Source organism: Sphaeramia orbicularis, chromosome 15 (genome assembly GCF_902148855.1).
Source record: "Sphaeramia orbicularis chromosome 15, fSphaOr1.1, whole genome shotgun sequence".
Lineage (NCBI taxonomy): Eukaryota > Metazoa > Chordata > Actinopteri > Kurtiformes > Apogonidae > Sphaeramia > Sphaeramia orbicularis.
Window position 1 is genome coordinate 18,006,984 of NC_043971.1, and position 144,179 is coordinate 18,151,162.

The window sequence follows — 144,179 nt, forward strand, 5'->3', positions numbered from 1 at the left end:
GACTAAGGAAGGACATCCCAATCTCGGGACCATTGATCATCTGTGGGAAGTGTTGGACAAATAATAAATCAGACCCATGGAGGTCCACCGCTCTTTTTCCAGGGCTTCAGGGATCTGCTGCTAATGTCTGGATCCAGTTTACGCACACCTTCAGAGGTCTGGTGGAGTCTAGGCCTCAGGTCAGAGCTGTTTTTGTGGAAAAAGTTGCACTTATGCAATATTAAATGGGTCAGGTGGTAATAATGTTCTGCTCCTAGATGCTGGATTTGGTCCAGCTATTAGATCTGGTTGTTGCCTGGTTGTACTAATCACTTTATACTGGGAATGAACAATAAGATCTGGAGATACTCTGATCCGATGATTTGGCATCACAATTTCTCCCTTGTCGGTGTTGCTTCCCTACTCTAGGCCCTTTTAAGACCAACTTCAAGGGTTAAACGTTCACTTGCTGTTTAATATATCCAACACACTGACAGGTCCAATTGTACTGATATAATCAACATTAATTTCACTTTGCCTATCAGTGGTCATAATGTTATGGCTGATCCATGCATATTTTACTTTGAAGAAAACTATTGGTAGTAGGCATTTCATCAGGTCAAAAGATACAAAATGTAAACGTGTACAAAGGAATCAGGTGCTCATCAAGGACAGGAGGTTGTTTTCAATGTGACATCATGAAATTGCGCAAATATACACGTGTGTTATCTGTACACATTATAAGCTTTCCGCATGTACAGTCACGGAAAAAAATATTAGACCATCAAAAGTCATCAAAAACAATGGTTATGCAATCAAGTACTAACTCCTGTGTGTATCATGTGACTAAAACAGACAGAAAACAAAACATGGAATGCCTAAAAGCACTGTTTTTGTCAGTACAATGCCATAGCTATTGATGTAAGAACTGAAGTGATTTTGTTTATTTTCAAGAAAACCATGGAAAATGGCTAAATATCAGCTCTGAAATTAAACTCTTATGAGCTATTTTTGTTGTTATCATTATATTTGTCCAAACAAATGTACCTTTATTTGTGCCAGGCATTGAAATGAACAAGAAATTGAAGAAAACAAGGGTGGTCTGATAATTGTTTCCGCGACTGTATGTTCATGCCACGTCAAATACCACACATCGAGGGTTAGGGTAAGGGGTTACAGTTACGTGAACTGGAGATCTTGGCGTAAATTCACATGCGACCAAATGGCATTGAATAACACATGAAAGGACAAAAATGCGTATGTATAGCACGCCAAATGCCTTAAGAACTGGCATGATATACAATGTGATTTCATGAGATCAGTCTTGTTGTTTTATATACAGTCATGGAAAAAATTATAAGCCCAACCTTGTTTTCTTCAATTTTTTGTTCATTTTAATGCCTGGTACAACTAAAGGTACATTTGTTTGGACAAATACAATGATAACAACAAAAATAGCTCAAAAGAGTTTAATTTCAGAGGTGATATCTAGTCATTTTCCATGGTTTTCTTGATTATAACCAAAATTACTTCAGTTTTTACATCAATAGCTATGGCATCATACTGCCAAAAACAGTGCTTTTAGGCATTCCATGTTTTCTTTTCTATCTGTTTTAGTCACATGATACACAGAGGAGTTAGTACTTGATTGAATAACCACTGTTTTTGATGAGTTTTGGTGGTCTAAAAATTTTTTTCCATTACTGCATTTTAGATTACTGGAAGTAATTATGTGGTTTGAGTAACAGAGAAGTAAAGATAGCCCAGTGAGAACTTGATTCTGAATGACAGAATTGAAGTTATTTTTATGTAAACCATATATTTTTAAGTGCATTTTTTCCCCCTTTCAAATATCAAGATAATGTGCATCCTGGCCTTAACTATGCAGTATTGATTGGAATCTGTGTAGTTGAAATTCCTGTCCAATCTGTGGCAGTTTAAAGTCAAATTTGGAAGAATTAAGTTGACCACTAAATTAGCTCTTTATACATGGTTATTAAAAAAAAATGCAAATACCCATTCATGTGACATGTGAGAGTTTTTTTTTTTTTTTTTTATAGCTTACATCATGTTTATGTCCGGGTGTTGAAATACAGAGTCTACCTGGGGTTTGTGTAACAGTGCAAAGACAAAAAAAAAAAAGAATGAAAAAAAAAAAAAGTTATAAATTCATTACAGGTAAATAGAAAATAAATAACATGATGAATAATGTAAATGTGAACATGTCAGTACAACAGCAATTCAGAGGTTGAATTTGTTTATGTTGACAGATATCAGATAAAGACTAAAAAAACAAAAAAAAAAACAAAAGCAAAATTTGCCCAAAACATAAATAAATCAATAAAAAGTTTTCTTCTTTGTGGTGTTCATCATTAGGTGTGTTTACAGATGTGCTCTTGGTCTACAGCTCACAGTGAGTCTGCCACTACAGCTGACAGCTTCACATACACAAACACCCACTCGCAAGAATCATATCAGAGAACTCTTACCCATAGATACAGCTCTGTCATATATTATGTAACATCTGTTAAAATATGTGACTCATGGCACAGTTGTTGTCTGCTCACACTGTCATATCGACACACACACACACACACACACACACACACAGCGCTGGAAAGAAAGATGTCGGTGTAAATAATCGTCAAAACAGTCATAATGCACATTAAAAATGGTAAATGAATTTTTGTCTTTTTTTTTCATTTTGACAGCATTACAACAACAGAGGGTCAGTAATTTCGACATCATCTTAAAATCCAACAGTTTGTAGTCCTGCGTCATGGAAAAACAGTTATATCAGATTTTCCTCTGAAGCGACAGTCTTTGTTGTGATTGTAGTTTTTTTTTTTTCCTGAACAAAACAGTTGAGAATGATCGTTCACTGTCGTCTGCGCGCTTCGGGTTAGAGCTGGATTTTGGTCCGTTGTCACCAACTCCTCAGCTCCGGATGAGTTTTGTCCCAAACGTTTACCCTTTTCAAAACCTGACAGACTGAAGAACTGTTTATCTTTTTAATAATCGCCTAAAAGTAGACCTTTCTCTTATCACCCTGTAGCTCACTGCAGATAAAGACTATAAATACAAAACTCCTGCACTTTTTAAAACACAAACTTCACCTGCAGCTAATGCTTATTTACACAAAATATTTTTTTTTCTTTATTCCATTCGGCTATTTCACTTCAAAACGACATTGTGATGGTTGTTAATATTACACTATGATTGCATAAAAATTATTACTCCTTTGCATTTCTTCACAGGAAAAAAACAATTCCATTCAGGTTATTTGTAGTTCACTCTACTCGTGAAACAAACAAAGGACAGAATGAGGTTTTTTAATGTTTACCTCTCAACAGAAAAAAAGAATTTGCCCCCCCAAAAACCCGAGGATAGCTCTAGTGCTGTACTTTTGAACCCTTTTCCCAGCATTTATGCCTCATAGAGAAAAACTCTGCTTAGACTTGAGATGCAACAACGGTAAAGTGTGTGTGACGAATCAACAATCAAACTCACTTCACTGACACCCTTAGGACAGTACAAGGGGTGTTATAGTGTTGTGTCACCTTTTTTGGGCTATTACACCATTTTTCTTTTTTCTATAAATAAAATAGGTGGTGAAAAGGAACCTGTTTACTATGAAAGTGTGACTCAGATCAGGTGCAAGCATATGCAGTAATGCATTACGAAGCTATCACTAAGAAGCAGCGCTATTGCCAAAACGCGCAAGCAATAGGTTTCAAAAGGCAAGTGAATGCAACGTTTTACATTTTGCATGCATTGAATTACATCCCAGTTGTATTGTACATTGGCTGCTACATGGGTTGGGAATGAGGTTTTTCTCTGGCCATAGCAACAGAAAAATAGAAAAAAATCTTATCTACATGTTGCTGTCTTAACAGAGAGGAGAAAAGTTGTCACCTCCTGGCTGCATCTGACATCAGTATTCAGTGCTGTGGGAATGTTTTCAACAAGTAGATGATTCACAAAGTTGCACAGACCCTTACTTTAGAGCAGTACTGCAATCATGCCACATCTCAAGGTGTTTGCATGGAATATTTGAAAAGCTGGGTTTCAAAAATGACATATCCAGCATTTGAGAAAACTGACATTAATACACTACATTTGTAGACAAAACAAGATCCAAACCAAAAAAAAGTCTGTTTTTAAGTCATGTAAATGTGTGCAGTTGATGGTGGTTGAGGTTATCGGGTGATTATTTGTCCTTGGATTTGGAAGCGTGGGCCTGAGTATAGGTCTGGAGGAGTCTGAAAGTGAACATTAGGGCGTCTCAAAAATCACTTTTCTCTTCAGATCACGGTGTTGTTTGAACCAGTTAATCTTCAAGATGATAATAGCCCCCCAAAAAAATTTCAGCAAAGTCCGTCAACGTTTGACCCCCCCCCCTGCAAAGTATGAAGGGCCCGTCAAAAAACATCAAAAAATGCTGTTTTTAAATGCATTACCATACTTAATAGATACTAAATGGATACTAAAGTGCCTAAAGTAAAGACATCCATACTGCATCACATGTGGTACCTGACTGAGTCTCTTGTGGTACTAAATCTCTTTGATAAAGAAGTACCAATAGAAAACAAAGCAGCCATGGCAAGACAGTTGGCTGGAAGCACCCCCAGAGCAGTGGGAGGAGGAGCCACAGCACAGAGAAATGAGGGCTATTGTCTCGGGCGACATGGTGGTGCAGTGGTTCGCACTCATGCCTCACATCAAGAAGGTCCTGGGTTCGATTCAAAGACATGCACTGATAGGTTCATTGGTTAATCTACATTGCCTGTAGGTGTGAATATGAGAGTGCAGCCATGGATGGAGCCCCTAGAGCACAGATGTCAAACATGCGGCCCGGGGGCCAAATCCGGCCTGCTAGAGGGTCCAGTCCGGCCCTTGGAATGAATTTGTGAAATGCAAAAATTACACTAAGATATTAACAAGCCTTTTAGTTCAGGTTCCACATTCAGACCAGTTCAATCTCAAGTGGGCAGGACCAGTAAAATACTATCATAAAAACATAAAAACAATGTCAACTCCAAATCTTTCTCTTTGTAAATGTAAATATTTTTATGTATTTACACTAAAACAAAGTATAATTTTGCAAAAAAGTTAAATAACCTGAACAAATATGAAAAACCTGAAATGTTTTAAAGGAAGTAAGTACAGTTTTAACAAGATTCTGCCTGTTACTAAATGTTTTGGGTATTTTTTATATTAAAATGTAAATGTGTAAATGATAAACTGAGGCATAATATTGTTAAAATTACACTTATTTTTTCAGTTTATTCATGTTATTCACATTGTTTGAAAGGACAGTTTGCAGATGTAAACCTTTTCATAATGTAAATTAACTTTTTTTTGCTCTTAAACATAGAGAAAAGTTTGGAGTTGACATTATTTCTATATTATTATGTTATTATTTTACTGGTTTGGCCCACTTCAGATCAAATTTAGCTGAATGTGGCCCCTGAACTATAATGAGTTTGACACCCCTGCCATAGAGGGAACATCCTCTTAGTGTCTGGTTCCCACAGAATCAAGCTACTAAGAATGAAATGGAAGAGAAACTACAGAGCGAGTAATATGTGAATAAATTGTGAAATGCACATGTATAAAAGTATGTCCAGATTATCAGAACCATGTCATTATTAAAGTCTTTGATTTATGCAACCTTAAATCTTGTATTTAACCTTATTAGTTAAGTGTTCAGCTATATTTGTCTTTAACTAAAACCTGTATTTTGCTGAAAAGGGGGTGAAGAAAATAGACACTGTGTTCAACTAGATTTACTGTTCTGAACTTCTTTCTATTTCAAGTTTTTAGCCTATAATTGAATTATTTTATCTTAAAATCACCTTATTTTCACTTATATATCACCTGACACAATAACCTATGAAGTTGATATTACAGGGACACTGTAAAATACCAGAAAAAGCAATTTGTGGACACTTAAAACCTCATTATATGTGATTTTCTGGGTTAAAATTAGCGTTTTTTGATGGGCCCTGCATACTTTGCGGTAGGGGGGGTCGAACGTTGATGGATTTTGCTGAAATTTTTTGAGGGGGGGCTATTATCATGTTGGAGGTTAAGTGTTTTAAATAACACCGTGATCTGAAGAGAAAAGTGATTTTTGAGACGCCCTAGTGAACGTGTATCATCAAATTTACTTTACCGTACATAGGACGTTGACGTAGGGGCAGCCGTGGCTTAGAGGGTTGGAGAAGTGGCTGATGACCTAGTAGGAGTCAGTCACAGGCCGCTGAACCAGCAGAGAAATTGTTGGCTGATGTGCCCTTGAGCAAGGCACTTAACCCCCCCGAGTTTGCTCCTCTGGCGCCCACTGCTACTAGTCTGCAGTATGCTGTGTGTTCCTGCATGTTCAGCTAGTGATGGGTGGGCTAATTCGGATGTGCGTGTTGCATGTCCACATGTACAATATATACTGACAAATAATAAATAACTTCTAAACTAAACGGTGTGAACATTTCACAACAGTCACTATCAGAGCACTCGCGATGCTGCTAGGTAGAGAGTTCTAGTTACTGTTGCTCTGTAATGATCACCATAATGATTATTACCACTGTAGGCAACAACTGACATCAGTTCAATTTAGGATTGTGGTTCACATAGGAATTATATGGCAACATGCAGCCGCAGGTTGGCTGGTGGTGTCGAGAATTTTTTTATCAAACACTTAGGTGCTCAATAAATCTCAGAGATATATTTTTTTTACATCAAAGATAGAAATAAAAACTCACAATGATCCCCGAATGCATACGTGGATGCCGGCGACACCCATACAGATACTCACACACAAACACATACACGCAAAAAGTTACTTTCTAATACTTTCTTATACTCTTTTTAAGTCTGTGATCCGAGTCCTCCTTTCTGAACTTGTTTATTCCAGTAATCACTGTCTTCATGTCTTCTCTTCATCATGTTTTCCGAGTGGACTGTCTCGGTGGCTTACTGCTGGTGTTGCTTCAGGCTGAAAACAAAACACAGGAAAGAGTTTGTTAGACTCGTTTTGTCTCAGACACAGGCAGATTCGACAAGACAGGGCTCTTTAACTACAGGGAACATCCAACCCACTGGGAGGAAGATATTCTGTTTCTGCCATGCTCAGTCCATGGGAAGTAATCTCATTTACCTGTGAATCCATGTCTCATGCCATTCTTAATACAGTGTAGATAACAAAATAAATAAGTCCTCAATGTATCAAGACAAATGTGCAGAGATAGTACCCTGTAACCATGCTTTTATTCTTCTACCGCCATGAAAAGAATGTCCTTATACGGGAAATGAAAGCTTTATGTGCGGCATTAACCAATAATCCCGTTTCACAATCTCCCCATAATTCCGGCTGTCTATTATGCCTTCTATCTGGCTGTTCCCCAAATTAAAACAAAGGAGAAAGATAGGAGCATAAACCCCCCATGTTTAAGGTGCAGTAATTACTGTGGATTTGGCCTTTATCTTGAGCTGCCGATTGTTTTTCATGATGACAGGCAATGTGACTGCATTCTGTAGCTTTATCGCCATGAAACAACATACCGCATTTAATTAAAAGAGAGATAAGTTGGATTGAAGCTCATGCCACACAACCTCCATCTAATTGAGGAAGCATTTTTATATAATCAAATTTAGAGGGGATCTTAAAGCGTATGAAATTGGAATAATCTTGCTGCTGATCTTTGTAAAACACGATCAAATTAGTATTAGGATTATTCTCATTTATTTAGTTTCTGTCACATATAAACAAAAAAAAACAAAAAAAACAAACAAAACGCAGACAAAATATATAACTGTCTCATCTCTGCAGAATTTTTGTGTTATTGCTGCCAGAATGACTGGGCAATATATCAAATGAATTTAATAAATCCAGTTTGTGTTTTAGAATCAATGCGAAAAATTGCAAAAGTTGGGATTAGTGCTTCTCTTGAGACTTGTAGTGTTTTCTTGTCTATTTGTTGGAAGACATTCATTGGGAATGTTTCTTTAGTCCTTGTGTAATAGCAGTGCTTTGTGTTATTTAAAGTTAATTGCATTTTTAACGTATAATGGATATTGATTGAAGTGCAGCTTTTTCATTATTGTTATGTGTTGATGCTGCCAGTGTATGTTTTTAAACCCTTAAACACCCAGAACTACTTAAACGCTGACTTCCAATTGAATTTTTCTCTACATCTGTCCTTTCCTCAATGATTTACCACCATTTATTATTTTTTTCTTTGCATTTATCCATCAAAAGCAATGATTTTCCCATATTTAATTGTTCATGTAGATGTTCACAAACACGCAAAGTAAATTTAAAGGTTAAAACATGTGTCTTCAACCACTTTCATTTATTAAACCACATTGGTTGTATTGGTGAGTCAATGTTGCAGAAAATGACATGTTTCCATGTTCGCAATGGAATCACTGAACGTCCAAATGGGTCATATCTGATGCTACTGAAAAGCTGAGAACTGCATTTTACTTCAGTTATTTAAGTGTATTGACAGGATTACAGGTTTGAAAGTTATTAAATGTTTTAGATTAGCAGGAGTTTTGGTCAAGGGTGACTGTTTAGATCTTTAACCCTTGAACGGGGAAGTGACTATATTTGGTAATTTCCGGTAACATTAAATATGAAGCTAATCCAACTCGAGAACAGAGTCATCCCTGCCTATCTTCAAGAAGCTCCTGAAGACCCAGCTCTTCCGAGAGCACCTCCTGTCCTAGCACTTTCAAACATTCCATTTTAAATATTCTAATAAGGTTTTTCCCAGGACAACCACAGATTCTTTCACGATTATCTCTGGACCTGCTGCGGTGGTCCGGCCTCTTCCCTGCCCTCATCATCACCACTCACTTATCCTCAACCACCTCCATGTGTCTCCCCCTACTCCCCCCTTCTCCCCCTCTCCCCCAGTCCCTATCTCTATCGCTCTCTCTTTTTCCCCTTCTCTACTCTCTCTCTTTAACCCCAACTGGTCAAGGCAGACGGCCATCCTCCAGGAGTCTGGGTCTGCTCGAGGTTTCTGCCTGTTAAAGGGAAGTTTTTCCTCGCCACTGTCACCAGTCACAAGTGTTTGCTCCAGGAGGATTCTGTTGGGTTTCTGTAGAATTGACTTAGAGTCTAGTTTTGACCAACTGTATATATAAAATGTCAAGAGATAACTTTTTTGTGATCTGGCGCTATATAAATAAAATTTGATTGATTGAGTGATTTAATTGGTTTTCCCCTGTAAGTCGCTTTGGAAAAAAGCGTCTGCCAAATGCGTAAACATAAACACATAAACATAATCCCATGGGTCAGTGAGGTCAAGAAGCATGTTTTTTTTTTTTTTTTTTTTTAAATCTGTTTATTGACATTTTTTTAAACACATACAAATCACAAATTCTGTAAATGTATGTAGTAGATCCCCTCATTCCCCCCTTGCCCCCCACCCCATGATCCCAGATCCTCCAAAGGAAAAGAGAACAAAAAATACAAAAAATAGTATATAAATAAATAAAAATAAAATAAATAGATAAATACATTTTAAAAAAGGGGAAATTAAATAAATAAACACAGCACTGGCTAATATTGCTTTTTTTTTTAACACTATACAGTGATTCAAAGATGTTTTATAGAAGTTTTGAAGCTGTAAATAGCAAATATGAGAAATTTTTGTCAGTTTATGACTTTATAACAGTTGTTTTATTGCATGTGTTTACTTTTTAGCAAGTGCTGCATAGACATTTTATGGCAAGAGGAGGTAGATGACGATGTCCAATAACACTATGGTTGAAATTTTGAATTTCAGAGTATGTCAATGCCCTATAAAGGGTTAAGGCAGTGGTTCCCAACCTTTTTTGGCTAGTGACCCCATTTTAACATCACAAATATCTGGTGACCCCAGAAAGGAGATATTTCATTGCTAAAATTAATTAGTTTTTGATCATGTAATAGTTTGCTATACTATGATGCAAATAAACGTTAATTTTAGACGACATTTAGTCTATATAATGTATATTATTATGGATGGGGGCAGAAAAGCCAGGTGTAGATTACTGCACAAAATGAGAATTTTATTTTCCTTGGTCAGGATATGTACAGTCAATCCAGCTTGGATTTGCAAGGCTGACAATTAATACTGAACAAGCAATAAATAACTGAATTTTGAAAGAGCTGCAGCATCTGAAACCAACCACAATGAACATTTGACAGATAAACAGAACCACAGTGCTTCAGTTTCAGCTTCACAGTTTGTCATGTCTTATGTATTGTGACAGGCTCTCTCAACTCACCATATATTTTTTATTAGTAAGTTCTTCTTAATTTTTTAATCAATTACTAAAAATTTCAGGTGACCCCATTTGAATTCCAAGTGACCCCACAGTTGAAAAACACTGGTTTAAGGGAATCATGTATCATCCGCAACACTGAAAACAGTGAAAAGCAAAATTTTACCTTTGCGTCCCCTCAGATTTTAATGCATAGTTTTCCCTCAGTGTGATCTTTGTCAGACTAGGCTCAAGTGCAAAATAAATTGCAGACGAAAGTAAAGTCAAAATAAAATGTTTGTCAGTGCCAGTCTGGTATGACAACACAGCCCAAACTCCTCCATTTTTCATCTAAGTCCTTGTTAAAATGCCACTCCTCCACTCACGTCCTAATTGGCGCGTTGCCCCACACACACTCGGAAGCTGAAGCGGAGGGAGGAGGGCTGAACAGGCACCAGGGCTGTCAGCACCTATCCCGGTAATGGCTGTTAAAACATTGGCCTCTACACCCTGTCTGCTCTGTCAGGACTCATATAGCACTTTGGACTCTCAGAGGAGTGGGAGGGCACGACTCCGATAGCCTGTGTTATTCTCAGAGAAGGGACAGGTAACAACAAGGAGGCACGGACCATACAAGCACAACCTATACCAGGGGTGTCAAACTCATTTTCTTCTGTGGGCCACATTCAGCCTAATTTAATCTGCAGTGGTAAAATAATAGTATGATAGCCAATAAATAATGACAATTCCAAATTGTTTTAGTGCAAAAATATAACATTCAATAATGCCAATATTTACATTTACAAACTATCCAAACAAAAAGGATGTGAATAACCTGAAAAAAAAAGAAATTTGTTAAGAAAGATAAGTGCAATTTTATTATCAATATTCTGCCTCGACTTATCATTTATACATGTGCATTACAGATCAGATCTACAAAGTTACAAAACATTTAATAACAGGCAGAAAATTGTTAAAATTGCGCTTAATTTTCTTTATACATTTCAGGTTGTTCATATTTCTTCAGGTTATTCACATTTTATTGTTAAAAGGATAGTTTGTAAATGTAAACATTTTCATAATTTAATGGTTTTTTGCACTAAATCAAAGAGAAAAAATTGGTGTTGTCATTATTTATAGTTTATTATGATGTTTTTGAGTTTGAGCCCTAACTTGCACTTTTGTAAATTCATCCTGCGGGCCGGATTGGAAGCTTTGGCGGGCCGGTTTTAGCCCCCGGGCCGCATGTTTGACACCTTTGACCTGTACCATACGCATTTTTTCAAGACGAATGACCAAAGGGTTTGCGTTCGTGAGTAAACGTAACTTTTCTGAACAGAATTATTCAAAAACATTTGGAAAAAGCTAAAAAAAACCCACACATACACAGATTTTCTTTGTCTTATTTCACTCGTAACCAAATGGAAAGAGTCTCTGCACTTAAGACGCAAGAACTACATCTTTGACTTGTTCTGTCTTGATGTTTACCTCAATATACTCGAAACAACAAAACAAACAAGACAGAGTCGCAGCAGATGCATTATCCCTCCTAACACGTTGTTGTGTGCCATTTTATTTAGAAAATGTCCCCAGGGCTGTTTCTATGGGAACAACAACACTCAGTGAATCATAAGATAGTTGAATGAATCATGGGATTTTATATTTGGGGGATTTCACACATACAGTACATTTTGTACTAGTCTTCGTTTTACAGTAAAGTTGTTGACGCCACATATCGTATTTACTCTCTGTTACAACTAGGAACAATCAGGATGCACCAAATGTTTGGGCAAGGACGGTAAAAGAAGAGAAGGAGAAGCTGCAGAACTGGAGTGAAGAAGGAAAGTAAAAGGTCACAGTGTGTTTGTCCTTTAGGGCCAGTGGAGGGCTGCTAATAAACTAATCCAATAATCTTTCCCAAGACCACACATGTAGCTGTTTGGGAGATACGGGAGGATGAAAACGTGCACAGAAGTGTTGGTGTGGATATAGAGGTGACCTTGACGCTCTGCTTGAACAGTGGTGTGTGCCAGGTAAACGCAGTCCAGCAGTGGCAGCTGCTAAGGGAGCAGATCTGTGAGTCATGTTCCAGGCCCTGACCTCCTCATCCCCCTCATCTGATTAAACCGACAGAGCAGCTCAGGGCAGAATCTGTGTGTGCGTCTACTGTACGCGAGGACTGCCTGTGTGAATTTTGGGTGGAAGGTGTGAGGAAAAGTCGGGGACAATATCCTTTAGGGGAGATGAGAAGAGCTGGGGGTGAGTGCATGTTCATGTCTGAGTGTGAAGCATGTGAGCGTAGTCCCGACCAGCGACAGTCCTGAATTAACCTTTCACCATGCCTCGAGCAGTGAGGATGCACACACACACATTCTGATTGCTGACACATACATGTAGCGGGCCTGTCTATTAACAGGTCGATAGCGCAACCATTTGCATTCAGACTTACTTTGCACTAACCACTGTAATCTTCGACACCCCCTCTCTGACTCTGCCCATCCCTCTTCCATGTGCATTAGTGTGTGTTGTTGCTTGTGTGTATGTGTCCTCTTGTGATACTGATGCTGAATAATTACAAGGGTGAGTAGGCTAAATGGACTGCCCCGACCTAACCATCATACCCTTGGGGCCTGCCTTAACATCGACATCAACATCACACACACTAATACACAAGCGCTCTCTACACACTTAAATACAGGCCATGGGGTCAGAACTGCATAAACAGAAGACCACCAAGAAAGAAAAGGCTGTATTATGAACACGAGTAGTATTATACGGGTAGTTAAAGCCAGGAAGCATCACTGGTCACAGATACACCCCCGGCTGACAACTTTCATCAAGTAAGTAAACTGCACTTTACTGGTTGCTGTGTTTTGTTTACAGACTACAAAGACCTAATTAGTGCCCCTGTCGGTTTTTCTTTATTTTCTTATGTTTATGCATGTATACTTGAGCAAAACCTTTTCAGGCAGTTATAAATTCTCCAGTAATTGTTGCATTAAAGCTGTCATACCTTTGAGGAGCAGCTATAACAGCTGGCGTAGACGGCTGTGTATAATTAGTTGGTACAGAGTCAGACCAGACGCGGGGGTCTATATGTCAAATAATGACAGATATAGTAAAGCGCAGATAAAGTAGAAAAATACATAAATGGATTTAGGTTATATTTACTGGATTAGTAACTGCATTATATTAAAGGGGTTAGGCCACATGTAGTATTTTTATATTCAAAGCTTTCAACAGCACAGAGAAGTCATATACCAGAACTCATTATATCCACAGACTGTATCACGCACTGAATAAAATATAAAGCTCATTATTTACACACATCTGTATTATGTATCATCAAGTTTTCTCCTTCAAACTAAAAGTCATAGCCACTTGTTTTTACATTTGATCAAAATAACACTGTCTTATAATCTTCAGATGCTGTGTCAGCTGATAGTTTACATTATAGCTTTGTTAGCTTAGCTCTGTTTGTGTTGTTAATAGCTGCACTAAAGATCTGTTTGGAATCGTCCAACTAAAGTTTAGTCTGAACCATGGATCAACAACTTAGGTAAGATAATGACATCACATAATAATTTTATATCTATATTTAATAAGTAGGGCTGGATAAAAAAAATTATTTGATCGATTTTAGACAGATTTTATTTTAATTTTGCGTAATCGATTAATAGTGGATGAGATAGATTTGTCAGAGCAGGACCACAAGTACCTGGACATGTAGGTATGACCGGCTCCATCTTTCGCATCTCAATCTCACAATCACGGACCGCTTTTGACCACTGCCCGCTCAGACAATCACGGACCACTACCCCCCCTCTACACCTCCATCTCCGACCGACAGATTGTTTTCAGTGACTTTCTTGTATCAAGGGCCCAACATTTCATGTTTCAGGGGGCCAAAATGGGTAGTGGTTCCTCAGGATGACAGTAATGTGCCTTAACACTAAAACAGAATAAAGATCACAAAGACGTCCGTTCGGAGCTACTCTAGAAACACGTCCTGTTCATTATTTTAGAGCACATTCTGTTATTTACTGCTGAAATTTCATATTTATTTCCTTTCTAATGTCCATATTGATACCAGTACTGATGTGTTGCATGGCTGCGGTAGTCAAATAATCAGGTTACAGCTAAAAATTGTACTTTGGTATCACTGAATGAATCTGAATCAATTAATACTGAATCAAATTGATATCGAATCGAATCGTGATTAATCAATTCAGAACCTTCATTCATTCATTCATTCATTTTCTGAACCCGCTTTATCCTCACTAGGGTCATGGGGGTCGCTTGGAGCCTATCCCAGCTACATAGGGGCGAAGGCGGGGTACACCCTGGACAAGTCGCCAGTTCATCGCAGGGCTGAACATATAGAGACAAACAATCACTCTCACATTCACACCTATGGGCAATTTAGATTAACCAATTAACCTATCAGTGCATGTCTTTGGATGGTGGGAGGAAGCCGGAGTACCCGGAGAGAACCCACGCAGACACGGGGAGAACATGCAAACTCCACACAGAAAGGTCCCAGGCATGAGTGCTAACCACTGCACCACCGTGTCGCCTGATTCAGAACCGTATGAATCAAAATTAAATCAATGAAGGAAATTGGCCATGATACCCAGCTCTATTCCTAAGCTTCATAATCGAATTCATCCATGTAGAAGAAACACTGCCACTTCATCATCAAACTCCATTCTTTTCATTCAGAGCTGTGTCCAGTGATGATGTTTCTAGCTTTAATCACTTTGTCACTTTCTTTGTTTCTTAGTGGTTCTCATCCCATCTGGTCATTTTATGATACTTTGGTGATTTTAGTTTTCCTCACCATGGGAGAGTGACTCACTACTCCCTCTAGTGGTCACACAAATCCCCCGGCCCATTAGTGTAAATATCACCATATAGTCCATTTCTCTCTAATCCAATACATTGGCATAACTCTATTCTAAACTCTTTAATGATATTTTAGGTCATTTTGGTAATATTTGAATATAGAAATACTACATATGGCCCCTTTAAAACATTTTAAAACCTGCCAGGCTCAGTTCATGTTAGTGCCAGTCTTAATTTTGAAGATTCTACACTTCAAATTGGAAGAGCACTGGGAGAATGCAGGCCAAGACAACTGTCCACTCTTCTGCTCATTTCACAGTATTATCAAACTGCCAACAAAACTCAAATTATGGCCTATATTCATCCTTTTTGTCAGTTAGTGCTACTAGTTGGTGGAACTGACTCTTACTGTGGTAATATATGCTTTTTTTTTTTTTTTTTTTTTTAACCTTTATTTAACCAGGAAGTCCCATCTCTTTTGCAAGGGAGGGTCTTCTAATTCATCAGTTGACACAATGATTTGCTTACTAAAGTTGCAAGTTCTCAGTCTCTGGCTGTCACAACCAAGGGGTCTTTGAGGGGTTCTCTGAATAAACAACTCTTCTATGAACACATTAACATAACAATTAGATGATACCTGTGATTATCTTTAGCAAATTACGAGATCTAACATTCACCAAATTACTGTTTTGGAAGACAACTGACATTTTGAAGTGTTGGGATCCATTTACAACATCTCTAAAGTCTGTCATGAAGCCGAACCATGGATCAAACATCCACTTTATATCGTTTTTGCTTTATATTCCTAAAACCAAATGTGAAAATAACCAAACTCACCTAACACGTTATTACTCTGTCATATCACCGCTAAGAAATCCACTCAATTGAACCACAAGACAGCTGCTGTAAACATTAGGTGAATGTTCAGTGATGCATCTGATCAAAGCTAAGGGTAATTAGCTTAAGTTTACGTCTACGCTACGTCGTCATCAACAGCGAAACAAGCCAGACTGGAATATTTTACCAGTCGGTGGCCTAATTAGATGGAGTGCTTCGTCTTTGGCTTATCCTACCTTTTAGTTTTGCATTGGTATTGTGTGTGTGCGTGTGTGTATGTGTGTGTGCTTTGTATGACCTACCGACATAACCAGTGTTTTAGTGAGGGACCATAGTGCTTTTCTCTTTTCTTGGCATTTTTGCCTTCATTTCTTACAGGCTGAGGCAGAGTGCAGAAATGACAGTAAATGGTCTGGCTGGTTGTGAATCTAACTGGGCCACTCAGGGTGCTCAGGGCATTTCTGTCCAGGTGACATGAACCCTAACCACTCAGCTAGTGGGTGGCCTAGGGACCAAACTGTGTTTCTGAAAAAAAAAAAAAATCTCCTTCGCTCTCCATGTGCTCCCATAGCTCATTTGTTTTTCTTCTTTTTTTTTTTTTTTTAACTCCTCTTTTACTTAATGGCAAACAAAAGCTTTCTATAACTTCCTGAATTTTGTCCAAAAAATGATGATAATATTACCCACACACACACACACATTCAAACTAAACCCTGGCACCAAACTGTCACTCTCCACTACAGTGAAAAAATAGGTCCCCAGATTCAGTATTTATTCAATTATTCAGTTATGAGCAGTTTAGTGAAGGGGAAAATAAGCCTGGTTCACACTAGTATGCAGTAGTAATTCACCTTATCATGTACACATGGTGGTGTAACATGGAAGGGCACATTCTAACACAACAGTTTTTATTTTTGTGTGTGATTTTATACTGATGAAAACATTTGACTTCTTAATAATAATAATAATAATAATAATAATAATAATAATAATAATAATAATAATAATAATACATTTTATTTGTATAGCGCTTTTCATGGAACTCAAAGACACTTTAGATACAGCAGATAAAAAGAGAAATCAAACACATTAAAAACAGATAAAAGCAGGTGCAGAAAGCAGGTATATAAATATAAAACAGTTAAACATTAAAAGCAATCTTGAATAAGTGAGTTTTTAAAAGGGATTTGAAGGTGTTAATGAATTTTGGCCTATTTTTAACCTGATTCCCCACCTTTATCATAAAATTATCTGCAGTATTTTGCTTTTTTCAGTAAAAATAAGGTATTTTCCTATATTTAATTTTTTTCAATAACATAGATGCTGGTAAAATCTCAGAGTAAATTCATACATTAGCATATTAAAACAGGGAAACTTCAGAAAAAGTGAGTTCTTTCTGCAAAAAATATATCATTGACGGAACATAACAAGTCACATTTTTCAAACTACATAGGTTTTAAGGGTGAATCGATGTTGCAGGAGATGACAGTGTTTCCACGGAAACTCTGAACATCCAAATAAGAGAGGTCTGATACTGCTGAAGAGCTGAGAAGCTGCATTTTACCTCATTTAATTAAATAAATTGATAGGATTAATGGGTCAAAAGTTATTTGTTGTTCTGTTGTTTAGGTCTTTGAGGATCCTTTTAACCATGTCTAAATCTTACACACTGAACCTGAAATGCAATTTTTGGATGAATTTACCTGAGAACTTCCTGCTTAATTTCTAGACACTGGTTACTCAGTACTTGTGTCAGTATTCTGGATGAGGATTAAATGTTTGTAATTTGTTGTGTTTCTCTGTTTTTCGGCTCAGTTTGCTGCCCACCTGTGTCACTATCTGCTGGCCATCTAAGTGCATTGGCTTAATTACAACACACTGTAAACTGTGAAAATGTTCTGCCAAGTTTATCTGGTTATATCTCCCCTGCTATCATACTACACAGGTCCAATTACAGCAGCCAGTCTGGAGAGAGGGTTTAGACTCCGCAGCATTTCAAATGACCTGCAGCTAACTGTGTATGAAGCAGATGTACGCAGAAGATAAGGAGTACTGGCAGATAGACGCATCCAGCTGTTTAAAGAAGAGAGAAAACTGTTGTTGTTTTATGATGACACATTCCTAATGCCAAACATCAGCCGTGCACACAAATACACATACACACACACGCACACGCTTTTCATGGATGTTTCTTCGGTGTGAGCTAATCCCCTGCCGCTGTCAGCCGTGCTTTGGTCTCTTCTGTAAAGCTTCTTACACAAGCCCCAGCTCATCCTGAGTGTGAAAATACACACTTCCAAAAAAACCACATGCACATACTCAATATTTGGGTGGAGGATCTCTTGTCAGTGTCTTGATTTGCATAATGGATGATGATAGAAAATGTCAGTTTCTTCCTTTTATGCTGTTGTTTATCTCATTGTGTCAGTGTCGAAGGAATTCTTCTGCAGGCAGGAACCACAGACAAACATGGAGGTGAAGGAATGAGGTAATAGTGGAAAGAGGAGCTACTTCTTTCACACTAAAGTGGTTTTGGTATCAAACATCTAGCATGGACCTGAACATTATATTCTGCAAAATATACAAACAAATATCATGACAAGTGCAATGACCTGAGTTTCCATATCAGAGCCACTGACGTCCAGTAGGATGATCAAAACAAACACAGGCTCTTGAACTTCAGTGTTTTCCATATTTGCATTTTAATAAACCTGTGTTCATGTTATACCTCTATTTGTCACTGCTTGTTCAAACACATCTAAAGAATATTAAATGTTGCGTTGTGTATTTTGCCCATACTGACATTTCAGGCTTGTGTTTATTGCACTTACTCAATGAGAATTATTTTCTGTGTACCTATTAATAATATAATTTTTATTCATACTTTACCAGAAAGCTCCACACATTTTCTAAATGAAATGAAGAAAAATAATAAGTGGCTTTTATTTGTTAATAACATAATTTAAAATTTCAAGAAACAGGTTAGGTTGTTGAATTTGTATTATCATTAGGATACAGAGTGAAATTATATATAATTTGATATGATATTTAAGATACATTGTAGAGAACAGATAACAGATGTATAAAGCATGAACACAGGCAAAAAGGGAATACTGGAAAAAAAAAACAAAAAAAACCCCCATCATTATTAAGGTAAAAAAGTAAATAGTGCAAAAATGTAAGATGCACTAATACACACACATAACACATATTTCTGCAATGTCATACAATTCATCTCTAAAGGAAGGAGTAGAAAGACGTTAATTCACACCAGTTTTTGTCAAATCGACATAAGCACAGAAACCTCTCCTAAACCACAGCTCTCATTCATCAACTCTTATGTCCCTCCTGTTTGAACGGTGCCTTAGAGGGTGTCCTGTTTTATTTTTGTGCTGCAACCAGAGTGTATATATGTGTGTGTGTGTGCATAAGTGTGTTTACACTCCAGCGTCAGCAGAAAAGTGACACTTTGTGCAATGTGCTTTATAATGCAGTGTGACAGGGGCTTTATTTGCTATCATATCATGCCCCCATACCGCAGTGTATTTCAAAGGCTGGAATGTCATGGATGATGATTTAGGACTGGGCAGTCTGTGTGCATGAGAGTGTGCATGAGAGTAGCCTAAAGTGGTTTCTAGCACACACTCACACACACATATTGTGTTTCACCCGAGTGACTGAGTGAAGACAGAGGAACTGAGGTCGATGAGGTGGAACCTTCGGTCTTGTTCTATGTTTCCCTGCGGATCAATAGAGCAGCGTAACAGAGCTGCCAGGACATGTTTGGAGTACAGATGTTCACCCTCTCAGATTTAACAGAATTCAATGTGTGCTCACAGAAAGTGTGCGAGGGCTTGGGGCTGTCACACTGTAAAATCACTACTGTTCTGAGGGCTCATGGACTTTTTTACACTTTCATGCACACTGCAACTTTAAAATCCTGCAAATGCTGTTAAAGGGATAAACCAACAATTTATGTGATTTTAGCATCAAAACAGGGGATGACATAAATATACTTTTATTCAAAAATATTATGGTTATATTTAGGGATGGGAATCGAGAACTGGTTCTTTTTGAGAACCGGATCCCAGTTGCTCGATTCCTTGGAATCGTTTGCCTGCCTGCTTAACGATTCTGCTTATCGATTCCGCCTTCATTGCACATGCGCGATGACGTCATGCGTACACTACATTGTTTTGGTCAGGACGTAGCCGACATGGCGTTGAGGCTGAAATGGTCCAAAAAGATGACACCAGGGCCATTTGTAACACTTGCAAAGCTTCCATTTCTTCAAAAGGGTGGAATTCCTCCAATATGCTCGAACATTTGACCACAGCATGTGATTCATTTGATAAGCAACTTAGCGGTGCTTGTGAATGTAGCGGCAGGACGTCATCCAGGCCCAGTTGTGGTTCCGGTGTGGGCAACAAATGTCGTACCCCCTCAAATACAAGTTTCCAAAGGTAGGGTAAATGAAATGAGGTGCAAAACAATGGGAGACGAGCCGAGCCGAGTCGAGCTGGTTCCACATAGTAGAAATGTGGCAATAGAGGAATTAGTAAAGTGTCTTTAGTTTCACTTTCACTGTACGCCCCCCCCTCAACTGGGCCTGGCTTCATCTGTTCTTATTATTTGTACATACTGTATATGTTATATTTTCTGTGTAGAGATGGAAATATAAAAGACCGTTAATGCAAACACACCCGTTTGTACTCTTTTATTCCCTTACCCAATGAGAATCGATAAGGAATCGGATTGTAAAGCAAAATCAATAATGGAATCAGAATCGTTACATTCTTATCGATTCCCATCCCTAGTTATATTACATTCTAAATGAAAATTTGTTTAATTAATCTAAATATAAAATTCTTCATTTTACTGGCAACAGTCGTAGCCTTGAATATCACAGAGGATCCTAAAATAGTTAAATGACCAAAAAAGTGATGCCAAATATCAAATACAGTATTTCCACTATGGTTGACTTCATTGTTATTTGACTAAAAACTAGACATCAGAAGTTTGCATTGATATTGTTACCTCCGCCAAGGAGGTTATGTTTTTGCCAGGGTTTGTTTGTCTGTTTGTTTGTTTGTTTGTTTGTCTGTCCGTTAGTGTGCAACATAACTCAAAAAGTTATGGACAGATTTGGATGAAATTTTCAGGGTTTGTTGGAAATGGGATAAGGAAGAAATGATTAAATTTTGGTGGTGATCGGGGGTGGGGGGGCCCACGGGGGGGGCCACTGATCAGCCTTGGCGGAGGTCTGCGCTCTCCGAGTGCTTCTAGTTAGAATTTTTATAGCCTGCCCACACTAACATATTTTTCTAAACAGATATTTTCTTCCTCAAGAAAATACCTGTATCATGACGTTAAATTTACAAAATATTTGTCCACATGAAGACACAAAGTGCTGTGCTTGGACAAAATGTTGTTTCTGTTGGACTTAAATTTGTAGAAAAGTTAGATTTGATGTTTCAGGTGTAACTTCATTACAGAAAGCAATAATAGACGTAAAATCGGTTGTGACGTCATCAGTTTCCAATCTCTCTGTTCTGCACGTCCACATGGACAAACACAAACTGGAGTTTATAAAAACTGTCACCACGGAAAGTGTTAAACGTCTCTGTTTTTGCAAACTAAAATGGTGTTTACGTGTGGACAAGAGGCACAAACACAGAGAAACATATCTTAAGTGTGGACGGGGCATTGGACAGTTTGAAGAAATATGGAACAAATCTCATTTCTGCAGCGAAGATGTTACCATGGAGACAGAATTAGTTTCAGTCATTGTGATTTTACTTCCCGTGGCAGTAAAGCCTGTTACACAATCCCTGCAGGTTAAAGTGCACTAACCAAGCACTCCTACTGTAAAAACCAGCCTTTAACATTTGCTGGTCTAGAAATGTTACTACAAATGACCCATGATGCAATGCTGTCAACAACATATTGAATTTCCTGACTAACAAAATCACTGCTTTCAAATCCTTATTTCTGGAAATAAAATACTAGTGGTGGTTACATGGACATTCCTTCTTTAATCCAACTGAAAGATAAAGACATTGCAGCTTAACTGTTCTGAAAAGGTACTGGAATTATTATGAAAGAAGAGTTTTGTTTTTCACCTTTTCATTAGTAAGATGACCAAGACAGACCCACAACCTGTTTGGTCATTCAGCAGCCCTCAACAATAAACAAAACACATCAGCCACTGAGTGTTCTTGTTTGTTACTCCCACATGGAGGCAGAAAGACAGAAATGAACAGAACTAGTGTTTACATGGCTAATATTTCCTTAATGATCACGTTATGAAAGGTTCGCACCACTCCTCCCGTTCCACTTGAAAATTACAGTCTTTTTGAGTTACTTGTTTTTGTTCTAATTTTCACGACACAAGAACCCTTGACATGTGGGGGCGTCAGTCCAAATAAAAATCTGGTTAAGATGAAATGCTGTTGTGAAAAGAACAATAAACAGGAAGTAAATGAGCCTTTATGATAGGTTTGAGCTTTTGAAGTCACATTTATGTCTTTTCTTTGTGTTTTGATGTCCTGGAGAACTAGTCTGACAATATTCTACTGCAGTAATGTCAAATTCACTTTAATTCAGGGGCCACATAGAGACCATTGTGATCTCAAGTGGGCCAAACCAGTGAAATAATAACATAATTACCTATAAAAAAAATGACACCTTCAAGTTTTTCTCTTTATTTGAGTGTAAAAAATTAAAATTACAGTATGAAAATATTTAGAACTTCAAACTCTCCTTTTAAAAAAATGTGAATAACATGAACAACCTGAAATTTCTTAAGAAGAATAAGTGTAATTTTAACAATATTATGCTCAGTTTATTATTGACACATGTGCATTGCAACTTACAGATCATAATGGATCTACAAAAAATGTACTTACTTCGCTTAAGACATTTCATGTTGTTCATATTTGTTCAGGTTATTCACATTTTTTGTGGAAGGATGGTTTATAAATGTAAACAATTTCATGTAATTTAACTTTTTTACAACAAAAAAACAAAGACAAAAATTTGGAGTTGGCATTATTTATAGGTTATTATGATGGTATTTTACTACTTTGACCCTCTTGAGCTTGAATTGGTCTGTATGTGGCTCCTGAACTAAAATGATTTTGACACCTTTGATTGTTAACCCGTGATTGAACAAGTGACTATATTTGGTCATTTCTGCTAACATTAAATATGAAGCTAATCCCATGCCACAGTGAGATCAAGAAGCATGTTTTTTTTTTTTTTTTTAACCACTATACAGTGATTCAGATACGTTTTACAGAAGTTCTGAAGCTGAAAATAATGAATATGAGTGATTGTTGTCAGTTTATGACCTTATAACAGTTGTTTTATTGCATGTGTTTACTTTTTAGCAAGTGCTGCTCAGATGTTTTATGGCAAGAGGAGGGAGACTGTTGTCACGGTAACCAACGAGGAGGTAGATGACGATGTCCATTAGCACACTGAGGTTGAAATTTTGAATTTCATAGTATTTCAATGAGTGCCCTATAAAGGCTTAATAACTTCATGGTAAAGTCAGCAAATTCATCCCACAGGCCGGACTGGACCCTGTGGAGGGCCAGTTGTAGCCTGTGGACTGTATGTTTGACACGAGAGCTGCACGATATATCGTTTGAACATCGTCATTGCAATGTACGCGAACGCAACAGTCACATCATAGGTCCTGCAATGTAGGAGGCAAATGAACTCAGTGTGTACCTGGGTACCTGACACACACTGTGGACAGCGATCCACCAATCACAATCAATTCTTAATCAGTTTGCCAAAACAGACCACACCCCTGCACATGGAGTGAGTCGCTGATAAGACCATTGAAAAATGAGCAACGGACAAGAGAAAATCACAGAAAATGAAGACTTGGTGCCAAAAAAAAAGCAATGTCAGTTATTTGGAATTATTTTGGCTGCAAGAAGGATGATACTGAGACACGTGTTCTGTGTCGACAGTGCCTTGCACCTGCTGCCACAATGAGAGGAAACACAACTAATTTGTTTGACCATTTACTTAAAAAAACAAACAAACCCCCCCACCCCCCCAAAAAAACTAGAAAAGCACTCGGACAGCCCCCCTCCCATCACCACCAAAATGTAATCATTTGTTCCACTGTGCCAGTATCAACATTTCCTGAAAATTTCATCAAAATCCGTCTATAACTTTTTTAGTTATGTTGCTAACAGACAAACAAACAAACAAACAGACAGACAGACAGACAGACAGACAAACCCCGATGAAAACATAACCTCCGCAGTTACACTTGGCGGAGGTAAAAAAAAAAAAAAAAAAAAAGCTATATTTTTTCATATTGCAATACCGTACTTTCCGGGCTATAAGGCGCACCGGGATATAAATTGCACCTGACTATAAGCCGCAGGTGTCCACGTTGTGACATGAGATATTTACACAGAAAGATGGTAAACAGAAAGATTATTTAAATATTTATTTCCATACCTTAACTGCTTTGTTCCAAACAGTGCCTGGAACACGGCAGTAAAACAGCAGGAACACGGCTGGTTCAAAAACCCAGAAAAGTCATTGATCTCTATCTTCATATTCCTTCTGCCCACTGCAGTCGTCTTCTTCAGTGTTGGAGTTGAACAGCCTCAAAGGCTCCGTCACACACCTTCTACGTCTCTCGTCCATTGTTGCCCAATGGCACTTCCGTGTATTTCCTTCTTTACAGGCACATCGATTGCTTTTAACTTAAAAGCTGCAAAATATGCATTTCTTCGTGTGTTTTCTTTGATGAGGGTTTGTGCATGACACGCAAAATGATTGTTAAAAGTTAAGATTAAAACTTCTCCTCTTCGCATCACCTCTTCCACCTGTCGGTCTCACTTTTGCGCTTCCTGCTAGAGCGCCCCCTGGTGGCCGTAAGCCTGTATAAATCTATACTCGAGCTGCATCGCTGTATAAGCCGCAGGGTTCAAAATGAGAAAAAAGTAGTGGCTTATGGTCCGGAAAGTACGGTATATATCGCAGGGTTAAAAAAAATCGCAATGTCAGTTTTTTCCCAATATCGTGCAGCTCTATTTGACACCTCTGTTCTACTGTACTGGACAGACGCTCCTCCAAACTCTGTGGACTTCAGACCACTTCCTGTAAGCCTGTCTGATAAGGTGGATGAGGGACTTCCTCCCTTCTATCCAGTGACCTATCAGGAAAACTCCTGTAAATCTCCTGCTGCCTCTCTCTCAGTCTGCCTCTCACTGCCCTCTATCCGCCGTTGTCCTGTTATTCCATCCTCTCCATCCTAAGCAGTAAAAACCCTGCAGCTGTCAGCAGTGCTGGATTCACCCCAAAGTCCACTCTAAATCTGCTGCTTATCTCTGTGACTCCACCTTTCAGCTCAATTTAAGAAGATTTTCTCTCTGCTGCAATTTTGTTTCACCTGCTCCTTTCCACGTCTCATAACCTGTTTTTCCGTCTCTATTACTACATTTCTCCTTTTTCACCTGTCTCTTTTTATCATTTTTTAGGTCTTTTGCTAACTCTGCTATTGTCTTCTGCCTCTGACGCTGTCTTTTTTTTTTTTTCTCTGCACCTATATTTCTGTCTTTGGAGGTGCTGAACATTGTTTCTCTCACATCTTTCAGCCTTCCTTACTCTTTTCTGCTTTCTCATAAACACGAGTCTTTCAACTGTGTCTGCCCTTTTTCCCACTTTACAGCAGTAAACCTGACAAAAGGAGAGATTTATGGGCCACCATTCATTCTGTGGCCTACAGCCTCGATGCAGACATATAATACAACTCAACAATCACACATTTTAAGAGTTTAGTCGATGCTTTTATCCGGTCTGGCTAAGAATGAGTGAAAAGCTCCATTAAGTAATCAGTATCCTGCTTAGTGGTAGGAACTCAGTGGATACTGCGTTCTGCAGAGCTGCGTTGGACAGTAGATGGACTTTTTAAGGTCTATTAATATATTTTCAAACAAGATACAGAATGAGATCACATTGTTTCTATATATTTCGATGCTGTGCAACCCATTTGTTTCTTAATGCTAGATAGACAGATAGACAGACAGACAGACAGACAGACAGATAGATAGATAGTAGGGATGTAAACAATTATTCGACTATCAATTAATTGTCAATAAGAATTTTCTCTGTTAAATTATTAATTGTTGGTTAATTGCCCTTTTCCACGGTGGGATCCATTTATTTTATTGAATTTCTCTGCAGAATTGATTTAGTTCTACTACATAAATGTCATTTCCTGTACTGTATCCCTAATTGTATAATAAATCAATCATTAAGGAATATGACATGCTTTTTTCATGATGTATATAAACAATATTTAGTTTTCTATTCTTATAGACCCTATCGAAAGAGAAATTCAGGATCTCAGGAAAATGGCCACTTAACAATTAATCGTTAATTGATCGATAAGGTCAACCAACTGATGATTAGTGGATTAATCGATAATTTGCATCCCTAATAGATAGATACTTTATTAATCCAGAGGGAAATTGAAATATTCAGCATTTCTGCATACAGCACAAGAAAACAAAAAACAGAACAAAACAAGTGGGTTAGTAACCACATTGACATTAAGTTGTCTATCAGTGTATACTCTAAAAAATTTGCTATAGAACTTACTCTAAAAAGTATTGCTAAAAAAACTTACTCTAAAAATTCCTATGCCAGTATTTGCATCTTTCCTCTCCAAATGTGGCCTTCTTAAGCTTCACTTCATATTTTTACACTTCTGATTAAAAAATGAGGATTACATCAAATATCTCTAATGCTGACGTTTGCTTCGACAGAGCAAAACATGTCACCCACACTGTCTGAAGTTTACAGCTACTAACAGCTGAGTTACTGTGGTGTGATGATCTGAACTTTTGCTAAATCTAACTTTGTTTGCTTTACTTCCTCAGTGACAAAATATGTTACACAAACTCCTGCCATTTTAAGGTGGACTAACCGAATGCTTTCAGTGCAGACAAAGGCACAGCTGTATTCACATCCTCTAAAAGCATCTGATTCGTACCATCTGTCAAATGTACGGAGGCAGAGGCAGTTCTTGTTTTTAAAGTTTTTTTTCAGTGTCTAGAATTTGCCTAGTTTATATTTGGAAATGAGTGTGTGTGTGTTTGTATGTGTGTGTGTGTGTGTGTGTGTGTGTGGATAGACAGATGAAAAAGCTCAAAATTCAATGGCTAAAATGTATGCAGTTTAGAGATGACTTTACACTTTATTAAAATCTATAGTAAAACAACTTGAAAATGATCATAGCCGCTAATATGGGGCAACAAAAGCAGAGAATCTTTAAAATCTACTGATGTACAAATGAATGGAATATTCTTTTGTTTTTTATCATCTTATTATTAAAGAAGAGAAAAGAAAAATTTCCAGTTTGAACAACCATCATCACCCTTTTGGTATAGATTGCTGATTTCTGAATATCAGTAGATAAATAGTGAGTGTATCCTCAATAGCGGCTTTTCCATTGGACATCTGTACAAAACTTCATCGATATTTACTAAATGTTGAAAAAACAGAAGTGCGTAATGACAGTTTTTCCATTAAATCCCAAATGCGATGATTTGTTTATTCATTATCGCGAGATGACACGAGTGGTCATTCCATAAACATGGTGACAAACATAAATATCACGTTGATATACAAATACCCCTCTATCCTGTACTAAATTAAAAGGGGATTCAGTTTCCTGGTGTGTCTACACAAACTGCGCCATGTTTCTTTTAAAACTCCATCCGTCAACATCCTTTTTCTTTTTATTCACATGACTCTAGTTGTGGGAAAAGTTCTTTCCATTGCAGTTTTGCGTGATATACAAATTTCGCGACACCCAAAAAACCACCTCTTGCCAGCGCAAAAACTTTTCATCGAAAAATGAGAGGTATGGCGAAATTGTCATTTTTCCATTAGGCAAAGTTTTATGCTCAAGTTATCTTCGCACAATTTGAAGGTCAATGGAAAAGCGACTATTGATGTCACCCATTGATTTGAGAACTGTAATACTGAAGACTTGAAGTGCGTGACCTGATGTCAAATTGTTGGTTATATGGAAATAAATGGGTGGAGTTAAAGAAGAGCAAGGATGACACTGGAACACACTGAAAACACTGATTACATCCACTAACAGTGTAATAATAAACACCATCCAGTAATTTCAGCTCTTTACTACATGTTAACTTACACAGATTTACTTGAGATCACTTTCGTCCACATCATGAAATATATTAACCAACTAGATATGGCTACTCAGCAGGCTAGCTAGTTTATCACATACTAACACAAACATCAGCTAACACATCTAAGTTACATCAGTTATTTTAATTAAACACAGATAAACTTAATGTTTGGGTTATGTTACTGCAAATCTTTAAACACAACTATAGCAGAGCTTCCTGTCAGAAACCAAAAAAAAAAAAAAAAAGTTTTACACAATAAACTACTTCTCCAAATGTCCAACTTGATAGCTCCTGTCAATCAAAACCCACACAGATTCAGTTTCACCTGTCAATCACAGCGGCTACTCCCTTAATTATGCAGAACTTTATGTAAATGGATGAGTTATATATAAATTCACCCCATACAGATGTCATAGGGGAGGATATTAACTATAGAGACTATAAGCATTTTGGCACCAGGCTGAAAACATGTTTATTTCAGCTGTAAAGTAGGCCATTTCAACATTAGGATAGATGAATGGGTGAATTCATTCAGTCCTGGAAGTTTCCTGGAAGTTGGTTTCAAAGAAAGCAACGAGCAGAAGCTGCATGTTGGTAAATACCAGATAGAGTTCTTAGATTAGTCTCTCTACAAATGGAAAATGACCAAGGCACATTTTAAAGTCATTTATAGGTTAATATGTGGTTGTTTATTTCAGTGATAATAACATATGCTCACAAAATCCCATGATACACATCGGTTTGCCTCACAGTAAACCATTTAAAGATCACTGGTTTAAAGAATCTCTATAAACAGACTTTAAAAACCCTTGTTATATTACCAACATTAGCGCTTTTAAGTATCTATAAAGCATCATAATTACACTCAAGGGAATATTAGTAGAATGGGAAAGTTTGGATAGTGCTGTTACTAGTTTATTTAATAGGGATCTTATTTTGGAAAAAAAATGTATTAAGACAAAACATTTCTTTAATCATTGAATGAATTAAACCATCATTTACACATATCATGTTTGTCCTTTGAAAAGATGATTTAACACGTTAAGAAGTTGCAAATTGATGAAAAACTGCTGGAGCATCAGACTGTGAAAGTATGTAAACAGATAGACTTAACTGTCTCCACAGTCTGTCTGGAGTTGCTAAATATGTTTCTACAGCTTTAACATGAACAGACTTGTAGTGATTTTTATTATTTTTCTTCAACTCTTAATCTTTTTCTACCTTGTTTTCAAAGATCAAGATACAGTGTGCTATTTTGGTGATAGTGATATCACATGCAATGAGAGATGCAGTCGACTCAGCTGTTTAACACAATGCAAGATTTTTCTCTCCTATGAATATATATGATGCTACTGACTTTCTTGGCTTGTAAAATTATCCGTTACATTTATAGACATCATTTGATGTAAATGATGACACAATTAAGATGAGTAACTTAACCCTTAAAGACCCAGAGCTACTTTTACGTCAGTTCCCAAAAGGATTTTTCTCTATATCTAACCTTTCTTCAATAATTTTTCACCATTTATTCTAATATTGTCTTCTGTATTTTGCATTTTTTTCCAGTGAAAATAGTGTATTTTCCTATATTTAATTTATTGATCATGTAGATGTTCCTAAAATCTCAGATTATAGTTGAGGGTTATTGTGTAAAAAAACTAAGAAAACTGAAAAAAAGTGACTTTCTAAGAAAAGATGTCAGTAACTAAACACAAAAATAAGCATCTCCATCCACTGTCATTGATCAAACTCCATGGGTTTTACTGATGAATCAATGTTGTAGAAGATGACAGTGTTTCCACATTCGCTACGGAGCGTCTGAACGTCCAAATGGGTCAAATCTGATGGCCATGAAAAGATGACATACTGCATTTTACACCAATTATTTACATATATTGATAGGATTAATGGATCAACAGGTATTAAACAGTTTAGATCAGTAGATGGTTTTGGTCGTCTGCGGCTGTTTGGGTCTTTATGGGTTAAGAACAAATAATTTGACACATTAAAGTCACCAAAACTTCACATCTGTCTCATTTACAAGAGCATATTTACCATTGTCAAAGTAAATACAGAGCTTTTGGATCATGTCTCCATTCTGCCTTAAACTACCAAGATATAATTGTTGGTCCATATTGCCCAGCCTTACCTATCTGACTTTCTATGCACTGTATAAGACAAGGACCTTTGAAATAAACCAAATAAAACACAACTCAACATCTCTTTGTAATTATAAGAAGCTCATGGTAATCCGACTATTGCTTACAGCTTCATTACATGACATATTTTTAGTGTTGCTTGGTAAAAATCCCATTATTACCTTTCAGCATATTGTGATTCCAGGAGCCTGGGAAGAAATAGGAGTTCTGAACCTTCTTTTTAGGTTGCTCTACGTTGCATGTATAACTGACAGCCTTGATTATAGATTACACTGGGTTACAAAAAAATGTTTTTTGCAAGTTGTCTAGGTTTTTTCAACTGAATTAGGACCATTTTGTACCGCTAAATCCAAAAGTGACATCTGTTTTTCTCAATCAGGTCAGGTTTTTTTGCTAATTTGATTTTGAAAAATTTGATCTTCTCACAAAATTGATTACATTTTGTGACTTTATCAGTTGGTTTTTTATATAGTTCTCACCCAAAATAGGTTTTAAGAGAAAAAAAATCATTTTCTAACAGGATTCCTGTTAGGTACAATGGTGTATTCACCGCAGATGTAGCAGAATACGTCAGGCTTATTTTTGCAAGATCTTCTAGTCGAAGCCATTTCATTCACCTGTAATTGTAAAAAAAGCATTAATCATAAATTGGCAAAAGTAAAATCTTCAGAACTCGTTTATTGCAAGAAATATGAAAGAATTTTGTATCATATGATGTGAAAATGCCCATAAATGTAAGCAAAAATGTTAAAAAGCCAATATGTAGCATAGTTCAGAAAGTTGACCTGATTGAGCAAAATTAATGTGACTTTTGGATTCAGCACACCAAAATTATCCTAAATCAGCTCAAAAAACTTAAACAATAAATTTGTTGTTGACCAGTGTTATTGTTGAGATACCATTGGCTGAAGGACAGACAGCTCCCATAACAGTGATATGTCTGCTTTGCTTTTCAATGGCACAGTGAACTACCATGGCATCCCATCATCTATCTTTATATTAAGACCTTTGGGCAGAAAGGAGAGCATTGCAGACAGAGAGATGTGCATATCCACATTCTATTGTTTTTTTCTCCTGTTTTTGGCTCCTGCAGCTTTAAGTTCACTGTGGTTCACAACTTTTGAATGTGTCTCCAAACAGAATCAACTGGAAAAAAAAAAAAAAAAAATAGTCACAACCACCACTGCAGGTAAGAAACCATTTGAGTTTGTTTTGGGAATTTTCAGCAATCCACACAGAAACTCTCTGACTGGAGAGAAATAAAAACAGCTTTTCTTTAAAGCACATCAACAATTTTACCACTGAGCACCAGCAATCGCTTTAGCCGCGGTCCTTTCCCATGTTGTTTTCCTGCAATCATCCATGGTTCACTTTGGGGAATTGTACAGCTCTGTATTTCACTGTTTCTCTTCTCTCTCATAAGAAAAACAAAAATACCAGAAAAAAATGCCAAATGATCTAAAAAAAAAAAACAAACTCCAAGAAACAAATTAACCCATAAAGACCCAAACACCCACCACTGACCAAAACCATCTACTGATCTAAAATGTTTAATAACTTCTGATCCACTAAACCTATCGCTATGTTGAAATAATCAGTGTAAAATGCAGTCCTTTTCATGGTCATCAGATATGACCCATTTGGACGTTCAGAGGCTCCATAGTTACCATGGAAACACTTTCATCTTCTATAACTTTGATTCACCAGTAAAACCCATGAAGTTTAATAAATGACAGTGGATGGAGACTTCTGATTTTATGTTCAGTTAATGATATATTTGCTGAAAAAGTCACTTTTTCCTCTTTTTTTTTTTCTGATTTGATGTAATAACCTTTAAATTGACCCAGAGCTTTTATGAACAGCTACATGATCAGTGAATCAAATGTAGAAAAAAACATAATTTACACTGAGAAAACTTAAAATAAAGAGGATAATTTTAAAATAAATGTAATAAATCACTATAGTAAAGGTTTAATACAGAGAAAAATTCATTTGGGAACTGTAGTACTAGTAGGTACTAGAAGTAGAAGTAGTAGTACTAGTAGTAGTAGTAGTTTATTCGGCTGTTAATTACTTTAAACAACAAACAAAAACAACATAGCCATTGTTCCATATACAGTGTGACCAAAAGGGTTTAGGCTGAAGTTAAGACTTACTTTGTCTAACCCTATTTACAATTAACACAATGTTTCCACAAGAAAACAAACAACCAAACAAAATTTTCAGTGTAATCATTGCTAAATATACAACAGAAGAGAATACATATTTAACCCTTTCATGCATAGTGGTCACTACAGTGGACAGCTATTCTACAGCTGTTCTCTTGTATATTCATGGATTTTGCTGCTCTTTTTGTTGTTGTTGTTGTTTTTTTACACATATCTTTATTAAAGTTTTAAGACACTACATGTCTTTTCTGACATGAATTGGTGACATTACGTAGATCTCTCCTGAGGATGAACCCCCAGAATCACAAGCCTTCCCCACAGTTTTCACACAATTTATCAGTAAATACATGTTTCTGTGTGTCAAAAATTAAACATGTGGTGTCCAGCTGAGTGGATATTTTTGCAGCTTCATGAAAAATAGGTTCATAAGAATTTTTTTTGTCATTATTACTTTTTTTTAATGTATTTTTAAATTTTTTTTTTTTTCCAATTTATTTTTCAGAAGAAAATTTTCTATCACGTTTTTTTTTCATGCCTAAAGAGGAATAAAAACACTCAGGAAAAAAATGTGATTAAGGTTCTCATAATTTGTGCATGAAAGGGTTAATTTTAATGCAGGTAAATCATGTCCTCATCTCAGTGACCAATATTGATCCTAGTCTTTTCACCTCCTAAGATCCAGCTGTGGGTTTTCTGTCCGCATTTGTGGACAAGAGTTTCACAACTTTATACAAAAAAAAAAAAAAAAAAAGAAAAAGAAAACTGTCCACCACAAACGACATTCCATGAAAATTTTAAAAACTGCATCTGAAAAAACTGTTGCATCATGATGTTTCCAATATAGGCACTTATTTAATAAAAAACACAAAAAGCTTGTATTTTGCTGACATTTCCTGGGCCTCAGGAGGTTAAACAAGTAATTTCTTTAGTCAATCCTGAGCTCTATATTTTTAAATAATAGTTAATCTCACTGTCACAAACTGTCACAAAAGTGCCACTGGGTCTTTATGGGTTAAATAAGAACACTGCTATTCATATCCACCAATAACTGATGACGTGAGAAGAAACTAATGCATAATATTCTGTATTTCATTAAACTGACAGTCATTTTGAGGAATTAAAAATGTTATGAGTGTGTATGACATAATGGAAGCTTGTGGGGAAAGATGAACTAATGTGTTTTAAGTGAACAGATTATACATGATGACTCAAAACCTTTCACTTTTTGTCTGCCTTATTATGTGAAATCTGCCCTTAGCTAAACGCAAAAGCATCCTGTTTGTTTTCTTCTCTTTACTCTGCTTTGCTTTACTTTCCTCATCGCTGTTGTTCATCTCACCAACCCCTCTCTCTCTTTCTCTCTCTCTGTGTAAGAGTTCACTTCTTTGCAGAAGTTTTTAGAGTGTGCAGCCTAGACAAGTTACGCTCTGGGGTGGATAAACACAGATATTTCAGCAGAAGTGCTTGGGTGGTTTAAAAAAAAGAAGAAGAAAAAAAAAAGTAACAGCCACAACAACAAAATTACATCCTGGAGCGTGCTTTTATCTGACAAATACTCCATTCATAACTGACTTCATTTCCATTACATTGGTTTAAATACAAAGAGAGACATAAGCACACATACTAACACGCTAACACACACACACACACCAACAGCGCCTATAACTACGCTTACAGCCATCTCATGGTAAATGCATGAAATGTAACAGTTCCATATCACAGACTTGTTTTGCTAGCAGATACATTTTGCCCTCACAGTGGCAGAGATCTGAGTGTAAATACAAATAAGAAAGTCCTCAAAGTCACATAGTGTAGGAAATAACACTGTGTTCCATACATATGCTACTTCAGTCTGCTGGATGTTTTCTTATATGGTTATAAAAGTTAATTAGAATTGAATTTAGAATAGAATAGAATAGAATAGAATAGAATAGAATAGAATAGAATAGAATAGAATAGAATAGAATAGATCCATTATTGCTTATAAAGTTGAACTTATTTTGTTTTCAGACACATTCCTCTTCACATTCCTCATCAGTAATCGCCTTTGACAGTTTACAATGATTACATACTGAGTCCCAGTTACATTTTATCTAACAAGAATAAATGATAAATTTGTCACAATAATTTAATGAGAAAATGTAAAAAATATTTAATTCCAATTTTATGGGCAACTGTGCATTTTGGTGGTGACTTCCAAATTAATTTTTCCTCTACATGTAACCTTCCCTTCATGATTTATCCACATGTATTATAATATTATCTTCCGCATTTAGTATTTTTCAGTGAAAATCAGTTATTCTCCTATATTTCATGTTCTGATATGTACTGGACATAAAAGCAAGCATCTACAGTTGCGGAAGAAAATATTAGACCACCCCTTGTTTTCTTCAATTTCTTGTTCATTTTAATGCCTGATACAACTAAAGGTACATTTAGTTGGACAAATATAATGATAACAACAAAAGTAGCTCATAAGAGTTTAACTTCAGAGCTGATATCTATCCATTTTCCATGTTTTCTTGATAATAACAAAAATCACTTCAGTTCTTATATCAATGTCTATGGCATTGTACTGCCAAAAACAGTGCTTTTAGCCATTCCATGTTTTCTTTTCTGTCTGTTTTAGTCACATGATACACACAGAAGTTAGTACTTGATTGCATAACCACTGATGACTTTTGACGGTCTAATAATTTTTTCCGTGACTGTACAACCCCAGTCATTTGTCAAACTATATGGGTTTTATTGGTGAATTCATGTCGCAGAAAATGTGGGTGTTTCCATGTTCACTGTGGAGCTCCTGAACGTCTGAATAAGACACAGATGATGCTGCTGAAAAGTTGAGAAACTGCATTTTACCTGATTTATCTAAATGTATTGATAAGCTTAGTGGGTCAAGAGTTATTGTACATTTTAAATCAGTAGATGCTTTTGGCCGGCAGCTGTTTAGGTCTTTGAATTCACAGCAAAAACACTACTGTCACGTTATCAAGGAAACTAGGGAACCACACAGATATTCACAGCACCTGACTACCAAACACAAAAGGTATATTAACAGTAGCCAAAGTCTATCACGACCCATTTTTGGCTTTTTACATCGATTTTAAGTGATGAATATCAACACTCTCACTCTCACATATCGACCTTAAACCACTCTGTGAATAACCTCTTCCTCTCCTTTCACAATGAATAAAAACAGGATCATGTGAAGGAGACAGGACAAGGATTGGCTTTTCGCAGTAGAGACAATGGCTGCTGTACTCAGCCAGAATCGATACAGATTCGTTAACCATTCACAAATGGTTAGTATCATGAATGGCTCTGCACAACTTTATCCAAAGTGGAAGCATTCAAGTATAATCTGAGAGATTAGTGTATCTGAGCTCCCAACACAATACAATCCATCAGTCAGTCCTGGAAAGCAAACTCTTCAAATGAGTTATTGAGCAGCCGTCGAAAAGAGACAAGCCACTTAACATTAGCATGGATCTGGGGAGTCAAGTGTCACGATGTACAACAGTCACAGTGGGTGAAGGTGAATGGGCTTTTATTGGATATTCTTCTCTCCTCGTATCCCCGCAGTGCTGCATTCTCTTCCCTTTTCCCTCTTTTATGTTTTATATACCAGTGATTACCGAAGCCATAATGACAGGCGCTTCATTACAAAATTCATGAACAATTGTATTATTGTGTCCCTCCTTAGTAGTGACGACTCTGAACATGGTCCAATAGAGAGTGACTTCCCTAACTGGTGCAATGTGTACTTATTTTTGGAAAATTCAGCTGGCCTTTTCCCCCGTTATGATAAGACTGTTGAACTGGTGGATCAGGATATTGGGGCACTGTGATTGCTTCGAACTCCAAGTTGATGCTGTGTGTAAGATAAGATAAGATATGCCTTTATAAGTCCCACAAGGGGGAATTCCAAGAAGAAGAAACTACACTGACGCATGCATTTTTACCACAAACATTGCAGTTTAACTTGACTATTTTTGGTAATTTCCACACACATTACAAGACAGTGACAGCACCGGTTCCAGTGAGGACAGTGGGGGAACAATCTCAGGTCCTATGTGGTCTACAGGGTCTGTAAGGTCCACCTCTGCATGAACAATGAGTGTAACTGCTTTGTTAGGTACCATGAAGTAATGGTACTAATGTAAGGAATGATGTTCAAAGGGATAATGTGGATGTGGACAGGGGTCTGGTTCAGCACTTATGTTGGTCTAATGTTCTAAAAGTCATGTTCTTTTCACCTTACATGTGTTTTTATTGTATTTTTTTGTAATATATACTTCTTGGATTTGGATTTTTGGCCACTAAGGAACCAAATATGGTAACTTCATTAACCTTGATTTTCTACATAGCAGCAAAAAAAGTAACAGAAAACTCTCACAAAACTAATAGTCTTGTTATGTCCTGCAATAACACACTAAGGTTGACATTTTGAATTTCAGAGTATTTTTATGACTGCCCTATAAAGGGTTAATGTTGATACTGTTTATGCAAATGTTTTATTCTTGTTTCATTGAATCTGTTGTTGTGTACTTTTTATTTAACAAAAAAATCACTTGCAGGTCATTGTGAAGGTAACATTGCTGATACATCTGTAGACAGTCTACATGACCTGTACAGAACCAGGTCTTTGAAGAATACCCGATTAATCCTGGTTGATCTCCGCCACCCCCTAACGTATGAATTTTACTTGTTGCTGAAACAGTTTACCATGATGTACAATGAGCAGGTTCAGAGTCATTTACTTCTATTACTACTAGCTTGTATTGGTATTTGTTGTTGCACCATTGTTGTTTGGTTGCTGTTTTTGGTTGTATTATCCACACCCCACAACGATAATAAAGATACCTTGAACCTTGAGTTGTACACTACCAGTCAAAAGTTTGGACTCACCTGTTTTTTCTTTATTTTCATGACTATTTACATTGTAGATTCTCACTGAAGGCATCAAAACTATGAATGAACACATATGGAATTATGCAGTTAAAAAAAGTGTGACATAACTCAAAGCATGTTTTATATTTTAGATTCTTCAAAATAGCCACATTTTGCTTTTATTACTGCTTTGCACATTCTTGGCATTCTCTCAATGAGCTTCATGAGGTAGTCACCTGAAATGTGTTCCAAAAATCTTGAAGGAGTTCCCAGGGATGCTGAGCAATTGTTGGCAATCTGCAGTCCATCTCATCTCATTTAAATGAGAAAGTGTGTCCAAACTTTAGACTGGTATATCATGCCCAGGTAAATTTCTCTAATGTAGTCTCAATTCTACAGCAAAGTTATGAATTACAGTAATTTAGAAGAATTCACATTCATTTAATGCAGGTGTGTCAAATATAAACAAAACCCATCCACCAAAGGGTCCAATCCAGCCCATGGGATGAATTTGTGAAATGGAAAAATTACACTGAAAGAAATTAACAGTCATGGGAGTCAAACTCATTTTAGTTAAGGGGCCACATGCAGCTTAATTTGATCTCAAGTGGGTTTGACCTGTAAAATGGGTTATCACAATAGCCTATTAAAAAAATGATAACTCTAAATGTTTCTCTTTGTTTTAGTGTAAAAAAAGTCAAATCACGTGAAAATTTTCAACAAAAAAGGGAATAAATTAAATTGAACAACCATGAACAACCTGAAATGTTTCAGAGAAGTGCAAATTTAACAATATTACACCTGTTATTAAATGTTTTATGCATTTGTAGATGCACTGTGATCTGTAAGTTGTGAAGAACATGTATAAATAAAAGGCTAACGTATAATATTAGAAAGAAATTCCAGGTTATTCATATTCACTTTTTTTTTTTTTAAAGGATCGTTTTACCGAATGTAATTATACTTCTTCACATTAAGGAGTTGACATTATTTATAGGTTATTATGTTATTATTTTATGGGTCTGATCCACTTGAGATCATATTGGGCTATATGTGGAGTTTGACACCAATGATTTAACTGGAGTCAAATTCTCCTGACTGTAAATTGATGGTTTTTATGTGTTGAAATGTGTGTGTGTGTGTGTTTTATAACTGCTCTAGACAGGAATTTTCTTGGCTGCCAGTACTATAACCCAGGATACTTCATTACATTCACCACTACCACACAGCTGTCTGGCTCGGTGATTTGCAACATTGCCCGCAACGTGTAATACAAGCAGAGATAGTTAACCACTCCTGTGGGATAGACTAGGTTGACCTTCATAAAGTCTGATATTGTATGCATTAGGAAAAGCTTTGTCAAGTTTTAATGGATTGCAAAGCTGTCCATGCGACGTCCTTGACCAACCACAACATGCTTTCATTGATTGAGTACTTAGTCTTCGATCCGCCCAAAGTGCTGGGTTGTTGTACTCACTTGTTCTGGTGCTTGGAGCCCTGGAGGTGTGCATGGTACTGTTCGATGGAGTTGAGGACCACGCTACAAACGCTGCAGGAGTAACTACTGCGGAGCCCTGGAGACATACAAACACAACAGAACATCAGTTACTATAACGACACAGATCATAAAACACCCCCCAAAAAAAGCCATCATCGTCATGTGCATCATCAGCAGCGATAGCAGCGAGGCCAAGAAGAACCACCATAAAGACTTGAAGTGACACCCAATAACTGACTGTATTTTTACACTCCACAGTGCTGGGTAATTTCCCTAATTGGAGTGCATCTGGAAAAAGATTTGATTAGACCGATCATTAGCAGAAAGCTGGTTGCCTTTTTAGATCTCTAGCCCACTCCCTTTTTCTTTCTCATGTGCTGGTATAAATGTATGTGTGCGTTTCGATGCTTAGGCTTGAACAGAATGAGAAGAATTTAGGACATAAAGGATAAGAAAAGAACAGTGCAGTTGTGTGTGTAATTGTATAACTGTGTGTATTGCTGTGTGTGCTGCACAGTTGTATTGTATTGGTGAATGCAGGCTTTAGATGGTACGGCACAGACACAGATGTGAACTAATTAGAGGGTTTGCAGGTGGTCGAGATGAACACCCAAAAATAGATAGATGAGGATGGAGATACTGACAGAGTGGGGTGAAGAGAGACGGGAAAGGGGGGGGATGGGTTGGTGAGGGAGGGTAGGTAGACGGAGCAAGCAGAAAAGGGGAAATATCTGAAGAAAACAAGATGAGAGTAAAAAGATGGAGACGTCGGAAAGATAATGATTTGTCACACAGCGGCAGAGATGGAAAAAAAAAACAACACACTTTTATGTGACCACGAGAGAGATGTTTGTATCACCACCCCCAAAAGAACGTGAAAAAATGGCATGGCTGAACTGGATTTTACAATACTTTCTCTTTTATGTCGGCGGAAAGTGCACTTTATGTGGATGGGATAGGGCAATCAGAGCTATGACATAATTGAAAGCGCGTTCTCCCTCATAGATGCAATCATGTGCTATTTTTGTTTTCTCACATTTTGCACACTGCAGAGCTGTCACTGCAGAATTTTACTCAGATTGGAGATGAGCAACCTTGACACTTCAGGGATGTGCAACCAAACAGTCAAATATTAATTGCTCGGAGCCTTTTTTTTTTTCCCCCTGGCCTGTCCTTGTTCTTCCATCCTTGTGTGTGTGTGTGTTTTTTACATTTTTTTTTGGCAGTGAATGTATAGTACAGTGTGCATGTGTGTCGGATTCACTAAAACAAGGGGTGCTCGCATGTGTGTGGGTGCCCTTTTCTCAGTTGTCATTACTGTCCTTGAGATTTATGAGTTGTCTGTGTCTTTCATCACCTTTTGACCTTCTTCGACGGTAATTGGTGAAGTATGTTGGGAGATGAAGTTGTAATACAGTTAGGAGTGGTGGGAGGTCATTTAGTCTGGGCTAGAACTGCATAATGTGACATATCCACTCCCTGTTGTCTCGGAGGCGCTCTGCCTGTTTCAGGGGTGATTAAGGACAAGCAGTCATTTACAAGAAAGCCATGACTGAATTAGTAGCCTGAAGTAAGCACCGTCTTGGCTCAAATGTTGATATTTTGCATCTATTAGAAGCTAATAACTGAATCTGTGCATGTTAACGAGAAAAAAGATAGTGTAAGTGTTTCCTCTTCTGCCAAAATGTCATTACTTCTGCTTCTTCCTAATGAAAAGCCCATTAATTGGAGGAGAGATAATTTGTAAAAGAGCGATAAGTCTTTGTCTTCCACGTAATTCTATACTGCAGCAAGGATTACACAAAGAAGTCTATTCTTGTGTACAGGATAAGAGCATTTTTTGCGCATGTGTGTATGTGCGCACACACAAAAGGCAGCTTCCCTGCTTTTAGGCTGATTGATGTCACCTCCCCACCGCCTGGCCGAGTAGCGCTGATGCACAATATGCTGCATTTTGTGGCCGTTCCAGAATATGTGTTTGTGTGTCGTAGGAACACGCACTAAAATGCACACATGGACCCAAGCACAGCCTCCGTGTTTTGGTTAATAAACCAGTTCTGGCATACGACCATGCTGTGCCCTAATCCATGTTAATTACATGCAGAAAAAGTGTGCGCCTGACACGAGTGACAGCGTGCAGCGTAGGGTTGTGAATGTGGGTTTTTGTGAGCACGAGCAGTATTTGTGAGGGTGTTCTAAGCCTTGTTAATTACACAAGGAGATATGCCAGGGAGCGAGAAAAGAGCTGGTGACTTGAGCTAAACCAGTGGGTGTGGAGCTGTCATTTAAATGTACACAGCCTACTGGGATCACTGGGATATGTGGTACGGAGACACCTAAACGCCTGTCAGAAAAGTAAGAAGCTACATTCTGTGCATACAGAAATTCAGAGCGATTAGCTTCCTTGCATAGAAATCCAACATTTTCAGGCTGTAAAATATAAAACCCTAGCCTGAGTCGCATTAATGACCCATTTGGAGTGTGATGTGTGATATTCATGGCTTGTCCCATTAGGATGCTCTGCCAAGCTCTGTCCGCCTCTTTTATTTGTGAGTCTCCGAGGTATTTCGTGTAGCGGTCAGCACAGGTAATTGTGAAATCTGTGTGGGTAAATAGTTTGGTAGCATTGAGACACAACAGGGAAAAAAAAAATGAAGGATTAAGTTCTATATGGATACATTAAAGACAGCAGGGTTTCACTGATTTGCACGTCCTTCCTTTGGGATCAATCTAAGTATAAGCTATTCATTGTAATTTTATCCATCACTGAAGCAAGATAATACATTTCTAGAGATTTTACCACCCAAGAGTATTTGTGCTGCGGTACACCATTAGTTTACCATGTGTTTTCCTATATTAAAAATTAATTCGATCCAGAAAAAAGTGGTCCATTGAGATGCAATCAAAACCAACAGTCGGCAGCGAATATTTGACAGTAAGTCTCTGTGGAGTATATCACAAATACCATAGCAGAGAAGGGTTGAGCATCGGGTGAGAGTTAGACTGAATCCAAGTGGAATTTTACCAACAACAAACTGTGAAGAACTTATAGAGGGACTAATTAGCTTTGCAGTGAATATGGCAGTAATTGGACAGACCATCTGTTTTTGGCCGAAAAAACATACACTAGAAGCGAACTTTTGAAGAATCTATGAACTATATGAGCACTTTATGTTTTTACTCTTTTTCCTCACTTGAACCTTTTAATACATCTATGAGGAGTGTATAAAAATGGTTTATCTTGTGTTGGTGTTGTTGTTGTTAACAGTGCACATACATCAACAATACTGTGAATGTGCCAGTGTTAGCAAAATGGCACATTTTCAGCTTTTGCCCCTTGGACACATGCTAAGTTAGCCGGTCAAACAACAAAACAACATCAGAGAAAGCAAACAGAACCTGTTAAATCCTATCAGCAGCATGCAAAGCAAGGCAATGCAGAGGATGAATGCAAAATAGCATTACACAGACATGTTTTTAATGGGAATCAGGCATGGACCAGGCAAAAGTTTAAACAATAAAGCAAATTTATACAGCACAGCTCAATATAGTGCAGTAAATTTTAGGGATGCACCGATACCACTTTTTTCCAGACCAAGTACGAGTATTTGTATTTGTATTCATTCATTTAGCACAATAAAAACATCGCAGGGAGGGAACGAAGCCCAAAGGGCTTGTACGGAGTTCCACTCCCATCAACTACTATAAATAAGAAATAGAATGTACAAACATAAGAAAACAATAATAAAACAACAATTAACAATATAGAAAACACTGAAAAAGTCAGGACAGGAGATGTTTTTTCAGTGAGTTTTTGAAAGATGTAAATGACAATATAGACTTTAGAGACATGTCTAGATTGTTCCACAATTTAGGACCTCTAAATAAAATATTAAATTGATGACCAGATGTTCGACAGAAGGGTAAATGAAGATTGTCACTATGTCTAGTTGAGTATAAATGTAAATTGGATGAAAAACTAAAAAAGTTATGAAAAGTGTCCGGAAGATCTTGCTTATTATTGATAAACTTGTGCACAAATAAACATGAGTGATAAACACTAAGCTCATGAACAAGTATGAGTATGAGTACTTACATATGAGTACTTGCTGAAATAGAGTACGAGTACTTAATAATCCCATTCCAGTTCTTAGTTCCTTTTGTAAATGTGCTTTATTGTTGTTGTCATTAGTTTGACTGTAACAATGTGCTGCTACTGACATTTAATGTGTTAGAATGAGCGTTTCTCAATTAATCCACCAGGGGGCGCCGCTCTGAATTAATTTTACTGGACAAATACCACGAAGAAGAGTAAAGTTTTTTGAGAAGAAGAAAGTCAGTAATAACAAACATGGAGACGACAGAGGTAACACTAATGTGATGCTAATATCACAGCGTTTTCGCTGGTAAGGTTTAAAAGCTTAGCTTCAGCAGGTAGAAAAAAGAGAAATGAGTGATAAGTTTTGTTTTCACTTCTGCTGGCGGTGGTCTGCACCGTTCCATACCCCCGGCTCAGCCCTGGGTAGTTGTCATAAATCTGTCAGTAGTTTTTCTTTAACTCACACAGTCGCTCTTTGAACAGATCCTCTACCTCCACGGTTCTCAGTGGTATTCTCTGTCTGGGTACGCATCCGCGAGCACCTGGAAAATGGATGGAATGTACACAGAGGACGGACAGAACGCTGCGTCCGTATCTGTCTGTGTCTGTAACGTTACTTGCAGTCAGCATTACTTTTATCACCGTCATTTATTTTGAAAGAACTCCACACTCTTCACACTCCCCACACATTATTCCACCGCCGCGTACCTGCTGCACTGTACTGTGAATGTCACGCGGCTGGAAGTGGTATCGGTGCATTTGTATTGGATTACTTTTACGAGTACGAATACGAGTACACACACTGAGTATCGGAGCCGATGCCCGATACTGGTAAGACAAGCACCATGCAAGGACAATGGTAACGGGTATTATATACTAATATTATAATACTAATACTAATACTACTAAGGATTGATACAGACAGGCTATGCAAAGTACAATCTAATCATGTACCATACATGCGAAGACTACACAAACACATAAGACCAGACGATGACGAGGTATGATGACAGATCTACAGGGTGTCCCATAAGTCTCCATACATAGGAGACATAATACATTCCATACATATATGGTTCTAACATGTATGTCTTTATATTTCTTCTTTATAGTTCTTCAGCAGTGGAGGACACGCATTGAAATGTGTTCCTGACAAAATGGCAGTCATATAGAGCATATTATATAAATAAAAATGGTTTATGTCAAGAAACGTTTATTCTTCCTATGTATGGAGACTTATGGGACACCCTGTAGTTGTGTTTTAACTGATAAGAGCCATTGTATCGTATATTTATTGTATAAGTGTATGACAGAACTCAAAGGCTATGATTGTAAATGTTGTCTGGTCAAAGGATGTTTTCTTCTTTGTAAGAACAATGTCTCCTCTTGTTTTATGTCATGTTAATCTATCCCCAGTATCTTTCTGAAATATAAAACTGGTAAATGGTAGAGGTGCTAAACCATTACATTTATATATTAGACATACATTATGAAATTTAATAAGATTTTCTAAACTATAGAGTCCATAGGCAGAAGATTTATTCTTATTAATAAACTACAAATGCAATAGCTGTTACCAAAGCTATATATATTGTTTTTTTTTCCCCCAATAAATATACAGTACTTTGTATAAGTTTAAAGCTACAAGTTTTTTTGTTGTTTCTGCAAGAGTGCAATGATATACTATAATGTACAAATAAATTATCAGTGACTGTAAGAAGACACAACTGAAATATACATCACCATTAAAAAAAAACAGACTTAAGTATTTAGTGTGATTTTACTTTGTACTGAACAGGTTTTGAACTCTTCGGTGAGACATTATGGGATTTACTGAACTAATCTAGTGTTTTGGACACATACCCCATGTTTCTTATTGAGGGGATCACACTAAATACTAACTGTTTCTTGTAGAAGTTATGTAGTTTACATTTTTGTGAGTTTTTAATGGTATGCACAATATTCCCCTCTATTTTTTGTTGTGTCTTAGTAAAAAGTCTCAGAAATGTATATTATGCTCATTACAACTAGGGGTGTAAGAAAATATCAGTTCTGCAATATATCGCAGTATTTCATTTCACAATACTGTATCAATATTAAAAGTACTGCATCGATATTTTTAGTTATTTATTCAAATGCAGATATTGTGGAGGTTAATTTTAGTTCTTTTGTTTTTCTTTATTGTTTATCTTTTATTTATTATTATTTAACACTGTTTTATTAAATAATGTTAGTTCCTTTTTTGGGATTGCACAAAAATAATGTCATGATGTTAGTTATGCACTAATAGAATATGAACATGTGAGCAGGATCTTAAACTGTAATGTCTGTAAAACATAATATAAGTTTTACCACAGGAACATTTTGTGATATAGCGTTAGATCCTGTTCTGATCAAATAAAAATGTGTTTAGTATTTGTGCATATTTCTGGTGTAATTCAATTCTTCAAGGAAATAATCATTTAAAAAAAAGAAACAAACAAAAAATTGCCTTTTTAACAGTATCGTGATATATCGTATCATGATCCTAGTATTGTGATTTGTATCGTACCGCCAGATTCTTGCCAATACACACCCCTAATTACAACTGTGTAAAAAACATAGCTAAGGATGATCTCAGACTCTTACTGGATCCCCTGATTAATACTTGACCAAAAATGGACAAATCTATTATTTCTGCTTCTCTGTGCTTCATATTTCTGTGCCGATAATTGCAGAATTTAGACTGGACTTACATGAGGAAATATCTGACAAAGCCTGTAAATCTAACAAACCATCTGGCCACACTTTCCCAACGTCACACTTCTGATGACACATTTTGTTTGCTACACATTTTGTTCTGCGGTCTAAAGTCTTGGGTTTTGTGAAGCGGTCGTACGTCTTGTTTATGTGTGTGGCAGGATGTAAAGTTGTGTGTCTGCCCCTGGTGCGACAGTGTCACACCGAGAGGCGTCTCACGGGAGAAGAGGTCAGTCCTGTCTCTCGACTCGGGCACAATAATCAATTACACACAATTTTCTCTGCTTCGTTACTTCACCCTCTCTTGAGTCCTCGCACACACACATACACACATGCACTCCAATCTCGACACTTATCTCACTGCTTCTAATCCTCCACCGAGTCTCCGGAGGGGAGACACAATGCGCCGCCTCTGTCTTAAGGGGTTTCTGGCCCTGTTGTGATTTATGTAAAGACACAGGCCAGTCAGCCGGGCTCCATCCCTCGTCAGGAGCCACCCCCACTGCTTCTCCCTCATGCACCTCTGTAATCCATCTCCAAGGGTTTTGTCTGGCACCTCACTGTGGAAAATAACGACACTCTCCCCTGTGCCCGTCTGTGCAATTACACGAGAAAAATCCAAGAGTGGGAAACGGTGTCGATATAAATGTCATGGGGCTTTTTGATTTGTTTCAGTTGTGAGTGTGTGTGTAAAAGCACGAAAAGGAAAAAAAACAGACAAAAAGAGTAAAGGTCATTATCAACAGGAAACAGACGTATGATACAGTAAGGAGGAGGCTGTAACCATGGAGAGGGAATATTGGTGTGTAAATAATTCACCTGTGCCTCGTGGGGAGCTAATGAGGATGACAGATGAGACATGACGAGAGATCGGAGCCCCTAGTGGTCTGCACGAACACACTTACACACAAAACAATGCAAACGACAACAAACAAAGGCATAAGATAGAGTACAACAGCAGGAAGGGGGGTGGAGGCATAGATAAAAAGTATGTAAAGAGGAAACCGTCCTGCAAAGAGAAAAGGAGGACAAAAGGACAGAGATGAATCTGTGCTCGGAGGAGACCGAATTCCCACCTCCCCTCCTCCATCCTCCCTCTCTTGGCTCAGCTGCCGTCTCCCGCTCGACCCTCCCTTCGAGATTACACCCGGCACACCTGTGACTTCACACCTGAAGTGGTGATAAAAGCCAATCAGATGTGAGAATCGTGCACCAGCGGAAACGTGTCTTGCGGAGGAACAAACAACAACGAAGCCGCGCTGTGATGAACAAAGCGTTACAGACTAAAGGCACTGGAACAAACACTTGATTGATGGCACATATAATAGATCACGTCAGCAGCGAGTTCTCTTTGAAATCACAGACCAGTTCATTGCCCGAGACGCCGATCTCGCAGGCTCTTCATAGAGTTCCAATCTCTTTTAAGAATGATTATTAAATATTTACAGTTTCAAATGTTTTCTGTAGTGTAGTGTCACGCTGAGACTTTGTGCTAAATTATCCAAAAACAGCTGAGGTTGTGGGATCTGGGTCACAGTGTGTGGATGGAGGACGATATCCAACATGACACCACTTAAAGCCTCTGAGCCAATGTAGGCGGTAACATGACTCATGCTTTTAATATGATTGGCTTCTTGAGATGATGGTTTGTGTCATGGCACCTGGAGCACACAGTGAACTGCACAGCTTTGGTTTATAAAGGATTTGTATGTGGTTTTGTCTGCATGTATGAATGTGTGCAGTAGAGGAGCCTCATGTATTCTGCTCTGTGATGATGTTAGATGATACCACTCTTTGGAACCAGAGGAGGAAAATCACTTCCAGTGCCAAATACTATTAATAATTTCATTCAATGTCCCTCTGGCAGAAATGTGTGTAAGAGCATGTAAATCTGTGTCCTCTTTCTGCTATATTTATGCGTGGAAGTGTTTGTGTGGGAAGAGGGAGAAGAATAAAAGGGGCAGAGGAAGACACTGAATACTAATTAAACCCAGTGTTTGCCGTGGAAATCTCACTTTCCCCCATGAACTGTATTCAATGGGAAATTCTGTTGGTGGTCGGTACTTAAATTACTTAAATTTCGGATTGATTCCTGTGATTTATGCACATTTTGTTTTAGGTTCTATGCCAAGAGAGGTCTTTAACTTTGACAGGTTTACACGTCGCAATCCTAGCACTAACAAGTGTGAGAGCTATGCTGTAATATGAGGACGCTCTGTCCCCAGATAGCCAACGTGGAAAGGTTAGACTGTGGCAAACAGATGATGAATAAGATGTGTCAGAATTTCAGTTGGACTGAGATACACAGTTAATTAGGAAGAGACAAATATTTGCATGGGATGATGGATGAGCCTGTGCTTTCATTTTACTAGCACATAGAGAAACATACCCTTTAGACTAGTTGCTTAGTAAACTGCTCTCAGAACTGTACTGTAGTGGTTTTTATAGGAATCCTTAAAGTTGGGGGAATCAGATGCAGTCAAGGAAAGGCTGAGATCTTCTAACTCATTATGGATGAAGCTCAAAATACAAACCTAACACTGGGAACTACATAACCCATAATGCAATGTGGTAGCATATTTTCAGCAGATAGTGCTTATGCCATAAATGTATTTTAAAGGGGTCATATTTTGCTAAACCCACTTTTATGAGTCTTTGGCACATTTGTTTGTGTATTTGGTCCCTAATAGTTCAAAAAGTTTGAATTTGAACCCTCCAGGTGCTGCAAAGCTATCTTTATATTCATTTTGGCAAAACTCGAGTGGATTTCTACAACCTGTTTTAATTCCTGCTTAATTTGTTATGTTTTATAATTAGTTACGTCACAACATTTGCACACATAAGGTCAAGACTTCTGATGAACATCTTTCCGAATACATGATAATTGTTTGTCAGCAGCAGTGGTTGTAGTCCGTACTGAAAATATGTGCAAACTTAGAGCCAGTTACCTAAAATGTTCAGTTGTTGGCTGAACGGGAAAGAGCAGCGCAACCAACAACCTGGAGAGGGTGGGGGGAGAAGTGACTCAGTTGCATTTAAAGGGCCAGCGCTCAAAATGACCTTTCTGGTGTCATTACTCAGAAATAGGGTTGAAGATGGACCAGTGGAGTTTAATTAATGAAGAATTCAGATCCAAGCAGAGCATTTACAGTTTATGTAGACCACAGGGAAATGTTTTAAAATGCATAATTCTATTAAAAAAAAAAAAAAAGCAAAATATCACTGCTTTAAACAACAATACTATTACTTTGTAAAACTGCCTGTCTAATTTATGTATGTATGTATGTATGTGTGTGTATAAATATATATATATATATATATATATATATATATATATATATATATATATATATATATATATATATATGTATACACAGCCTAGTCACAAAAACAAAAAAAAACAACAACAAACAAAACAAAAACACCTTCCCACACCGCCTTCAGCCTTGATTACATCATGCATTTGTTGTGGCATTGTTTCAGTAAGCTTATGCAATGTCACAACATTTATTTCTGTCATTTTAAGGGAATGTAACATTGCTGAACATAGACCTGATCAACTGTCAACCCCAGATCGCAATGCTACCCCCACAGGCTTTTATTGTAGGCACTAGGCATGATGGGTAGTCACCTCTTCCGCCTCATCACTCATCAGACCATGTGACCTTTTCCCACTGAAACACAGTCCTGTCTTTTTGCTCTCTAGCAATGAGAAGCTACTCACAGCATCAACAAAGGTTAAAGAACTTTTTGCACCTAAGACATATTAATCACTGCAGTAATTATCCAGTGTCACATGCATATTTGTACGGTTAAATCCTATACCTGCTTCTGATTTGATTGCTTTGCTTTGATTCTATATTTGGCCTACATGGCAAACATACTGCATCTGTGTTGCTAACCTGTCTATACCTGGCATAAAGAAAATTAAAGGAAAGCACCAGACTCCCAGTTTGGATTGACTCTGACTATGCCTGCATGTTATTCAAGAAAAAGTATATTGTACTGTTAGGTTATTTCTCAAGTGGAAAAATGGCACAAATATAAAAATAAAACAAACAGAAAAAACAAAACAAACAAACAAAAAAAACCCAGCTAACCTCAGTTGTCTTGAAAAGGTAAAGGACAACGATCAAACACAGTGACTAATGCACATATTATGTGTCTAAATGGTTCTTCATCTGTATTCAGTGAAAAAGGTAAGATGCTTTGTATTTTTGACCTTGTTGAATCATGTACCTGACAAAAATCCCATATTACAAAAAATGATGAAACCAACAGCATTTTCAACAACAGCCTAGATATAGAATATAGATTTTATCTTTATCATATCTGTCCTTTTTTATTCTATAAACATAGAATAAAAAATATACTTTAAAAGCAAACAGCAATTGAAAAATAAATAAATGAATACAAAATAATATATATATATATATATATATATATGCAGATAAAATTCTAAACCATTCTTATCTTGCTACTAAGAGTTCGAAGAGTTTGACCAAAGGTTATTCGTAGCATGTTCAGACATCAATGTGTAGGTGTGGAAAACCACTATTACACAGAAATAATAAAAGATACTAAACTGAACACTTTGTACTTAACAGAAAGTAACTGTGCTAATTTTAACTATGAATAACTCTCCCCTCAGTAGAATATCTGTGAAAGTGACACCACAGTGAAAGGCTTATGTACATCCCCTCGCAGCCACAGATCTTGAATGTGATCTCGCCCTTATCATCTTTCCTTGTACAAAGTCCTAACACCCCTCCTGTCTTTCACTTATGTGGGTCTGGGGATAAATGGCTGACCTGTGCTCTCTGTGGCATCCAGGCTGCCTGCTAGTTGCTCCAGCAGACGTGCCCTGGCCGCGTTCCTGCGATGTTTCTTGCCTTCGTAGTGTTGCTGGGCCATCAGCGGGTTGTTGAACCAGGCTCCACACAGGCAGCAGTATTTCCCGGCCTCTCTTCCACCATTTCCGCCAACCACTCCCATGGGCCACGGCAACGTGGGGGGAGGAGGGGGACATGCAGTGGGGTCTGTGGGCAGTGGGGTGGAGGGTGAGGAATCTGTAGAAGAGACCGGAGAAGAGTTAGAAGAGATGTACGCAGTGAAGGGTGAAAGGAAGAGGAGACAGAAGGAAGCATATTAACAGGAATTCAAATGCAAATCAAGTCCTATACGGAAAAAAAAGACATTTACGTAATAATTTAAAGCCTTTATAGTCACACAAATGCCCACTCACTCACTCACTACCTTACACACTGCATATATATTCTGAGATGTTTATGCAAAAGCTTCAGGTTGTGATTGCCCCAATATCTATAGGCTGCATCTGTGAACGCAGATGATTGGTATGATGTGTGTGTGTGTGTGTCTGTATGATCGTGTTACAATGACTTTTGCATCTGTCAATATCACTCACTTGCACACTGATCAATGTCACCCACTGCACTCTTGATACTTTATTTATTTTTATTAAATTTTTTTTGTCATTTTTAGTCACTTCAACAATTTTTTTATATTTTGTATCTTTTTATTTTTCTATTGTATTTAATATATATTATGTTGTGCTTCTTTACATTTGAATTTCCCCGTTGAAAGATCAATAAAGTATATCTTGTCTTATGTCAGTTAGCACTAGGTCTGCACAATATACTGTTTCAGTTGATATTATGGTACCATGCAATGTCAAGTAAAGCAAACTGACTTAACCAAAACCTGAAATGAGTGAGGAATAAGAGGACAAGTCCAAAAAGGAAGATGTTGCTGCAGAACACAAATCAACATCAAGTGCACTGAAGTATTTCAGCTACATAAAGGATGATATGGATGGTGGGAACTTTGTGGACGGAGCCTTCCTGATGAGTCAAGAGTGTTTTAAAGTACCTAGATTCCCTCTAAAATCACATCAGTAGAGTCATCACTGTGCTCAGTGGCTTTTGTGTTTGGTCTATTGAATGTAGCTGTACAGCGTCAAAGTTCAAGAATTGATGGTTCGGTCATAAAAAGTCTTCAGAGTAAAAAGTGTTTTTTCATGTTTTATTCATCATAATTTTACCCTCGAGATCCATGAACAGGCTTTTCTTTCAGCTTCTACTGTACTTCAGAACTTTCCTCTTATCTATTTTACCTACATTATCCTCCTCCTTCTGTGTCCTCCCTTTTCCAGTCCTGTGTGAGGGAATGAAAAAAGAAATGGCAGACTTCCAGGTGACCTGCTACTCGTGACATGACACTGGTTACCATGGTGATCGCCCATTAATAGCCAACAGGCACTGACATGTCCACAGGACACGGTTGTGGCTCACACAGCGAGTGCTGCGTACGTGCCGTGCGTGTGGTTGCACGTGTCTGCGAGTGTGTGCGTGTGGGTGTTTGGGTGGCAGATTGAATGTACACTCCACGCCTCGGAGAATGTGTGAAGACTTAATGTGTGTGTGGTCATGAATGAATCCAGAATAGGCAGCCTGTCTGTGTAAGGTACCATACGTGCACCAAAGAAATCCTTTCTGCTCAAACTGTTTATTTGAACACAGGGAGGGGGTGTTAGGTCCACAGCCAAATTGTGTGAGAAAGCTTATATTGCCAGATGGCATGTCCAAATGAGCCAATTCGCTTTGTACGAAGTGTCAATGACTCTAGATTTCTAATGGCGATGGCTACACGGCCATAATGGGGCATGTGTAGATGTTTTATTATCACGAACAAAAACCCAAATGAATCTTCTTACATTTACTTCTTCTTTACTCGCTACTAAGATTGAAGAGTTACAGATCACTGACCAGGGGTTTCAGGAGGCGTAGTTGATGTGTGATTTCTTGTGTGTCTGCCTGTGTTGACTCTAGACCTGCGAGCTGATTGGTTGCTCACACCTTGATGTGTCTTCAGGCTCTGTTCACATAGTTACTGTATCTATGGCCGAATCTCTCTTCGTCTCACTAACCGCAACCACTCGCATTCTCCTCACTTGTTTTTGCCTTCAACACACTATTAGCTCTCTTACAAAAGTCCGCCCTGTAACTCTGACAGTGTTGCTTTTTAACGACATATTATTTATTAATCTCCAGGACAAGGCAGTCGTAAAATCCCAGGTGTAGCCGTCATGTTTGCGTGTGGGCATGGGTGAAGCTCCTGAGCCCTGACAGCTCTGTGAAACAATGCGTGCAGCCACAGCAAGAGATCCTCCAACATTTTTTTTTTTTTCCCTCCTCTACATCTCTTGTCTTCCCACCGTTTCTTTTCTCCTGACTGTGATCCCTGCACACTGGAGCAGAAGTAAGTGCTTTTCACGGAGTAGGGCACAGGGAGAGTGTGCGATAGTGTGTGTGAGTATGCTCAGGACGAAGAGGAGGAGGAGGATGAGGAGGAAGAGGTGGTGGTTTAGTGTGGGGACGTTATGTGTGAAAGAGGAGGGAACACAGGTACATTTTCTGCTCTCCACCTCTCAAGGGCTTTTTTAATACATATGGCTGTCCCTGTCTTCTCATTTAGGGGCTTTTGTGCATGTGTACTGGGGTTGCAGTGATACACTGGTTTCACAGTGAACTGGGAGGGGGGGGGGGCTGCAGAAGGGCACAGGTGGTACATCTGTGCTTAATTCATTATTTAATAATACTATACTTCATGTACTCTACTGCAAATAATTTAACTGACAAGTAAAACGCCACAAATGAAAAACTGAGCCGTATATTTTTACAGCCCTGTTGCTTTGTGTTTTGTCACTGGGCAACGAAACTTTATTCTATTGTATATAAAACAAGTGTTCAGAGAACGCAAACCTTCGCCAAGCACCCCGAACGGTGTGCATGTGTGGATCAACTATTTCTTTTTAAATTAAACAGTTTCAAGGTTGTTCCAAACAGCAGAAAAAGTTGAAGCTTGGTACCAGTCATGTGTATGTCAAATTATATTAAATTCCAATCAATATTTGTTGAGTTATAAGGAAAAATGTGTCGTAAATGGGATTTTCAATGTCCACAGAGTCCACATTCCACAGTGGATGTGGAGAATTTTGTGCCAGATACAAGATATTGTTCTAAGCTACGGGTGTATCAAATTGGAGGCTAATTGGAGTTGTTTTGAATTTTTAATGAATTTTTGAAAATTGCTCAATGATGAGAGATAGGAAAATTTCAGATTTTGTGACCTTGCTGTGACCTTGAACTTTGGCCTACTTGGCCCAAAATTTAATGGGTTTGTCCCAGGGCCTAGGCCTATCTGTGGGTAAAATTTGGTAAAGATGGTTGTAATAGTTTTCCCGTAAAGTCGCTAATAAACAAACAAACATGCAAACAAACAAACACAAAGCAAAGTGATCACAATACCTCTTGCGGGAGGTAATAACAGATCTGTGAAAACTTTTCCTACTCAACCAATATCCAAATCCATAAAATTCAGTATTTATTAGGCTGTAATAGGAAACCTACTGGCCTATACTACCCCCAAAATCCATTTAAATATGTGAATGACTGACGCCTGTCACTGACTTACATTGGTATCACTTCTGTGGGCCCATCACAGAATTTTCAGTGATTCCATGATACCATCACAGATTTGAGGTAGGGAGCAGTGCTGTTCACAAAAACAGCATGCAAACTTCTGTTGTCTTTTGTAGTTTTACCCAAAAGTCAAAACTGAAAATTGAGTTTTTAGAAGAAAAAATCAGGATTTTATTTTTGGTTAAAATCATGTAGTCCTAATCTGAATAATAAACTGTGGTCTCATATTGACAAGTAGTGACAAAAAAGGGAGTTTCTTAACTTACAATAACAAATTGTCTCAAGTTTCATTTATAATGCACCAACTGTGGTTTTCTGACATGGTTATTGTACTGTGAAAATCTCCTAGTGAGTACATGTGTTTCTATGAGTCTTTATGTCTGGCATGAATGTGCATGCATCTGCCATTCTGTTTAAGGTGGTTTCTCATGATTGTATGCGCATGTATGTGCTTCTGTGCCTGTGTTGTGCCCAAGCCTGTCAGCTTGGCTGTGCGTCTCCGGTGCTGTGCTCATCTCAGAGTGATCATGAAGGCTACTTTTGACTTTAATCTCTCTTGAAATCCTCTTCTTCTCTCCCAGGTCACTCTTCCTCTCTTCCTCCTCTTGTTCTCTTGTTTCTTTTCCTCCAGGTCCCACTGTCACAAAACCATGGAAACTCCACAGCAATGACTGTATAGAAGTGACACTTGTCCAAACTAGGCCAAAGTTTAGCAAAAGTCACTCGGAGGCTTGATTATAACACTCCATTTTGTAGCGATTGTGCGTTTATAGCTCTGTGGATTTTCACTTTGAATTCAATTTGAATCACATTATGTAAATCTTCCCCAGAGAAAACTCACCCGTGCTGACTCATACATGTAAACACAATGTTAAACAAACATTGAGTATGAACAAAAATCAATATATGGACATCTTGATTTGGTTAAGTGAGCTTAAGACCTTTATAGATTAAAGGATGTCTGAGTGCATTACCTTCAAAGTTTCAGTCCTTGGGCCTCTGGCTATTTAACATCACTACATCACTTTTATTTTTCATCCAGGCTAGACATTTTGACTGAAGTCTGATTAAAGCTTTCGGAATCCATTTTAAAAAATGCTTTCAGTGTAAAATATGGGTTTGGGTATGCGTCGTGAATGCGATTGGCTTGATACATGGATGCCGGCAAGCAAAGGAACATGTGGTAATTAATTACATTGGTCTTTTAGTGCAGACAGGCTCTGTGTGTAAGCATCATAATTGGAATCCAATAGAGGTATTGATTAGTTGGACCTGAAAGGGCTGATCACCAAAGTACCAGTTTATCGTCAAGACAATGATAGATTTCAGCTCTCAAGCTTTCATTTTCCATCTGACATACAGCCAGACTAATGAAACGAACGGAACAAAGATGAATGTGTGGCAGTAATAGCGTAGCACAGTCAAATCAACATATTAAGGCTTAGTCCAGATATTTTTCTGAACTCAAACATTGCTTTGCTGAAAATGTCCATGTGACTCTTATTTTACAAAATATATCTGTTCACATTGTTTCTGGTGGACTGTAAGTTAAAGAAGCTGTGTGCAGCAGTGTAGAGGTCTATTGCCTGTTGCTGACATTGAGCAGCAGTCCCTAGTTAAAGTTACAATCATCAATCTTGACGCTTTTACAACTATAGTTCCCTGTAACCCAGTTGGAATTGAGCTTATAACCCACTGACAACATTATATTAAAGTTCTTCCATCTACCACTTTATGAACTGGGTGTCTATAGCAGAATTTCCATTAAATATTCCATCTGCAAATGGTTGTGATGTGTGTTTGATCACCAATAGTAACCGTTTGTAGGAATACCACATTTTTACGGCGCTTCCCACATATAAACTTTATTTGGACAGGTCACCCCGGTACATTGACTGAATGCATCTGAATATATTTACATCCTCCGAGGAGGCTGTTCAGCTTTATGCCTTGTCCATACGAAGACAGTTTCAGTCGTATCCTCAAAAGTTTTGCATCAGACAGGCCTTTCGTCCACATGAAACCGGCATTTTCAATCATTGAAACTGCAACTGTTTGAAACCAGATCCCAGAGTGGATAAATTTGAAAATGCCAGTTTCGTGTCTGTACAACCAAACTGCAACTTTTCTAAAATGATGATGTCATAGCCCCACCTCTCGAACCTTTCACCTCAGAAGCAAGACGCCACTTTACAACAACAACAACAATGGCGGACAACAGAGTGGTGCTCGTGCTACAAGAGCTTTTGAGCTTATTTCAAATGTTAGATCAAAATCTTCAGCTACTCTTTCATTACAATCAGCAACAAACAACCATAGCTAACAGTAATCATTACATGCTCTTGGATCTACTGTGGAGAGGGGCAACCAGAAGGAAATATTAGATCAGACCCAGTAGAACCAAGCAAGCTTTATGCACATGCTCCAAGTCTTCTCCGTTTTTTGCAAGAGCATTACAACGCCACGTACAGGCCTGGCATTTGTACAACATTGTTTTCAGTTGTTTCATGTGGACGTAGATATTTCCTGAAACAATTCCATGTTTACAGAGCACTTTTTTGAAAATGACAAAGAAAAAGATCGTATAGTAAAAGATGCGACTTCGTGTGCAGACAGCCTAAATCTAATATGACCTGACTTGCATAATTTTTTTTTTTTTTTTTTTGTCATGAAAGATCGTATACCGATCGGAGATGGTTAACCCAATTTACAAAAAAATGCTTCATTAATTATAAAGATCCGCAGTGCTCTGGTATTGTTATATTTAGTAGGGACTGTGATATAGAGTTCAGCTCACAGATGGTTCCCACCTCCAGTGAGCTCACCTTAGGACACCTGTGTTTTGACAGGTGTAGCTCCAGCAGAGCCAAGCACTGACAACAGAAAAGAGAGCACACTCAGGATTTGTCTCCTCACATCACCTGGTGAGTGAAAAAGTCCGTCATTCAGTATGGAGTCACATGGATTTAATTTCATATTTTTGACTCACTCCCCTTTTAGATGACGTTTGTGTTGTCGCATCTCAAATAAACCTAAGGAAACACCAGAAGTGAGAGACTTTATTCAGAACATAAGGCTCATAACATCATTGTTGGATAGTTATAGACTGTCCTGTTGTCTTTCAATGACTTTTCACCGTCTTGATGGTTGGAAAAAACTCAGCTTGTTCATTATTTCTGTCTGAGTCTGAGTATACCATGTGTCACAGAGTGCTACATTCAGGTCCTCAGTGTAAGATAAAAAATATGAGTACTTAACTTAAAGTGGATGATTTAAACACTTGAAATGCCTGCAGACGATATAAACTTTTTATATTTTATATGTATGCCAGGCGACTGAACACACCAGATAATAAGATTCTTTAGTTCCCACTTATCACAGAGCTCTTTGAGACTGTTTCTTTAACCTGCAAACTTGTAACTGCTATGACCAAGCACACAAACAGAAATGGATACTTGGTGCATTTAGTAACACAAACTATCAGTGTGTATGTGGAAATATGGGTGTAATGTCAACATTTCTCAAAACGTACACTAGTGATGGGAATCAATAAGAATTTAACGATTTCGATTCCATTATCGATTTTGCTTATTGATCTGATTCCTTATCGATTCTGACTGGGTGAGAGAATAAAAGAGTACAAACGGGTGTGTTTGCATTAACTGTCTTTTATATTTCCATCTCTGCACAGAAAATATACCATATACAGTGTGTGCAAATAATAATAACAGATGACGTCGGGCCTGGTTAAGTGAAAGTGAAACTTAAGACGCTTTACTAATTCCTCAATTGCCGCATTTCTACTGCGTGGAACCAGTTCAACTCGACTCGTCTCCCATTGTTGTGCACCTCATTTCCTTTACCCTACTTTCGTAAACTTGTATTTGAGGGGGTACAACGTTTGTTGCCCACACTGGAACTGGGCCCAGTGTTCACTCTGCTGCTACATTCACAAGCATCGCTAAGTAGCGTATCAAATTCGTGACATTCCTGTAAATGAATCACATGCTGTGGACAAATGTTCGAGGATATTGGAGGGATTCCACCGTTTTGAAGACATGGAAGCTTTGCAAGTGTTACAGGTGGCCCTGGTGTCATCTTTTTGGAGCGTTTCTGCCTCAACACCATGTTGGCTACGTTCTGACCAAAACAATGCAGCGTATGCGTGACGTCATCGCGCATGTGCTGCAAAGGTGGAATCGATAAGCAGAATCGTCAAGGAGGTAGGCAAACGATTCCAAGGAATCTAGCTACTGGGATCCAGTTCTCAAAAAGAACCGGTTCTTGATTCCCATCCCTAACGCACACTTTATATGTACAAAAAACTATCTATTTTAAAGCTCCTCACTTTGGAAAGCACTTTAAAATCAATTTGCAGATGGGTTATATATAGTATTTCTGCTTTCAAATATCAAAAATAATAACCTAAAGCAAACATGATAGTGTTAAGAATGAAGAGTTCTTAAGTTATTCCAGAGATGCCAATATATAGGATTGTAAAGACATGAACTGACTTTATTTACACTGACTTGCTGGGGGGGGGGCTATATGTGACCACTAGAGGGAGTAGTGAGTCACTCCACTATGGGGCCATGGACCAAAGCATTAGAAAGCAACACAATGGGATGAGAATTGCAGCATTTCTTCTACATGGCTGAGTTTGATTATGAGGCTTGTGAAGAAATGAAGTTATTATGTGATGCTATTGTCTTTGCTAAGTTGCCGTTTGTTGATCTATACTAAACTGTGACAGTTCTGACCTTGTTTGGACAATTCCAATCAGATCTTCAGTGCAGTTACTGACAACACAACCCACACAGAAAATAGGTGATTTCTGGTTTTACTGTGGCTGTTTGCTGTCTAAAAAACAGCGATAATGTAAACTATCAGCTGATGCAGCATGTGAAGGTTATAAGACATAATGTTTTTGATGGACTGTTAAAATAAGCAGCTATGAGTTTTATTTTGAAGAGGAAGACTTGATCATACCATAAGAACGAAGTGTGTGAACAATTAGCTTTATACTTTTTTCAGTGAATGATACATGTCTGTGGGTACATAACATTGGTTTTGGTAGTTTTGGTAGATTTCCCCCTGCTATTGAGAGTTTGGAATACCAATACTACATATAAACTTTAAAATGCTTAAAATGGAAGCTAAAAAAAGATGAAAACAAGGGAATGATGGCTGAAATACTGGACAGAGCTTTGAAGACTAATAGATACTTGTATTTGTTGAGAGTTTGCTGTTGAGAGTTTGGAATATCAATACTACATATAAACTAATACTACATATAAACTTTAAGATGCTTAAAATGGAAGATAAAAAAAGACAAAAACAAGGGAATGATGGCTGAAATATTGGACAGAGCCTTGAAGACTAACAGATACCTGTATTTGTCGGGCTGCTCACTGCTGTAGGTAAGGTGGGCGGCTCCCCCAGTACCAGTCGGACTCTCTTAGCGTGGGTTTTTCCCTGGTAGTGGGACTGGGCCACAATGGCGGACGTGAAGAACATATTACACAGAGTACAGCACTTGTTTCTGTCCACCTCTGTCTCTGCACAGTCCTACAGGAAGAGAGGAAGGAGAAAAAGTAAAATAGAGCAGTCGAGGGAGAGGTGTTGAAGGAGAAAAATGGATCGCCGGGGACAAGGGGGAAAGGGAGGTGAAAGGGAAAAGAAATGGATGGAGGTGAAGAAAGTAAAGATGTGAAAATAGATGCAGCGTGACGTGAAGGTGAGAAAAGAAGAGAGGAGAGGAAAAGGAGAAGAGGAATAGAAAGATGTACACAGTGCTGACCTCAGTGGGCTTTATCTCACTCACACAAGCATATATGCGTGCACACACACCAAGCAAAGAGAGAGCTGATCAAATATTCATCTGTCTCTCTGGGCTCAGACTGTGGCTTGGCCCTTTCACCGCTGTTGGTTCATAACTAATGATGAGGGGGAGTCGTTCCCCATGGGAGTGTGGGAACACAAACAAAAAGACCAACCGCCTGATTGACACAAATGTACAAACACACACACACAAATGCAAATACACAAGATCACACAGTAAAGTCAAAGAATATTCCCCTTTGTCTAGCTATGTCTTCTGCAACTGGGACTGAAGCCTTCACCCATAAAGACCCAAACATCCACTGGTGACCAAAACCATCTACTGATCTAAAATGTTAAATACTTGTTCATCCATTAATCCTATCAATACATGTAAACAACTGGTGTAAAATACAGTGTGTCATCTTTTCATGGTCATCAGATATGACCCATTGGGACGATCAGAGGTTCCGCAGTGAACATGGAAACACCGTCATCTTCTACAACACAGGTGTCAAATATGCGGCCCGGGGGCCAAAACCGGCCCACCAAAGTTTCCAATCCGCCCCGCAGGATGAATTGCCTAAGTGCAAATTACAGCATCGAGCTCAAAAATAATATCATAATAACCTATAAATAATGACAACACCAATTTTTTCTCTTTGATTTAGAGCAAAAACATTAAATTATGAAAATATTTACATTACGAAAGTATTCTTTAACAATAAAATGTGAATAACCTGAACAAATATGAACAACCTGAAATGTCTAAAGAAAATTAAGTGCAATTTTAACAAAATTTCGCCTGTTACTACATGTTTTGTGCCTTCGTAGATCTGATCTGCAATGCACATGTAGCCTATAAATGATTAGTTGAGGCATAATATTGATTGATACTTACATTTCTTAACAAATTTCCTTTTTCAGATTATTCACATCCTTTTTGTTTGGATAGTTTGGAAATGTAAATATTGGCATAAGTGAATGTTAGTTTTTGCACTAAAACAATTTGGAGCTGTCATTATTTATTGGCCGTCATGCTAATATTTTACTGGTCCAGCCCACTTCAGATTAAATTGGGCTGAATGTGGCCCCTGGAAGAAAATGAGTTTGACACCCCTGTTCTACAATATTCATTCACCAGTAAAACCCCTGGAGTTTGACCAATGACAGTGGATGGACACACTTGTTTTTACATTCAAATATTGATAACTTTGCTGAAAACGTCACTTTTTCTTCAGTTTTTTTCCTGTTTCTGATCTAATAAACTTCAAATTTACTCTGCACTAACATGATCAGTAAATTAAATATAGCAAAATACATGATTTATACTGAAAAATGCTAAATACAGAGGATAATATTATAATAAAGAGTGATAAATTGCTTAAGAAAGATTAAATAGAGGGAAACTGTTTGGGAACTGTCACAAATGTAGCACAAGGTCTTTATGGCTTAAAGTGGCATCTATTAAAAATGGTGGGAAATGACTCCATTTAACAAGTTGAAGTAATGTAGGATTAAATCACAGCACCCGTCTGTTATCTCTGCCCTTAAGACACAAAGTGTTTGAAAGACAGTGGATGGACACTTGTTTGTACATTCAATTATTGATATATTTGCAGAAAGTCACTTTTTCTTCTGTTTTTTTTTTTCTTTTCTGATCTAATAAGCTTTGAATTTACTCTGCGCTTTAATGAACATCTATGATCAGTAAATTAAATACAGGAAAATACATGATTTATACTGAAAAATGCAAAATACAGAGGATAATATTACCACAATGTGTGATTAATTGCTTAAGAAAGATTACATAGTGGGAAAAATGTATTTGGAAACTGTCACAAAAGTAGCATGGGGTCTTTATGGGTCAAAGTGGCATCTATTAAAAATGGTGGGAAATGACTCCAATTAACAAGTTGCAGTAATGTAGGACTGAATCACAGCACCCGTCTGTTACCTCTGCCCTTAACAGACATACAGTGTTTGAAAAAATATGAGGAAAAAGCCAACACATCCTGACAGATGCTCCGTAATACAATGTGCACTATGACTCCTTTTGCATAAAGAGCACAGAGCCCTGACCTCATCTGCATCCAACACCTTTGGTGAACTGGAACACTGACTGCGAGCTAGGTCTTCACACAGTGCCTGACTAACTCTGTTGTGACGGAAGGAAAAACAGCCCTGGAGCCAGCAGGGTCTGAAGTGTTATGAAGGCAGTTATTGCTGCATATAAATGTTCGTGTGTCTGCATATTTTAACCAATTACAACATGCTGTGCTTCCATGAACATATTTTAAGTATTAGATCAATGACAGAAACTGCAAAACGGAACGTTGCAGTGTGAAAGTGATCTGTACCCGAGACTGGAAGTGACCTAATCACCATACCAGCCTCGGATCTGTGCGGCACAGGCTCACCTTATCAACCGAACTGCTTGGTGATATATCAGGGACAATGAAGGCCACTCTACTTCTCTTTGCCTCAAACAGGCTAACAGATAGAAAAGTATTGCCTGTCTTGCCGCCATTATAGACAAATGAACAGAACAGTCGCTGATTGATGATGTAAGGGTTTGTCACTTCTGCATTTGTTGGATAGCTACAGAATTCCTTCCACACCACCACCTACTGTTTCGGCCCTTTAACACCCACTTGTTCTTCGGCACAGGCCATGGTCTGCGCGAAAGGTGAAATCATATCCAGGTACAGCACGGATTCGGATACCCAGTCTGAAAATGCCCTTATGCCGCGTTTCCACTACGTGGAACCGGCTCAACTCAGCTCGGCTTGACTCGACCCAGGTACCAGGTCCTATTCCTGGAGACCATTTCCATTACAGGATACTACCAACTTTACAGTACCTGGACGTCATAGCGATGCGGCGCATTACTCCCGTGTCATCTGCTCAGAGAGTTGCTGATAAACTCGCTCACTGCGTGTTGTCTCGTCAAGCTCGTGCTGAATTTTACGCCTTGACAAACCATGGTGTAGTTTGTCATCATGTGGATTAACCTACCGCTATATTTACTGTAAACTTCCGCATTTGTTTTTTGTAAAATGGCAGGTCACAGAGACAACTCTCTGACCAATCAGTGTTCTGCAGTGTTTACATGTCACGTTTTAGTATCTGGTCCCCAATCCTGGAACCTCGATGGAGGTGATACCAAAAAACTAGTACTGGGTACCAGGTCCAGGTCCTTTTTCGTAATGGAAACGCAAAAAGGCCGAGCTGAGTCGAGTCGAGTCGAGCCGATACCACGTAGTCAAAACGCGGCATTAGTGTAGCTATTGACAACACAAGCCTTATAAAACACAGAGGTGATTTGTAGTTTTACTGTAGTCGCTTTTCCATTGGACATATGTGCAAAACTGTACCGATACTTACTAAATGTTGAAAAAACAGAAGTGCGTAATGTTTTTTCCATTAAATCACAAATGCGATGATTTGTTTATTTATTATCACGAGATGACATGAGAAGTCATTCCATAAACATGGCGGTGAACCTAAATATTGTGTAGATTTACAGATATATTCATTGTTATTATACATTATCCTTCTATCCTGTACTAAATCACAAAAAAATATTTGGTTTCCTAGTGTGTCCACACATACCATGTTTCTTTGAAAACTCTTCTTCGCTTGTTGTAATGTCTGTCAACATCTGTTTTTTTTTTTTAAATCATGTGACTCTAGTTGTGGAAAAAGGTCTTTCCATTGCAGTTTTGCATGATATACCAACTGCGCTATACCCAAAAAAACACCTCTTGCCAGTGCAAAAACTTTTAATCGAAAAATGAGAGTTTGGGTGAAATTGCCATTTTTCCATTAGGTAAATTTTTATGCGCAAGCTATATTCACACAATTTGAGGGTCAATGGAAAAGTGACTTGTGACTGTTTTCTGTCTGAAAACAGTGCTAGCTAACACAGCTATAATGTAATCAGCTGATGCTTTTTGTGAAGATTATGAGACACAGTGTTGTCCGTGTAAGTTCTCATTTACTCAGGTCATTGTTCATCCTTAGAAGACACGGTGTTATTTTTGTTATTTTGGTCTGACTCTCAACTGCGAGCTAAACCTTCACACAGTCCCTGACTAACTCTGCTGTGGAGGTCAAACAAACAGCCCTGGAGCCAGCAGGGTCTGAAGTGTTATGAAGGCAATTATTGCTGCAAATAAATGTTCATGTGTCTGCATATTTGAGCCAATTAAAACATGCTGTGCTTCTGTGAACATATTATTATATTAGAAACAATGAATGAAACAGCACATTCTAAAATAAAATGTCTTGAATATCACAAAAAAGAAGGTGAAAACAGTTAATGCACTTAATGGAAGACGGAAATATCACTTCGGAAGTTCTCCGTGTATGACTCATCTGATGTTTATAGCGTAGAGGAAAAAGAAAAGGCTGTTTCCTGTGTCTTCCAGGATATTTCAGTATATAGAGCAAAAACACCTAAAAGCTCCAAGTAAGTTGATGGAAAGATACATAATAGTCATTTTCAAGTTTGCTGCAATTTCGCTTCACAATTGCATGGAAAATGACAGGAAAAGAAAAAAAAAACATCAAATGTGTGATTCAGAGTTTTATTGAGGAAACTACAGTGTTTAATATGCAAAGTTGTTATATGCTGTAATGTCAAAATGACATGCAGTAAATATGCAAACTAACCTTGCAACTATATTTACACCAATTAATCTGAGAGTAGTGGTCAGCTAAGAGGCTTCCTGTGATTGGTTAAAAGTTGTGAACGCATGTACCCAGGGCTGCATCTGATTGGTCAAAAGTTGAGTAGTAAATAAAGTTATTTTTCAGGAAGTCTTTGCAAAGTGTTGACTGTTGCAGTGACAACAGTAATGCAGTAAATAGTAAAAGAAACATGTAACCTGTTTTAGTTCTTTAGCAACTTTCCCCTGTTTCTTCCTCTCTGTCCTCCTCATACTGAAGCTCCACCTTCTCCTTCTCATCCAGGTTCTGTGTCTCCTTCTCTACCTCTGCTTCTTCTTCTTTTTTTTTTAATTCAAATTTTAATTCTGAACAGTCTCATAAGATATTATACAGGACATCGATGATACAAAGTACACTTCCCTTTTTTTTTTGAGAAGAAAAAAGGGTATCAATAATGTTCACTGAAAGGAAGAAAAAGAAAGAAAAACAGGTAACACTAGAAAGCACTCAGAGAGCGCAGACCTCCGCCAAGGCAGATCAGTGCTCCCCCCCGCCATCACCACCAAAATTTTATCATTTGTTCCTTGTTCCAGTATCAACATTTCCTGAAAATGTCAACAAAGTCCATCCATAACTTTTTTAGTTATCTTGCTAACAGTCAAACAAACAAACCAAAAAACAGACAGACAAACCCAGATGAAACAAGAAAAGCACTCGGAGAGCGCAGACCTCCACCAAGACAGATCTGCCCCCCCCCCCTCCCCCCGATCACCACCAAAATTTCATCAGTTGTTCCTTGTGCCAGTATCAACATTTCCTGAAAATTTTATGCAAATCCATCCATAATTTTTTGAGTTATCTTGCTAACAAACAAACATGCAAACACACAAAACAAAGTGATCACAATACCTCCTGGTGGAGGTAAACATAACCTTCGCTGTTCCTTGGCGGAGGTAATAAGTAAATTAAATAAGTATTTAAAAAATGGATCATTATAATGATATTAACAAGTTTGTACACATAGCCGACCACACTTCTAGGAAATAAGAAAGAAAACAAGAAAAGCACTCGGAGAGCGCAGACCTCCGCCAGGGCAGATCAGTGTGCCCCCCCCCCCCCCCCGATCACCACCAAAATTTTATCATTTCTTTCTTGTGCCAGTATCAACATTTCCTGAAAATTTCATGAAAATCTGTCCATAACTTTTAGAATTATCTTGCTAAGAAACAAACAAACAAACACGCATGCATGCACGCACGCACGTAAACACACAAAGCAAAGCGATCGCAATACCTCCTGGTGGAGGTAATTATGCAGAAATACATATATATGTATACACACAAAGTAGTATTTATAATCATAATACAAAGAAAGAAAGTAAAAAAGAGCCTAACAGTGCATATGTACATTTGGTATTTGGATATTCAAGTATAAAATGTAAATATGAACATAAGAGTAGCACAGAAAGAAAGAAAAAAAAAGCCTTGAGGAAAGAGAGTTAGTATCATCTTCTGTGTTCAGTCAAAGTCAGATTTACTAAAGTTATATATGTAATCCAAGGCGCCCAACAGTGTTTAAATTTCTCTTGTTCAAGTCATAAAGAAAATGTGAGTTTCTCCATGACAAAAATTTCGTGGATCACAGCTAACCAGTTTTGGAGTGTAGGAGCTTCCGTAGACATCTACCTCCTGGTGAATACTTTCTTACTTGCTTCTGCTGCTTCTTTTAACTCCTCAACCTCTCTCTCTCTCTCTCTCTTTCCCTCTCCGGTGTGTTTTCGCACCAGCGCTCTCTCTAGTCCAGGTGTCAAGACGAGTCGGGGGAGAAGAGAAACCTCGGTCGTGGTGAGAGGGAGGGCCATAATAGAAAACAGTCTGCGACACCATATCCCAGTGTGCGGGTGTGCGTCTCTTTGTAGGTGCACGTGTGTGAATGTGTTGTTTTGTGTCAGCCCTGGTTAGCATCATGGACAGAGGATGTGAGAGTTAAGGACACCTTTACCTTCCAGGCTTAGCTTTATCTCTCACTTGTCCTAGCTCTCCCTCTCTCGCTCTCTCTGCCTTCTTCTTTCTTTCCCCCTCTCATACTCTTCTTCCCTTTCGTTTCTCTATTTGCCTTTTCCTTTGGCTTAGCTGCCTCTTCTCCCCCCCTTCCTCCCATCCTTCCTCCTCCTCTGAGCTCCAGTCTCTGTGTCTCGGTCTGTTGTAGGATGAAATACATGCATTTATCTTTATTGGCAGGCCCTCTCCTCCTCTCTCCTGCATGTAATGGCTTACTCTGGAGCTGTGATGATTATTTAATAAAGATTAAATTGTATATTTTTGGCATTTTTGGGACTAATTTTTAGCATCTTGAATTTTTAATATATTTTGGTTTCTGTCCTCTGTGAAAATAACCTGAATATCTTTAGGGTGCAGACCAAACAAGACATTTAAAGATGATATTTTGCACTTTGGGGAACAGTTGTTGACATTTTTCATCATTTTCTGACATTTTATAGACCACACAACTAAAAGATTAGTTGAGAAAATGATCAACATATATATAAAAAAAAGCCCTATAGCTCTGGACACTTCTATTGAACTAATTTTCAGTTGGTTCAAATGACTTCTGTTCTGTTATATTTGCATGATGAAGTGTTTTCTCATGTTGCCACAGGAAAAAGAAAGTGCATCTATATTTTTGTGCCTCTCTTTATCAGTGTGTGTTTGTATGTTAAGTAACAACAGCTAATCTATAATTATCCCATAATCTTTATTCATGATTGTGTCATGGGAGCCACAATGCCGATGACAAGCCTCCTCTCCTTGTTTCTCATCTCCTCTCTCCTCATTGTGTCACTTCTTTTCTTTTTTTCTCTCCTCATTTCTCCTCTCCTGTTCTTTTTTGTCTCTTCTCACCTCACTTTTCCTCTCGTTTCCCATCTCCTCGTTTCTCCTCATTTATCCTCATTTCTCCTCTCATCACCTGTCCTCGTCTCTCCTCTTCTCGTTTCCCCTCATTTCTCCTCTCCTCGTTTTTCCTCTCCTCATTTCTCCTCTCCTCGTTTTTCCTCTCCTCATTTCTCCTCCTTTCTTCTCTCCTCTCCTCTCCTCATTTCACCTTTTCTCTCCTCATTTCTCCTCTCCTTTCCTCATTTCTCCTCTCCTTGTTTCTCCTCTTCTCGTTTCTCCTCTCCTCATTTCTCCTCTCCTTGTTTTTCCTCTCCTCATTTCTCCTCTCCTCTCCTCTCCTCTCCTCTCCTCTCCTCTCCTCTCCTCTCCTCTCCTCTCCTCTCCTCTCCTCATTTCACCTTTTCTGTCCTCATTTCTCCTCTCCTCTCCTTGTTTCTCCTCTCCTCGTTTCTCCTCTCCTCATTCCTCCTCTCCTTGTTTCTCCTCACCTCATTTCTCCTCTCCTCATCTCTCCTCTCCTTGTTTCTCCTCTCCTCGTTTCTCATCTCCTCATTTCTCCTCTCCTCATCTCTCCTCTCCTCATTTCTCCTCTCCTCTCCTCTCCTCATCTCTTCTCTCCTCATTTATCCTCTCCTCATCTTTCCTCTCATTTCTCCTCTCCCCTCCTTGTTTCTCCTCTCCTCGTTTTTCCTCTCCTTTCCTCATTTTTCCTCTCATCTTATCTCCTCTTCTCTTCCTGTTTCTCCTCCCCTCCCCTCCCCTCCCCTCCCCTCCCCTCCCCTCCCCTCCCCTCCCCTCTCTCTAAGATCTTGTTTTACCAAAATCCGTAGTACCAGAACGTGGTAAAACAACCGCAGTGAGTCAATTCCACACAACCGCACGGTTTTATGACTGAGGACAAACAGGCTGAAATGATCCTCACCTGTCTCACCTGTCAAAACACACTAAAAAGTAAAAGAAGACAAAGACGACGATGGGACTGAAACACAAAGAAACATCTACTTGAAAGAACAAGGCAATTCTGTCGCTCATTGACAGATGCTACACTAGGGATTTAGAGACAGTGCGGGAAAAGTTTTAAACAATCTCAAGTGTGTGGGGGTGACTGACATATGAATAATTGTCAGCTCATTACAGCTGCCACTCTACTCAACCACTTTCAACAATAAACAGCATCCCTGACTCAGTGTTTTGCTCCTGCGCCTGTCTCCCCTCCAAGTCATCAAGCTTTTTGTTTCTTCATTTTTGATTTCTAGATGCACTTTTTTTTTTTCTCTCTTTTGTGCCTCCACTATCTCTACCTGCTGCACTTTGCGCATCTGTTGACATGATTTGCATGCGACCTAAATGTTATGTGTGTTCCTGTTTGTGTGCGGACATGTATGCCCGACAGTGATGTCTGTATCGTTGAATATATTTTTTTGTTTGCTTAGATTCATCCTGTTCATGCACCTAACAATAGATTCCTAATTAGTTGTGTTTATCTTCCTCTCCTTCTGTTTTGCTCTCTCTCTGCTCCTCCTTACTTCTTCCAACATTCTGTGTTGAGGTGCTGTGGGAAACATTGCTAAATATACACATGGAGCAGCACGGGGAAACAGACGCTCTCATTTGGAGTTAGAAGAAGTGTGCCGAGTGTAAATTGAAAGGACGGCAGTGCAAATATAGCATTAGAAGAGAATGAAAAGCGATAGAATTAAAGCATTTTGTTATATCTTGCCATTGGCAGAGAGATAAAAAAGAAAGAGTAGGGTGAAAAATTGCGAAGAACAACAGATCAAACACCTCCCCCCGTTCATGGGAACACCTTTATGACCTACTTTCTCTATGTTTGTTCTGTGACAAACACTTTCACCTACACACAGAGACACAATCCTCAAGGCATGGCATTTTACACTGGGTAGATGCTGGCATTTCATTCACTCTGCGCAAACCTCGTTCAGCTGCTCCCATTGGACTGCACCATGTCAATCATGCAAACACAGAGGGAGAAAACACTCAGGTGAAGTGGAGAGAAAAGATGTGCATGAGAGAAAAAGACATAGATGAAAGCTGTAAAAGAAGAAAAGTTTGTCCCAAACTGAACGGCGAAGAATTTCATCTCTGGAGAGTCAGCTCATCTTTCATCCATTTTCCAGCACTGTCAGATAATCAATGTCACATCTCTGTGTGAAAGGTTATGAACAAAGTGCTCACAGTGTGTTACAGTATGGTTGACGAGGTGTGTGTGTGTAGCTTTGTGCATGTTTGCTGTTCATGTGTATTCAGTGTCCCATATGAAGTGAAAGCCAAGAGCGGCTGAGTCATGTCTTACTCACTTAGGGAGACAGATGGAGACGCAGGTGTGTATATTTCTACATTATGTGTGTGTTTATACACCAATATTCATGTGCCCTTGACAAGTCTATTTTATGTGAGTTATGTAGCTCAGTGCACATTTATTATATCTTATTGTGTGGCTTGTCCTTACAGCCACTCTTCATCAAGCAGAGTGGTGAAGAATGTTGGTCATTAATATTAGCAAGTAATTAGCAGTGTAGAGGACTGCAATTTGATATTCAGTAATTACACTGCAGCTATTAAACCAAATGACTCTGTGTTACAAGCAGTTCCATGGGTGTTGGAGCATCTGTCTTGAGTGGAGACAAACAGTTTTGTCTATGTTTAGTGCAGGGGGTTGTAGAGTCGAGCTGAAACTCCAGTGTTGTCCTGCAATGATGTATGTTTAGGAGTCACCGGGTTTTGTTCAGAGTTTTTATATGTACTTTATATTAGGGATGCACCGATAACACTTTTTTCCAGAAGAGTACGAGTATGAGTACTTACATTTGAGTACTTGCCGATAACGAGTACTTAATAATCCTATTCCGGTTCTTAGTTCCTTTTGTAAATGTGCTTTATTGTCGTCATTAGTCTGACTGTAACAAGGTGCTGCTACTGACATTTAATGTGTCGGAATGAATGTTTCCCAATTAATCCACCAGGGGGCGCTGCTCTTGATTAACCATACTGGACAAATAAGACAAAGAAGAGTAAAGTTTTTTAAGAAGAAGAAAGTCTGTAATAATAAATATGGAGACGACAGAGGCAACACTAATGTGATACTAATATTGCAGCGTTTTCACGAGTAAGGGTTACAGGGGGGGGAAGCAAAATTTACAATGAACATTTAGTTGTTTTTTCTCAGCAGGCACTACGTCAATTGTTTTGAAACCAAACATATATTGATGTCATAATCATACCTAACACTATTATCCATACCTTTTCAGAAACTTTTGCCCATATGAGTAATCAGGAAAGCAAACGTCAAAGAATGTGTGATTTGCTGAATGCACTCGTCACACCAAAGGAGATTTCAAAAATAGTTGGAGTGTCCATAAAGACTGTTTATAATGTAAAGAAGAGAATGACTATGAGCAAAACTATTACGAGAAAGTCTGGAAGATACTATTAAAGAAGAATGGGAGAAGTTGTCACCCGAATATTTGAGGAACACTTTCACAAGTTTCAGGAAGCGTGTGAAGGCAGTTATTGAGAAAGAAGGAGGACACATAGAATAAAAACATTTTCTATTATGTAAATTTTCTTGTGGCAAATAAATTCTCATAACTTTCAATAAATTAATTGGTCATACACTGTCTTTCAATCCCTGCCTCAAAATATTGTAAATTTTGCTTCCCCACCCTGTAAAAGTGAAGCTTCGGCAGGTAGGGAAAAGATGAATGAGCGATAAGTTTCATTTTCACTTTCGTTGGTGGCGGTCTGCACCGCTCCGTACCCCCAGCCCAGCCCTGGGTAGTTGTCATAAATCTGTCAGTAGTTTTCTTTAACTCACACAGTCGCTCTATGAACAGATCCTCTACCTCCACAGTTCCTGCTGGTATTCTCTGTCTGGGTACGCATCCGCGAGCACCTGGAAAATGGATGGAATGTACGCAGAGGACGGACAGAACGCTCCATCCGTATCTGTCTGTGTCTTTAATGTTACTTGCAGTCAGTGTTACTTTTATCACCATCATTTATTTTGAAAAATCTCCACACTCTTCACACTCCCCACACATTATTCCACTGCTGCATACCTGCTGCACTGAACTGTGAATGTCACATGGCTGTAGGTGGTATCAGTGCATTTGTATCAGATTACTTTTACGAGTACGAATACGAGTAAACCCACTGAGTATCGGAGCCGATGCCCAATACTGGCATTGGATCGGTGCATCCCTACTTTATACTCTATAGCTGACATTTGGTATTATAAGACCAACTCTCAAATGAGATCTCGGCTCATTTTGGAGGTGTCTGTGGTGCTATCAATAGGAGCGCTTCTGGATATAATTGGATAGACCTACAGAGGAACTGAATGGATGATGTATTCCAGCAGGAGAATCAAACCCATATTTCTTATCAAGGGATGCTTGAAGTGTTTGTTAAAAATGCACTGTCCAGTTAGTTTCATACTGATGCAAGAGCAGATTCACACATATCAGTTGCAGCCGTCTTGGGTAGAAAATTGTGCCTCAACTGCACAAGTGCTGTCAGTCATCATAAAAACCTGCCCTGTATCAGATTGTGACGGCTCTGCTACAGGTTTACCTAGGTGGAGATCCGTTTTAATGGTAGGGGAAACATAAACTCTCACAATCATCTGACTCCAGGGATGCATTAGGGTTTTCTTAAAAAGACCTATTGTTTGATCTGCCTCTGCTATGCTGGATTTTTACCTCTGCCAAGTGTAACGGCGGAGGTTATGTTTCATCAGGGTTTGTCTGTCTGTCTGTCTGTCTGCTAGCAAGATAACTCAAAAAGTTATGGATGGATTTTCATGAAATTTTAAGGAAATGCTGATACTAGCACAAGGAACAAATGATTAAATTTTGGTGGTGATCAGGGGTGGGGGGGATGGGATTTTTTTTTTTTTTTTTAGTTTGTCTGTCTGTTTGCATGATAACTCAAAAAATTATGAACAGATTTGGATGAAATTTTCAGGAAATGTTGATACTGGCACAAGGAACAAATGATTAAATTTTGGTGGTGGTGGTGCTCTCCAAGTGCTTTTCTAGTTCAGATTTCCTTTTCTTATTTGTCAGACAGATGGAAAAAGTTAATTCTTTTACCTTGACATGTTTCAGCTTTTCTAGTCATCGATGGAAAATGAAATAATTTTAATCTGCTTTCTTTATTTGTTGTACCAAACATAAATTTGTCAGAGCTTGGAATGTTGTATTGGTCATTCGTCAGTTTGAGTAATAATATCTGTTTTAGGGAGTAGTTCTTTAGGTCTATTTTGGAATTTTTTTTAAAGAAAGGTCATTGCCTAGAGAGAGACAATAAGCCCAAGGTCTTGGCTGTGGCACCATATAGGATTTGGAGAAGCTCCACCTCCCCCTTCCTCCAAAGCCATTCCCTCTTTTTGTTCATGTATTCTGTGAGGATGTGTGTGTTTTGTGCTATATGAGACTTACAGGCTTGCTGAATAAATGGGGCACACAATATTCTATGGTAAATCTTCCTCCTGACAATAGTTCATTATATGCACACTCCCTTCCCCATTTTGGTCGTCTTTCCTGTCATTTCATTGGTACTACTCTCCCCACACATATAAAGACACAAACAAACACACAAAAATACACAATACACACATTAAATCAACAGAAAAATTGCACTTGTGCCTCATATCTGAAGCCAAACAATGCACTGTGCAAGAAAATGCAATCTCAGCATTTGCCGCAAATACAGAGCGGACCCATACAAATACAGAGACACAATACCCACCTACTGTACACACACAGACACACAAACATTGGTAATGCGCTGACCTCCCTAGCCATGGCCTGCAGTGGTCAGATATAGAGCTGTTTGGCCAAGTCTGTCTCTACTAAACCTTAGCAGAAGCACCACAGCTAAGGCACAACCTCTCCTGGGAGAATTATAGCACAAAAACACATACAAATGCACAAAACAGAACAAACACATATTCCCATGAGCACTTGGCCAGAAGTGGACAAGCCTGGTAGGATTCAAGACTGAGCTGGTCAAGTCAGGTTTTTGTTGGATGTATTACCAAGAACATGAAAACATGCAGCAAGTGCATGTCAAGGTTATTGTCGTTAAGAAAAACGAACGAAATGACGAAAACTAAAATTGAAAAAATCTTTTTGTTAACTGAAATAAATAAAAACTATAATTCAAAGAAAAATCGATAACTAACTGCAACTGTATTGTGTGCTTACAAAACTAACTAAAACTTATAAAAATTCTGGATAAAATTCCCTTCGTTTTCGTCTTTGTAAATGTCGGATTGATATGAAATTGATTTATTTCACTCAAGCAATTTTAGCTAGCGGCACCATACGGCGCCTCACGGTCCAGCACTTCTCGTCACTCGTGGTTTAGAGTCGTCTTTTCGTCCCCACTCTACCTGGAAACATAGAGACTAAAGTTGGGAGAAAGCAGCAGAGACCTGTATGGGATTTATGTGAATATGACGGCGGCAAGGAAGAGAAAAGATATGAAAAAACTAAAACTAAACTGAAACACTAAGCATTCAGAAAAAAAACTGAAAACTAATAAAAAAAAAAATAGGACCAATGGCCCTGTAGCTTACCAGCACTGCCTATGTCTTATAATAGGGAAATTTTTTGAAGTCGCACTAAATCCCGAATCAGAGCCGGATCCAAATAATTTCCCTAACTTTTGTTGACATCATCATAAAGAAGCTGTGTACCACGTTTGAAGACAATCGGAATTGTAGTTTCTGAGAAGAAGACGATTGAAATTTTTGCGATGGATGACAGATGTCGCCACCGGAGGCTGGACGACAACAATAGCTTACAGCCTATCGGTCGGTAAGCTAACTAGCAAACCTGCTCTAAAAACTAATCAAAACTAACTGAATTAGAGAAAAAAAGTCAAAACTAAATAAAACTAAACTATAAGGAAAAAAAACTATTCTAACCTTGGTGCATGTCTTCCAAAATGCAACGGCGAGTGAATCTTTGAAAATTTGTCGTTTTCTGCATGAATGGGTCATAAATTGATCTGCATGTAGGTCACAAGTAGATGAATGCAACGTTCTTAAGCTAGTACGAAACAAACAATTATAACAATTCATGTATTTATTGAACACAGCTATTTGCAACACTTGAGAGATGAGTGTTGTTAATAAGATAAAGTAGCTCCGTGCCTCCGGTTTAAATCTCATTTCATTGTTTGGACGTCTGGTTTGCTATCTCCTGACTCCAATTAGCTCTTTCTGAAGTCATTAGCCTAAAGGTTTGCTTCATTTTATCAGTAGCACTATGACTGTTTAATAGCTATGTTCACTAAAGACACATATTATTACAGTTTTTTATGTGGTATTATGCTTAGAACATTGTTTTTTTCTGTTCTTGTGAAACAGATGAAGATCAGACCACAATTTATGACCAATTCTTGTAGAAAACAAGGAGATTTCTAAATTTCCAGCAACATTTTCTTGCCAATGTAAATCCAAGCTTGTTTTGCTATCTGAAAATATCAACGTGGTAATATATTGTATCATATTAGCTCCAAACATCAATATTTTAATTAAAACATGCCGGTTCTTTCAATAGATAGACAACCTCTTGGAACGATAGGAATCATGGATATGTTACAATCTGTCAATCTGGGTGTTAATGAGACACTAAGACTCACTTCTTTTAATTTTGTTACATCTCAGTTGTTAAATTCTTTGAAACTGATACCACAATGCCGTGAGTAGAAGCATAATTCCGGCTGGTTGCCATGCTAGGGGTGTTCTCTCTTCAGTCACACAGTCATCATGATGGATGATCACCGTAATCATCTTGCAATCATCGTTATCATGGGAAAAGTATCGTGACATGACTCTTAACCCTACTTGTCCACAGCAAAATATAGTCCCTGAGCTTATCAATGAGTCTTAATGACTAGATTCTATGGAGATGGAAATAGTCTTCACACACACACACAAACACACACATAGACATGCATTCAGTGAGATCATACTGGGTTATCTGGCCTCAGTCTCTTGGAAGGTGGTCCTCCATCTTCAGGGTGCAGCATGTAGAACAGACGCACCTTGTTGGCATGTTTCTTACTCTAAGAAAAACACAGAGACACACACACAGAGAAAGAGATCGAGATAGAGAGAGAGTGTTAGTCAGTGTGCTGAGACTTATTCTATCAAGAAAACCAAGTGGAACAAAAATCAATGACTGTCACTCCACCTTGGCAAATCTCTCAAAGCTTTTATCTCTGTTTCAGCTGATGATGGTGGTAGACATTTAGCTCCCGGCTACATGACTAATGGCCTGAGCCAGCCTTGGCTTTCTGGGAGTCCCCAGTAAGATGTTTGGTACGGAGGAAATAGGGGGGTTTAGACTCTTTACTCCATGCACACATACACGATTTGACAAGCGCAAAAAGTGAACAAATACTTGGAATGGCTGGAGTAATGATCATCCTGCTCTATGAACAGAGAGAATTTGGATCTGCATACAGTGAATAACATTTTCTGTAACTGCAGTAGAATCAAATACTGTTAGAATGATTAGTTAGTTTTAGTTAAAAACATACAATATTAATATCTACTAGCGCAATGATAAAAACATAAAATATTATTCTAAAGTTTATGTTGTGTCTTTGTATTGCGCATAAAGTTGAAATGATGTTGTTTTCAGACGCTTTCCTCTTTTTATTCCTATTCATACACTTCTGTAATCACATTTGACCGGGTTCAATGATTATATACTGAGACCCAGCTATACTGTGTCTATCAAGAATAAATCACATTGTGGCAATCATTTCATGAGGAGAAGAAAAAATATTTTTTTCCAACTTTATGAGCAAAGTGTATTTATATTGGAGGGTTATTTGCTGTTAAATCCCCCCCCCCCCCCCCCCCCCCCCCCCCCCGAAGGGAAGGTAAGGGGTATTGTTTTTGGTTCAGTTTGTTTGTTTGTTTGTTTGATTGTTAATACTCTAGCAGCAGAACTACAGGTTGAATCTGGTTTATAGATTGCCAGTGACCCAGAATAGATCTCATTACATTTTGGGAGAAGTAGGTCAAAGTTTAATTTTTCTACAAATTTTTAAAATCTTTCTTTCCACCATTTACTTAAAATGGGTGAAATTTCAAATGTCTCTAGCAGCAAAACCATTGGTTGAATTCATACTAAATTTGGTTTATAGATTGCCAGTGACCCAGAATAGATGTCACTACATTTTGGGAAAGGTGGGTCAAAGTTTAAATTTTTTCTGAATGTTTAAAATCTTTTTTTTTCTCCCCCATTTACTTATAATGGGCAAAATTCGCATGTCTGTAGCAGCAAAACTACTGGTTGAATTCATACCAAATTGACTTTATAGATTGCCAGTGACCCAGAATGGTTCTTATTAAATTGTGGGAACAGTAGGTCAAAGTTTAAATTTTTAATGAATTTTAAAAATCTTCCTATTTACTCATAATGGGCGAAATACACATGAGGGGCGGGGTTTGTTGTGCCTGGCACCAATTGTTGCAACTTGAAAGGGTTCAATGGTAAAATTCAGTATTTTGATTTAGAGGTCTATATCAGATGAAATATTCATCAAAAACATACTTGTGAGTGTATGAGTATTACTGCACCAAAAACTTGTTTTAAGATTTTGTTGTGAATCTTTTTTTTTTTTTTTTTTTTTTTTTTTTTTTTTTACATTTACTGTGAGCCAAGTGTGGGTGAGTGGTGGAGAAAAACTAGACAGGACAGAGGAGGAAGATAAAAAAGACAGGAAACACAATGAAATTAATGAGAGAGAAACTGAAGAGCTGGAAAAGTCAAGATAGAAGGCTGGGGTTGTTAAACAGACAGTGTGGTCTGTTCACTGTTTTCAGACCTGGTGAGAAAGAACTGAACAACTCTGATGCAGGTCTAGAAGCAGAGGAGTCATGTCACTGACAGGCTGTACATACGAATATACCTGCACTGTTACTGTCACCTGAAGTAGAATGACACAAGATGCTGGAGTGGAACCCATGCTTTTGACATCATGAAATTAAAAAACAAAACAAAAAAAACCTTTCCATCGTCAATAATTCATTCTTTCATTCATAACCTTTATTTAAACTCGGAGATATATTGAGGACACGACCTCATTTACAATACAGCACATAGACAAAACAAAACATTTGAAACATACAATGTAGAGCTGCATGATATTGGAAAAAACTGGCATTGTGATTTTTTTTAACCCTGCGATATGTATTGTGATATGAAAAAATATTCAGGAGGATGTAATAGGTGTGTGGTGCTGACGTAAATGGTCAAAATAATTAGTTGTATTACCTCTTGTTGCAGCAACAGGTGTAAGACACTATCAACACAGAATATGCGTTTCAGTATCATCCGTCTTGTAGCCAAAATAATTTCAGATAACCGATGCTGCTTTTCTTTTTGGCGCCAAGTCTTTGTTTTACGGAGATTTTCTCTTGTTTGTTGCTCATTACTTCTGCCAAGGAGGTTATGTTTTCATCAGGGTTTGTCTGTTTGTTTGTTTGTCTGTTAGCAAGATAACTCAAAAAGTTACGGAGGGATTTTGATGAAACTTTCAGGAAATGTTGATACTAGCACAAGGAACAAATTATTACATTTTGGTGATGATCGGGGGGGACTGATCTGCCTTGGCGGAGGTTTTTCTAGTCTAATATGCTTCTCAAATTTTGAGGTAAAAGAAATAGGAGGCAATTCATCCAGAATTTTTATTTAATTATTTATGTATGTATGTATGTATGTATGTATGTATGTATGTATGTATGTATGTATGTTTCAAAGTTATTTTATTATTATTATTTTTTTTTATAATTCAACTTTTTTTTCAATGTTGTTACCAGCGACTCACTCCAAACTGATTAAGAACAATTGTGATTGGTGGATCGCTCTGTGTAGTGTGTCAGGTACCCTTGAAATTAGATGACAACACGATACATACGAACATATGATGCACATATCAGAAGTAAAAAAAGTAAAAGTGACAAAGATTATCTTAAAACAAGGACATCTACTTAAAACTCGAGCAACTGGAGGTAAAATAAGAAGTAATTAAGGATTTAAATTGTCCTAATAATAAAAATGTGGTAAGTTTCAGATGGTTTTGGAGGGTGTTCCAGGGTTCAGCTGCACGGTAAGAAAAACTGGACTGAAAGAACCTGCAAGTGTGAGCCAGTCCTCTGAGTGAGTGTGATATTGACTCGCATTAAAAGACACTAAAAAATTCATATAAGACGGTAAAAACAAAAAACATAATGATCAACAGTGCGGGCAAAACAGGAGGATCAGGAGGATCAGGATGTAAACCAAAAGGTCCAGTTCCCTATATCAGGATTAGACCCTCATAGAATTTAAGAGCTTGTGGTCAGGTTATTGAAGTCATCCTGTCTGTGTGTGTTTTTCTTTGTGAGAGTCCCTGTAAACTGTAAACTAAAAATAGGCAGAAACATACTGTGGGGTTTATTTGGAGTGACAGTGAGATGTCCTTGAAGCTGCTAAAAGCTGCTAAAATGTTAAAAATCAGGCTGCATCACACACAGATAAGAAGAATCTTCACGGATAATCCTGTTTCTAATCTCAAACATGTACAAACTACAAGATTTGGAAATACTGGGACATCACTTTGAGACACTGGCGAGACTATAATGCCCTCAGGTGATCTCATGGCGATGGAGATGTAAATAAATAGAAGAGGATGTGGTGCAACAACTTGCTTTACAGTGAGGGAAAAAAAAAACAGGATGCTAAACAAGTCTGGATGAGAAAATGGCTAAAGAGACTCGGTCCACACGCCAGAACTGGAGGTGAGATTTTTAGTGTCAGTTTTCATATCTGTCAAAAGTAGCGGGGTAATGCTGTCACATCGCTCTCACTGACTGTTGTGGTTCTGTAGTGAAAGTGCTAAAGTAAGGATCCTGATTTTAACCCATAAACACGCAAATATCCAACAATAAACAAAAGCATCTACTGATCTAAAATGTTTAATACCTATTGATCCACTAATTCTATCAATACATGTCAATAATTGGTGTAAAATGCAGTTTGTCATCTTTTCATGTTCATCAGATATGACCCATTTGGACATTCAGAGGCTCCGTAGTTACCGTGAAAACATCATCTTCAACAACATTGATTCACCAGTAAAACCCATTGAGTTGGATCAATGACAGTGGATGGAACTGCTTGGTTTATGTTCAGTTAATGATAGATTTTACTGAAAAACTAATTTTTTCTGCAGTTTTCTCTGTTTTTGATACAATAACCCTCAACTTTAATCTGAGCTTTAATGAACATCTACATCAGTCTTTTTCAACATTGGGGTTGCCTGGAATTCAAATGGGGTCGCCTGAAATTTCTAGTAATTGATTAAAAAAAAAAACTTGCTACTAAAAAATATATGGTGAGTTGAGAGAGACAATCCTAATACATAAAAGACATGACAAACTGTGAAGCTGAAACTGAAGCACTGTGGTACTGTTTATCTTTCAAATGTTCATTGTGGTTGGTTTAAGATGCTGCAGTTCTTTTATAATTCATAGTTTGAGTTATTGTTTTTTTCAGTATTAATTTGCAACCTTTAAATCCAAGCTGGACTGACTGTACATATCCTGACCAAGGAAAATCAAATTCTCACTTTGTGCAGTAATCTACACCTGGCTTTTCTGCCTCCGTCCATAATAATATACATTATATAGACTAAATGTCATCTAAAATGAACTTTTATTTGCAACATAGTATAGCAAACTATTACAAGATCAAAAACAAATTAATTTTAGCAAAAGAAAAAAAAAAAAAATCTTAATTTTGAATGTCTGGGGTCATCAGAAATTTGTGATGTTAAAATGGGGTTACGAGCCAAAAAAGGTTGGGAACCTATCAATCCTATCAATACATGTCAATAATTGGTGTAAAATACAGTTTTTCATCTTTTCATGGTCATCAGATATGACCCATTTGGATGTTCAGAGGCTCCATAGTTACCGTGGAAACACCATCATCTTCTATAACATTGATTCACCAGTAAAACCCATGGAGTTGGATTAATTACAGTGGATGGAACTGCTTGGTTTATGTTCAGTTAATGATATCTTTTACTGAAAAACTCACTTTTTCTGCAGTTTTCTGTTTTTGATATAACAACCCTCAACTTTAATCTGAATTTTTATGAACGTCAACATGATCAGTCAATTAAATACATGAAAATACCTGATTTATACTGACAAAATGCAAAATATAAATAACACTATTACAAATAATGGTGATGAATCACTTAAGAAAGGTTAGATATAGAGAAAATTTGATTTGGCAACTTATGAGGGGGGGCTGAAAAGTTCATAGCCTGACTAAGAAGGAGTTATTCCACAGCAATGAAACTTGGCATACATTAAATTCAACCATTCCTGATACTAACTGCATGGTTTCCTTCCAGATAAACCCACATTGGATAAATAATTTAGGACTTTGTAAAGTTGTATGACAGACATTTCATGAAAATGCTTGCTTTTCACCCCTCCCTCGTTCTCCCTACCCCTCTTGAATTCAGCTTCCCAGTTTTGCACAGTTGGTAAAGCTGGAGCATCATCCCCTATAACACAGGTGTCAAACATGCGGCCCGGGGGCCAAATCCGGCCCGCCAAAGGGTCCAATCCAGCCCCTAGGATGAATTTGTGAAATGTAAAAATTACACTGAAGATATTATCAGTCAAGGATGTTCAATCTAAAGTGGGTCAGACCAGTAAAATACTATCATAATAACCTATAAATAATGAAAAAAAGCTATTTTTTCTTTTTGTTTTAGTGTCAAAAAAGTAAAATTACACAAAAATGTTTACATTTACAGACTAGCCTTTCACAAAAAATATGAACAACCTGAAATGTCTTAAGAGAAGTATATAGTATTTTAACAATATTCTGTCTGTTTTGTGCATTTGTAGATCCACTGTGATCTGTAAGTTATAATGCACATGTATAAATGATAAACTGAGGTGTGATATTGTTAAAATTACACTTGTTTTTCTTAAAAATTTTCAGGTTGTTCATATTTGTTCATGTTATGTTCAAGTACGGTTTGTAGATGTAAGCATTTTCATTACGGAATTTTACTTGTTTCACTCTAAAACATAGAGAAAACTTTGGAGTTGATATTATTTGTAAGTTTTTATCCTATTATTTACATTATTTTACTGGTCCGGCCCACTTTAGGTCATATTAGGCTGAACGTGGCTCCTGAACTAAAATGAGTTTGACACCCCTGCCTAGTAGCAACCATGTCAGCATGAATGTCCTTGGGGGCTAACCTCTTTTTCTGCAGACATTTGATAAGACCACGGTGCCACGGATGGTTCACGAAATGTCTCTGGTACTACTTTTCAAAGTCCTAAATTATTTATCCAATGTGGGTTTATCTGGAAGGAAACCATGCGATTAGTATCAGGAGAGGTTGAATTTAAAGTATGCCAAGTTTCATTGCTGTGGAATAACTCCTTCTTAGTCAGGCTATGAACTTTTCAGCCCCCCCCCCCTTGTACATAAAAGTTGCACTGGGTCTTTATGGGTTAATTCCTAAATATCAAACATATTGGATATTCACATGGGTAGTCCTGATGAGTTTGTGAACAGTGCAGGGGGTACAAGATTTGATCTGTAAACCCCATAATCTGGGTTGAATGTTGTTACTGACTCTGGCCAGACAGCAGATTTCCTCTCTCCGGGGAGGACTGAAAATGGTCTAAATCAGCGCAAAATTCTGGCATAATACACTTTAATGCAGAACAATGGAAGTCACCAGACATACTCTCAGCTGTGTCAGAATAAGGACTCAGGGGAGCGGATTAGGATATTTGACAGCTCTGTGTGTTAATGCAACTATCTTACACTATACATATCACATGTAACTTTATTGGCAGGGCCTTATGTGTTGCATTTATTATCATATTGCACTGCTGGCACAAGATTAAACGGAGATGGTCTTTACGGTCGCATCCACAGTCAAACATGTATTACTGTCTGACATTTATGTGCCGGGATAGAACTCAGGACTGTGATTTGCCGAGTGTAACTTTAGACTGGTGGAAGATGTACATGATTTAATTAGAGTGACAGACAGTTAATCAAATTTATTAAGATGGCTATATCCAGAAGTGCACTCTCCTCTGAGGGGAATCACTTTACTCTTTAACACTTATGATTCTGGTATTTTGTTTTGTAGATGAAGATGTACTAAGTGTATATCATGTCTGAATAGCACAAACAGAAAGCAAATGGGAGACTCTGACAAGACACTGTACTTGCTGCTCCAGTGGTTACATTTGGACCCTCTACCCCCCGGGACATCAACCCCCCCTCTCCCCTCTCCCCATCTCACATGCCTCCTCACTTGTCAGACTACTTTAATGCATTTTGTCAGTGCCTGTGTGTGTGTTTGTGCGTCTGGGTGTATGCTTGTGTTTATAGGTGTATAAATGGTCATGTAGTTGATGGCCCTGGGATATGGGCTAAAAGCGGGACCTTGTGTCACCATGGTTACCCTGCACTGACCCTCAGTATTCATCCAACTCTAATGGACTATGCATGTCTCTTGTCTCTCTCTGTTTTTTCTGTGTCCTCGCAAGTTGGAAGAGACAAAAAGGGCAGAAGATAGTTATGCAAAATCCAGTGCTGAATTCTGTGTTTTTAACCTATATTTCATACATGTTCAAGTTTACAGCAAACACCATCTAACTTTACTATTGGTGACAGACAGTGATTTAATATTTAAAGGAATGTAGCTTCCCTAAATCCGAAATTCATCATTTCAACACTATCTGTAAAAGTATTTTCATCTGATATGTAGAAAATAAATTAACTTAAAAATGTGCGACTTCATTCTGTCTGTGTAATCACCCCTCTGCGATCTTGTGCATAGATAGAGACCTATTATTTGGGATTTTCAGAAGATCGGACAACTATTTTCACAGCATCAGCCGCCAATTATTTCGTGAGTCTTGTAAACAAATCATGAACACAGACGCATCTGCAGTGCAGACAGCCCTGTCAGTGCTGCAGCTTTGAACAATGTTAGCACTCCACAATTTTTATTTGAAATAAGTGCGATGCAGACAGAATGCAGAACAGATCTAAAGACACGATAATGGCATCTGCGTTACTTCAAGTTCGGCAATTTTGTGTCTCATTTATCCCAATTATCATTCTATAGTTGTTGTATTTTATTGACACCATATTGGCAATATATTTTGACTGTTGGCTGCCCGGCTCACCACAAGTGACTGAAAAACCCATACCAGTTGACCTTTAGTCCTGAGCAATTCCCACCCACAGAACTCCATTATTAATTGTGCATAATAAGCTCTACCAACACTGAAATAAGAAAAGAACACTTATCACTTAAAGGGTCATGTTTTAATAAACCCACTTTTACTAGTTTTTAGTACATTTATTTGTGTATTTAGACCCTAATAGTTCATAAAGTTTGAATTTGAACCCTCCAGGTGCTGCAAAGCTATCTTTATATTCATTTTGGCAAAAATCAAGTGGATTTCTACAACTCCTTTTAATTCCTGCCTAATTTGTTGCGTCTATAACTAGTTATGTCATGACATTTGCACATATAAGGTCAAGACTTCAGACGAACATTTCTCCGAGTACGACAAAACGACAAAACTGTTTGTCAGCAGCAGCGGTTGTAGTCTATACTGAAAACATGTCCAAACTTCGAGCCAATTACCTAAAATGCTCAGTTGTTGGTTGAACAGGACAGAGCAGCACAGTCAACGACCTGGAGGGGGTAGAGCGTTAAGTGGCTCATGCATTTAAAGGGCCAGCGCTCAAAACGATCTTTCTGGTGTCAATACTCAGAAATAGGATTGAAGATGGACCTGTGGAGTTGCATTAATGAAGAATTCAGACCTAAGTATAGCATTTACAGATTATGTAGACCACAGGGAAATGTTTTAAACTGCATAATTCCATTTTTTAAAAAAAAGCAAAATATCACTCCTTTAAGTACTTATTTACTGACAGTTCTTATGAGTTCAAGATGAAAAGTGACAGTAAGTACTGTTGAATACAACTGAAATCTGCTTTGCTTGGTGTGATAGGCAGCTTAAAGGAATTTTTTGTTGGAAATTTACTGCAAATACTTGTGATCTATGCAGGGTGTATTTGTCATCACCTAGTGGGAAAGACTCCAGGCTCCCACAGCCCTGCCAAAGATAAGGAGGTACAAAAAAAACAAAAACAAAACATGAATGGATCAAGTATCAATTCAAATATTGGTGACTTTATGATTAATAATACTGGCCAACAGCAAATTTATTGTTTAAGTTTTTTGAGCTGATTTAGGATAATTTTGGTGTGCTGAATCCAAAAATCACATTAATTTTGCTCAATCAGGTCAACTTTCTGAACTATGCTACTTATTGGCTTTTTAACATTTTTGCTTACATTTATGGGTATTTTCACATCATATGATACAAAATTCTTTCATACTTCTTGCAATAAACGAGTTCTGAAGATTTTACTTTTGCCAGTTTATGATTAATGGTTTTTTCTAATATTACAGGTGAATGAAATGGCTTTGACGAGAAGATCTTGCAAAAATAAGCCTGACGTATTCTGCTACATCTGCGGTGAATACACCATTGTACCTAACAGGAATCCTGTTAGAAAATTATTTTTTTTCTCTTAAAACCTATTTTGGGTGAGAACTATAGAAAAAATCAACTGATAAAGTCACAAAAATGTAATCAATTTTGTGAGAAGATCAAATTTTTCAAAATCAAATTAGCAAAAAAACCTGACCTGATTGAGAGAAACAGATGTCATTTTTGGATTTAGTGGTGCAAAATGGTCCTAATTCAGTTGAAAAAACCTAGACAACTTGCAAAAAACATTTTTTTGTAACCCAGTGTAATTAGTATCTGTTCCTTATGTCTCACATTAACACTATGCTATAAACCACAGGTGACAAACATGCGGCCCGGGGGCCAAATCCAGCCCGCCAAAGGCTTCAGTCTGGCCCGTGGGATGAATTTGTGAAATGTAAAAATTACACTGAAGATATTAACAATCAAAGATGTTAGAATCATTTTAGGTCAATTCAATCTAGAGTGGGTCAGAACCAGTAAAATACTATCATAATAACCTATAAAAAAGGAAAACTGCAAATTTTTCTCTTTGTTTTACATTTCACAAAAATATTTACATTTGCAGACTAGCCTTTTGCAAAGAATGTGAATAACCTGAAATGTCTTAATAGACGTATGTGGAATCTTAAAAATATTCTCCCTGTTATTAAATGTTGTGTGTATTTGTAGATAAACTGTGATCTGTGCGTAGTGATGTACATGTATAAATGATAAACTGAGGCGTAATATTGTTAACATTGCACTGATTTTACTGAAGAATTTTCAGGTTGTTCATATTTGTTCATGTTATGTTCAAGTACAATTCGTAGATGTAAACATTTTCATTACAGAATTTTACTTTTTTCTCTCAAAAGTTCTTATCCTATTATTTATATTATTTTACTGGTCTGGCCCACTTTATATCATATTAGGCTGTATGTGGCCTCTGAACTAAATGAGTTTGACACCCCTGTTATAAACAAAGAGGTGGTGTGCATCATGATCTTCAACATAACAAGATTTTGTATTCCTCAGTTATTCCTATATTTAGTCTATCCTCATAGTTGTTGTTCTATCTTACAGAATACTCAGTGTGACTAAAAATGCCATAAGAATAGCACTGCCTTGACTTGGCCTCTCACTAACCTCTTCCTTCCAATTATTTTTTGCCTTTTCACCTTGATCTGTTCACCTCTGCAGAGACTTTTTGTGGAGTGACAAGGGGAAACACAGTGACTCAGCTTGCCAATTTGTTTGTGCGACTCAAGGCAGTGTGTCTTTGTCGGGCTTGCAACAGAAATAGATTAGAATCAAGTGAATATGGTTGGTGCACATGCTTGCAAACATACACATTGTCGCTGTCCTTGCTTAATTCTCTCCAGATAAAACCCTTGTCCTCATTAGTGTGCTTGTTAATCCCAATTGCGCCTTGTAATCAAGGACAACCTCAATGCAGCACTAACACGCGAGTGCACATTCACATACACATACACAGACATACATTGTAGTTAAATAATGCACAGGGTGAGTATTTAATGGCAATTCATTAATTTACGCTTAAGGAGTCTGTTGAGAGGTATGCTACATAAAAAAAAAAAGAGTGTGCGTGTTTATTTGTGGGCGAGTGATGAGCATTACCATACTGCATTAAGTATATGTATAATGGATGAGCACTGTTTTGAAAAGTACAAGCACAAATTGGTATAAATAAGTCTAATGCAAAGTGTGGATCGGCCTGTCAATGCAGAGATTGTAACAAATTTGTGCTTTTTGTGGGTTCGCTCCTCTGCGTGCTTTTGTTTTACATGTTTACTAATGCAAATAGTTTAGTCTGGACAAAAAAAAAAAAAAAAAATGGAGACAGCACTCACCTCATAGTGAGCAGTGCGTTGGGACTCGGAGATGAGCTGGGCATTGCAGATGTTACAGTAGCTTTCTGTGAACAATCCTCCATCCACGACGCCCGCAGACTTCATCTTCATCTGAGACTACAAACACAGACACACACCCAAACATACGCAAATGTGAATATGATTAAAATGCAGAAGAAAATGTCAGTGAACCTTACAGTGTGCAGTAGAGGTACATGGGCATGAATACAGAGATAGTTTCCCTGTAGAATGACAGATGCATCCTGACAGTTCAGCCCAAAATATGTTGATCCCCTCTGTCAGAACATCCTCTCATGGCTGATTTTGGCTCCAGTCTTGGAAACAATGGCCTGAGGCTTTGGCTTCAGTTTGTGCATTTCATTTTGTGATAATGTTTTTTTTTTTTCTGTATTTTTTGAAAAATTAATTTAAAATAATGAGCTCGCAGTACATTGGAAAAGAAAAAGATTCCACTGAATACATTATTGGCAACTCAGTATTGACAAATATAACCTAATTTGTGAACTGATCTTCAGTTTCTGGTAAGAAGTATTTGAACTTAGTGAACTGTGTTAAAATTGGAAAATGTAATATGTTTCATATGTATGGACACCTACTAGGGCTGCACAACATTGGAAAAAACTGACATTGCAATTTTTTTTAACCCTGCGATATATATTGCGATATGAAAAAATACTCAGGAGTATATAATAGCTGTGTGGTACCGACATAAATGGGCAAACTAATTAGTTGTGTTTCCTCTTCTTGTGGCAATAAGTGCAAGACATTGTCGACATTAGGGATGTAACGATTACCGGTATAACAATAAACCGCTGTAAAATTCCCGACAGTTAGTATTACCGTTTAAATTCGAATTATCATGATAACCATGTTTGATTACCACATTTTGAAAGAGAGAGAGAGACTGTCTATCTATCTATCTATCTATCTATCTATCTATCTATCTATCTATCTATCTATCTATCTATGAAAAAGAAACTAAAACAACTCAAACTTGATATGGAAAATGGTCAAACAGTGTCCATAAGGTGCCATATTTATTGCACATGTGTATGTTTGATATTTACATGTTAATACTTGAATGTTTCTGCCAACAGAAAGTACGCTGTGCCTATTATTTTATTTGTTTTTTGGGGTTTTTTACAACTTGGTTAAATTATTTCAGTGTGTGTATAAATACTTTTTGACCATTTTAAGCACATTTCAACAATACCGCGATAATAATGGTAACTGTGATAATTTTGGTCACAATAACCGTGATATGAAATTTTCATATCGTTACATCCCTAGTCGACACAGAACACGTGTTTCAATATCATCTTTCTTGTAGCAGAAATAATTTCAGAAAACCAACGTTGCTTTTCTTTTTGGCACCAAGTCTTTGTTTTACGTGATTTTCTCTTGTTTGTTGCTCATTTTTCAGTGTTGTTACCAGCAATTCACTCCAAATTGATTAAGAATGATTGTGATTGGTGGATCGCTGTGTGCAGTGTGTGTCAGGTACCCTTGAAATTAGATGAAAACATGATGAGTTCATTTGCCTCCTACATCGCATGACCTGCAATGTGACTACTGCGTACACGTACACCGCGATGTCAATGGTCAAACGATATATTGTGCAGCTCTAACACCTACCTTTTGAAATGAGTAAGATTAAATGCTAGAAAGTGTCTAAATGTGTTCATACCATCCCAATATATCTCTTTCTTCAGATATTATTTGATCTGATGCATTGACATATTAACATTTACATTTAAAATCTCCTCTCCAGTTCATCTCAAATTCATCTATAATCTGACAATATCAGACCAAGAATTGGGGAAAAACTATGAAAATAATCCCTAATGCTACTATCACTTTCAGTTCATTGGCCTTCATGTTGCTATTATGACAGGACTGAATACAGGATGAAATAATGGTAGTCAACCGTATACAGCCTCTTTAAATTTGTGTCTTTTAACCATCACTCCCTAACAATGTTTGTGCGTTGGTCACTAATGAGAAAAAATCACAAATCATATCACGGTAACATGAATTTTCATATATTTTTCAGTTAGTTTTGCATGGTAACTTTAATAAATGCCCCATCAACACAAACAAACACCTTCAAATCAACTACTGTTTCAACAAATTGTGCATCGTGTTCGTTCAAGTAGGCCACAAAGCCAAGCTCAACCCACAGTCCCAGTACAATACAACTGGGAGTCTCAACGACAGCCCCTTTTACACATTCAATGGGCAAATCTCATTCAGGCTGCCATATTTAAACTGCTTAGCTCGGCTATGGCTTCTGCTTTAGCCTGTTTATCAAGGAGCACAACCTGCATTTCCACACATCGCTATCCCAGCTCCTCATTTACACATGTCTGACTTAACCAATGTCATGTTGTTGTTATTGATAGCTGCTCTATTCTGTGCCTTACGGACGGTCTTAGTGCTGGTCTCTGTTCCTTAGGCTTTCCACATATATCTGTCACAATAAAATTTGCTCCAGAACAGAGACACACCATCAAATATGGCTATACTTACCATCTGAAAGTCTTTACATTATAAACCAGAGATATATTAGCTTTGTACAAGTCTGGTATACCCATGGTTGAGTTATTCTACTCTCTCTGCAAACACACAGATGGACACACATGCACAGACTGAATACTATTTTTTAAGATGGACAAGATTTTCTGAAATGGCAAGAATAGGGATTATCCTCCTGAGACACAATAATGCATTTTTGTCTTCTGTAGGGGACAAAAGTTTGACTGTTTTACTAAAAAAAATGCTGTCCATTGCAAAGGATATTCCATTAAAAATCTATAAATAGATAAAAATTACTTCAAAAATGTATCTGAAAATGTTTTTTTTTTTGCAGTGTACAAAATTATCCCAATATTGGAATAATATCAGCGAAGAAGTTCAAAAATTCATGTGAAGAAATACTTCTAGGACCAAAAAGAGTTTGTTCGAGGTGCTCTTTGGAAAAAGGGATTCATAAAGTAGATACAAAACTGGAAGAAAAACTCCAAGGCATTCTCTTTAAACATTAAAATGCCAAATGTCAAAACTGTTGACTTCCTGATGAAGGCTTGAAGCTGAAACGCGTAGAAGTGTTTTTTAGGTCTAGATATAACCATGCCATGGTAATAAAGGCATTTTAATGTTTAAAGTGAGTGCCTTGGAATTTTTCTTCCAGTTTTGTATCTAATATCAGCGAAGAATTTGGAAAAATATTGGGATACGACTTACCAAAGACGTGCTCTGTACTATATTTGGGTCATTTACGGGAAAAGACATACCAAGTAAGGATAAATATTTGATTAAAATCCTCTTGGTAGCGTCTAAAAAAGCCATCACATGAAAATGGTGTTAAGAGGACCCACCCACCCCCCACCCTAAATAATTGGAGACAAATTGTGGAAGAAATTCATAACATGGCGAGACTTAATTATTTCATAACACTACAGCAAGCAACATGCGAAGATCGATGTAGAGAGATCAATATACAGGACGACAACTAACACTGTTCTAAATGTTTGTGTTATAAAATTTCAAAAATGAAACAATAAAATATAAGCAAAAATAAAAGTATCTGAAAAAACTGTTGCATTATGCAGTTTCTAATCAAGACAATTGTTTCACGTAAAAAAGCCAAAACCTTCACTTTCCTAGGTCTCATGTGGTTAAAGTCTCTGAAGTAAACTGTTAAAAGGTCTCCAATAAGGTTTCCTGCAGAGAAACAGTGTCTTGTCCGTGCAGGGATTGCCCATCCAGTAAACCTATGAAGAACTGAGCTTCCCAGTGGGAGTCGTTGTGTGGGTTCTTAACAACCTGGCAGTTGTGTTTCCTTGGCTTTTATACTGAGCACCATAATATAAAATGGTTTAATGATGTACTCTGGGGTCTTGTGTTCAATTTTCTATTCTTTTCATTATGTGTACCATGTAGTAGCTGCTCTGACAGGGTTAGGGTGACTAACGATGCTTGGGGGAACGGTAGAGGAACATCAACCATTAAACTGGATGAGCTTCTTGCCCCAAGAAAGCGACAAGGAGAGGTGCTGCAGGGGCAAACGTGTTTCATAGCCTACAATGCACGAAAGCTGCAGAGGTCAGCTCTATGCAATAACAAAAAGCCCTTTCAGATCGCATGGAAGTGTCCTGCGACTCGAAGGGTTAGTGATGAGATCAGACAAAATATACTCCATATGTCAGCAGGGAATAGTTCTGACGGAAATTGGTGTTCTTTATCTCAAGTCTAGTGTGTAATTACCTCCAGACAATGCACTTGCCGAACACTTCCATGCACACACATGTGAGTGCGTACACGCCTTAACACACAATGCAGAGTGCTGGTAATTAGTGCTGTCTGTTCTCCTTGTCTGTTTAACACACCTTGGACCTTCCAATTAACTCCAGACATGCTGTATAGACACTTCCTCCTGTATCTCTCTGAACCTACATTATGACCCTCAAACATTAAAATTAAATGGTAATGCCGAGGAGCAAAAGTTGCTGCGATCACCTTTACGTGACGTGCTGAATAAGCTGCATGAATCTGTGAGGATTCACTCTGAAATGTCACTGATGACAACCCGAAGACGTGTTTTGTCTTGAGGCATGGGAACATTATTACCTCCAATATTTGAAATGCCCAGTGAAACATGATGGAATAGATATATGTTGGAGAGCGACACTTTAAATGTGCTGCAGAAATGGTGTCCTGATATATATTTTTTTTTTGGTAAGAGGAAGACCTGTCTGTTTGGATGTCAGCCAGAGAGAAGCAAGTCTATATTTTAATCTCCCGGATAATTAAAAGTGATTGTGATTGCAGAAATATCCTTATCTCCCTAATATCTCTATTACCTTTGATTATTACATGCAAGATGGAAGATGTAGACTAATTAATAGAGGCAATCTGCTGAGGAGATTAATAAAATGGCAGACCCAACGAAGCGAAAAGATGGAGGGACAGATAGTGGGGAAAATAATGAAAGAAGGAAGGAGAGAGAAAAAAAAGTCAAGTGGAAGGAAGGAAGAGCCTGATAATTGCTGCACTGAACATGATATCGTCATGTTACATGGGCATACACCAGTGCTGTGTTGCATTTATTTAAAAAAAAAAACTGACAGAATGAGCACATCTCTATTTTGTTAACATCATATGGTTGCTGACCTATGACCATTTAGTGTCTTTAATGAGCCATTAGTGCAGTACTGTCCACACAAACTACATGTTCTCAAGGATTTCTGAAACTGAAAATACAGCAGAGCTCCAATCAGGTTCATACTGTCGACTGAAAATATAAACCAGGGGTGTCAAACTCATTTTAGTTCAGGGGCCACATACAGCCTGATATGATCTAAAGTGGGCTGGACCAGTAAAATAATATAAATAATAGGATAATAATAACTTTTGAGTGAAAAAAATTAAAATTCCATGTTGAAAATGTTTACATCTATGAACTGTACTTGAACATAAACTGAACAAATATGAACAACCTGAAAATTCTTTAGTAAAATAAGTGCAATGTCAAGAATATTAGGCCTTGGTTTAGCATTTATACATGTGAATCACAACTTAGAGATCACAGTGGATCTACAAATACACAAAATATTAAATAACAGGGAGAATATTATTAAAATTCCACATATTTCTCTTAATACATTTCAGATATTCACATTTTTTGTGTAAGGCTAGTCTGTAAATGTGTAATGTAACTTTTTTTACACTAAAACAAAGAGAAAAATTTACAGTTTTCATTATTTATAGGTTATTATGAAAGAATTTTACTGGTCTGATCATTTTTAGATTGAAATGACCTAAAATGATTTCAACATCCTTGATTGTTAATATCTTCAGTGTAATTTTTATATTTCCCAAATTCATCCCAAGGGCTAGATTGAACCATTTGGCGGGCCAGATTTGGCCCCCGGGCCACATGTTTGACACCTGTAATATAAACATTTCCTTTTCTTTTTTGTCAGACAGATAGAAAAAGCTATTTTTTTACCTTGTTGGCAAACTGGATAAAACAGCTGACAAGACACGTCACAGTAACATCAAGTGACCCTTCTGAGGAAAGCTACAGGTTGGAGCCAAAACATGTAAAGGTAAAATAATTAACTTTTTCTATCTGTCTGACAAAAAGAAAATCTTTATATAGCTGAGCTCTCGGCTCATGTCTGTAATGAAACAAAGATTGAGTACGTGATCACACGCACATACAGGGATCAATGCAGCTTTTTTCAACATATGTCAAAACACTTCCACATGATGGTGACATGGTGTTCCAGCGGCTGGTCCCCTGATGTGAAGACATGGCTCTGTCTTTGTAACAGGCTGAATGTAAAGGACAAAACACTCCCCATTCTAAACTCCCATCTGAATCATTGCTTGATCTTCGTTGATCGTTGTTGACCTTTTTGAACTGACTACTTTCGATATTTACAATTTCTGTTATTACAGAATATTCTTTTATATTTCAAGAAATAAATTATTGTCTATTGTGTTCATATGTAATCTTAATAGCCCTTGATGGTTTTGAGATTCAGATTATGTAGGTCTCTATTTTTTTTCTTTTAGTCAAGATAAGAAATATGTAGTTTGAGGTGACAGTTTCGATGGAAATGTGTGATTCACAAGATAGAATCCATATCAGTTTAACAATGCAATTATATAAGAGTTTTAGAATTTAAATGTTTTTCCTTTGTGTCAATCCTATGATAATTCTATGATTTTACATTTACATTTTAATCCATTGCTTAAAATGATAGTTTTGAGATGGAAAGAGGTGATTGATTGTGATTAGTCACAGCAAAATGTTTCATGTAACTGATTGACAGCCCTAGGATCGAGATGTTAATTAATCATATTAAAGCAGACCAGGTGTAAATGGATGCTCATTGTAGGTTTCAACAGCTGTCAAAACCTCAGTGAACCACAAGCCAACTTTTAGCTGACAGGGCAACTTCAGTTCATCTACATGCTTTACAACTGAAAAAACTGAAAAAAACGAAGGACACTATACAATTAATTAATGATCGAAAAGTATGTACCATATATATAGAATCTGCTGTGATATATAATCACCTTCATCAAACACATTCGTACATGTTCAGTCTCAGTACCAAAAATAGCTTGTAATGGCAGGAAGGAGCTGCAGCAGCAAATGATATACACACATATATACATAGGCAGAAGCAGAACAAGTATCAGGTTTTCTTAGCTGTGCTGTACATCTACATTACTGTAATTGGATGATAACATCTTGATCTGGATTCTGTCAATAACTGAAGCATCTTCATATCTATGGTTTGTTTCCTGTGGTCTGAGATGCCAGTGTATTGGATTGTAGAGATATGGAGTTCATATTTTTACCCAGGTGGACCATCAGATTTCTGTGATCACCAGAGGGAGTAGTGAGTCACTCTTTTGGTCTGCCAGAGTGAGGAGAGTGAACGCCACAGGGCCTTGGACAACAGCATCAGAAAGTGACAAGATAGGATGAGAACCGCTAAGAAACAAGTTTTATACAGATATAAAAGTTAGAAGTACTGTTGTTGTTTTCACCATCAGTGAGTTTAATTATGAAGCTGATGAAGGTATAAAGTTATAATGTGATGTTATTATGTTTGCTAAGTTGTCAGTTTGTAGGTCCATGGTTCACACTAAACCACAGGTGTTAAACAAGTGGTCCGGGGGCCAAAACCGGACCGCCAAAGGTTCCAATCCAGCCCACGGGATGAATTTGCAAAGTGCAAGTTAGGGCATCAAACTCACAAATATTATCATAATAACCTATAATGACAACACCATTTTTTTTGTCTTTGATTTTGTGCAAAAAACATTAAATTATGAAAATGTCTACATTAACAAACTATCCTTTAACAATAAAATGTGAATAATCTGAACAAATATGAACAACCTGAAATCTCTAAAGAAAATTAAATGCAATTTTAACAATATTCTGCCTGTTACTAAATGTTTTGTGCCTTTGTAGATCTGATCTGTAATGCACATGTATAAATGATAAGTCGAGGCAAAAATATTGATAAGATTGTACTTATATTTCTTAACAAATTTCATTTTTTTCAGGTTATTCACATCCTTTTTGTTTGGATAGTTTGTCAACCAGTGGCGATTTCTCATAGACTAAGGGAAGCCCAGCTTCCCCTAAAATTACGAAAATGAAATGGTTAAGTAGGTACGGGTGTGTTGACATTTCATTGACTACAAATGTGTTAGAACACGTTGATCTCAAAGATGAGTTCGTTCAGAATCAGTTTTATCACAAATCAACGGACGCGATGTTGTTCACTTCTCATACATTCCCGTTGTGCTGTTTTCTCATTCGATCTCTGCTCAGTGCATTTGCCCGTAGACGCCGGGCATCTCTGGGCTTCAATGGGACTGAGTGGAACAGTTTTTTTCATTGCCTCAAAACTGGACGGTAATAGGATAAATGCCACGATGTTGTCCCGCCCCCGGACACCGGGCATCTCTGGGGGTGAATGGAGCTGTGGGCGGAGCTCGGCCGGGCTGGACGCCAGAATCCCACGTGCTGATTGGATGATCAGTCGAAAGGCTGAATCCCGTTTGATTGACAGCTATTTTCAGATCTACTCCTTCACTGACAGTTCAGTTTAATACTGTCGCGCATTCTGCTGTGAAATGGAGAGAGAAACCTCTACAAAATTACTCGTTCATTTCTTGCACTGTAAATAAAACACACTCATTGTACTTCCTTGTTTCAATTTAACATAATTTCAATGTTTTCTTGTTTCAGTTCCATAATTTAATCATTTCTTGTTCGAGTTTAATATCGTTTTGTAGACAGTTAAATAAATCAAACTGTCGGCTAGGTCGGAGTGACAGGAGCATCTGTAGTTTAAAAAGGCTGAAGTCTTACACTCACAACACAATGGGCCAAGGCAATCTAAGCAGCCTAGCTCTGCTGGACATTCAGAGGACACTGGTCCAGTCGGTACGATAAGGTCACTGACCATTTTCTTAAAAAGGAACAGAGGGCCAAATTTATGTTTAAATAACAACATTTTTTTTTTAAAATTTAAGCCGACAATGAGCTTCCCCTGTCTGAAAGACGAGCAGCCGCCACTGTTGTCAACGTAAATATTGGCACAACTGAATGTCATTTTTTTGCAACTAAAACAATTTGGAGTTGACATTATTTATTAGTTATCATGCTATTATTTTACTGGTCCGGCCCACTTCAGATTAAATTGGGCTGAATGTGGCCCCTGGAAGAAAATGAGTTGGACACCCTTGCACTAAACAGCTCTGACCTTTTTGAATGATTCCAAATAGATTTTTAGTGCAGCTATTGACACAAACCATACAGAAAACAGAAGTGATTTATGGTTTTACTGGGGCTGTTTTCTGTCTCAAATCAGAGCTAAACTAACAGAGCCATAATGTAAACTTAGTAAAGCTCATGTTAAATCAGTTAACGGCATGTAAAAGATTAAAAGACATTATTATTTCAACCAACAGTTAAATTAAGCAGCTATGAGTTTTTATTTGCAGAAGAAAACCTGATGATACCATAATACAGATATGTGTCAACAAGACTGTGGCTGTTCATAGTGTTGATTCATTGTTGGTTTTGGTAGTTCTAAGTGTGTTCTGGTACGTAACTTTGCCCTGCTGTTAAGAGTTTGAAATATCAACATTACTTAGAACCCCTTTAACTTCTAAGGCTGCTGATTTATTCAACCCAAAAAAATTATTAAACAGTACGCGCACAAATTAAAGGGAAGACAGGGATGAATTTGACAGTAGAAAAAGATTAAAAATGAACATTAACATCCACTCATTTAGTGCTCAGGGTTGCAAAAACTGTAGTGAGAATTTTAAAGCCTGAGGCATCTGAAGACAGACTAGGCCTTGAGGGGGGACTGTCTTTTAAGACCACATCAAGTATTTAAACTGGGTGTGAACTCTGAATCTCAGCCTCTGGCCCACCATTCATTAAAAAGCTGAAGCTGAATTGGATATGGCTTTTGTTCTTTGGTAATAAATGCAACCACTTATTCTGTTTTGTCACCTTGGCTTAGAATATGAATTTGATTCTAATATTACATGCAAAGAGATAGCGGCGTAATAAACTGGAGCTCTTTGCACTGACTGAATATAACGTTGCACCCTAATGGTGAGCTTCTGAGATATTTCTGTTATTATTACCAAGGTTATAATCGTTAACGAAAACTAACGAAATGACGAAAAATAGAATTGTAAAAACATTTTCGTTAACTGAAATAAATAAAAACTGTAATTAAAAGAAAAAAATGATAACTAACTGAAACTGTATTGTGTTCTTACAAAACTAACTAAAACGTATAAAAATTACGGATAAAATTCCCTTCGTTTTCGTCTTTGTCAACGTCGGATTGATATAAAATTGATTTATTTCCCTCAAGCAATTTTATCTGTTGTCACCATGCGATACTTTACAGTCCGTCACTTGTGGTTTACAGTCGTCTTCTGGTCCCCACTCTACCTGGAAACATGGAGACTAAAGTTGAGAGAAAGCAGCAGAGTCCTGTCTGGGATTTATTTGAATACAACGGAGAAGAAGAGAAAAGATACGACAAAATTAAAATTAATACTAAAACTAAACTAAAACTAAGCATTTAGAAAAAATGAAAACTAGTAAAAACTAGCAAACCTGCTCTAAAAACGAATTAAACCTAACTGAATTAGAAAAAAAAAAAGTCAAAACTAAATAAAACTAAACTATAATGAAAAATCCAAAACTATTAGAACCTTGATTATAACCTCCGCTAAGGAACAACAGAGGTTATGTTTTCATCGGGGTTTGTCTGTCTGTCTGTTAGCAAGATAACTCAAAAAGTTATAGACAAGTTTGGACGAATTTTTCAGGAAATGTTGATACTGGCACAAGGCACAAATGATTATATTTTGGTGGTGATTGGGGGACAGGGGGGACAGATGTTTTGTTGGTCTGTCTGTCTGTTAGCAAGGTAACTCAAAAACTTCTGGACGGATTTGGATGAAATTTTCAGGAAAAGTTGATACTGGCACAAGGAACAGATGATTACATTTTGGTGGTGTTCGGGGGAGGTGATCAGCCTTGGTGGATCTTGAAAACACATCGTCATTGCTGAAATATGCCCAGCAAACCAAAAGGAAATACAGAAAAGACAGGCATATAAAGAAAGCCAACAGCAGGTGGTTCAGACGGCAGGTTCCTTCTAAGTTCCCTCCTCGCTTTACTTCCTCTTCAGTCTTTTCATTTCCGCTCCACTGGGATGGTGACCACTGTGAACCGGACTTTCTATCCTCTTTTCTTCTCATATACTATAGTTACTTTCTTATTTAAATTAGACTGCTGCCTAGTTGTAACTGCCAAATTATGCATACACGCGATAAAATACTGACATGTGCTTGTGCATCAATGACTTGTCTAATGAGTCACTAGTGGGAGTGAAAAGGAGACGAGGTGAAGGATTAACAATATGGAACCTTACATCACAAAGGCACACCGCTGTGCCACTTTGATGCTTCACGTTACAGTTTTTTTCCCTCTCCGGCTCTTGGTAATACAATCTTTCCAAATACCCCCTTTTTTTTTTTTTTTTTTTTACGTCCTATGCCCCTTCTTAATGCTTCCTCCAAGATTAACAACCCTACCTTTTGTACAGTAGCAATCAAAGGTACTAGACTGGGGGGAATAAAGTCTTCAAAGGGAGTGGAGCCTCAGTCTGAATCCAAATCCACATTCATTTTGTTTGCACTGCAGGAGCTTGCTTTGTACTGTTCTCACTAAATACTGCAAACCGCAAACATACACAAACTCAAATACCGCCAGAGCACAAACACACAAGTCTTTTTTAATTTTATTTATGTGCTATAGAAAGTCAAAAGGGAGAAACTAAATATCTATAATAAGAGACACAAATATATGCACCTTGCAGCTCTCTAGCATTCATCTAGTCAGACTAAACACCTATAACGGAAAGCCTATGAAGAGGCAGAGTGGGATATCAACAGAGAAATGTAAAAGACCTTATCTACACCTGATAAGGAAAATGCACGTTAAATACCTTGTGATTGGATTTTAATTAAATCAGCCACATTTGGAGTTACTCATTGTAATTTTCTTGATATATCCATGGCTCACATCTGTAACTCTGACATTATTCTGGTATTACAGGTTAGCTAGCCTGATGAAAATGAGAAGAAATTAAAGATTAATATCACCGGACCAATTAAAAAGTAAACTGTTTAATGTGTGTCCAAGCAAACCTGAACTGTTTCTAAAGAAATAGAGAGTTGAAGTCCCACCCCAGGATTTGATTAGGAGTCAAGGAGGAGAGACACGTTTTTGATTGTGGTGTTTGTCAAAATACAACAATTTTATGAGCAAAGAAAGTCACAGTTTGTGGTAAAGATAAAGCACCATCTAGTTTATTATGAAACGACTCAGTGGACTGCATCCTTCACATATGATACACAATAACAACGCAAAATGTCAATTCATTCTTAAAGATTGAAATTAAAAAGTATTAAAAGAGGTTAAAATCACTAGAAGTCTGGTCGTATTGAAGTTACAAAGGCAACTTCAGCAACTCTAACCCTAACCAGACTGTGGAAATAAAAACTTACAATCATGTCAACTCCACTAATTTTAGGTGTGTACTTTCTCTGTTTATGTATTTTCACAATCTGATAATTTAACAGTTTTCTAACGTTTCCAAGTTTTCTACATCTGGTTTGCTATTGTACAATTAGCCTATCTATCTATTAATTTATTTATGTATTCTTCTCTTTTTTTTTTCTTTCCTTTTCTTTCTTTTACACCTTATTTTTATTCTACGAAATGTTATTGTACTTTTAGAATGTAAGCCCTTTTTTATGTACTTGGCTGTAACCGTTCAGTCTGAGCAAACTTTCCTATATCTGTCATGTCTAACAGTTTTCTTCCAGTGTATTAGAACTTTGCAATCCACGTGATGTTTTATTATGTTAGTCGTTTGTCAAGGACAACAGATGGAAATGAGCTTTTCTGCTAAATCTGGTGCATGCATCATGTTCTCTGCAACTAATGCCAATACACACTGTCCTGTAACTAAATAAATAAATACAAATATGAACAGTTTTCCAAAAAAAACAACAAAAAACTAGGTTATCTAACAAACATACCGCACATATATATGAAACTGAAAATAAAACTCTGTGGACTCTATAAAGCTGAATAGTCATGGAGATGTTAACATTAAAATGAGCTTTTGCTTTAAACATTACATTACAACTAACATCAAATCAGGAGTTCAGTGTAGGTTTTGTTCTGGAGGACAAATATCTGATCACAATGAGTATGAGAAAATATTATTCATACCACGTGCAAAAGCAACAATAAACTGTTTATTGTCTAGACTACAATATCAGGTACTAATGGGGTCTAAATACTAACTCTTTCCATTGAAACTGTGTTAATAGGGTGCTTTCTCTGCCACTGCTTACTATGCATTGTGTCCCAATTTTCTATCTACTGTGTGTTGAAGATATTTTTTTTCCTCCCTCTTATTATGTCACACTTTGATCAACTCAGTAAAAAACACAAAGTCAAATGACACTACAGTACTTTCCATCTCTCTTGTCTCTGTCTCCTCTCACCAGCCTCTCCCTCTCCTTTCTCTCCCAGTGGTACAAATATGGCCTTGAGGGCAGGGATTTTTCATAAGGGATGGAGTAGGCTAGACTTATCTACTTTTCAGAAAGTAGAGCAGATAAGCCACTGTATTATGCACCTTACTACAAAAATGAAATCCACTGCAACTTCAAGACATACATTCACTCTCAGAGGTACTTACTATTCTAAATATACATGTATGCAATGAATAATTCTCTCACGCTTATACATTAAAAGAAGCAACACAAAGATATAGACTAGTGATGGAGAGTTTCATTGGTGGTGTAACATCACAGTTTCACGGTCAGATTTTGTCTGTTATGCACTCTTTCAGTTGGATATTCCCAAATATTGTAGACCATGTTCTTGTGTTTAGACAACTGCATTGTTTCCTTAAATACATTTTTTTGGGGGAAATATTTTTAGATTTCTTAAGGGAACACTCCAGTATGAACTGAGCCATCTGTAGCAATTACATTCATCCATCTATCCATCTTTTTCCTCTTATCTGGGTCTACACAGAGAAGGCCAGACTTTTCTCTCCCCAGCTACTGAGGCTTTACAAGGACAAGGAAGAGAAATAATCCTTCTAGTGTGTCCTGGATCTGCCCTGGGGTCTGGTTTCACATGTCCCATCTCACCAGGCATCAAGACCAAGTATCTGAAACACCTCAGCTGGCTCCTCTGGATGTGGAGGAGCAGCAGTGCCACTCTTGAGTACCTCTTAGCTAAACTCCTGATACTATCTCTAAGGAAAATCACTGTTGCTTATATCTATAATATTGCTCCTTCTGTCACTACCCATACCTCATGTTCATAGCAAGGTTATAATAGTTTTGGATTTTTCATTATAGTTTAATTTTATTTAGTTTTGACTTTTTTTCCCCTCTAATTCAGTTAGTTTTGATAAGTTTTCAGAGCAGGTTTGCTAGTTTTTATTAGTTTTCGTTTTTTCCTAAATGCTTAGTTTTGATTTAGTTTTAGTATTAATTTTAGTTTTGTCGTATCTTTTATCTTCCTCGCTGTCGTATTCACATAAATCCCATACAGGACCCTGCTGCTTTCTCCCAACTTTAGTTTCCATGTTTCCAGGTAGAGTGGGAACCAGAAGACAACTAAATGACAAGTGGCGACAATTAACGGACCATAACGTACCGTATGGTGCCACCGGCTAAAATTGCTCAAGTGAAATAAATCGATTTCATATCAATCTGACATTGAGAAAGACAAAAACCAAGGGGATTTTATCCATAATTTTAATATATTTTAGTTAGTTTTGTAAGCAAACAATACAGTTTCAGTTAGTTATTGTTTTTTCTTTAATTTATAGTTTTTATTTATTTCAGTTAATGGAAATGTTTTTTCAAATCTAGTTTTCGTCATTTTGTTAGTTTTCGTTAACGATAATTGCCTTGGTTCATAGGTGAGGGTAGGAATGTAGATTGACCAGTAAACTAAGAGCTTTTTGCTTTTTGGCTCAGCTCCTTCTTCACCATGACAGACCGGTACAGCATCTATATCACTGCCAATACCATCACAATCTTCCTGTCAATCTCCTGCTCCTTCCTACCCAGAAAAAATTAAGATACTTGAACCCCTCCCCTTGAGGCATCAGCTTATCCCCAATCCCTTTGTAAACCATGGCCTCAGACTTGAAGGTTACAGTTACAACATTAGCTATTACAGATGACATTATGTTAATGTGTTTTGTTTTGTTTTGTTTTGTTTTGTTTTATTTAAAAACAACCTATATTTTATGTAATAGTCTAACAGTCCCCTATATGTATGTCTTTATCTTCATTTCATATAACCTGACTGGCTTTAAGACCTTTTATTCATGAGCGGTCTGTGATACTTTTATCTCTGAAAATTCCTCTCTGGGTCATTAGACGTTAATGGTATTAATAGCAGATCCTCTGCTCTAGGCCACACTATCTATTCATTAGAGGGTGAATAAAGACTTTAGAAAGTTAGATTTTTCCCAGTTTACTGAGCATATTTCTGTGTTCTTGTGTGCATGTGAGGGTGTATATGCAGCATGTGTGTTCAGAAACAGACTGTTAGGCATACTGAGTTTAATGGGGGGAGACAAAAGGCGGTCTTAAGTTTGAATGGGGGTTGTTTTCCTACTGTAACATATGGGGGATGCTATGCGGGATGGCAAAAAACTGTTTGGGGTCTCTCTGTTCAATTAGCAACTAATTGCACTGTTCTTAGTACATTTTTTCCCCAAATGTTCTTATCCTGTTTTGTGTGACTTTCTTGGTACACTTTTCATCTTTCTATTATGGCCTTAAAAGCTGTTAGCAATTACACTTTACAAAGAGAAGTTTTTATCTCTGTTTTTTATCCAACTGTCAGTGGCTCTTGGCCTTGCACATATACCAACTGCACTGCATGGTTGGACGCTTCTGGAAATTGTCATGACATTAGAAGTTTGAGACTGGCTAAACATTATTATTGGGAATTGCTTGGGGGTGCACCCGTGGCTGTGGTAGACCTCAGCAAGTGTGCTTGGGTGAAACTGGCAGCATTTTTAGGTGTCACATTTATTTGTACAAACAACGGTACACAAATATAAACCTCGACGGGACACACAGCCACTAAGTTTTTCAGGAAAGAGATATGTTCTGACTCTCACGGATGAATATATTTTGTCTTGTCAGGTTCAAACACATACCAGGGCAATGGTCTATGAACTGATAAAGGTGTCAGGGGTGACTAGTCTGAAAATATCTCCATCTACACTAAAGAGGGTGTTGCATCTTTATAACCTGAGGGGCTGTTCGTCAAGGAGGGAACAAGTACTCCAAAACTAGCTTTAAAAAACTAAGGTTTGAGAAAGAGCAGTGTGACACATCTGTAGAAATGTTTTCTGTAATTACATGTAGGAGGAACGCTGAGACTTGAACCCAAAAAAGACCATCATGAAACACAGGAGAGACATCATGCAGTGGTGCTGTTTTGATGACTTAAAAAAAAATGATGAAATGAAAAAATGATGAAAAGAGAAAAAGAAAAAAAAATGATGACACCATGAAGTAGAATTACGCAGAGGTTTTGAAACTAAATCTGAGGACACCAACCAGGAAGCTGAAGCATGGATGATCCTATACAGAAGTCCAAAATGGTTCCAAGGTGCTCTAGGAGTTTTGGACTGCCTCTACAAAATCCTGATTTTAGTTAAGTGGAAAATCTGTAGGCTCAACTGAAGAAGTGTGTTTGTGTAAAGAGGCCCACCACTCTGACTCAATAGCATACTGAATCAAAGATCTTGCAAATTGTCTGAGGCTTGTGCAAGGCATTTGGGGGTGTTTGATTGCAGTTACATAACTGAAAGGCAGTGCCAGCAAAAGTTTGGAAAATGTATATAAACATTTGAAAAGCTAATAAAACCTGGAAGCTAAAATTTTTCTCTTATTCTGAAATGTGAAATCACCTTTCAGAGCAGACTTCAATGGAAGTCAATAATGCACCCTATTTTGACAAAAAATGTACCTTATATGATGGGAGAAAGACATTCACAGTTAATTACAAGAGGCAAAAAACACTAAATTTTGACTTCAGTTGAACAAGAAACTAGAAAACTGCATTTTCCTTCCATGCACTATGGTCATGGAATAATCTTCAAAAAAACTTTTAAACTATAAATACCATAATTTCCGGTCTATAAGCCGCTACTTTTTTCCACGCACTGTGAACCTGTGGCTCTAAAATGATGTGGCTAATTTATGTTTTCTCAGCTAATGATCGATCCGGCTGATGAAGAAGGAAATAGAGCGGCTGCATGTAAGCTTGGCATCAATGAAGCTATGGTGAGACGTTGGAGACGGGGTGAGTGCGGCTTATAGTCCGGAAAGTACGATATTCATCTCTGTTAATGATTTTAAAAGTATCATGGAGAATGCTGTGAAGGGGGAATGTCACTGTTTTTGTTGAGAGGCCATTATGGTTGAATTATTGTTGGTCTCTTTTATTGTTCATTGTGTATCATGCTACGTGCATCGCTTTTACGCCCACCAGAATATTACACACAGTTTTTATTTTTTTACACACCCTGTTCCTCCATTTCTGCCTAATACCCTGATTGATGCAATATACTGCCCAACTTCACCACTTTATTAATTTAAGTTTTCTTCGTTTTGTCATTTGTTGCCACTGCTTAGTTTAATTATTATAATTTATCATATCTTCTATACCGATTTCATTCTTGTTTTACAGTACAGTACAGTTTTGCAGTTCTACAGTATGTTAATCTAGGGCTGTTTAGTGATAAAGGAACTGGAAATCAATTCCAGCCTTGGACCCATTGTATGAATCTTCTCTAAAATTAAAGGAGTTCATCCTTGACACATGCTCTACATTTCCACCAAGTAACATGAAAATGGATGGTGTATTTTTTGCACAGTCTTTCTAACAAATTGGTAGATAAACCGGAGTGATTAGCAGAGGTAATAAAGTAGTAGTAGTTAACTGAAAAAACAGACTCACGTAACCAAATGGACTTTCATACTCAAATTGTAGTCTAACAGTTATTCTTTTACATCCCAAACTTCATCTCCAAGTGAAATTTCCATGAAAACCATGTATGTAAGACCTGAGACTGCATTAGTGTCAAATTGTGAAAAACTAAAAAAATTGTCTTTTCAATAAAATGGGGGATTAAAACATGTAGCATCTCTGAACAGAAATGCACTTGTTACCTCTGGGTCTCTGCTAATATGAAAGCTCTTTGGAAGGCATTGAGTCAAATCGGAGTACCTACAAAATATCAGTGAATTCAATATTATCCATATTGCATTCCTAAACCCAAAATAGTCACATGTGAGCAATACTGTATAGTATTTCCAAGTACAGCATTAGTAGGCGGATTACCATGAAACTGAGAGAAATAATAGATTTCCCATGAGGCACCATGCACCTCAAAACAAAAGACATGCATGTCCTAAGAGACCAACCTGGAGGGAAATGTGAAAATAATAAATTCAAAACATACTAAAAAGACACATTAAAAAATGTAAAGGAAATCAGGTACATAATTGCAATGAAAGGAAGAAGTGAAGTGACACGAGCCAAATAATGCTTGGTAATGACTTTCTCTCTCCATATTTTTCACTCCACTCTCACTCCCTTTCTCTCAGTCTCCAATATTACACTGATATGACAGCAAACAGCTAATTAACATTATGCAATTTCCCTCTTACTAATTAGTAAAACAAGCTCCTTGTTCAGTGGCACAAAAGCCTCCATCAATTTGGAAACACTTTAATTCATTTCAGAATCTCCCACTTACTTTAGGTCTTGCTCTGACTATAAAGCAGGTGTATGAATGGTTTTAGTGCAAAACATTTGAGAGCTAATGATGCATTTTGGTCCTTAGGGGACATGTAGACTAATGTCCTTGTAGGATCAACTGTCAATCTCACAGATCCAATTTATAAATGTGTGCTATGTGTGTGAGTGTGTTAAGTATATGGCTGTCAGTGTGGTGCATATTTACTTGGAAGAATATGGAATGATATGCTTGCAGGCATCCCTATAATATGCCAGAGGTGAGAAACAATTTATTTCTGCACCATTTAAAGAGGTGTGCATCTCAGTGTGAGTGTGTCCAACACTTTCTTTTATAAGGTGTGGGTGAAAACCTACATTTAACTTTGACGTCTGCTGCTGTGTGAAATAATGACATAGGTCAAGGTCACGGTTAATGCAAAGCTAATGCAATGGTGTAAATCACCGTAAAGGACAAGCCCTGTGTAAAGGACAGTTCATGCTGGGCTGGATTTCCTCCTGATTTCCATGATATCTAGTGTGTCAGCCTATGCTCTTTTCATTAATTGTGTGTTTTTATAGACAGAATCCACATGGGATTTTAGGTTTGTGTTTGGCCCCTAAGTGGGACCGTGCCTCTGGAAAACTGGAACTAAAACAAGAACCATAAATTCAGTCAGAGTCGGAAATGTCAAGTTATGGTCAAAAACAGTATTTAGTTTGTCAACTCTGCTTTGTTTTTTTAGTTTAAGGAAATGTTTTTCAACCTTAGGGTCGCGAACCCTCGTGGAGTCACAATGGAATTCAAGTGAGGTCGCCCGAAATTTATAGTAATTGATAAAAATAAAAATAAAAAAATTCCTAATAAAATGTTTTTTGATGATTCAATATATATTTCATTACACTTTAAACACCACACACTTTTCCTAAAAAAAAAAAAATCAAGTTCAAATAAAATGTAGGATATAATATCTAAGAGGGCATATCTTGATTGACCCAATCATGTGACCATGTACGTTACTACGCTTCAACCTGCCCGGACACAGTTGCAGTCAGAAAACTGGACTGAACACAGGAAATGGAAAGATTTCTTCACCCGCCTGGCCCCGCTAAGACATCTCCAAGAGAAACTGAGAAGCAGACACCAAAAAAGTGCATTATATACTATACATTACAGGGTGGGGAAGCAAAATTTACAATGAACATTTAGTTGTTTTTTCTCAGCAGGCACTACGTCAATTGTTTTGAAACCAAAGATGTATTGATGTCATAATCATACCTAACACTATTATCCATACCTTTTCAGAAACTTTTGCCCATATGAGTAATCAGGAAAGCAAACATCAAAGAGTGTGTGATTTGCTGAATGCACTCGTCACACCAAAGGAGATTTCAAAAATAGTTGGAGTGTCCATAAAGACTGTTTATAATGTAAAGAAGAGAATGACTATGAGCAAAACTATTACGAGAAAGTCTGGAAGATACTATTAAAGAAGAATGGGAGAAGTTGTCACCCGAATATTTGAGGAACACTTGCGCAAGTTTCAGGAAGCGTGTGAAGGCAGTTATTGAGAAAGAAGGAGGACACATACACTACCAGGCAAAAGTTTGGACTCACCTTCTTATTTAAATGACATGAGATGGACCACAGATGGCCAACAAGTGCTCAGCATCATTTGGAACTCCTTCCAGACTTTTGGAAAACATTTCAGGTGACTACCTCATGAAGCTCATCGAGAGAATGCCAAGAATGCACAAAGCAGTAACTAGAAGCACTCGGAGAGCGCAGACCTCCGCCAAGGCTGATCAGTGGACCCCCCCGTGGGCCCCCCCACGCCAAGGAGGTTATATTTTTGCCAGGGTTTGTTTGTCTGTCTGTTTGTTTGTTTGTCTGTCCGTTAGTGTGCAACATAACTCAAAAAGTTATGGACAGATTTTGATGAAATTTTCTGGTCTGCGCCCCCCCCCCGTGGGCCCCCCCACCCCCGATCACCACTAAAAATTAATCATTTCTTCCTTATCCCATTTCCAACAAACCCTAAAAATGTCATCAAAATCTGTCCATAACTTTTTGAGTTATGTTGCACACTAACGGACAGACAAACAAACAAACAGACAAACAAACAAACCCTGGCAAAAACATAACCTCCTTGGCGGAGGTAATAAAAGCAAAATGTGGCTATTTTGAAGAATCTAAAATATAAAACACGCTTTGAGTTTTGTCACATCTTTTTAAACTACATAATTCCATGTGTGTTCATTCATAGTTCTGATGCCTTCAGTGACAATCTACAATGGAAATAGTCATGAAAATAAAGAAAAACTAGAAGCACTCGGAGAGCGCAGACCTCCGCCAAGGCTGATCAGTGGCCCCCCCCGTGGGCCCCCCACCCCCGATCACCACCAAAATGTCATAATTTCTTCCTTATCCCATTTCCAACAAACCCTGAAAATTTCATCAAAATCTGTCCATAACTTTTTGAGTTATGTTGCACACTAACGGACAGACAAACAAACAAACAAACAAACAAACAAACCCTGGCAAAAACATAACCTCCTTGGCGGAGGTAACCAGGTGAGTCCAAACTTCTGCCTGGTAGTGTAGAATAAAAACATTTTCTATTATGTAAATTTTCTTGTGGCAAATAAATTCTCATGACTTTCAGTAAACTAATTGGTCATACACTGTCTTTCAATCCCTGCCTCAAAATATTGTAAATTTTGCTTCCCCACCCTGTACAGAGCCTAAATGTCATCTAAAATTAACGTTTATTTGCGACATAGTATAACAAACTACTACATGATCAAAAACAAATTAATTTGAGCAAAAAACAGTCTCCGTCTCCAGAAATTTGTGATGTTAAAATGGAGTCACCAGCCAAAAACAGGTTGGGAACCACTGGTTTGAGGAGATAACTCTGGTCTGAATGTACAGTCTAACAGAATTGGACTCAAATTCTGGAACCATCTGCACAGAAGCAGAAAGAAGTCTTTACTGTAAAAACATGGCATTGCAACATGGCCTTCTATATGGAGGTGACTCACTTCAATTAAAGATATAAAAGACCTGCAGGCATCCTGAAGGACATCCCTGTTTCTATGTTAGGAAGTTGTGGATTTAAAGTAAACTGTTATAGTATGTCACAATACTTGTACTTGTAAACACAATTAAACCTTGGCTTTTCCTTGAGCAGTGGTCAAGAAATCAATAGATGGAATGGCGAAAGCAAGTGATGTAGCATGAAAAGAAGCTATGAAATAGAAAAATAAGACATTTCATGATCCTGTCACAGCCATTATATACTAACAACACATATAAACACACCCACACCTTTGTTAAACTCTACAGGAACACTCTAGAAGCAACAGGCAGCACAAGGATAAGCTTACCCTTCTCTGTTGTATGTTGCTAATACTGCTTATTGATCGGGATATTTAATGTTTTTTTTTTTTTGGTTTTTTTTATTATTTCTTTATGTTAGGTTAGTCACATTCTTGAGTGACAAATGCAACACCACAGTTATTTATTTATTTATTTATTTATTTTTGTGGTGGGCAGCAATTAAAATTTTTAATCACGATTAATCGCATGGCTTTCTGCGATTAATCGCGATTAATCGCATAGTTGTTGGGGGGGGGGGACGCATCAACAGCATGTATTGCCTTTCAGTGATATTCCAGACTGAAAGTACTCCGGTGATAAAAATAATTGCACATGTCAGTGCTTCCAAACAACTGTGTCCTTCTCAACCCCACCATCTGAAGACATTTAAAATGAAAATGTCCATGTAAAAAACCACTACTTTTACACATGTTTATGTCCCCACCAGTGTATTTACAGTTGTGAGTGATTGACAGGAGTCTTAAGCCCACTAATCAGTACTAATACTAATAAGCCCATTAATATGTGATGTTCAGTTGTTCAAAGCAAGCAAAAGGGGCCCTGAAGTGGTCAGAATAAGTGGCACTAACGTATGTTTTGTCCTTTCCGTGTTACTGTAGTCAGTTCGGACTAAGAACAAACAGACATGTTTCTTTCACTCTTGTTTGTATGGCCCCAAAAACGTTTGCCTGTGAGTATTTTATGTTCAGTTGTTGTAAGAATGAATAGTATCAAATATCTCCGATGTGAACCTTTGTTGCTGAATAAAAAGACGTTGTAAATCTTTAATTAACCTGTAAATGCTAATCGTTAGCGTGTCTATGGATTTTCCCATTCAAGTTAGCATCGAGATAAAATGACTGCTAATACAACATTCACATCGTAAATGAGTAAAGGTTAGTTCAAAGGCTGACATATTAGACCTAAACACAACCAATGAATTTACATAAACTTAGCATGAGCCTGCATAAAGAATTAGCAACCCATCTCCGACTGCTTGCATAAACGAATTAGCTTAAACATCAGCATTACTTGTAAAGTTCGCCAGTTTTCTCCTCTCAGCCGGCACATACACACAGCACCGGTGTGTGGACCGGCAAAATAAAAGCATGAGTTTCAAAATAAGAGTCTGTATGTATAACTCAACTAAGACTTGCTTGAAAGGCAGAACAATAATAAAACAGCGTTAACGTGAGATTAAAAAAATTGTCGGCGTTATTTAATGAATGCGTTAACGCGGTAATAACGCGTTAACTTGCCCACCCCTAATTTATGTATTTTTATTTTTATTTTTTTAAATCAAAACAGTATTAAGTGATTATTGAAATGTATAATAAAAATTACCACAACAATAAAAGAAACCCCAATGTTTAGACCAAATTATTTTCTTAGTGTTATAATGACAATGCAAAACAAATGTAAGATTCAGTATTCACAGCAAATGAAAGACAGCTGTATAGAGCAACATGGGTTTCTGTGTGGCTTAATGGAGGTGAGTTCTACAGGTCACATAGGTTTTAGCAATTTTTCTGGAGAGGGATTAACATTTTTGGATTTTCTGGCAAAACTAGCAAGGACGCAGGTGCTTCTACGAAACTGGTCCCTAAAAACAGGACATGGGGCTAATAATTCAAACAAGATGTAGACTAATGTTATGGAGCAAGTTTGGAAGCACTTTGGGTCTATTTTAAAAATAAATATTGACTGAGATAAAAGAGAAACTACTTTTCAGATAAAACATATTTTTATACAAAAATCCACATGTAACACAGTAAAAAGGACACAAAAAATTACGCAGTACTATTTTTTTTAATATCTTTGTATTGTTTCAGGTACATTTTGGGAATTGAAGTAATTATGCAAGGCAGAGTGTTTCACAAAAATGGCTGCTGTTGCAAAATCACTCACAGTTTATAGTGTTTAAATGGACAGGTTCTGCATGTAACACGGGTGGACACAATGGGTTACGCATGAAACCTGGAATGAGACTGAGATTCATGAAAAACCTGCATGTCTGGATTACAAAAACCACTAGGATCATCAAATTTAACAGTGTCTTTATTTGTAGCGGTATATAAGACCATTTCAAGCCATGTTTTCCAGATCAAATGCACTGACACCTAGGTAGCTTTTCCTGTCCTAATTTTGGTCTTATTTTTGACCCCAATATTTTATTAACATTCATAAATTTTGGGATGGCTCAGAGCAAGAGTATATTTTTTTGCATTTATCCCAGGTCATCATCAGGTACATCCTGGTGGGAAATATGTCTACATTTCTCTTTTATTAATGGGTCTAAAAAGCTGGAAAAGTGCCAGATACCAAAATGAACCCAGTTTCACAGAAGCACCCATATAGTGGCTTATGTTCCATGCCGTTGAGAATACTCTATTACTAGGGGTAGAGTTTGTGCACAGAGGTAACCTGTAGATGAGGAGAACCATGGTATTTCTTTTGTCCTACATTACAGGATCATGGCCATGGAGGTCTTTGTAGCGTTCAAGCTCTACGTTAAAACACTCACTAATGGTGACGGACAGGGACTTCTGTTAGATCTTCATCCACAGCCCTCTGTCTTCCTTTGAGAACAACTCCTCCAAGACACTCCTTTTCATGCCATGCAGGGTGTGTCTTCTCCATTTCCTCTCCTTCAGACACCTTCTGCTGTTGCTCCAGCTCCCTGATGGTCCTGGTGCTCCTTCTGTCACATTGGCTTCTATCGTTACCTTCCTCAGCCTCTTCCCTGTGGCATCTCTCTCACTGGCTCCATTACTGTGGCCTCATGCAGGACCACTTGGAGAGGTCTTCCTACATCTTCTCTTTGATGCTTACTACAAACGTAGCATCTAGATCCACCACAGTGAAGTGCTCTTCCAGTCCTTGCAAGATGGATTCTGATGAGCTGAACAAACGTCCCTGCCTTGTGGGAGTCCTCACTCTTCAGATGTGCCATGTTATTCCTGCTCATTGGGCTTTCCTTTCATGGATCCAAAGCTTCTGTAGGGATCACTGGATATTGCTCGGAAAATCTTTCCCATTTACATATGAATGGTACAATTCCATGCAATGAGCACACCTTAGAGCGTTTAGCTTGCTCTACCATTGTCTTCAGCAGCATTCATGTACATGCTATTTGATGCAGTGAGCTTCCCCTGCTACTCAGACAAAGGCTCAAAAAAATGATTTTTTTCTGTATTGGAAACAGTAAAAATGCATCAGACAATTGTTTTAATCACTGACAGTGTTTTGTGAGGTACAATATGCAATATAATTTTATGTAAGTGATAGCAGAACAATTGCATTGTAGCCCAGTCATGTTCTGGTCTTTAATAGTTTAGCCCCGTAGCCCATTTAATACCAGATTTTACTGCCTATCCTAGACAGAACTGAGCAGTAAGTGAGAGAAGCAGAAAGAGAAGAGAGCCAGAAAAGATAATTACAAAGGATCTATATTATAGAAGCCAAGTGGCCTCTGCGTGTGTATGTGTGTCTGTTTTATAACTGGCAAACTGGACAGAGCTAGCCTTTGCCTTTTAGAGTACTTACGTATTTTGGGTCAAGGATCAGACAGGCAAAAACAGCTTATTGATATGACCAATACTTTAGGAGTTATTAGTTGTTTTTGAAATTACAATGGGCTTACAGGTGGCCTGCGGACAAGTCCATTCAAAGCCGCAAATGGGTGGGTGGGTGGGGGGGCAACGGAAACACCAGGACATGATGGAAGAACCTGGTTCAGCTGGGATCGCACACTAACAAGGTCGATCTGGTTCTTACTGTGGCCCCGTTCCACTCCGCCAGTCTCCGATCAGACCCGGCCTGTTAACATTCCCCTCTGGAACCCCCCACCACCACCACCGTAAAACAGTGACAGACCATTCTGCGCAGACTCCAATTAGATGGACCGGAGTTCAGCAGATCCAGACAAAGAATGGCAGCGATTTGCAATAAACCGTCATGTTCAGTCCTGTGTAAAAGTCTATGGTCCACGTCGATGTCAATACAAAACAAAATGAGAGCGATTCTGTTTCTTTCTAATCTGTGTGTTACACCACTAAGCGTAGTCAAGTCATCACATAATGTGAACGATAAGTCATACAGTAATGATGTAAAGACCTTTCAAACTAATATATAACATCACTATGAATGCATTCTATTGTTACTTTTGTTTTCAATACAAAACAAAATGAGGGCTATTATATTTTTTCCTAATCTGTGTTACACCAGTAAGCTTAGCTCACCTCCCCATTTTATCAACTCTACCGCTTCTAAAACCTGTGGATTCCCACAGGTCAACGTGCTAGTTATTTTTATAAGAGTCTCTATGGTGTTTTTCTTTTTAAATAACGGTTACATATTTGCTTTTAAGCTTATTCTACCATGTTTTGTTCTTCTCTTTTTTCATTTCATTATGTTGCGTGGTACCTTAGTAGAGAGGCCTTGACTCCGTGAATGGAAAGCTCTTTTGTGCTGAAGGTGATTTTCTTGTGTTGGCACACAGAGTGAATGAGAGCATGCACTGTTTGTTGTTCAAACTAAAACTCATCTTAACAAAAAAATCAACAGCTTCATTATTTCAATTATTACTGAATCATCACTTGCCACTGTATAACTGAATAAAATAGTGCATATCCAAATTCTAGAAATGGAAACCATCTAACCAGAGAAATCGAATATTTGGTTCTAGCTCAACTTTTTGGAGGGTTTTCTCTTTATAGATTTTTAATTTAGTCTCTCATATAGACTAAACAAATAAAATCTCTATGGTACTCACTAGATTAATCAATGATTACGATACATATATTTATACCGTAGTTTCAGTCTCGCCTAAGTTTGACAAAATTCATCCCATAAACTCTTGCCTTTTTCAGTTGTGTGCTGTAACTCTTGGCTTTTGATTCACAGAATGTCCAATGACAACAGCATAATTGTTACATAAGGGAATTAAATAGTAGTTTCTTTTTTCCACAAGCGGCCTGTGTACATAAAACACAGATTCTATGATAAGTTATTTGACATAAGCCATTTCCCATAGGTAAACACTACACTACATTTATTTAAAATAGCCTGAAAGCATACTAAACATTAAACATGAAACTGTGCTGTGTTCCAGCCAAACACTCAAAGGAATATGCCACTGATATGCTGATGATGAATGACCTACTATGTGTGTGTGAGCTTAGACTACATGCTGTGATTGTGCTTCACATACATGTTCTAAATAGAGCATGACCTTGGAGCACCTACGAAGCTTTTACCAAGTGTTTATGCTTTTGTTACTCTTCACTGACTGCGAGTATCGTTGTCTATTAGACTTCTGAAGTTTATTTAAAGATAAAACAATGAATTCTACATCTGATAAGCATATTTTTCACTTTTCACTCCTAATATATGTAGAACAGCAACGATGTTTGGCTCCCCTCTTCTCTTTTTGTCCCTATCTGGCACATGGCCAGTTTCCAACCATGGTGATGGAGCAAAAGAAAATTGATTTCTAAAGAGCTCTGTCTGCTATGCCCGGATATGAAATGTGCAACCAGTTATTAGTACAACACTGATATTAACATAACATGACAGCCGTGTCAAGATATGTAGAAAAGATGTCTCTTCAGTTCCTTCTAAGAGATGAAACAGGGCTAAAAAATAAACTGCCACTTGCTCAAAGCGTGTGACATCAGTATTGATGCACAATTGGGATGATAACCTGCTTTGTCTGAGAGGAAAACGGAGCTCAGAAAGCTCTTTGAGAAGGTTGGCATCACACTGATGCAGCCATGAAAGAGACAGACTCAATATCTTGATCGCACAGCAGGTGGTTCCATACTAGTTATTATGCTACTATTAATGAATGTACACTAAGAAAGGTCAAACGGGTCACAGACTGATGCACACGGACACACACACCCACATCAACACAGATCCGCTCGTGTACATGATCAGCAGAAAGGTCACATACAGTTTGTGAGAACAAAGATATGCAGCCTGTTGCTATGGAGCAGTCCTGGAGGAAAATGTACACGTACAAGACACACACCTACACACAATGCTCTATCACTCCTAAAGAAACTGGAGCAATGTGAAGACAAGCGCACACACATTCACGCAATCGCTCAATCAATCCTTGTCGTATTAAAGAAAGCACAGAAGTATCAGGCATTTTTCCAAAGCATCACTGCCTCGATCATCGCTCTCGAACTGTGTGAGCTCCAGAGTTTACATCCTCTTTGTACGTGAGTGCTCGTATGTATGTATAGAAGGAAATTGTGCCACTTTTCAAGAACAACACCACTTCCTCGCCTATTCCTCCAGGACGGGATAAATTATGCCAGTCGGTTAATCACATTCTCCCCCCTCAGCACCCTGAGAGTAAGAACAGAAAACAGGGAAAGAAAAGACGACTTCTAGAAGGCTTTAAAGCTGGCAACAACTACCCCTGAATATGTTACACATTGTGAACATCCTAATTAACTTGTTTTTGTTTGAATTTTATTAGTATTTGCTTTCTTTCTTGGTACAACATGATATCATGAATTGCGTAAATATACACACCATACATGGCACTTTTAATTGGCATATTATCTGTACGCATTATAAGCTTTCTGCGTGTATGTTCACGGCGCATCAAATACCACGTGATTAGCGGTTATGGTTAGGATCAGAATTACGTTTAAGGTTAGGGTTAGGGGTTATGGATATGTTAACCGGAGATCTTGGTGTAAATTGACACGCGATCAAATTAAGGCTGAGCGATTTTATCGATTCTGCGATTTTACGCCACACCGACAGTTCAAGTCCACAGGAAACACTGTGTCAGTTTTGTTCACTTATGATATGCACTTTTCAAAGGCTTGTAGGCCACAGTTTGCTCTGTTTCAATAAATCAAACTAATTTTCCCATCACATCTTTGATTCATTATGTCCAGCATTTGCAAGCTGTAGACTCTCTGTCCAGTCTGAGCCATATATTGTGTAATTGATCGATGCTTTCACTTTTCAGGTTAGTTAATTCAATCCAAGTCAATAGAACACTCAAGATGGCACCAAAATCACTCTGTCCCTTTAAAATCTTTCAGAAAATGATGTAAGTGTATTGAATCATATCGAATTGAATCATATCTAACTGTATCGTTGGCCGACTATCGTGATATATATCGTATTGTGAGCTGAATATCGTGTATTGTATCTTATTGTATTGATAGATTAGAGTATTGCTACAGCCCTAGATCAAAAGGTGTTGAATAACGTGCGAAAGGATGAAAATGCGTACGTATAGCACACCAAATACCATAAGAACTGACATGACATCCAATGCGATTTCATGAGATCAGTCTGCTTTGTATGATAAACCCAGATACAAGTTTGAACAGTTTCAACAATACTGTCTACAGTGATCCTCATTTGATGCAAAACAAAAATAGCCACCTCTAATGCTGCAACTACGTCATTTAACCAGTGATATGTAAATACCTTTTAGTCATTATTAAGAAAAACTTGTGTTAGAATCAATTACACTTCCTTTTCCATGATTTTGTAGTAAATATGAGTCCAGTTTAGTGCTGAAGTGTTGTTTTTTTTGCTATTCTCCTGCACTATGTCATGCAGAGTATTTATCAGTTGTATCAACTTTAACCCATAAAGACCCAAATATCCACCATCGACTAAAATCATCTTCTGATCTGTTTAATACCTGTTGATCCACTATCCTATCAATACATGTAATTAATTGGTGTAAAATACAGTTTGTCATCTTTTCATGGTCATCAGATATGACGCATTTGGACCCATCTTCTACAGCAATGATTCACCAGTAAAACCTGTGGAGTTGGATTAGTGACAGTGGATGGACACACTTGGTTTATGTTCAGTTACTGAAAAAGTAACTTTTTCTTTAGTTTTCTCTGCTTTTGATTTATTAATCCTCAACTTTATTCTGAGCTTTAATGAACATCTACATGATTAGTAAAGTAAATATTGAAAAATACCTGATTTTCACTGAAAAAACACAAACTACAGAAGATAATATTACAATAAATGGTGATAAATCATTTAAGGAAAGTAAACTATGGAGAAAAATGATTTTGGGAACTACCACAAAAGTAACACTGGGTCCTTATGGGTTAAATATAAAGCAGTATAAGCTGTATTCATGTTCACTTCGTTTGCTCTATTCCATTACTGCTCAAGGACACACTGCCACTGTGTCTGCTGCAGTGACCTAAAGTACAGCAGAAGTCAGTCTGAGCAAAATCGATCACTGCACAGGACTAAAACTCTACCGTGCTGATTTCTGATCAATATCTGTATGTAAACAGAGTATGAAGTCTCAGCTCTGGCTACATGTGGAAGAACACACTTGGTGCATCTTAGAGTCATGGATTGCTGTGAATAGCGTCTTAACCCATACGGACCCAGTGCTTCTTCTATGGGAGTTCCCAAATGAAATTTTCTATCTATTTAATCCTTCTTAACTGATTTATCACCATTTATTATAATATTATCCTCTGTATTTTGTGTTTTTTTCAGAATAAATCATGTATTTTCCTATATGTTGTAATGGATTTACTACCACTCTGAGACAAATAAAACCCAACACTCTGATCGAGGGATCACAATGTAACTTGTATTCTTGCAAGAATCAAAGTGAGACAATACACAAGCACTCAGAGCAACCTTGTTAATTGTCTAAACTGGGCTGGCTGAAGTCCAGCTTAAATACATTCTACAAAGGTTACATGACGGTAGTAAATCTAGTTGACCTTTACAATGAGCACAGACAGATGCATTCTTCAGCATTCTTTTTCACCCTTCAGCAGTAAAGTGATTGACAGCAAGCAGGTGAATGTTTAAAAATGATAACTAACAAGCCAGAACATGGCCAGAGTGGTGTCTACCTTTTAAGTGACAGCACACATGTTGCCAGTGAATGGATTTTCCTTCACAATGTATTCTCTGATTGTGTAGATCACAGGTGTCAAACATGCGGCCCGGGGGCCAAAACCGGCCCACCAAAGGGTCCGATCTGGCCCGTGGGATGAATTTGCAAAGTGCAAGTTAGGGCATCAAACTCACAAATAATATTATAATAATCTATAATTTATGACAACACCGATTTTTTGTCTTTGATTTAGTGCAAAAAACATTAAATTGTGAAAACGTTTACATTAACAAACTATCCTTTAACAATAACATGTGAATAACTTGAACAAAATGAAGAAATGAAGAAAATTAATAGCAATTTTAACAATTTTCTGCCTGTTACTAAATGTTTTGTGCATATGTATAAATGGTAAGTCAAGGCATAAAATTGATAAAATTATACTTATATTTCTTAACAAATTTCATTTTTTTCCAGGTTATTCACATCCTTTTTGTTTGGATAGTTTGTAAATGTAAATATTGGCATAACTGAACGTTATTTTTTGCACTAAAACAATTTGGAGTTGTCATTATTTATTGGTTATCATGCTATTATTTTACTGGTCCGGCCCACTTCAGATTAAATTGGGCTGAATGTGGCCCCAGGAAGAAAATGAGTTTGACATCCCTGGTGTAGATGTTCATAAAAGCTCTGATTAACGTTGTGATTTAATATATGAGAAACAGGGCAAACTGAAGAAAAAGTGACTTTTTCAATGAAACATAAAACAAGCATCTCCATTTACAGTCATTGATCTAACTCCATGGGTTTTACTGATGAATCAATGTTGTAGAAGATGACAGTGTTTCCATGTTCACTATGAAGCCTCTGAACATCCAAATGGGTCATATCTGATGACCATGAAAAGATGATACACTGTATTTTAAACCAATTATTTACATGTATTGATAGGATTAGTGGATCAACAGGTATTAAACAGTTTAAATCAGTGGATAGTTTTTGGTCACCAGTGGCTGTTTGGGTCTTTATGGGTTAAAAAAAAAAAGGACATTTTCTGAGAACTGAATGGATGGCAGCATGTGAGGACAGTGAATTGTTGACTTTTTTGACACTTCTCAATGCGTCTGAATGAGTGATATTTAAGGAGCGTCTGTGTCTGCGAGGGTCTGCTCTGGTGACAGACGTGCGAGTGCTGTGCACAGACCATAAGCTGGTATCATCCTTCCACAGACGCCCAGTCTAAGGCCGACTGAACATTCTCCTCAAAGTGACAAATGCTTTGCAGAGAGGCCTTTCAATGCGATAGATGTCATGGGTGTCACATCTAATCCGTATTACGCACAACATTCATCTCATTTAACTACACTACATGGTCATTACTGCAGAGTTAAAATGTACAATGCATTACAACTTTTTTTTTTTGTTAAATCAGGCTGAAAATGCATGCAGCTGCTGCACTATGGTTGGGGTTTTCCTTTCAGAGACAGTTCACTTGCCAATAAGATAAAGTTGCACTGAATTCATGCAACACCTCCAAACAGGCATCAGTTGGTGTAATTAATAAGACTACATCCTGTAATTAAATAATTTGCATAGAAAGGGAAAACGAGGTAAAATGTTAATAAAATAGTGGCTCGTATGCGTCAATTTGGACAGAAATGACGCAAAGTTTGAAGTGACAGCTGCAAACTCTACTGACGCACACTGTCCCATAAGAATTATTTAAGAAATTGGAGTTATTTCCGACTGAAAATCAATGTTTTGACCTTTAAGTGAATGGATACATGCTGAAAAAAGCTGGGTGAACTACTAATATTTAGAGTCCATCACTCACCTTGCGCAGAGGCAGTGACTCCTCTCCGCCAAACCGACAACCATCCGCAAAATCCTCAAACGCACCTGTTCAGTAAAATCCGCTCAAACTCAGCCGGATACTTTATTTCTCCAAGCCGGGGCTCAGATTTTTATTTATATTTTTATGTTGTTTTTTTTTTTTTTTTCTTTCCTTTTTTTATTTCCTCCCTCTCCTCGTGCCGCCTCTTCCTCCAGAAAAAAAAAGAAAAAAAAGAAAAAAAAAAAACTCCCTCGTGCTGCTTTGTCGTGATGCGCGTGTCCTCTAGCGGCTCCCCTCTCCGTACAACCGCGGAGGTAAAAGACGCAGATACCATCCACTACTACTGCGAGTGAAGAGAAACAAACACAGACAAAGTATCCCGGAGTGTCAGGAGGAGAAGTGTGAGCAGCCTTTTAACGGGATGAATGGAAGACACAAAGCGCTCTCGGCTTACACGCGCTGTGATAGTGTACAGCGCTCCACTCGCGGACTGAGTGAGTGAGTGAGTGAGTGAGAGAGAGAGAGTGAGTGTGGGAGCATTGGTCGAGTGAGTAGGTTTCCGCACAGTGCACCAACATGAATATCATCTTACATAAATTACACAGACACACAGCTACAACATTGCGTTCATCAGCTGCGATCATTGCAGTTTTCATCCAATTGTAAGGCTGAAGTTGCACATGTTATTTTCTGACATTTTTTCATGTTGTGATGTAAATATTATAAGTATACATAATGTGTTGTGAGGCTAAATTATGCTATTCTTAACTGTATTTTTCAGTTAAACAATGCACATCTTGAACTGGTTGTTATTATTATTATTATTATTATTATTATTATTATTGTTATTGTTATTATTATTATTATTATTAGTAGTAGTAGTAGTAGTAGTAGTAGTAGTAGTAGTATTAGGGATGTTCAATATTGGCTTTTTTGCCAAAAACTGATATGCCGATATTGTCAAACGCTTAATTTCCGATTCCGATATCTACCAATACTGCTGCTGATATACAGGGTGTCCCATAAGTCTCCAAACATAGGAAAAATAAAAGTTTCTTGACATAAACCATTTTTATTTATATAATATGCTCTATATGACTGCCATTTTGTCGGGAACATTTTTCAATGCATGGCCTCCACTGCTGAAGAACTATAAAGAAGAAATATAAAGAAATACATGTTAGAACCATATATGTATGGAATGTATTATGTCTCCTATGTATGGAGACTTATGGGACACCCTGTGGGATATTAAACTACTTTTAGGTAACATCACATATCTCCTTTCATGGAATTAACACATCATGCCTAATTTTATTGTGATGCCCCATTGGATGCATTCTCAAATGCAACAAGGCTTTCAAAATGTAAACACTGTCTGTGCAAAGACTACATACTTCAACTTAAGTTGTGGAAAACATGCCATATTTATCTATTTTCTCTCCCTCCCTCCATGAGTCTATTACAGTGTGGCAACTCTACAGTACAGTTTTGAAAACTGCACATTTCTTTCAGCTACAAACAATGTTTCATTTACGCGTTGGTAAATGCCGGTGAAATCAAGGCATTATTTTATCGGTTTTAATGATAGGCAAAAAAACGATAACAATATTCACTGATATTGCATTTTTATGCCAATATCAGGCCGATAATATCGGTGGGCTGATATTATCGGACATCCCTAATTATTATTATTATTATTATTATTATTATTATTATTATTATTACTATTATTATTATTACTATACTACTACTCCTACCCAGCCAGCATGTGCATGTGGGCCCCAGAAGGGTTCCAACTGGGTTGCATATAAGGGTCCCATGTGGGTTTGTCCACAGTTTCCTTAGTGGCCCCATGTGTGTTTGCCCAAATCAGAATCAAAGGCAAGGCAAGGCAAGGCAAGTTTATTTGTATAGCACATTTCAGCAGCAAGACAATTCAAGGTGCTTCACACAGGACATTGAAATACAACAACAGGGAAAAAGAAACACATTTAAAACATTATAAAAGAGACATGTAAAAGGTGATTAAAAACAGCAAGTAAGAAAACAAGGCATAAAATTTAAAAAAAACCAAAACAAAACAAAACACATATTAAAGTAAGAGTTGCAGTGCAGAGTTTCGAAAGAGAATATAACATTTAAAAAGTAAAAAGCCTTTTAGTCAAAGGCAGCAGTGAACAGGTGAGTCTTTAACCTTGACTTAAAAGAACTCAGATTTTCAGCAGACCTGATATTTTCTGGTAGTTTGTTCCAGATATACGGAGCATAGAAACTGAACGCTGATTCTCCATGTTTAGTTCTGACTTTTGGAACACAGAGCAGACCTGCACCAGACGACCTGAGTGGTCTGGATGGTTCATACTGGACTAGAAGGTCTCTGATGTATTTTGGGCCTAAACCATTCAGTGCTTTATATGCTAGCAAGAGAATTTTAAAGTCTATTCTCTGAGAGACAGGGAGCCAGTGTAGAGACCTCAGAACTGGACTGATGTGGTCCACTCTCTTGGTCTTAGTGAGGACTTGAGCAGCAGCATTCTGGATCAGCTGCAGTCAAAATCAGAATCAGAATCTCTTTATCATTATTGTACCAAGTACAACAAAATTGAGGCAAAGCTCTCAGGTTCAATGCAAGAATTTACAGACAGACAACAAATATTAGTAAAAGGCACAGTTATTTACATTAAAAAATAAAAAAAGTATTGCAAACTAAGATATTTGTAAAACATAGAATTTAAGTAGTGCAAATGACATGAAAGATAAATATCGTGGGATAAATAGTGGGAAGTATAAATAATATGAGATATTCAGATCTTTGATTCTGATATGGGTAAACACATGTGGGGCCATCATGGAAACTGCAGTCAAACCCAAATGGGGCCCTTATATGCAGCCCAATTAATAAACCCTTCTGGGGCCCACATGGACATGTTGGCTGGGTACTACTACTACACAGTAAAAACAGCATGTCAATTTTACTCTTAGAGAGTTGAATTTAACTCTGTTTCAGATAACATTTGGTCCCACTCAAAATTAGAGTAAAATTTACTCTATGGCCAGTGTCAGATTGTCAGAGTTAATTCTACTCAGTTTAGTGTGCCAAAATTAACACTGAAATGTATAAAAATATTTAACACTGGTGTTTTCACATTGTAAAGAGTAATATTATCGCACTTTGTAGAGATATTTTTACTCCAAATTCAGTTTATAAACTAGAAAAGCACTCAGAGAGCACAGACCTCCGCCAAGGCAGATCAATGCCCCCCCCCCCCCCCCCCCCCCCCGATCACCACCAAAATTTTATAATTTCTTCCTTGTGTGAGTATCAACATTTCCTGAAATTTTCATCCAAATCCGTTCATAACTTTTTGAGTTATCTTGCACACGGACAGACAGACAGACAGACAAACCGCCACCAAAAACATAACCTCCTTGGCGGAGGTAATGACTCTGTAAAGTTTACATTTTTATTTCTCTGCAGTGTCATTTTCTTCATCAGTTTGCGCCGTACGATGTGTAAGTTGTGAAGAGCATAAATTTGCTCTATGGGTGTCAATCATCTTAGATTTTTTTTCTCTTTTGAATGAATGAAATACATTCCAGTTATTCAACAACTACAGCTTCATGGCAACAATCAGGTAAGGCATTGTTCTGCCTACAGGTTTGACTAATTGTGTCACATAATTAAAAAAACAAAACAAAAAAAACTTAAAAAGGCCAATAAACATTGTAAAACAGACATGTTGACCTAAATAAACATTAAGACAACCCCCCCCCCCCCCGAACCTTTGCATATAAAATAGAACGCAAAGAGTAAAATGTCCAGTACTCACAGTGCAATGCTGCAGACTACCACTAATTATCACTCTGTAGAGTTGAATTTTACACTGCATCTGTGCAGAACTTTACACTGACTTTCAACTCTACTGTTAGAGCTGGCTTACTCTCCATAGAGTTATTAATACTCTAGCTAGGTTAAAATAGCTTGACTCTGAAATATTGGCACTGCCTTTTTTTTTTTTTTTTACTGTGTATTATTATACTATTACTGCTCCTACTAATAATAATACAATAGAAGATCTGTAGATGGTGTGGCAAGACAAGTTTATTTGTATAGTATAATTAATACACATGGTGCTTTACAGAAATAAAGACAATTTATAAATGCATAGATAAGAATAGAGGGGCTTGTCTAATATCATCACAGAGACCATTTCAGATTTTGGCAGCATAAAACTGAAATGCTGCTTCTTCCTGTTTACTCCTAACTCTAGGCATGAGCAGAAGGCCTTTTCCCTCAAGTTCTCAGAGTTCCAGATGGTTCATATGGCAGTAGCATGTCTGAAAAATGGTTTGAACACCAGCTGACCACTGTTTGAGAGAGACCACGTGCCATCCTGTGGGATATGCCAATCCAAACAGACAAAGAAATCAAAGCCAGTAAGCCAGATATTATTATCAAAGACAAGAAGAAAGAGGAGTGCACACTGACTGACATAGCTATTCCATCACAAAGAAAACCCTCTGTCGCATTACACAAAAACGTTCATGATACGAAGATCAGGATATTGAAATCAGTAAAATGTGGGGAATGAAGGCACATGCTACACCAGTTATTATCAGAGCACTCAACAAGACCTCAACAAGTTCACAGACCAATTTCCAGGAAATATAGACCTGATGCAAGTCAGGAGATTGCTCTAGTGGGATCAACACTTTTGCTACAACACATCTTGTCTCTCAACACAACAAGCACTTATAAGAATTATAATTATAGTAATTATACATTTATTTATTTATAAAGCACTTTTAACCAGAGTGCCATACATCAAATAGAATATACAGTAGTGGAGAAAACCTTTTCACATACCCTTCAGATTTTACATGATCTCATAGCAAATGTACGGAAATATCTTTTTTGTCTTTCAAAAGATGTGGCTGCATCAGACAGACACAGACAAATGCAAAATATATAAATTTTTCTCCTAATATATGCATTCGTGACATTGGGATTAGATTACTGTAATACCCTTTTTTCTGGTTTCTTATAGAGGAGTACTCAAGGTCTGCAAATTGAACTGGAACAGGTAAGTTTGAACACATTACTCTGCTGCAAACCTCCCTTCATTGGCTTCAGGTACAGGTCAGAGTTGATTTTAAGGTGTTGCTCCTCATGTATAAACTTGTTAACAGCATAGAGGCCCAAAAACACAAAACAGGACCAATATGTACATAATATGTAGAGAAGTGTCAGAGTCAGCAGATTGCCTCATGGTTGGGAACCCTGAAGCAGCTGAGGGTTCACTGCCATGCTCAAGGGGATCTCAGCAGTGCCCTAGCGGTGAACTTACACCTCTCCTACTACTAGTCCACTTGTACTAACTTGTACAGGATGAGACTCGAACCTGGGACCCTCTGGTTCCCAAGCCGATTCTCTTTTATTTGAAGAGAATGGAAGTCACCCCAAGTCTCATATAGCAGTAACAGGGGGCAGCCATGGCCTAGAATTTTGGAGAAGGTTGGCTTTTGACTGAAGGGATGCTGGGTAGATTCCCTAGACCAGTCAAGAAATTGCTCACTGATGTTGTCTTGAGCAAGGCACTCACTACTCCCCAGGGACACAACATGGCAGCTCACTGCTCCCAGACTGTAGTGCACGCTGTGATCTTGCATGTTCAGCTAGTGATGGGTTAAATGCAAAGAGCTGATTTCAGTGTGTGTTGCATGTCCACATGTAAAGTTTATACTGACAAATAAAGATTCATAAACAAGTGGGCCTTTAACTTCGCTCTAAATACATCAACCAAACATCAAACATACCTCCCTGATGTCAAGGGGTCTGGGGTGCCAATAAGGGAGGGGTGAACATGACAAATTCATGGGGCCCAGCATTTGTGGGGGGCCCATAGAACAGAGGAGGGGGTCCAGTGGATACAGGCTAGCAGTTGTAAAAATAGGACCAATGGCCCTGTAGCTTACCGGCCAAATGAAAAGCTTTGGGAAATGTATCCAGATGCCATTTATTATCACCCAGTTCTGTGTATTTATTATATTACAGAAATAGCCCATGTTTTGGTCATATTCCAATCAGATCTGTAAAAAATTCAAATTCCAACTTGATATCATTGATATTTACTGATTTATTGTATCAATCCACTTCCTATCTGTTATGATGGGAAACATTTTTAAAGTCGCACCAAATCCAGAATCAGATCCGGATCAAAATAATTTCAGTACCTTGTGTTGACATCATCATAAAGAAGCTGTATACCAAGTTTGAAGTCAATCAGAACTGTAGTTTCGGAGAAGAAGACGATTTAAATTTTTTCCTCATAAGAGCCCGTGTTAAATTTTCCGTAAGTTCCCAGATCCAGAAGAAGATCCTGATCAGCATGTGGCCATTATATTTTGGTCATCTCCCCATCAGGGCTGGACTGTAGAAATTTACACTTGATATCATTTATATTTACTGAGTTATTGCATTGATCCACTTCCTATTTCTTATAATGGGGACATTTTTCAAAGTCGCATCAAATCCAGAATCAGATCTGGATCCAAATAACTTCACTAACTTTTGGTGACATCATCATAAAGAAGCTGTATACCAAGTTTGAAGTCAATCGGAATTGTAGTTTCGGAGAAGAAGACAATTGAAAGTTTTGTAATGGACGACAGACGATGACGCCAGACGCCACATGACGACAATAGCTTACAGCTTGTTGGCCGGTAAGCTAAAAATGTCCTTTAAGATCCGCTGTATGAGACATAGAAGCTGAGAGACACGCTGCTGAGACATAGAAGTCAGGAATCGGACGTTCAATGCATGTTAAGTTTCAGTTTTGTTTTCATGCTAGCGCAAGTGACGTTATGTGTGGACCCCCCAACATACACACTCACACCCCCGCTCCGACTGATCGACAAAATACTGATTTTTATGAAAGGGCCCACAACATTTAGCTTTCATGGGACCCACAATTGGTAGTGGTGCCCCTGCAAGAGGCAAACAGTTCCACAAAGAACTTGCACTTTTTGCAGACCTTGGGACACACACAGAAGGCCAAACTCCTTCAAGTGCAATGAACATGCAGACACATACAATTTACACCAAATCAGATTAACACGGAAGTGCCATAGGTGAGGAGTAACGCTTTGAAATCAGCTCTGACCTGCATCGGAAGCCAATGAAGAGAGGTCAGCACCGGAGCATTATGTTCAATCTTACTTGTTCCAGTTTAATTTGCAGACCTTGAGTACCTCTCAGTAAGAAACTGGAGAAAAAGGGGTTTTACAATTATCCAATCCCAATGTCACAAATGCATGGATTAGGATCTCTACATCCTTAAATGACAAGGCAGCTCTGATCTTAGCAATGTTTCTCAAATGAAAAAGATGATTCTGGTGACCTTAATTTGAAAGAAACTGTCTTATCAAAAAGCACAGAAAAGTTCTTATGATTTCTTTTGTGTTTTCCTGCCCTTTTCCTGGCATACAATTGAATAACTGCAGAAAAACTCAGTAGACAGGTTGTAAAACGGAGTTACAGGTAGCTGCGTAAGTAATCACCCTGCAGCTTTGTAATTTGCTTGAAAAGTCCAGTGCGGATTGCAGCAAATATTTTGGCTTGTTGCATCAATAAAAACACAGATGTTACCTGCCAAGTATCACTTTGGTCTTAAACACAAACTGCCAGTGAGAACGTCCTCTAACAGTTTATTTAGGGCCCTAAATTTAAAGTTTATAAGTCTACACCGGAGCTTTATTTAACATGAGTGTACTGCCAAATGTGATCTCAACTCACATAATATGTAGTGTATGTGTGGTTGTTAAGCTTGTCATTTGTATGGTTGTGATCTTGGGCTATGTATAACCGTGGGAAATGTCATTTATGTAATTGCATATTCAAGTCTTGCGAAACACATTTTAACCTCATGATAAAGTCATATCGTTTAAGATTAATGATGACTCCACTGAGCTTTAGAACCAACATGTGTCACCAAAGGCCTTGGAAAATAATATAACCTAATATAATGCAGTCAGATGTCCCCATGAAGTAAAAAATATCAGACATTAGCAGATTCTACACACATTTATGAATATATAACATAAAATAGGATGATTTCTGTTTTGGTTGTATTTGGGATTTGGACCATTGCCCAAACAAACATTTAACACATTTTTTTTTTAATTAAAGCTATAATATGTACATTTTCACATCTAAAAAGGACTAGGCTCATGTTCTATGTTTTGTTGTCTTATGTACTTACGCACTGTCAAAATTAAATTCAATGAAATCTGTAATTTTAATAAATCTAACAGCCTGTTTTGTTTGGTCACCTATCAATTGTGGGATTAACATCATTTTATTTTATAAAAATCAACTGAATATGCATCACTGAACATAATTTTAATACGTTTTAACGCATTATCTCATTAGCAGATAGATTTTCGTCAGCAGTGGATCATGGTGCACAATTCCCATGATCCCGAGCTAATTCTCAAGGTCTTATCTTATTTATTTTTTGTTATTAGAAGACCCCTAGTGGCAGAAATTACACACTGTGCATTTTACACTATAACTAATAGTCTCTAAAACCAATAAACTTTGGCTCAATGCATTTTCTTATTTGTTTGTTGTAGTGTTTTGCTAAAATGCTGACTAGTCATCAGATGTTCTACTGCATTAGGAAAATTATGGCAGTAAATATAGTAGTAAGTTTAATATTAAATAGAGTCTTGCAGCTTTTACAAATAATTATCTCCGCAGAACCCAATAGCTCAGAAAGAAGACGTTTTGGTAGGACATATTTATAAGGTTTGGAACGCACAAACCATTCCCCTTGAATCTTAGTCAAACCAAGACAACATTACAAAGCTATGAATCACAGTCCAACTTCCAGAAAGTCTGTGGTTTGTGCCAGAATGCTTTTCAGAGCCAACAATAACCACCCTTGATCTATCAAAAATGGAGTTAATTCACTGTGGAGTGCAAACGCTTCCCAAACAATCATATGCACCAAATTTGGAGCTTAACTGAAAAGAATGACATTGCTATGCCCCTTTTTCTAATTTTTTCTGTTCGATTATCCCAAGTCTTTTTGAAATGCCATTTTCTCGCTGGTGTATGGATGTGTATTCACTCAGAGAGAATAGGCGCCTATTACACGCTTTCAGAGGCTGTGACAGCAGCCCTCAGTGAGGAAGCCAAACACTTCACAGCTCAGACAATGTAACTGGGTAGACACACACATGCACTCGCACTCGCAGAACTAAATACACACGAACCTACTGACACAATGCACATCGACGAGATGAAAGGGACAATTTATCAAACCACCAGCTAAGGCAGGCCTGAGGACGTAGTGCCAACACTGGCCTGGAGAACGAGGGCAGAATGTGCCTTTTTGTGTCTGTAACATTGTGTGACTTTCTTCTTTTATTCTTTGCCACCACAGAACAACAGCAAAGTTGTTCCTCCTAACATAACACACACTCTTGCCTTTGGTTCATTTTCCAAATTAAAATGCAACACCTTCGACGCTGACACTTGCTGACTTGAAAATCTGCGCTTTGGTGTCGAGATGAGAGAGAGTGTTCATGTGTTTGTGAGAAAGAAAGATGGAATGGGAAAAAGAAAACAAAAAGAAAGAGGGAGGGGGGGTAAAGATGGCGCTGAGGTCTGTCCCATGCTATTTCTCATTACACTGCAAGATCGATGTTCATTCTCACAGCTTTACAGCATTTACAAGCGCAAACTAATCCACTATTAGAGAAATGAAAGAGCTCCAGAGCACAGAGCAGGAATGAGGATATATTTAATGAAAAGACTGCTTGCCTTTATATTAAAAACATTAAAATATATATATACATTAACTCAAAGAGATAGAGATTCTTTGCATATGACATCTGTAGAAGCAGTGTGATGGATTTAGAACTGCTCATTTTCATAAAATGATCATTATCTCCATGCATAGTTTTAGTCTAATAAAACTGTCTAAATGTTGAGACATAAATGCAGACAAGAAAAAGAAACCTTGAAGGCACAGTGAATCATTATTAGAATAAAACATACTGAAAAGCAGCTTCATATTGGGAATGCTGACTTTAAAAAAAAAAAAAAAAAAAAAAGAATCCTTCAAATATCACAGCATTGGTGATTGTAATGTTATTACTGACACTGACCTTACCCCTTTATAGGGCACTCACAGAAATACTCTGAAATCCAACATTTCAACCTTAGTGTGTTTTTGGAGGACATGACAAGACTTTATTACTTGGGAATTTTTGCAACATTTTTTATTGTCAGGTAGAAAATCAAGATCAGAGAAGTTACCATATTTAGTTCCTTACCTGTATGTGGCAAAAAAAGTGGCAAAAATAATAATAATAATACAAATAATTTTTAAAAATACAAGAAAAACACATGTCAGGTGAAAGGAACGTGTACTTTAGAACATTACTTTTGGAACATTAGACCAACATAAGTGCTGATCCAGACCCCTGTCCACATCCACATTATCCCTTTGAACATCATTCCTTACATTAGTACCATTACTTCATGGCACCTAACAAAGCAGGTACACTCACTGTTCTTGCAGAGGTGGACCTTACAGACCCTGTAGACCACATTGGACCTGAAATTGGAGACTGATCTCATGAAATTGCATTGTATGTCACACCAGTTCTTATGGCATTTGGCGTGCTATATGTATGCATTTTCATCCTTTTGTGTGGTATTCAACGCCATTTGATAGCGTATCGATTTATGCCAAGATCTCTGGTTAACATATCTGTAACCCCTAACCCTAACCTTCAGTGCATGGCATTTGACACGGTGTGAACATGCACACCGAAAGCTTATAATGCATACAGATAACACGCCAATTAAAAGTGGTGTGTATATTTACGCGATTTCATGATATCACGTTGGAAATTGTTGCCTCACTAGTTGCTTTTCCATTGGACACCTGCACAAAACTTTACCGATATTTACTAAATGTCAAAAAAACAGAAGTGCGTAATGTCGGTTTTTCCATTAAATCACAAATGCAACGATTTGTTTATTTATTATCACGAGATGACACGAGAAGTCATTCCATAAACATGGCAATGAATGTAAATATGGTGTTGATTTACAGATATATTCATTATTATTATTATTATTATTATTATTATTATTATTATTATTATTATTATTATTATTATTATTATTATTATCCATTACCCCTCCATCTCATACTAAATTAAAAAATGATTGGGTTTCCTGGTTTGTCCACACATACCATGACATGTTTCTTCTTCTTCTTCGCTTGTTGTAACGTACTTCAACATCCGTTTTTTTAAATTCACCTGACTCTAGTTGCGAAAAAAGATCTTTCTGTTGCAGTTTTGCGTAATATACCATTTGCGCTATGCCCAAAAAAAACACCTCTTGCCAGCGCAAAAACTTTTATTTGAAAAATTGCGAAGTTGTTATTTTTCCATTAGGTAAATTTTTATGCACAAGTTATATTTGCGCAATTTGAGGGTCAATGGAAAAGCAACTACTGTCCTCACTGTAACTGTTGCTGTCACTGTCTTGTAATATGTGCATAAATGACCAAAAATAGTCACTTGGCCCAACAAAGGGTTAAAGCTGCCTGGTGGCAAATAAGGTTTAAATTGGAAAAGTAAAGTAATCTAGAAACAGATACTAACTACAAGGGCAACAGCAAATCAGTGGAGATTAAACTGATACACCAGATTTTATTTCCACTCATCTGCTAACTCCCTAGCTGAGGGAGTGTTTATATTTAGCTGTGAATATGTGAGTGTTTATGTGTGAGGCAGAACATTTCAATCGTTAGTCCTCTGATTTTGTGATGTCGACTTCAGTGCGGTGCATCTGTTGGGTTTTGGCTGCCGGTACACTGGCCCGGTCTGCTTGATGCGACTCCAAGGTCCCGGGGCAGCCTGCTGACAATGCCAGTTGGTGGCAACCCAAGCGGGATGGGCTGCCCATTTTACTGTAGTTGAAAATAAAAAAGGAGTACGGCCAGCTCCAAGAACCACAGTCCCAAAAGTATTTACCAAACGGATATGCCTTTGTTTGTCCACTTACAGGTCGGAAAATAGCCACGCATCAACCACCAGGACACAGGTACACACTGTATATGACTATACAGTCGCAGAAAAAATTATTAGACCATCAAAAGTCATCAAAAACAATGGTTATGCAATCAAGTACTAACTCCTGTGTGTATCATGTGACTAAAACAGACAGAAAAGAAAACATGGAATGCCTAAAAGCACTGTTTTGCCATAGATATTGCTGTAAGAACTTAAATGATTGTGGTTATTGTTAAGAAAACCACGGAAAATAGCTATATATCAGCACTTGAATTAAACTCTTATGAGCTATTTTTGTTATCATTATATTTGTCCAAAACAAATGTACCGTGGCATTAAAATGAACAAGAAATTGAAGAAAACAAGGGGTGGTCAGATCATTTTTTTCCGTGACTGTATGTGATGTTTATATAGTGAGCAAAGTCAACACGGAACCAAGTGGATATGGACAAATATGTGTTTTCTTCAGGAAAATATTTTATTCTGAACAGGTGAGCTGTAATGTCGAGATGGCGATTTGATTTCAAGAGCATCAGCAAATCTCACACCTACAGCTCAGATCAATTACAAACTTCCACATTTAGAGGACAGCTGACACTGAGAGCATGCAGAAGGACATAAATCAGAATTAAAGTTATCATGTCACCACCCTGAACACCAAAGGAACAAATAGCAAATAGACCAGTCATATATCTTTTAAGAGTTTACTCATACTGAAAACATGTTCCTGTCGTTAACGATGTTTAATGTCTTATCTAAGCAACTAAATGTAAAATACTGTTCTTACTTTAATTGAAAAGTCTGAAATTTGCATAAAGACCTTGAGCAATGGGCAACCAGAATGGTTTTAAAACCCTGTCATTCCATTCATACAAACATGGCTATTATGAAGTTAATACATGTTTACTTAGTTGAAAATAGTTTCAACCTTTTCTCATTATAACAAATCAGAAAAATCATAGACGAAAGTGCTTTTGCATGACGTAAACCAGCTGTGCTGTGGTGATTTACGGTGAGGTAGACAGATCTATGTCACTGACCTTGTACAAACTGTCATCACATGTCTGGGCCATATTTTTACCCTTGTTGTTAGCAGAACTGTGTGTCTACAGAATTCTGATATACATGAGATGATATCCTTTAGAAAACTTTAGATTTTATAAACTTGGCTTACGTGTACATTATATTTTTGAGCATTTTAGAAATATTTTGCAAGAACATGAGATGTATCACTTACGTATTTTAAATAAATCACTGCATTTTGCACTCAGCAGAAAGATCTCAGCCATAGTAGGCATTTGTGGCCATCTAGAGGAGAGTCCAATACATTGCAGATTTATGTTTAGATTACAATGGGCGTTGTGTGTGAAGTTAAGTGGGTGAAACCTTAAGGCAGGGGTGTCAAAATCACTTTAGTTCAGGGGCCACATTCAGCCTAATGTGATCTCAAGTGGACCGGATTAGCAAAATAACAAGCATAATAACCTTTACATGATAGTCCAAATCTTTCACTTTGTTTTAGTGTGAAAAAAGTAAAATTATAATATAAAAATATGAATAACGTGCAGTTTTAACAACATTATGCCTCAGCTTTTCATTTCTACATACGCATTACACATAATGTTACACAAATATTTGGTAATAGGCATAATATTGTTAAAATTTTGGAATTTGGAACTAAAATAAGAACAATTTCTACAATATTATGTCTCAGCTTATTATTAGCACAACTTACAAATCACAGTGAAGTCATTATTTTATCAAAATTTAACTTTTTTTTTTTTCCTTAAAACATTTCAGGTTTGTCATATTTGTCCTGCTTGTTCAGTTTTATTGTGAGGATAGTTTATAAATGCATATGTACATAATATACAATCTGACACCCTTGATTGTTAACATCTTTAGTATAATTTTTTCAATTTGCAAATTCACCCTGAGGGCTGGATTGGAACCTTTGGCTGGCCAGTTTTGGCCCCCGAGCCATACGTTTGACACCCCTGCGTTAGGGTCTACTGTCAAATAGTGAAATGCAAGGATATGTACATGGATGATGCTATGAAGTTCATCAATAACAGCATATTTCTTTGTGTCATTTGTATTTCAGTAAAAGATGTCAAATACATAGCAGGCGTGTGATTGTTTCCAATTGGTGACATGAGTAAGTTTCATTCTTCCTTTTCAAGCCCTGTTGAGCTGACCTACCAAAAAAAGTACACACAGATAAGGATTAGATCAATGCTTTTTGGGTAGAGATTGGGATTGACCAGACTTCATTAGTTTGTGTATTGTGATCTCTTTTTAAAGATACACTATGTCTGCTTGTCACTGTTGTAAGAAGGAGCTGAGAAGTGACTCCTCACCTCAGATTTATTGACTTGAATCATGTATAAAGATCCCCGAAAAAATGAAATTTTACAATAATTCATAACAAACTAGCATCGGAAAAAAGTTAACATCTGTTTTTATGCGGTAAAAATGTTGTGAATTGATATATGATGATCCAACACAGTAATGCTTTCTTGCTTAAAGGAAAAGTTTCACAAATTGTATGTTTGTGTTACATTAGGGGTGTCAAACATATGGGCTGCACACTAAAACCAGTCCATCAAAAGGTCCATTCAGGATGAATCTGTGACTGTGAAGTGCAAAAATGACACTAAGAATATTAACATCAAGGGTGTCATACTCATTTTAGTTCAGAGGGAACAAACAGCCTAGTGTAATTTCAAGTACAATAATAAAATAATAACCAAAAATAATGACAAGTTAATTTTTTTTTTTTCTAAATGTGGTAAAAGTAAAATTAAACTGTGAAAATATTTACATTTACAAACAATCCTTTCACAATAAAATGTGAATAACCTGAAAAAAATATGAACCACCTGAAATGTTTCAATAAGTGAGCAAATTTTAACAATATAAGGCCTGTTACTAAATGTTTTGTGTATTTATAGGTCTATTATGCTCTGTAAGCTGTGTTAATAATAAGCTGTGACATAATATTATTGAAACTCCACTTATTTTTCTTAAGAAATTTCAGGTTGTTGAGTTCACCTTTTCATAATGTAATTTTACTTTTTCCACACTAAAACAAGGAGAAACATTTTGATTTGATTTTGTTATTTAAAGCAGGGGTGTCAAACTCATTTCTTCCAGGGGCCACATTCAGCCCAATTGGATCTCAAGTGGGCTGGACCAGTAAAGTAATAGCATCATAACCTATAAATAATGACAACTTTTTCTTTTTGTTTTAGTGCAATGAAAAACATTAAATTAGTTATTATATTATTGCATTAAGCCCTGCGATGAACTGGCGACATGTCCAGGGTGTACCCCACCTTTGCCCATAAGTAGCTGGGATAGGCTCCTGTGACCTCCGTGACCCTAGTGAGGATAAAGTGGGTTCAGAAAATGAATGAATGAATTATTACATTATTTGGTAACAAGCATAATAGTGTTAAAAAATTGGAGTTTGGAGCTAAAATAAGAACAGTTTCTCAGTCAATTTCTCATTTGCCCAGGTCATTCTTCTTCTTGGTAGTTCTTTTGAGGTTCAACTGGACTAGTGTTGCTTCAAAAGAGCAACACTAGTCCAGTTGAACCTAGAAAAAAGGAGTTGCCACTATTTATGGGTTATTATGCTATTATTTTACTTTAGATCACAGGTGTCAAACATGCGGCCCGGGGGCCAAATCCGGCCCACCAAATGGTCCAATCTGGCCTGCAAAAATTACACTGAAGATATTAACAATCAGTAGTGTCAAAACAAAATCATTTTAATTCAAGTTCCACATACAGACACATACAGTACAATTAGATTTCATGTGGTCAGACCAGTAAAATATTATAACCTATAAATTATGACAACCCCAAATTCTCTCTTTGTTTTTTAGATGTAAAAAAAAGTAAAATTACATGACAATGTTTACATATTTGCCAAACTATACTTTTACAAAAAACGTGAATAACCTGAACAAAAATGAACAAACAGAAATGTCTTAAGAAAAGTAAATGCAATTTTACCAATATTCTGCCTGATACTAAATGTTTTGTGCGATTGTAATGCACATGTGTAAATGATAAACGGATAAACGGAGGCAAAATAGTGTTGAAATTGCACTTGTTTTTCTTAAGACCGTTCAAGTTGTTCATATTATTCAGATTTTTAAGGAAACTTTGTAGATGTAAACCTGATCATAATATAATTTTACTTTTTTCACTGTTATTATTTTACTGGTTCGGCCCACTTGAGATCAAATTGGAGTGAATGCGGCCCCTGAACTAAAATGAGTTTGACACCCCTGATTGTTAATATCTTCAATGTAATTTTTGCACTTTGCAAATTCATCCCGCAGGCCAGATTGGACCTTTTGGGGGGCCAGTTTTGGTCCCTGGGTCGCATGTTTGAGACCCCTGATTTAAAGGTTATTATGAATATTATTTTACTGGTCTGGCCCACTTGAGATCATATTAGGCTGTATGTTATGTGGCCCCCTGAACTCAAATGAGGTTGACACCCCTGTGTTACATGAAGCTGTCTGAGGTCTATTGTAGGATTCATTAGTTAACACAAGATGTCACTAGAGTGCTTCTATTTCCCTGCTGGGGCGTTACGTGAGGAGTCACAGCTTGAAAGAGTGAGACAGCGAGAGTGAAGTCAAGACCTCCGCAATATTTTATGATGCACAATCAGCTGAGTGCTTCCATTTAAAGCACCGTTAATTAAATTTATGGGGAATTGAGTTTACACAGTTTTCTTTACTGAAATCACTTTGAGTTGATTTACTCCATCTTTTCCACTTGGTTGCCCATAATTAGATCCAAATGACTCAGTCCTCATTACAGATGTCTCTGTGGAATTTAAACACTTGTGTTGACTTGCCTTGCATCTCCATGTGTGTATGTGCCTAGAGGAATATAATTATATTACGTTACATGAATGAATTTACCTTCGGTGTGCTCTGTGGTATGTCGTTTTCTTCATGTTGGTTACTGAGCATGCTTTTGCAGTGTGTCACTAATAAAGTCAGCCATGTGAAGTACATTGCTCTCTGGCCAAAAGTCTGTATGACTCATGATTGAGCTCCTCTTTGGCTCTTTTTGGGAGGTGGGGTCAGCTAAATCCCTTAAACCCCACTTTCTACCTCATCACATCCCAGCCTTCCACTCCCCAAATCACTCCATAATTTTGCCCTCATTCCAGAGGATCTTATCTGGTTCATTTTGGTGAGGCTAAATCCGAATACTTTAAGGAGGCCGTGCATTTTTTCCATAAGCATCATATAATAGAGATGTCCGTACACATGCAGTATGCACACACACAAATACATGCATGCACTTATGTGGTACAGTGTGAATACAGACATGCATACAGCTGACTTTGACTTTACACATTAATCTCTCCATGATCATTTCCAAACATGTTGATCTATAAGCTCTACCTAAGCTCTGTGAATTTCCATTCCTTGTGTATCCATGCCGCTCTGAACAATGACATGATCCCCAAATGGCTTTATTTTAAATCCCCAGAAATCCGTAACAACCACCGGTATGAAAGTAAAGCAGGGTAACCCATTCCAACAAACCATTATTCTCCTTCTTCTAAACAAAAGGGACTCAGCTTTCCAGCTAACAAGAATGAACTCATGGTCTTGTGGTTGGAACTGAACAAAAACATTTACAGGGTCCGTATGCTAAAGGGGTCTCTGTGCAGTCGCAACCATGTACTCTTGGAAGAGTGCATGTATTCTTTTAATGTTGTGTTTGTGTTTTGACCTGGGCTCAGTATGTCTTCTCAGGCATTTTCTCGGTCTTGTCGATGATTACGTTTGTGGTTGGAGGTTCCACCTGCATGAGGCCCACATGGTCTCAAAGGGGTTTGGCCGTACACGTGTTGAGGAGGGATCCTTGATTTTGAGGGAAAGGAACTTCACACTGACAGCGATGAATCAGGTCTGCGTGAATATGCCAAAATAGTAATAAAACATGAAAAAAATGATAATAAAATAAGAAAATTCTGAGAAGTACTGGCCACAGGTTGGGTTGTGCATACTCCTCACCTTGTTCCTGTAAATCAGCCAAATGGACAGTTTGGCCTGAGCAAACAGAAAATTTAATATCATACTAAAACTGTTTAAACAGACACTCTTAGAGAAATAGAGGTGGTGGCTTGGTAAAGCTATCAAACAGAATTACCTGTGAGAGCTGCTAACCTCGCCGTACAGTGTGTGTATTTTGTGTGTATGTGTGAGTCCGAAAGACTGTTATTCCACTAATTCAATATCCATCATTTCCTACGGTTTTCTCCTTCAGTTCTGGTGTGTTTTGCTAAGATGTGATGGACAGCCAAGGCAGCTCTCCCTCTATGATGTCTGTTTGCATGTTTGCGATGGCTCAGCGGGATCAGTGTTCATGATTTATGTCTCTCAGGTGACACCTAGACAGACGTCTTGAGTAAAATGTCAAATGATACAGAGATTAGGCGCGGTGTAATTTTTGAGCGTGTGTTATGGTTCACCGGTGCCTCTCAGGTGAGTGTGTGTTTAAGGTATCTACGGGTCTGCCTACCTGCTGCTCTACATCTATCACAGCTGTTTGCAAGAATCACACAGATTCATCATGCGCGCAGACTGCTGACCCCACAGTCACATGAGCACATTACTATATACAGGGTGGGGAAGCAAAATTTACAATATTTTGAGGCAGGGATTGAAAGACAGTGTATGACCAGTTAGTTTATTGAAAGTCATGAGAATTTATTTGCCACAAGAAAACTGACATAATAGAAAATATTTTTATTCTATGTGTCCTCCTTCTTTCTCAGTAACTGCCTTCACACGCTTCCTGAAACTTGCGCAAGTGTTCCTCAAATATTCGGGTGACAACTTCTCCCATTCTTCTTTAATAGTATCTTCCAGACTTTCTCCTAATAGTTTTGCTCATAGTCATTCTCTTCTTTCCATTATAAACAGTCTTTATGGACACTCCAACTATTTTTGAAATCTCCTTTGGTGTGACGAGTGCATTCAGCAAATCACACACTCTTTGCTGTTTGCTTTCCTGATTACTCATATGGGCAAAAGTTTCTGAAAAGGTATGGATAATAGTGTTAGGTATGATTATGACATCAATGTATGTTTGGTTTCAAAACAATTGATGTAGTGCCTGCTGAGAAAAAACAACTAAATGTTCATTGTAAATTTTGCTTCCCCACCCTGTACATATATATATTTTTTTACATAACCTAGCAGGAAGCCTTATTTATCTCACCACTTTGACGTTTCCTCCTGTGTAGCAACTTCTGTAAAAGTTGATTACATAAAGAAGGGATTTTCAGATTGTGTCTATTATGCTTTGTTTCCCTAAATTGTGTGTGTTCTCATGCATGCATGTGTGCATATGACTGAGTGCACATGCAATCAGTCTTGCTCCTCTGCACTTTGAGCTTCTGTGTGCATATATATCGGACATATAAGCCAGGTGCGATGTGTGTGTTCTGGTGTGCTAATGAAAATGTGTTCCTTACTGACGTGGTATTTGGAACAAGGAACTTTCTGGAACAGGATTTTTAGCGAGACATGTGTCATCAGCTCGGGACAGGGTGGGGAGGAAATTTATGGAGTGCTGAGACTGACATCGGCTTTAGTCGTGTTGCTAATGTTCATGTAGGTTTGGAGATAAAAGCTAATCATAAACACCTATACACCTACTGCAATGACAGATACCTGCATATGTATTCAGATACACAGATGATTTTTTTTTTTTTCAGATTTTTCTTTTTTTTTTTTTTTTTAACACAAATGCACACTCTGTATGACCACACACAGAGAAATATGAATATTTCCAAGCTCTCAGGAAAACAGCCCCGCCGTCCTTCTGTCTACACGTCAGTAACACATTCTAAATTAACAGACAGGAAAAGGGAGGGTTGAAATATATTTGATATTACATTAATTTATAGGCTGCAGATGGACATTTAAACTGTTACCAGTCACACTTAGGGCCCACATTAAAACAACAATCTATACTGCGCCCAAGTGCACCAGTATCCAGAGCCAAGACCTGCCACAGACCAAGGTCTCACCAGAGACCAGGGTGTCATTGTTATTAGATGATGCAATAGGGAGTTCTGCATGCAAATAACCAACCCAATGGGTATTCCACTCATACTTAACATGAAATTACCTCAATTCTAACCTTTTTCAGTCATCTTCTATATACTTTATTTTTAAGATAAAACACATACATGCACAAGCAAAGTAACTCTTGAGTGTGTCCTTCAGTGATTTATATACATCTATGTAAAGGGTATCAAACTCATGTTAGTTCTGGGGCCACATACAATCCAATATGACCTGCAGTGGGCCGGATGATTAAAATAATAACACAATAATACAAAAATAATATTAATCCCAAAATTTGTATGTCTAATTTCTATGTTTTAGAGTGAAAAAAGTAAAATTATAGTATCAAAATTTTTACATCCTTTAAAAAACTGTGGAAAAACATGAACAACCATGACCAAAATGAAATTTTTTTTTTTTTTTAAAAGTGCAATTTTAATGATTTATGCCATTATTTGGCCTCAGCTTCTCATTTTCACATGTTCATTACAACTTACAGATCACAGTGGATCTACAAATACACTAAACATTTAATAACAGATAGAATAGTGGTACAATTACTCTTAATTCTCTTAAGACATTTCAAGTTGTTCATATTTGTTCAGGTTTTTCACATTTTTTGGAAAAGGCTAGTTTGTAAATGTTAACATTTTTGTGTAATTTTACTTTTTTTTTTTTTTTTTTTTTTTTTTACACTAAAACAAAGAGAAAAATTTATGGTTTCATTATTTATAGGTTATTATGATAGTATTTTACTGGTCTGACCCACTTTAGATGGAACTGACCTAAAATTATTTTGACATCCTTGATTGTTAATATCTTCAGTGTAATTTTTGTGTTTCACTAATTCATCCTGTGGGCCGGACTGGACCCATTGGTGGGCTGGTTTTGGCCCCCAGGCCACATGTTTGACACCCCTGGTCTATGTATTTATTTATTTTTTACTTTGATGAAGCATGCATTTTGATTTTTTTTTGTAAGATAAAACACATACATGCACAAGCAAAGCAACTCTCGAGTGTGTCCTTCAGTGGTTTATATACATCTATGTATTTATTTATTTTTTACTTTGATGAAGCATGCATTTTGGAAATTATATGATATTTATTCAAAGTTTAAAGACAGCTGGCATCAAACTGGGAGCATTGAGGACATTAAGAGACTTAAAATGAAAACTTTTAAAAGCAGGCCAAATTGAACCAAATCTTATTTCAGTTGAAACTTTAGTATCTGGCAGAAGGCCGTCTTACTGCAAGATCGCAAATTAACTAAATCCCTTTAAGACCAAAGACATTTTTATTTTCATCTGTGTTGCTGCGTTCCATTAATCACTGGATTTTATACTCAGTAATAATGCCAGCGAGTCAATAACAACATACTGATGTCTGTGTGAAACGCAAAAACATACTGTACCATACAGCTCTATGAGAAGATACGAACCTAAATGCGTATATACATACACATAGAGTGGAATGCCAACTAAAACAGAGAAACTTCTGGAAGATTAACTGCTGTACTGGTTGACATATTATCAGAGGGGTTGAAGTTTGGGTGGTGGCATGGTCAGCAGGTTATATTACCACGTTTGAGTCTGAAAAATAGTAGCTGTGGTTGACTTTGGACTAAACTTTCACTTAGTTCTACCTACATTCCTGGGCTTATGTCTCTCATCAGTGTGTAATTGACATTTTGCTGCCTCAGTGGTTCTCTGTGTGATTTTCTCCATAAATCTGTGTAAGCGCCAGTGTGATTTCAGACCTTATGAGTGGAAACATTTCAATGGCAATTTTTTCACTCCTTTCCTTTTGGATTCTAATAGTGCAAATATGTGTGATTGTTCATACATAGATGAGCAACAGCATGAATAGTTGTCATTTAGTTCCTTCCAAGGTTATTATTGTTAACGAAAACTAATGAAATGATGAAAACTAGAATTGTAAAAACATGTTCGTTAACTGAAATAAATAAAAACTATAACTAAAAGAAAAAAACGATAACTAACTGAAATTGCATTGTGTGTTTACAAAACTAACTAAAACGGATAAAAATTATGGAATAAATTCCCTCAGTTTTTGTCTTTATCAGTGTTGGATTGATATGAAATCGGTTTATTTCCCTCAAGCAATTTTAGCTGCTGGCACCATATGATATTTAACGGTCCGTCACTTCTCTTCACTTGTGGTTTAGAGTCGTCTTCTGGTCCCCACTCTACCTGGAAACATGGAGACTAAAGTTGGGAGAAAGCAGCAGAGTCCTGTCTGGGATTTATCTGAATACGACAGCAAAGAAGATAAAAGATATGAAAAAAACTAAAACTAAACTAAAACTAAGCATTTAGAAAATAACAAAACTAATAAAAACTAGCAAACCTGCTCTAAAAACTAATTAAAACTAACTGAATTAGAGAAAAAAAGTCAAAACTAAATAAAACTAAACCATAATGAAAAATCCAAAACTATTATAACCTTGGTTCCTTCACAGTTTATGAGAATGCTTCAGTCTACTATGTGTGTTCCTGTTTTGGTCTTTGTTCAGATCCATTAGAATTACCAATTATGTGATGCTGAGTCAGTCTATTTTTTTTTTTTTTAAATTATTCTAACTGAAACATGATGTAGCATTTAAAGCCAGACTAAACAAGTTTTACCTTTGTGTGTACACATGCCCACATATGTCTCAGACTAAACAAGAAAGAAGGTCGGAGAGAGTAAATGTGATTTTTCTTCCAAATCTGCAAGTGGCTATTTTATAAATGAGGAAATGTGCAACGCAATTAGAATAATGAGCACCTGTGGCCAGTGCAGCCAGTTGTGACCATCTGCAGGGCACAGACACCACACGAATTAAAATGTGTAATGTGAATCATGCAAAACACGTGTGCATATGCATGTGTGTGTGTATTTGTAGAACTGACTGTGTGTGTGTGCAAATGTACGAGTGTGTTCGTCCATGGTCATATGTAGCAGGACTGACTAAATCAAGATGTCAGTGTATGTTTGCACAGACCATAATGATTCTGCCAGGCTGTTCTCCCATGGGGGCAGTACAGTTGCAAAGACACACACACACACTAATGCCCCCAACCCCATTCAACACTCTCTTCCTCTAAGGACATCATTCCCCCTGTTTCTTATTTACTCAGGCCAGTTGCACTGCCATGGCAACCAGCAGTGTTTTGGAGAGTGCTTGTTTAGGGAATGTGTGTCAAGGGACAGATGAGTGAACACATGGGACCGTCTCTGCTTCTGCAGGCACCTGAGAAGGGAGGAAGTCAAAAGAGGGGGATTAAGAGGGAAGCTAAAGGGCAGTAAGTCCACAAGTAAAAGACATGCAACATTGTCTCAGCGCCTGAATAAAGCTGAACTTAATAATGAGCAGCGGGATGATTCATCTGTTTTATCAGCTATTTTGATAAAACTACTGTATAGTAAAGATATGTGTGATGCCTACATCTAAATTTTCACCGAATTTGTGGAATGCCTGTGCTGCAGCCTGCAGCTGTTTCCTTCAGTAGCTGAGAGGCTTCTTGAGCAACTGAGAAATACATTTTAGGCCTAACTCAGCCAGTTTCTTTTCTATCCTTTAAGTCACCGAGGGATTTATGATATCATGACACATTCTAGTGTGTAGCTTTTATTAGAGTGATGTAGAAACCAGCTAGAATCCAGCTTGAGTGCACAGTGACTAAAAATGGACATTTGGAGAAGCTTAAACATTTAATTTAAGTTTTTAATGAAGATTTTACAATTTTAACCCATAAAAGACCCAGAGCTACTTTTGTGACAGTCCCCAAATGATTTTTTTTG

General features: G+C 37.6%; 1 protein-coding gene across 1 annotated transcript; it reads right to left on the reverse strand.

Moving 5' to 3' along the window:
• Nucleotides 1-6,136: 6,136 nt before the first annotated feature.
• On the reverse strand, nucleotides 6,137-120,662 carry LOC115434423 (zinc finger matrin-type protein 4). The gene is made up of 7 exons (XM_030156365.1): nucleotides 120,146-120,662; nucleotides 87,088-87,204; nucleotides 75,574-75,666; nucleotides 59,569-59,746; nucleotides 50,489-50,746; nucleotides 38,819-38,915; nucleotides 6,137-6,976 (listed from the first exon to the last, which is right to left on the reverse strand). Exons 2-7 carry the CDS (start codon nucleotides 87,196-87,198, stop codon nucleotides 6,955-6,957), a joined length of 759 nt encoding a protein of 252 aa, XP_030012225.1. The 5' UTR covers nucleotides 87,199-87,204; nucleotides 120,146-120,662; the 3' UTR covers nucleotides 6,137-6,954.
• Between the last annotated feature and the right edge of the window lie 23,517 nt (nucleotides 120,663-144,179).

Bases quoted from the DNA above. Each gene is read 5' to 3' on its own strand.
- LOC115434423 (XM_030156365.1), bottom strand. From the start codon at position 87,198: ATGAAGATGAAGTCTGCGGGCGTCGTGGATGGAGGATTGTTCACAGAA. The intron at 75,667-87,087 runs GTGAGTGCTGTC...TGTTTTTCTTAG, and splicing joins AACGCACTGCTCACTATGAG to AGTAAGAAACATGCCAACAA. The intron at 38,916-50,488 runs GTCAGCCATTTA...GTATGTCTCCAG, and splicing joins GGATGCCACAGAGAGCACAG to GGCTCCGCAGTAGTTACTCC.